Below are 144,179 nucleotides of genomic sequence, written 5' to 3'. Positions count from 1 at the left end.
AGAAAAGAAATTTATTTTTCATAGTTCTGGATACTGGGAAGTCCAGTATCAAGGTATTGGCATCTTGAGAGGTCCTCTTTGCTGCTGCATCATCCCATGGTGGAAGGGCAAGAGAGCACACAGCAAGAGGCATGGGGGGACAAATTTGCTTTTATAACAAAGCCACCCTCTAAGCAATAATGACATTAATCCATTCATGGGGGCAGAACCCTCCCGATCGAATCACCTCTTAAAGGTCCTACTTCTCAACATGGTTGCATTAAAGATTAAGTTTCCAGCACATGAACTTTGGGGGACACATTCAGGCCATTAATAGAATATGTGTGTCATTTTGTTTTTTTTGAGACAGGGTCTCACTTTGTTGCCCAGGGTGGAGTGCAATGGTATAATCACTGCTCACTGCAGCCTCGATCTTCTGGGCTCAAACAATCCTCCCACCACCTCAGCCTCTTAAGTAACTGGGACTACAGGCGAGAACCACCATGCCCGGCTAACTTTTATTTATTTTTATAGAGATGGGGGTCTTACTAGATTGCCGAGGATGGTCTCAAACTCCTGGGCTTATAGCAATCCTCCTGCCTCAGCCTCCCAAAGTGTTGGAATTAAAGGTGTGAGCCAGCACTCCCAGCTCATAACAGCATATTAATAAAGTTAATGAAATCCTATAAATGTTTGGAACCAAGTAGTAAGTGAAATTTGCTTTCCCATGTAGCCAAGTGGTAAATGAAATTTACCACTGTAAATTTGAATCAGTACCACCGATTCAACTTCAGATTCGTTGTTCGTTACCAAATTGCCTCTTACCGAATCTGACCTGGTCTGTCTACCTCTAATGCAAATGAAATTTACCACTGCTTTCCATATATGTTGTTGCCAAGGTTCATGTAGGGATGGACTGGGAATAATGGGGGAAGTTAGTTCTAGGGAGGTAGAAATAGTTCTGTTTTAGAGTAGACTGAACCAGATACCTAGTCTTTCACAAAAGCCGTTTGAAAACCCGGAAAGTCTCAACCTTCTGAACACCTTTCAGAATGGAGACATATCTGTTAGTTGGGCATTGAACTAAGCCAGCAACATGCCATTGTTTCAGACTACTTCAGACCTCTATACGCTAACTTCAAGCTAAATTACATTTCCCAAGTCTGTCTGTCATTGACTTCTGGGTAGGGAGAGATGAGTGAGATAAGACTTCAGCAACTTTGCCTTTATATATTGCCTTGCCTTTTGAAAAACGACCCGTATTTGAAGACACATCTTCAGATACAGGATCTGATTATGTTAATCTATATTAATAGATTTTTTTAGGTGTAATCTATTAGTTCCTACTGTAGAATATGAGAATTTAGCTCTCTTTCTGCCTTCCACTCACCCCATCACATATCCATCTTTTCTGTGCTCTGACTCTTACAATTTAAGCTGTGGAATAATCTATAACTCTTCCTCAACAATTTTATAATCTCCATGTGGCTAATAATTGTTTTATTTTGGTTTTCATTTGCTTAGCTTTCTATGTATTTATCACTGATTCAACTTCAAATTATTTGTTCGTTACCAAATCACCTCTTAAGGCATTTAGATACATTGGATATTTTACAATTTCCTCTTCGTGACAATGCAGACTTTCTGACCTGGTCTGTCTACCTCTGATGCACAACTAATCCTGGGGTTTCCCTTCATCGTTGTTTACAAAATAACTTTTTTGAACCTCATGTGTTGGATTTTTACTGTCAGTATCCTTTAGCTTTCTCTTTGTTGGTTTCTTCCTTGTTGCCTTATTGGAACATAATCTCTAGGAGCTTCCTGAAACATAGTGCATCAGTAATAAATGTTTTAAGACCTTGCAAGTCTGAAAGTGGTTTTATTTTGCCTTGCTACTGGAACGATAATTTGAATGGTTGTAGCATTCTAATTTTAAAATAATTTTCTTTCAGAATTGTGATGGAATCCATTTTATTTCATCTTAGTGTTACTGTTGAGAAGTCTGAAACCATTCTGATTTTTGAACTACTATTTTTTTTCTTTCTGTAAGGCAGTCTACTTCTATCCATTGTTCCAGCCCATTGGTGGGCCCTTTTACTATGAAAACTCATGTCCATAAAGTCTGGGAAATGTTCTTCAATTAATTCCAATTAATTCTTTGGCTGCTTTCTCTTTATTCTGTCTTCTTTTTTCTGAAACTGTTTTTATTCAGATACTGAACTTGCTTTCTAAATTTCTCTTTTTTTTTCTTGTCTATAATCTCTAGCAGGTTGCCTTGACTTTTTGTGAAATTATGTCCTGTTTCATGGTTGCAATGTCTTACACCTCTAAGGATGATAATGACAATTTTTAAAAATGTTTTAAGTTATTTTCTCCTTAATGGTCTGTTTTCCTCCAGATTGGTTTTTTTCTCGTCTCTGTTTGTTTTGATCACTGTATTTCATGCTGGAGGCTTTCCCCAGATGTCTGGTAATCTTTATTGTGTGCTCAGCCTTATGGGTAGAGAATTAAGAAGCTCCTGGGAGATCTATGCTCCTGAATGGGGCTTGTTGGTTGTGAGTTTTACTGTTGAGTTATCTGGTAGGGCCATTATATTGGGCTGATCTGCTGCCTGGAGGATGAGGGTGTGGTTTCCAGGGTTTTGTTTTGGTGGTCTTGGGCTCCAGTTCTTCACACTCCAAGACTCAACTATCCTTATGTGCCCCCATTCAAAGATTTTCACCTTTTTAAAGAAAAAGCTTCAGACTTTCGCTGAGTGCTAGCAGGACAGTTGTCTGGCTGGGTTGTCTAGCTGCCTGCCCACCCCTCCCCCCGCCTTTTTTTTGTCTTAATATCTAAAGTATTTTTTTAAATCAAGTTAAGAAGTACTTAATGCTAACCATGTAAAACATTGTGCTAGGGACTTGGGAAGATACAAAGAACCTAATCTGGATTCTGCCATTAAGAACTTCACAGACCACTATGGAAGATGCACACAAACATCTATGCTTTGAAGTGCTAAGGGATACATATAGCAGGTAGATTTAGTGGTTTACATAATACAGGTTTTAAAACATGTTCTTTTGACTTCCTCTGGACTTATTGATAAAATGGTTTCAAAAGCATATTAAAAAACAAAAACAACACCCACTAAAATGAAGTGAACAAGTTGAAATTGGTTACTACCAGATACCTTTCTTTGAAGACTTTTTCATAACGCTTCAGATTCTGAAGACTTTCAATTAGTCTTTCTTATCTTAATTCCTGCCTCTTTGTCCTCATTTCTAGAGGTATATAGTGCTATTAATTCTTTTCCTCCATTTTTTTATTGTGAGAAAACACACATAACATAAAATTTACCATCTTAACCATTTTAAAGTGTACAATTCGATGGTATTAAGTATATTCATAATGTGTAACCATCACCACCATCCATCTTTTAACTCTTTTTTTCCCTTTATACTGAAACTGTGTACCTGTTTAAGCAATAACTCCTCATTCTCTCCACCCCCAGACCCTGGCAACCACCATTCTACTTTATGTCTCTGTGATTTTGACAGCTCTAAGTTCCACATATAAGTGGGATCATACAGTATTTGCCTTTTTATAACTGGCTTATTTCATTTAGCATAATGTCCTCAAGGTTCTTCCATGTTGTAGCATATGTCAGAATTTCCCTCCTTTTTAAGGCTGAATAAAATTTCATGTTTATACCTCATTTTGTTTATTCATCCATTGATGGACACTTAGGTTGATGTCACATTTTAGCTATTGTGAATAATGCTACTTTGAATATGGTTGTACATATATCTCTTTAAGATCCTGCTTTCATTTCCATTGGGAACATACCCAGAAATGGAATTGCTGGATCATATGGTAATTTTATTTTTAATTTTTCTAGATATTGCCGTATTTTTTTCTGTAGCAGGTGTCTTTGTTTTCACATAGCATATTCTGTATGTCTGTTAGTTCTAGTTGATTTATTTTGTTAAGTCCTCTTTTTCCTTACATGTGTTCTGTCTGATTATTCTATCCATTATTGAGATTGGGATTTTGAAGTCTTCAACTATTATTGTAGAACTATATATCACTTCAATTATGTCAGTTTTTGTTGTATATATTATGTGCATAAATGTTTATAATTGTTATATCTTCTTCCTGCCCTGAACTTTTTATTAATATATAATATCCTTCTTTGTCTCTTATTTTCTTTTTTTGATTTAAGGTCAACTTTATCTGATACTAATATAGCTACTCCTACTTTCTTTTGTTTGCTATTTTCATGGAATATCCTGTTTCATCCTATCACTTTCAGTATATTTGTGTCTTTGGATCTAAAGTGAGTCTCTTATAAAAAGAGCACCAAGTTGGATTATGTTTTTTAAAATGGTTTCTGCCAATCTCTGTCTTTTGACTGTAGAGTTTAATTCATTTACGTTGAAAGTAATCACTGATACCATTTTGCTGTCTATTTTCTTTCTTTTTTTTTTTTTTTTTTTTTTTTTTTTGAGACAGAGTCTCGCTCTGTCACCCAGGCTGGAGTGCAGTGGCCAGATCTCAGCTCACTGCAAGCTCCGCCTCTCGGGTTCCCGCCATTCTCCTGGCTCAGCCTCCCGAGTAGCTGGGACTACAGGCGCCCGCCACTTCGCCCAGCTAGTTTTTTGTATTTTTTAGTAGAGACGGGGTTTCACCGTGTTAGCCAGGATGGTCTCGATCTCCTGACCTCGTGATCCGCCCGTCTCGGCCTCCCAAAGTGCTGGGATTACAGGCTTGAGCCACCGCGCCCGGCCTTGCTGTCTATTTTCTATCTGCCTTAAAGTTTTCTTTGTCCTTCATCTCCTGCATTACTGTCTTCTTTTGTGTTTAGTTGATTTATTTATTTATTTATTTTATTTTATTTCATTTTTGAGATGGAGTCTCGCTCTGTGGCCCAGGCTGGAGTGCAGTGACGCAATCTTGGCTCATTGCAAGCTCCACCTCCCGGGTTCACGCCACTCTGCTTCATCAGCCTCCCGAGTAGCTGGTACTACAGGCCCCTGCCACCACGCCCGGCTGATTTTTTGTATTTTTAGTAGAGACGGGGTTTCACCATGTTAGCCAGGATGGTCTCAATCTCCTGACCGTGATCTGCCCACCTCAGCCTCCCAAAGTGCTGGTATTACAGGCGTGAGCCACTGTTCCTGGCCGGGCATCAGCCTTTTAAATCCCCTTGGAAGTCACTTCAGCTCAAGAGGTAGAGGCTTGTATCAGTGGGGGGAGGTGCAACAACAATGGCTGCCTGCCTCTTTGTTGTTGCTCTATGATCAAAGCAGGCAATCAGTGATCAGAGAACAGATCTCTGATATTTGGAGGACAGTATCCTTTTTGCCAACCCTAGTTCCTACAACTGTGAGCAAAGTTCTCCGGGAACAGATGCATGGCTACCTGCCATGGGGCTAGAAGGGTGAGGTGTAGGTAACTGCTACTGTGCCAAGAGCAGGCATTGATCAAAATTAACCTCAATTTACAATCCAAGCCTTCCCCTGGAAGTTGCAAGCTTTCAATTCACTGCAGAGTTTCATAATAGTTACATCAGACAGATTCTGCCAGTACCGTTGTTGTCTAGATGGGAAGACAGATACCTGGTGCTTCGGACTCTGCCGACTTCCCAGAATATTCTCTAGTTCTTAAGCCCTTTGTTGGTAAATTGGTTCTTCGGTTGTCCTGCTGTCTGCTAGGACTCAGGTCTCCTTTGGCCCTTACTACTTTTCTGTAGGCTTTAAATATTCAAATTGTGTTCATGTCTTTTTTTTTTTTTTTCATTCTCCTTGGCCTTGTGGGTTTAATTAAGCTTTATTAAAAAACGTAACTATTTATTGTTTTTAGTGGGATTTGGGAAGGAAGTGAAAATAGATGAGTTTGTTTAGTCTTTATCTGGAAGTCTTGTCTCTTTTTTTTTGTTTGTTTGTTTTGAGATGGAGTCTCGCTCTGTCGCCCAGGCTGGAGTGCAGTAGCATGATCTCGGCTCACTGCAAGCTCCACCTCCCGGGTTCACGCAATTCTCCTGCCTCAGCTTCCCGAGTAGCTGGGACTACAGGCACCCACCACCGCGTCCGGCTAATTTTTTTGTATTTTTTAATAGAGACAGGGTTTCACCGTGGTCTCGATCTCCTGACCTCGTGATCTGCCCACCTCGGCCTCCCAAAGTGCTGGGATTACAGGCGTGAGCACCACGGCCGGCCTATCTGGGAGTCTTGTCTCTTTATGTGCACTTGTCTTATCTTCTTCAACTAGCCTGCAAACTCTTTGATTTAGCTGAGTTAGGGATATAATTCTTTTTATCCCTCTCAGCAGCTAATTTATTGCTTTCCACATAGAAATCATAATCTGCTGGTTGAACTTGTTAAGTAAGGCAGTGATGCTAAGTGATTGATACAGATAACAAATTGGTAATCATTTTAATCCCAGGGCAATTATTAATGTACTGTGTTCCTTGATACACATAATTACATATAACATTATATATTATATAATATACTGTAGCTATTTACATATTTCTGTATTAGGTGGGGATTTTTTTAATTGTTTTAGCTTATCAGCTATCATTAGTGTTAGTATATTTTATGCGTGGCTTAAGACAATTATTCTTCAGTGTGGCCCAGGGAAGCCAAAAGATTTGACACCCACCTGTATTCTAGCTATGTAGAAACACATACTATACCATACTACTGGGCACTAAGTCAATGCCTCGTCATGTGAAAAAGTCGTCACTATATTTAGGTCTTCTTAATAATACATTTCATTATCTTAATTGCACCTATGTTTCATTTAGCCAGGGATTTCTTAGGGTAACAGTCACTAATTACCTAGAGATTGAGAAAAAACTCAGTTATGATTATTTGTTGCCCTTTCTTTTTCCCTGGTTCTCTATTTCAATGTATTCTTATCAATGAAACACTAAACAAACTTCTCTTAATCTAATGTAATTCTCTATAGTAGTTCATAGGAATTATGTAAGGTTCAGTTTAAAACAATGGATTCTTAAGATAGTATGTACTCTAAAGTTTGGTCTAGACACTAAATGAAAGTGAGTGCTTTGGCAGTTTATGTCCTAGGCTAAGTCAGGGTACAGATATATATCTATTAATTATCTTGTCTTTCCAGTCCAAACAGGGGCTTTACAGAAATGCACTGTATGAGTGGCCATTCCAATTTTGTATCTTGTGTATGCATCATACCCTCAAGTGACATCTACCCTCATGGCCTAATTGCCACTGGTGGAAATGACCACAATATATGCATTTTCTCACTGGACAGTCCAATGCCACTTTATATTCTAAAAGGCCACAAAAATACTGGTGAGTATAATAATACTTCGGTATTTTTCTATTTGAAGAAGTTTTATCCCTTTGAAAGTAAAATTTACATATCCATTTTCTCAAGTTTTTATTATATTTTGTTTTATCTATAGGTGTGGCTTGGTAATGGAAACCCTTTTGGGCTATCTTAGTTTTGTAAATTCTGTTAAAAATTTGTTGTGATCAGTAAAGGTTGATACGCTTATATATGTAAAAAGTAATCTGTTCAGTTATTGGCTGGGGACGGTGGCTCACACCTATAATCCCAGCACTTTGAGAGAGTGAGATAGATTACTTGAGGCCAGGAGTTCGGGACCAGCCTGGAAAATGTGGCGAAACCCCATCTCTAATAAAAATACAAAAATTATCCAGGCGTGGTGGTGCACACCAGTAATCCTAGCTGCTCTGGAGGCTGAAGCATGAGAATGGCTACAACCCAGCAGGCAGAGGTTACAATGAGCCAAGATCCTGCCACTGCACTCCAGCCTGGGTGACAGAGTGGAGGTTGTCTCAAAAAAAAAAAGTAAAGTGTTCAGTAATAAAAGAGGCTATATAATTTGAATATACTTCATGACTTTGGTTTTTAACTATTTTATGCAATGAATGCTTTTATTCAGGAAAACTAAAAGTATTTAATAAAAGACCCAGCCAGAAGCAGTGTGTTTAGGGCTGTGGTATTATTGAAGAGTATTTAATACATTTGCATATTATTTTCTGTGATTTGTATATATTTCTGATTCCGTGATAGTTCTGGATTTCTGTGTGGCTTAACAATTCTTTATTGTAGAATGACATGCTTAATCGGTGCACTAAGTATACTTTTTTTAAATATAAATGAAATGGTTTGGAACATTTTTCATAAACACTTTAAACTTAATTCCTTTAAAGAATTTGTATAATGTGCCAGTCACCATGACTCATACATGTAATCCCAACACTTAGGGAGACTAAGACGGGAGGATTGCTAGAGGCAGTTTGAGACCAGCCTGAGCAACATAGGAAGACTCTATCTCTACAAAAAATTAAAAAATTAGCTGGACATGGTGGTGAATACTTGTAGTCCCAGCTACTCAGGAAGTTGAGGTGAGAAAATCACTTTAGCCCAGGAGTTGGAGGCTGCAGCGCCACTGCACTCCAGCCTGGGTGATAGAGTGAGACCCCGTCTCTAAAAACAAAAATAATTTTTTTTTTTTTTGAGACAGAGCCTTGCTCTGTCGCCCAGGCTGGAGTGCAGTGGCGTGATCTCGGCTCACTGCAAGCTCTGCCTCCCGGGTTCATGCCATTCTCCTTCCTCAGCCTCCCAAGTAGCTGGGACTACAGGTGCCTGCCACCATGCGTGGCTAATTTTTTTGTATTTTTAGTAGAGACGGGATTTCACCATGTTAGCCAGGATGATCTCGATCTCCTGACCTCGTGATCTGCCCACCTTGGCCTCCCAAAGTGCTGGGATTACAGGCATGAGCCACCACACCCAGCCAACAAAAATAATTTTTTATTTTTAATAATTTTTTAATTTTAATATTAATTTATTTTGAGACAGTCTCCATCTGTCACCAGGCTGGAGTGCAGTAGTGTGATCTCGGGTCACTACAGCCTCTGCCTCCCGGGTTGAAGCGATTCTCCTGCCTCAGCCTCCAGAGTAGCTGGAATTACAGACACCCACCACCACGCCCAGCTCAGCTCATTTTTGTGTTTTATTGTTTTGTTTTGTTTTGTTTTGTTTTGTTTTTAGACAGTCTCGCGTGGTCACCAGGCTGGAGTGCAGTGGCGTGATCTCAGCTCACTGCAACCTCTGCCTCCCGGGTTCAGGCAGTTCTGCCTCAGCCTCCCGAGTAGCTGGGACTACAGGCACCCACCATCACACCCAGCTAATTTTTGTATTTTTAGTAAAGACAGGGTTTTACCATGTTGGCCAGGATGGTGTCGATCTCTTGACCTTGTGATCTGCCCGCCTTGACCTCCCAAAGTGCTGGAATTACAGGTGTGAGCCATCAAGCCCAGCCTATTTTTGTGTTTTTAGATAGGGATGGGATTTCACCATGTTGGCCAGGCTGGTCTCGAACTCCTGACCTCAGGTGATCCACCCGCCTCAGTCTCCCAAAGTACTGGGATTACAGGCGTAAGCCACTGTGCCCAACCAAAACAGAAAGAATTTTTAAATGTTTGTGTGCATATGTGTGTGTTTGTGTGAGAAATCTTCAATACAGAGTGATACAGATTTTTAAAATTTTATTATGGAAATCGAATGTACACAAAAGTAGAGGTATCTTATTTTTGTTTCATCTTCCCCTCCTTCTGCTACATCATTTAAAAATTTCTGATATTCTATTATTTCGTTTATAAATACATCCTTCATTATGTGGCTCTAAAATAGGGGATGGCAAACTTTTTCTTTAAAGGATCAGATAGTAAATACATTTTAGGCTTTTCAGGCCATATGGTTGCTATCATAACTGCTCAGCTCTGCAGTTGCAGTGCACAGCAGCTATAGACAGTAAATAAACAAATGAGCATGTCTGTGTTTCAATAACTCTTCATTTGTGAACACTGAAATTTGAATTTCATAGAATTTTCACATATTAGAAGATTGCCTTTGATTCTTTTTCTCTCAATTACTTAAATATGTAAAAGCCATTCTTAGGTTGTTAGGTGTACAAATACGGGTGGCTCACTGGCATTAGTTTGCTGACCCTTCTAAAAGATAAAGACACTCTCGTCCTCTAAAAGGAAAGAATAACCACAATATTATTATCACACCTAAAACAAAACAAAAACTAATCTATTGTCAACTATCAAAATGAATGTTCAAATTTACCCAGTTGTGTCATAAATGTTTTTTACAGTTTATTTGAATTCTTACCCAAATAAGGTCCACATCTTTTTTTTTTTTTTTGACAGGGGAGATGGAGTCTCGCTCTTTTGTCCGGGCTGGAGCACAGTGGAGTAATCTCGGCTCACTGCAACCTCCGCCTCCCGGGTTCAAGTGATTCTCCTGTCTCAGCCTCCCAATTAGCTGGGATTACAGGTGCCCACCACCAGGCCTGGCTAAGTTTTTTGTAGTTTTAGTAGAGATGGGTTTCGCCATGTTGTCCAGGCTGGTCTCAGACTCCTGACCTCTGGTGATCCATGTTGTCCAGGCTGATATCTAACTCCTAACCTCTGGTGATCTGCCTGCCTCAGCCTCCCAAAGTGCTGGGATTACACGCATGAGCCACTGTGCCCAGCCCTACATCTTTCAATCGTCAGTTTCTTTCTTTTTTCCTTGTTGTTTGAAACCAGATTATTTTAGCTGTAGAATTTCCCACAGTCTCAATTTTACTGGTTAAAGCCTTGTTGTTCCCTTTAATGTGTTCTTCAGTCACCTATATTTCTTGTAAGCTGTTAGATAGATCTAGTAGCTTTATCAGGTTCAGAGTCAAGTTTCTGGCAACAGTATATGTGGTATTCTGTATTTTCTGTTGTATCACATCAGGAAGCACACAATATCTTTTCGTGATATTAAGATTGATCAGTGGAGCTGGGCGCGGTGGCTCGCGCCTGTAATCCCAGCACTTTGGGAGGCCGAGGCGGTTGGATCACAGGGTCAGGAAATCGAGGCCAAAACCCCGTCTCTACTAACAATACAAAAAATTAGCCGGGCGTGGTGGTGGGTGCCTGTAATCCCAGCTACTTCAGAGGCTGAGGCAGGAGAATGGCGTGAACCCAGGAGGCAGCGCTTGCATTGAGCGGAGATTGTGCCACTGCACTCCAGCCTGGGCGACAGAGTGAGACTCTGTCTCAAAAAAAAAAATAAATTAAATAAATAAATAAAGATTGATCAGTGGGTTCAAGTATTGTATCATTCATTCATTATAAAGTTCCCATCAGCCTTTCACATAATGGTAATTTTTAGCAGCTACTGATAATCATTTCCTAGATTCGATATTTTATTAAGATTAACAAAATGATTGTACTGTAATTCTAACATTATTTCTGCATTTGATCACCAACACTTTTCTGTATAGATCTTTCCACATCAACTCTGGTTACCATGTGGAACTTTTATAGAGAAAAGACAGAATAAATGCTTGCCTTGACCCTTCTCCTAAATTATTTACTGATTTTCAGAAGGAGTTGTTTACTGAATATCTTTTTTTTTCTTTTCATTTCTCAAATTGTTTCATATCTGGCCATTGGAAACCTCTTTAAATTGGCTCCTATGACCTTTTAATAAGACCTTCAGTAGTCTTCCTTGCTTTCTAATATTACAGAATGTTCTAAGTTCAATTTGCACATTTCTTGCTCTAGACCTCAAACCAGCACTTTTGCCAGGAAGTCCTGTTTGTTTTTTTTCTTTTAATGGGAAATGGTATTTTATTCAATTATTTTATACTGGTTTGTGGAAGAATGTAAAGAGCACCCAAGTTACAACTATTAAGATCTCAAGCTGGGCACGGTGGTGCACGCCTGTAATCACAGCACTTTGGGAGGCCGAGGCAGGTGGATCACCTGAGGTCAGGAGTTCACGACCAGCCTGACTAACATGGTGAACTCCGTCTCTACTAAATACAAAAAAATTAGCTGGGCGTGGTGACGCATGCCTGTAATCCTAGCTACTTGGGAGGTTGAGACAGGAGAATCACTTGTGCCTGGAAGGCAGAGGTTGCAGTGAGCCAAGATCGTGCCATTGCACTCCAGCCTGGGCAATAAGAGCAAAACTCCATCTCAAAAAAAAAAAAAAAAAAGATCTCAGTGACATAACATATGAGTATTTCTCATTAACCCTGCATGTTCAACATGGATTAATAAAGGGACTCTGTTCATTAGATTTTCTCAGGGACTCAGACTCATGGGGCTTTCTCTCCACACGTGCTTCAGTGGTTGTTGCAGCAGTCAAAGGGCAACATGGTTAATAAGGCACTGGCTGGCTGGGCGCGGTGGCTCACGCCTGTAATCCCAGCACTTTGGGAGGCCAAGGTGGGTGGAACACAAGGTCACAAGATCGGGACCAGCCTGACGAACATGGTGAAACCCCGCCTCTACTAAAAATACAAAAATTAGCCGGGTGTGGTGGTGGGCACCTGTAATCCCAGCTACTTGGGAGGCTGAGGCAGGAGAATTGCTTGAACCCAGGAAGTGGAGGTTGCAGTGAGCCGAGATCACACCACAGTAGTCCAGCCTGGTGACGGAGTGAGACTCCACCTCAAAAAAAAAAGAAAAAAAGAGGCCGGGCGCGGTGGCTCAAGCCTGTAATCCCAGCACTTTGGGAGGCCGAGACGGGCGGATCACGAGGTCAGGATATCGAGACCATCCTGGCTAACACGGTGAAACCCCGTCTCTACTAAAAATACAAAAAAACTAGCCGGGCGTGGTGGCGGGCGCCTGTAGTCCCAGCTACTCTGGAGGCTGAGGCAGGAGAATGGCGTGAACCCGGGAGGCGGAGCTTGCAGTGAGCTGAGATCCGGCCACTGCACTCCAGCCTGGGCCACAGAGCAAGACTCCGTCTCAAAAAAAACAAAAAGAAAAAAGAAAAAAAGGCACCAGCTTTTAAAAGCATGTGCCTTCCTTGAATGTCACTGTAGTGGATAATTTTTAAAAATCAATTTTAAAAAACACCAAAAACGTGTCTGACTGAAAGTGTCAGCTACCATTTCTGACATTTCTGTTAAAGCTGGAAAGTGTGTTGACTAATGCAAGTATCATGACTGTGCCTTAACTTCAAATGGAGGAGGAAAGTACCATCCTCCCATGCGTCCAAAAAGGGAGAGTTACCACAGCATGCTTTCTGGTCATCAGTTATTCAGCGTCATCAGACAATCCGAAAGTCTTCTCTGAGTGATGCTAAGTATTCTAAACATCAGGGAGGAGATGCTTATAAGTAAGCTGTCACCCATACCCAGTATACAATTATGGAAAAGGAATAGGATAATCAGAGCAAACCCTCTCATTCAGAAGAGGAAGCAGTGCGGGACAACAGTTTTTAATCTAGAGCCATTCTGAAATCCAAATAAGTGGCTGTCTCAAGGATCCTGAACTCAGGGTAGAGAGAGTTTTGTGATTGCTTCCTTCTGGTCTAGGAAAAAGGTTTCCCAATCCATTGTTCTTTATGGCTGTGCTTTGACCCCCCAGGATATTCTTCTTTGTAAGATAATTTTTTTTTTCTTTTTTCTTTTGAGAGAGGGTCTCGCTTTGTTGCCCATACCAAAAGGCAGTGCTGCTACAGCTCACTGCAGCCTTGACTTCCCAGGCTCAAGTGGTTCTCTTACTGGGACGACAGGTGCGTGCCACCATGCCTGATTAATTTTAAAATTTTTTTAGAGGCGGTGTCTCACTATATTGCCCAGGCTGGTCTCAAACTCCTGAGCTCAATCCAAAATGCTAGGATTACAGGCATGAGCCACTTCACCTGGCTAATTTTTCTTTCTTTTTGTTTTAAAGACAAGATCTTGCTGTGTAACCCAGGCTGAAGTGCAGTGGTATGTGATCACAGTTCACTGCAACCTCTGTGCCCTGGGCTCAAGCAGTCCTCCCACCTCAGCCTTCCAAGTGGCTGGGACCACAGGCACATACCACCACTCTCAGCTAGTTTTTTGTACTTTTAGTAGAGATGGGGTCTCGCCACATTGCTTAGGCTGGTCTCGAACTCCTGAGCTCAAGCAGTCTGCCTGCCTTGGCCTCCCAAAGTGCTGGGATTACAGGTGTGAGTCACCATGCCTGGTGTAATTTTTCGTATTTGTAATTTTTAGCCTGCATACTTTTATATCAAGAAAGACATTTAATTAACCATTTCATTACTGTTGGACTTTGAGCTTGGCTGCAGGTTTTATGGTCATTTTAATGAAAGCAATCTTAAATATATATATAAACAGTGTTTTGAAATCATTTACATTATCTCCCTATTATGATTTGTTAAAGCTGGAAGGATTGTGTATTTCACTTAAGTTCTGCTCCCTCATTTTACAGACAAGGAATCTGATTTTGAGTAGTATTTCTGCAGTTACGTGACTTGTAAGCGCACAGATAGGCCTTGCACCTAGGCAGTCTGGCACCAGAGTCTGCTCTTGACCACTGTACTCTTGTGTGTCTCTGCTGAATTAAGCCTTAGTTAGCTAAGATACCGCCACGTCAAAGAGTGTTTTTAAAATTGGAATGCTTTAGTAACTTTCAATGTTGAGCATTTTTCTATATGAAAATGTGTTATCTAATGATGTTTTTTCCTTAGTTTGTAGTCTATCATCTGGAAAATTTGGGACATTACTTAGTGGTTCATGGGACACCACTGCTAAAGTCTGGCTGAATGACAAGTGCATGATGACCTTGCAGGTACAGTAGTTCTGTGTAAATATTCTAAAGAATAATTAAATTGAATGATTCTGTGGCAACTTAAATTGATACCCATTTTACTCACAGGGTCATACAGCTGCAGTGTGGGCGGTAAAGATCTTACCTGAACAAGGCTTAATGTTGACTGGATCAGCAGACAAGACTATTAAACTGTGGAAGGCTGGAAGATGTGAGAGGACTTTTGCAGGTAAGATCAGGGTAGACAAGTTTTATAATATCATTGCTTTTTATTTGCTCAGATATTTTTTCTCAGAAGTTTAAAAGCATTTGAAAATATTTGAAAACATTAGTATATTTAAGCTACTAATTTGAGTTAATGTAATTTTTCTGATGAGTTAATATCTAATACCTTTAGAAAAGATATAATGAGACCTATCATAAAACAGCCAGGTGTAGACTGATAAATAGCTGTCTGATAAGCTATATATAATATGTGTATGTGCTCTGCATATATGTATGTAAATTTTGGTACATAGTTACATTCTTGGTTGTCATTTTAATACTTTTAGCCTGAAACTTCTAAACATAAGCCTTATTGATGGTTAGTCAGCAGTGTTATCTTCATATATGGAAGAAAGCATTATTAATGTCTTTATATTGAAGCACATTGTTTATAATGGATTTCAGGCTTTGTTTATGTTGTGGTTTGTGGTGAGTATTCTTTTTAAGCCCCAGCTATTAAATAATGCCAATACTGATGCATCTGCTATCTAATAGTAATATCACTGATTTATTTGTAGAGTACTTAAATTTTTACTGTGAATTTTAATTGGTGTTGTTTTTCCTCTCTTTTTGAATTTTTTCCTTAAAAGTTGGTAACTACCCTAGATAATATGCAAGAGGTCCCTTTGTACAGATAAAAGTGTCTTTTGGCTGGGCGCGGTGACTCACACCTGTAATCCCAGCCCTTTGGGAGGCTGAGGTGGGTGGATCACTTGGGACCAGGAGTTCCAGACCAGCCTCGGCAACATGGTGAAACCCTGTCTCTATTAAAAATTTAAAAAAGGCTGTGCACGGTGGCTCACACCTGTAATCCCAGCACTTTGGGAGGCCGAGGCGGGTGGATCACAAGGTCAAGAGATCGAGACCATCCTGGCCAACATGGTGAAACCCTGTCTCTACTAAAAATACAGCTGGGCGTGGTGGTGCACACCTGTAATCCCAGCTACTCGGGAGGCTGAGGCAGGAGAACTGCTTGAACCCGGGAGGTGGAGGTTATAGTGAGCCGAGATTGTGCCACTATACTCCAGCCTGGCGATGGAGCAAGACTCTGTCTCAAAAAAATAAAATAAATATAAATAAAAATACAAAAAAATTAGCCAGGCATAGTAATGCATGCCTGTAATCCCAGCTATTTGGGAGGCTGAGGCACAAGAATCTCTTGAACCCTGGAGGCAGAGGTTGCAGTGAGCAGAGATAGCTCCATTGCACTCCAGCATAGGCAACAAAGTGAGACTCTGTCTCACAAAAGCAAGAAAGAGAAACAAAAAAAGTATCTTTTGATGGAAAGTGGATGATGACTAAACATCCTTTTATTTCTGCTTCAATATATATTATATATATGTATCAATCATTATTAATCTGTGATAGCTAATCTAAGTCAACAAATACTGAACATAGGAAATCTGACTTCTGATCTCCTTCACAAGGTTCAGAGAATGTTTTGTTCTTAAATTTATGGGCTATTCTTTGTTTTATATTTCTATTATGTTTGAATATTATGTATTTTATAAGTTACTCTTGTTATTTGGGAAGAAAAATTAAAAATGAATTATCAGGTAGAAATGAATTGTTGGGACCAAAATACTATTTCTAGAGGTTTTTGGAGAAGACAGGATGAATATAAAATAACTTCCCAAGACTGATGATAAAAAAATATTGCTAAACCTTAAATACAAATTTTGGTTACCAGACTTTCAACAGAAAATAAGATTTCTCTAACTTGAAAATTAATTTTTACTACTCACTGATATGTTTTATAATGTTTGTAAAATGTATAAAGCCATCAGCCAAATTATCTGTTTTATTGATATGCATTATTGTTTTTTAATGCAGGGCATGAAGACTGTGTAAGAGGTTTGGCAATTTTGAGTGAAACAGAATTTCTTTCCTGTGCAAATGATGCTAGTATTAGAAGGTGGCAAATCACTGGCGAGTGTCTTGAAGTATATTATGGACATACAAATTATATTTATAGCATATCCGTTTTTCCAAATTGTAGAGGTAAGGTTATATTATGTATTTAATGTTTTGTATTGATCATTCCGTCCCATTTGTGAGATAAAAGGAGGAGGGCTGATTACTGTCTGTGGGGACTTGAATAATTTAGTAAATTTATTTCGTAAGTATCTTTCTCCTGTTTACAAAGAAGAAAATTGTATGGCGATCTTTGTATTAATTCAGATTACATTGTTGTGTTGTAAAAAGTTCTTGGGTATCTGAAGAAAGACTTTGTAAGATGTGACATGAATAAAAAATGTGATTTTGAAGTTGTATATGTTGTAGGTGACAAAACATATGAAATTTAAAGCTGTAATTTTAAAACTCTTTGGGTTTCAGAAAGTGTATCCGGAAAGATGGTATGTATAAATGTACTTAATTTTATTTATTCAAACTAATACTTCCTATGTTCATTAATTTTAGACTTTGTGACAACAGCAGAGGACAGATCTCTGAGAATCTGGAAACATGGGGAATGTGCTCAAACCATCCGACTTCCAGCTCAGTCTATATGGTGCTGCTGTGTGCTCGACAATGGTGACATTGTGGTTGGTGCGAGGTATTTATATCCTAGTCAGTCATTAAATGTTATGTGTCTAGGCCTTCAGTAGGCACTAGAGTGTATAGAGATAAGCCATGAGGAATTTCAGGTGTCTTGGGAAGACTATATGGACACTTCAGTTACTAAACAAAACAGTAGTAGATTTTATAGCTTTCACATTAAGTGATGCATGATGTACCAGTATTGTACTGCAATTGTGCAGTCAAGATATTGACTACAAAAGAAGTTAGAGAAGGTAGAGATTGGTGTGGGAAAACTTTCTGTAGAAGAAGTTTGAATTGGATTTTGGAAGATTATGAGTAAGAAAAGGTACGTGAATTTTTGTCAAAGCTAAGAGTATAAGTTTCCTTCGTGAGAATGAATGCAGCATGCCTAGGAAGTGAAGGAAAATGGTGGAGTACTGATGCTGGGATAATAGGTACAATGGGGCTTAACTGTGGAGAACCTTTAGTGCTTTCATGCCAGGCATTTTTTAGATTCATTGCTTGGGGTTAAAGGGTTGTGGTTCTTGAGCAAGAAATAGAATTGAAGCAGAACTTACGAATTATTAAATGTGTAGATTGGATTTAACTACTGGTGACAATGGACAGGAAAGTATATTAGAAAGCAAATACAGTAGGAGTGTGAAGTTATAAGACATTGGCCCCACAATGCTAATGGATAGGAAATAAATAAATGAGATAATCCAGAAGGAAAACAGTCAGAAAAAGGATGAAAGAAAAGGATAAAGCTTCAAACTGTTGGTGATTGGAAGTCCCCATTAATAAAAATGGAGAAGTGGGAGAATTGGTTGGGTACAGAAGGTGATGACTGTGGCCTTAGACTTCCTGAGGTCTGCAGTGGTGGTGAGCCACACTCATGCCAGTGGATCATGGTCATTTGAACTGGAGCCTAGTATAAGAACTGAGGCTAAGATAAAGATTTCGCAAAGCTTCCAAAAGCAAACCATAGAACACCATTCTCTGAGAGAAGAAATACAGGGGAGGAACAGAAGACTAAGAACTGAGTTTTATGATACACCATTAGTAGAGAAAAAGAAGCTAGTAGGTTAAACAAAACAAAGCAATTCAAATGTTGAAATTTCTGGGAGACAGAAAAGGAAAGATTTTGGAGGGAGATTGTCATCAGTGTCAAAAAGTGTTTGAGGAGTCAAGGAATGGTAAGTTTGGAAAGCATTTGGATTTGAAAGATGTTGTTAGTGACTTTTGGCATCAATCACATTTTGAATGGAAAATGATAGGAAAAAAGGCAAATAAGAGGAAATAAAGGGTTGGAGGAGATGGATGAAGGATCGTAGACTACTCTATAATGCTACTGTAGCATTGAAAGCAATAAGAAGGCCAGCTGCTGTGGCTCACACTTGTAATCCCAGCACTTTGGGAGGTCAGGGGGAGGATCGCTTGAGCTCAAGAGTTCGAGACTATCCTGGGTGAGCTCCTGAGACCCTGTCTCCACAAAGAAAATTCTTTAATTAGCTGGGCGTGGTGGCATGCATCTGTAGTCCCAGCTGCTCAGGAGGCTGAGGTGGGAGGATTGCTTGGGCCCGGGAATTTGGGGTTGCAGTGAGCTGTGATTGCCGCCGCTGCACTCCAGCCTAGGTGACAGTGGGACCCTGTCTCAAAAAAAAAAAAAAAAAAGAAGAAGAAAAAGAAGGTGACAGCTATAAGGGATAGAGGGTCTAATAAAGTGAGTGTTTTATTTTTTGGCTGGGACAGGGGGTGATTTATAGGCTTAGTTTTTTTCCCCCCAAGCATATTTGAAGTTGAAGAAAAACCAATAGAAAGAGTGAGACACATGTTTGTGGATGATTAAGTTAGAAACAGGTTTCCTGTAGAATGGGCCAGGATTAATACAACTGAAAGTGTCTAATTTGCTTCTCCTATCTCAACATTTAGAATTAAGAAATCATGGAGATGAAGTAATTTTTCTGAGAAAAGAGGTTAAGATTGGCCATCTAATCCAAACATTAGGCCATTTTTTTTCCTCCTTGATTGAAGTTACATTGCTAGTTACTGGCATAGTAAAGGAAGACCATATTTTTCTACTGAACATCTGCTAATTTTAAGCCCTACGTTGGGTCTTTGAGCCCTTTATAAACTAAACTAGCCCACTACCCTTCTCTATATGGTAATAACTATATAATATTGACTTTAAAACTACATACTATAGTTCTAGATTTTTACGATGGTAAATATTTAACTTGGAATTGGAACTTGTATAAAATATATATTTCTCTGTTCTTTGTCAATAATTTGTCTATTAAATAGTTGACATAATAGTAGTATGTGCTGAAGTCAGCACAGTGCTATAATCAGCAATTAATACATGCTAATGTTTCTCCTTCACAAATACAGATGATTTTTACTATGGATCATTCAGGTGTGATAATGTTAATGTATTATTATGGCAATGACTTTTTAAATCAGTTTATTTTTCCTTACAGTGATGGCATTATTAGAGTGTTTACAGAATCAGAAGATCGAACAGCAAGTGCTGAAGAAATCAAGGCTTTTGAAAAAGAGCTGTCTCATGCAACCATTGATTCTAAAACTGGCGATTTAGGGGACATCAATGCTGAGCAGCTTCCTGGGAGGGAACATCTTAATGAACCTGGTAAGTATTTTATTGTACCTAGTAGGAAAAATTCACCATATTTGGCTTTTGGAATAATTAAGAGAAGAAAAATAAATGTTGTTTTGCTCGTGTTTTAGTGTTACTCTCATTGCTAGATGCTGATTTTTGAGAATTTCTACTATTATATATAATCACTATGAGAAACCATGTTCTTGCCTCTGTCTCACAGTAGACTTTGAATTAAGCTTCTCATAAACAGGAATTAAAAAATAAATCTCCCAAGACTTAGACCATTTACAGTAGGCATTCAAAAGGCACTCATTTAATACTTTTTGGTTGATTGGATTCTCTAAGAGGGGTTGTACAAACTGAATATTAGAACGAGTTTAAATACATAATTAGCCAGGTGTGATGGCATGTTCCTATAGTCCCAGCTACTCGGGAGGCTGAAGTGGGAGGATGATTGAGCCCAGCAGGTCGAGGCTGAGCTGAGACCACACTATTGCACTCCAGCACAGGTGACAGAGTGTGACTGTGTCTCAAAAAAAAAAAAGAGTTTAAATCAAGCATTGTCTGTGTAATGAGTTGGGAATCATTTGAGTTCGAAATCAGGAGACAGTAGTCATCTCAAATGAAATCTTGTGTTGGATGTATCTCTTGACTGCGTAATTATACCAGTGCTTCTAAAAGCTTGATTCATGGACCTCTGGGGATTCTGAGATCCTTTCAGGATGTCCATGAGGTCAAAACTAATTTTTGTAATACTAGATATTATTTGAATTTTGTACATTGTGTTAATGTTTGCACTTATGGTACAAAAACAATGGTGGGTGAAACCATTGGTTCATTAGTATGTAAATCAGGGCAGGGGCATTAAGCCATTCTGGTAATGTTCTATTTGCATGCAGTGTTTGTTTTGTTTTTTTTTTTTTAATGGTTTGCCATTAAGCATGTCCTTGATGAGGCATTAACATTAAGAATTATAAATTTTATTACATTTTGACACGTCTTTTTAAATATTCTGGGTGAGAAAACATAAAGTAGACATAAAATAAATCAAAATACTACGGTGTCTCAAAGAAAAGAACTTGTGCCGTCATTTGAGTTGCAGGCTAAACTGCCAGTTTTTTCATGGAGTGCTATTTTTATTTGAAAGAATGACTATGGTTATTTAGGCTTTGGTATTTGGCAGGCTTTTTTGGAAAATGAACAAAGTGAGCATGTTCCCTCAAGGAAAATAACTGACAATATATGTTGCCAAAGATAAAATTCAAGTGTTTGAGTGAAAATTGAAATTTGGGAAAAATGTATCTCCACCAGGAACTTAGTAGCTTCCCATTTGTATTGATACCAGTGATAATATTAACAAATGCCATTTTTTAATGTGGAATAATTATATAAATATGCAGAAGATCTGCGTAAGTCATTGGACCATTATTTTCCGTATGACTAGTATCTCATACCAACTCAGACATGGGTAAAAGAGCCATTCAAAGTGCAAGATGGCCGGGCACAGTGGCTTATGCCTGTAATCCCAGCACTTTGGGAGGCCGAGGTGGGCGGATCACGAGGTCAGGAGATTGAGACTATCCTGGCCAACATGGTGAAACCCTGTGTCTACTAAAAATATAAAAACAAAATTAGCCGGGTGTGGTGGCAGGCGCCTGTAGTCCCAGCTACTTGGGAGGCTGAGGTGGGAGAATGGCATGAACCTGGGAGGCAGAGATTGCAGTGAGCCGAGATCGCGCCACTGCACTCCAGCCTGGGTGACAGAGCAAGACTCGGTCTCAAAAAAAAAAAAAAAAAAAAAAAAAAAAGTGCAAGATAGACCAGTGGATTTTAGTATAATAGAGCATGAAAAATTCATTGATGCTGTTTCAGATTGTACACTATAACCTTTAAAAAACTAGTATTTCTGGCCTGTCCACATTTTCTGAAAAGACTCGTCTTCTCTTTTTCAGCCACCCCCGTATGTTAGGCTGGATTTTCTTTATGTGGTCAACCAAAATAACAAATTGAAACAGATTAAGATGGGGTAAGAGGGGAGATTAAAGTATGATGGTCTAGGCCAGAAGTGGCATATATCACACCCACCCAGATTCCACTGACCATTACTCAGTAATGTGACATCATGTGACTGCTCGATGGCATGGGGACTAGATAATGTAGTCTCTGGCTAGACAACTACAGCTGTATCCAATGGAAGAAGAGCATGATTCTTTGAGGATGGATAGCTGTCTCCACCACTGAAGGCCTTGTTGAGAACATGACATTTGTGTAAAGTCATTAAAGAGGCAAAGGAGCAAATACTGCCAATATCTGTGTAAAGAGTATCATAGGCAGAATAAACAGCCAGTGCAAAGGCTCTGTGGCTGAAATTGGCAGATGAGGGGACAGGGGGAGTAGTAGAAAGTAAGATCATATAGGGTAGTAGGGACAATTTATATTTGGTCTTGTACACTACTCAAGAGTTTAGGCTTTTACCAAGTGAGATTAGAAGCATTGATGGGTTTCAAGCAGTAGAGTGTCAGGACCTAGTTAAACTTTTGAAAAAATTCCTGAGGTTGCTGGGTGGAATATACACTGTCAGGGGCCAAGAGCACAGGTAAGAGGCCATTGAATCAACCCAACTGAGAAATGATGGTGGCTTGGACCAAGGGATGATGATGGAGATGTTAAGGAGACAGTTTTCTGGATATAAAGAATGAGCTGGGCCGGGCGTGGTGGCTCAAGCCTATAATCCCAGCATTTTGGGAGGCCAAGATGGGCAGATCACGAGGTCAGGATATCGAGACCATCCTGGCTAACACAGTGAAACCCCATCTCTACTGAAAAAATACAAAATACTAGCCGGGCGAGGTGGCGGGCACCTGTAGTCCCAGCTACTCGGGAGGCTGAGGCAGGAGAATGGGGTGAACCCGGGAGACGGAGCTTGCAGTGAGCTGAGATCTGGCCACTGCACTCCAGCCTGGGCGACAGAGTGAGACTCCATCTCAAAAAAAAAAAAAAAAAAGACTGAGCTGATAGAAGTAGCTGAAGCGGGTGCTGAGAAGTAGCTGAAGGAGCTATGCGGTTGAGAGAAAGGTATCAGACTTTCCTACTTTTCAGCCTGAGCCACTGGATTAATGGAGAGCCATTTATGGAATGAAATGTGTTAGGAAGATACATTCACTAATAAAACTTGTTTTATTTTTGATGGGCCAGTTGCTTCCTAGTGGAATCACGTTTTGTTAACCTTCCTTTGACTAATAATATTTCCTTTTAACTGTTATTTTTTTTTGGCCACTTTCTAGTAAAATTACATTTTTAAACATTTAATACAATTTTATTTTAAAACAAAATCCATATTCTCTTGTGTGTAAATTTTAATGTTAAGAATTTTCTATCTAAATGTTTTTCAATTTTACACTGCCATTCTACCTTTGATTCTTAAAATTTTTATTTTAAGGTACTAGAGAAGGACAGACTCGTCTAATCAGAGATGGGGAGAAAGTCGAAGCCTATCAGTGGAGTGTTAGTGAAGGGAGGTGGATAAAAATTGGTGATGTTGTTGGCTCATCTGGTGCTAATCAGCAAACATCTGGAAAAGTTTTATATGAAGGGAAAGTATGTCGACTTCTACTTTCTAATTACTGTTATCTTAAATCATTAGGCAAATTAAAGGTTTCCTTTGCCCCATAGTGATAAAATTTTCTTTGTTTTGACATTTAAAAATACATTACTGTGTGGGATAATAATCTTTTTTTTTTCCTTGTCTTGAAATAGATATTTTAAAAGTATCTTTCCATGTAGTAAGAGCTGCATTTGATAGACAAATTAGCAATTGTCTGTCACTTAGTAATTTCTGTACAAAAGCTGTTCCCAGCCATTTTGTATTGGGAGCTTCTGTGCCACCTTTCATCTAATACCTCATGCCTGGCTATATTTAACTTGACAAGACATGAGGGACCCTGCAGGGCAGTGCTTAAAATGCCGGCATGTTTTGGTGAGTAGGGCACAGTAACAGCTGATAATTTTGACGTTGGTATCAACTAGTTGGAAACTCTCCTTTGGCTCTAGAATTAATATGTAGTTGTAATCCATCTTTCATCCTCACCCCTATCCCCTAATGAAATACTAATTTTGCATCACATGCAGATGGAGGCTATTAATCTTTATCTGCCAAAAAGGAAGATTTTAGCACTGTACTTTGGAGAAAATTTAAGTACTATAATTATTAAAATAAAGAACACATCTGTGTTATCTTGTATGTCATTAATATATGTGAACAGATAATAAACATGTGTCTCCTTTTTATATTCCTACTTTAGGAATTTGATTATGTTTTCTCAATTGATGTCAATGAAGGTGGACCATCATATAAATTGCCATATAATACCAGTGATGATCCCTGGTTAACTGCATACAACTTCTTACAGAAGAATGATTTGAATCCTATGTTTCTGGATCAAGTGGCTAAATTTATTATTGATAACACAAAAGGTCAAATGTTGGGACTTGGGAATCCCAGCTTTTCAGATCCATTTACAGGTAAGTTAGTGTTTATATTGAGTCTTACATATTTCCATTAGTGTTGATTGATACTTTTGATGTTTTCAAACACTCATGTGATTAGCTTTTTCAATAAATACCAACATCTACAACAAAGTTTTACTCCACATTCGTATGTTTAAGCCTCAAATTATGTAGTAATTCTGTATTTTACAGAAATAATAGTAAATTGTTGTCTTTCAAAAATACAATCATACTATAATGGAATTTCAGTTATTTGAAACAAAAACAAACTTGTAAGTTCTTTTATATAGTGTTTCTTTTTAAAAATTATATTTTGGCAAAATTTAGTAAATAATTCTTTTTTCGCATGAGGCTAAATTGGTCAGTCATGCATCAAATCTAAAGGTGAGCCCTGTGGGTAGTTTTAGTTTATATGTGATATATATTCTACAAGTTCATTTTAAGTTAGTTGTTTGTAACATCGTATGCAATATCTCAGATGTTATAAATGCAGTTAGGTGCTCATAACAGTCTGTAAATTGTAATGCTGGTGGTACTAGTCCAAATTCTGGCTCCTAAGAAGTGGAATCTAATCCTAGTAATATTAATGTGAGTTCTGGAGGCTGGTTAAGAGGAAATAAAATGCCTCCTCCAAATAACATTTTGAGATAGGCACTTGACTGTTAATGTTTTCCTCTCGTCATTTCTGACTCACATTTTTCATGTGCTAGTGCTCTTCCTTGTTTAAAAGGACCTCATATTGTATTCCTGTCTCAAATCCTTATGTAGATCCACCTTTTCTTCCCTGAAAGCTACTCCACATTCCCAAATTATCTCTTCTCCTTCTACTTCAAAATTTCATTGCCCATTCATATAATAAAACTAATGTTTCCTGCATCTTGATTTAAATAGAATTATCAGGTCAGGTGCGATGGCTCATGCCAGCACTTTGGGAGGCCGAGGCAGGCAGATCACAAGGTCAGGAGTGCAAGACCAGTCTGGCCAACATAGTGAAACCCCATCTCTACTAAAAAAGAAATACAAAAAATTAGCCAGATGTGGTGGATATGTGCCTGTAATCCTAGCTCCCTGGGAGACTGAGGCAGGAGAATCACGTGAACCCGGGAGGCAGAGGTGGCAGTGAGCTGAGATTGCGCCATTGCACTCCAGCCTGGGCGACAGTGCAAGATTCTGTCTGAAAAAAATTAAAAATTAAAAAAAAAATTATCAAAGTAACTCACTACTGAATTACAGATGATCTGATCCTCCAAATACTTGCACTTAAAAAGAAAGTAAGTGCTTAGTATCTGGATATTTTTGTTGTTGGAATTTTAGACTATAGTTCAAAAGAGTGAACACAGATTGTAGTACTGTGTAAGCTATTTTGCATGTGGGATACAGGAAAGGAATTAAAGCAGCTGACTTTGTCTGGAAACCTAGGAAGCACTTGGCTTGTTTTGCCCTTCTAAGACTCTTAACTTTATAAGCATCCTTACTTTTTTTTTGTTTTTGTGGACAACCTGATTATTTCCCTAGAGGTACTAACAAAACATAGGCACATATGCCACACATTTGTAAATGTATAAATGGAAATCTCTTTCCTTTGTAGTTTTCATCCCCTTTCTAATTCTCTTCTCCAGTGGGTTGTAAGCTTCAGTGGGTATTAGCAATTTTGTTCCCTACTGGATCCCCAGCACTGAGTCCATTGTTTGACACATGAATTAATGAACCTGGAGCTCTAAAAGATTAACATTTAGTGCCTGTGGTTTTGATAACAACAACAGCAGGAATTCTTGTGAGTTTGTATAGGAACAGAGACAGGAATTGATTGTATGTATATATATTTAGGTCAGATATCACCTGCAATTCTCTTTTGATATTTGAATTAAGCTTTAATATTTAAGTGCTGGGGCTAAGATATAATAAAACATTAAAGTTAAGAAAACAAAACTTGGATATTCATTAAAATTTCAGTTTTTTCCCAGCTATAAGACTTCTAACTATAGTTTCTGTCATTCTATCATGTGAAAGTTTTGCTCTTCTGTTTTTCTCCAAATGTAGGTTCTTCTAAAACAAGCATTGTGCTGTTTGAAAAATTCAGAACTTTGGTTCACTTCTGCCTTTTCTTTGTTTTGCATGCACAGGTGGTGGTCGGTATGTTCCGGGCTCTTCAGGATCTTCTAACACACTACCCACAGCAGATCCTTTTACAGGTGGGATGCAGTTTTGATTCATGTATCTTTCTTCACTAAATGTATGGCATCTTGCATTACATGGCTTTACATCTTGGAGATGTCATCCCATAACTGATAATTCCCTTACCTGTATTTTCAATTTTGATGGATCTCCTTTTCTTTAACTTCTGATTTTTGCTTTTTCCTGGAGTAGTTGTGTAGATTTCCTCGTGAATTTTAAATAGCATATTATTAGAACTCATTGTTTTCTCCAGGGGTCCTTCCTACCAGGAGAGCAGTGTAGTTAAGAACATAGGTTTTAGAGTCAGACAAACCTTGGTTCAAAATTGGGCTCTACCACTTACTTGCTGTGAGAAGTTGGCAAGTTACCTAACCTGTCTGAGCCTATTTTTTTTATCTGTGAAATTAGATAATAGGGGAACCCACCAACCAAGACACAGCATGAGTGCTATCACTGGCGAGATGCTACCAATCACGAGCAGAGAAGGAGCCATGTGAGTCCCTGATATTGGATGGAGCAGTACAATCAAGAAGTCTCCCCAGGCATATTTTGACTTAACATGGAAGGAGACATTCCACCCAGCTACCCAGGAATAGTCTTCCTAATCTAAGTTATTAATGTCCTTCTTGAAGCCCTTGAAGTGTTGGTGTATCTCTTCAAAATGAATTTATTTACCAAGGTATGCATGCCTCAGCGTCAACACTACTGGAAAAAGTTGCCAGAGTTGGACTTTAAGGCAGCTGAAGAAGTCTCTATTTTCAGAATGGCTTTTGATATCTTATATGATGCTGTTGTTGGATCTTCAGACAGAGTTCCTCGACAATATACTCAGTTTGGGAAGAGATCATAGCCTTTAGGTATCCACTGGCCTTGCAGATTAGTACTGTGAGCTATAAAAATCACAATCTACAGTCCTAAGCCAGAGATTGGACAAACATACAATGTTAAGTCAGTGTCATGAAGTTGTGGATTGCTGTCAGTGAGCTTCCTTTTTCCTGTGAATGTTTTTGTGGCCCAGATGCAAATGGTTGTACCATGTGCATTGATAACCAGTAAATGAAAATAATTAACTATCGCACTAAATCCCGTGATGGTACAGTGGCTGTTAAGGAAGTCTTTGATAACATGTGATTTCAAATGGTAGTAAGGATCTGAAGAGTAGATAAGATGGCTTTCTCTTTATCAGCAGTTCAGAAACAGTGATGCCCTGAAACTTAATACCAAGTGAGAATCCAAATCACTTTGGCGGCCTTTTTTTCTGGAACAGAAAGAACATACCAAGCTTCAACTAATACCAGCAAAATCAAGAAAACTCCGGGGGCCATTATAACCAGAGTATATCTCACTGTTCCATAATGTCAGTAACTCAGAACATGCAGTGATTATGCAGATATGCAAGATAGCATACACAATGTCCAAGAGAATTAGGGTATCATTAGGATAATTGAATACCTTTCATATAAATATATAACAGCCTCTACCATATTGAGGTATGAAAATAAAATGGCATAATATGTGTAAGTGTTAAGCAGAATGCCTGGTGTATATTTAAGCCATCGGTGTATGTTAGTCATTGTTGATGATGATGTTTTCCCAACTTTGTCAGTGGCACTGGGGCCAAAAGATTTCCCTGTCTGGCTACAACTTAAAGTCAATCTTAATTCTTCTTTCTTCCCCATATTAATTTATGCTGTCCTTAAACTGCTAATGTTTATTAGAATGATCTGGGAAGCTTGTTTAAATTACTTATCCCAGGGTTCTACGGCCAAGAGATTCTGATTCAATAGATTAGTGAGGAGGTTAAAACTAAAACTATTCATGATCTGATCTCTCACCAAAGGATTCTAATTAAATAAATGATCTTGGTGGTAGTTTGATCTTAGATTTTTTTTTTTTTTCCAAGTCAAGAGTTTTGCTCTTGTTGCCCGGGCTGGAGTGCAATGGTGCGATCTCAGCTCACCACAACCTCTGCCTCGCATCTTTAAGCAATTCTCCTGCCTCAGACTCCCGAATAGCCAGAATTACAGGCATGCGCCACCGTGTCTGGCTAATTTTGTACTTTTAGTAGAGACGGGGTTTCTCCATGTTGGGCAGGCTGGTCTCGAACTCCTGACCTCAGGTGATCTGCCCACCTCAACCTCCCAAAGTGCTGGGTTTACAGGCGTGAGCCACCATGCCCAGCGATCTTAAAGTTCCCCAAGTGTTTCTAAAGTGGAGCCAGTTTGGAATACCCCTGGGTTATGGGTGGACTCTGGGAATCTGTGTATTGAAACTGTGATTCATTCAGGTGGTCAGAAAACCATATTTAGAAAAGTGTGAGACTGTACTTTACCTCTTAAGAGCTTAATGCCTTGGGCAAGTTATTCAGCCTTCTGCTTCTAAAATATTGTGAATTATAATGGTATCTATAGAATAGTATAATGAATATATGCATAGAAGATGATTAGCTGGCATATGGTTAAATTTCAACAAACCTATTTATTCTGTGTTTCTCATTATTTTAATTAATCTTACTCTCTTTCTGGTTTTGCTTTTTAAATTTTGTTTGGCTTTTCTGTATATGTTGCACCAATTACAACAACTCCTGGAGTGTAAATTGAGAGAGGCTAGAACAGTAGCTCATTTTTCTTCTTCCCATAAAGGCTGATCCAATATTCTGAGTATCTCCAAATCCTGCTGATTCTCTCTCTATACTTACTTTTTATGTTTCCTTCTTTTTATTTTCAATAGGACAGCCACAAGTATTATCTATAATAAAATGTGACTGGGCTGTTGTCATAGTATCTCTAACCTACCTGAGTCTTTTCCAATTGTCTTATGTGCTAGTTAGTCCCACCCCTTTACTTCAATAGAATAGCATTCACATTTCTTTCTGGAAACTTTTATTTCTCTCCAATCCACTTACATTTTTGTAATTTACTAAACTTCTACAATTATAATACATAAGGCATGTAATGTTTAATTTGTAGCTAACATTTGTTGGGCACTTATGACATGCCCAGGCACTGTTCTCAGCATTTTTCTGTATTAAATTTATGGCATATTTATTTTGTATGGTATGACACCATTGTGAATTCTGCTTAATAATGGAAATAAGCAAAGAAGAGTTTGAACTTTATAATTTGCAGTCACCTTTGCTTACTAGGAGTACTATTGTATTGTAGGTGCTGGTCGTTATGTACCAGGTTCTACAAGTATGGGAACTACCATGGCCGGAGTTGATCCATTTACAGGTACATACTTTTTGTTTCTTTTTCCTTTTTTTAGATTTTAAAAATTCACTGGAACTTTTATTTAATGAAAAGAGTAAGAAAATTTGTGTCATTTTCTTGGTTGAGAACTTTTTGTGTAGTAAATCAAGACCAAACTTGTCTGGCTTTTCGAGTTTTCTCAGAATTGTCTCATTACTACGTATTAGAATCATCTGGGGAGCTTTCCAAACGTACTTCAGCCTTATCCCCAGAGATGCTTACTTGGTCTAATTCTGCTGTGAGTTAGGGACTTGGCAAAGGGTAGTTTTATAATCTTCCAGTGTGATTCTAATATGCATCTAGGAACGGAAACTACTGTTTTACTGTAGTAAGTCTGCTTTCCTCGCTACTATTACAAAGTCTATGTTTATTCTCATCTCTTCATTCTTACTTAATGTGTTGAGAATGTTATTCACTGGATTATACATTGGTCTCTTTAAGAAGACTCAGGAAAGAATTTGCTTCTGTGATTTAGGCCTGGAATAGCTATCATTCTTCTGAGCAACTAATTGTTTTTTAATCCTTAGTTATCTAGTCTACAGTCTGACATACCTAACTTGTTCATTGAATATGTGCTGGTATATTGGCTGCCAGTAAAACACAGAGCTAAATTTGTGGTTCATCTCTTTCAAGTTTGACAGATATCTTGGCATTTTTTTTTCTACTTAATTTTTATATTCTTCGTAATTTATATGAGAGAAATTGAGTAACATATGTGTTATTCAGCATTAAAATAAACACCCATAAACCTACCACTCAATAACTAACCTAGCCCATGTTTTTATTTTTTATTACTTTTGAGATGGGATCTTGTTTTGTTGCCTGGCCTGGGCTCAAACTCGTGGGCTCACATGATCCTCGCACCGGAGCCTCCTGAGTAGTTGGGTTTACATGCTCATGCTACCATGTCCATCACTTGGCATGTGATTTTGTAAGCTATTTTTTAATTGCGTAAGTAACATTGGTTAGCAATACTGACGTATAACATAGTAACTCTAATTAAGATTATGGATTCTGAGGCCGGGCGCGGTGGCTCAAGCCTGTAATCCCAGCACTTTGGGAGGCCGAGACGGGCGGATCACAAGGTCAGGAGATCGAGACCACAGTGAAACTCCGTCTCTACTAAAAATACAAAAACTTAGCCGGGCGAGGTGGCAGGCGCCTGTAGTCCCAGCTACTCGGGAGGCTGAGGCAGGAGAATGGCGTGAACCCGGGAGGCGGAGCTTGCAGTGAGCTGAGATCCGGCCACTGCACTCCAGCCTGGGTGACAGAGCGAGACTCCGTCTCAAAAAAAAAAAAAAAAAAAAAAAAAAAGATTATGGATTCTGGAGTGAGAATCTAAATTCAAATCTCAGCTCTAGGCCGGGCGCGGTGGCTCAAGCCTGTAATCCCAGCACTTTGGGAGGCCGAGGCGGGCGGATCACAAGGTCAGGAGATCGAGACCACAGTGAAACCCCGTCTCTACTAAAAATACAAAAAAAAAAAAAAAAAAATTAGCCTGGCGCGGTGGCGGGCGCCTGTAGTCCCAGCTACTCAGGAGGCTGAGGCAGGAGAATGGCGGGAACCCGGGAGGCGGAGCTTGCAGTGAGCCGAGATCGCGCCACTGCACTCCAGCCTGGGCAACAGCGTGAGACTCCGTCTAAAAAAAAAAAAAAAAAAAAAAAATCTCAGCTCTACTACTTTTTATCTGCTTGACCTTGAACAATTTATTTGATGTGTCTGTGCTTTTGTTTTTCTCATTTGCAAAGTTGAGGTAATATCTACTTACTAGAATTAAGAGCTTAAAATTATAAAATTTATGTAAATAACTTTTTACCAAATTAATGCTTAGTAATTGTTAGCTGCACTTGTTAACAAAAGTTAACAGTGCTCCCTCCCATTTTCCAGAAGTTAGTTTTTAACAGTATGGTGTGTATATTGGAACTTTATATACCTTAGTACAAGCTAATGTCACCTCTTGCCTAGAATAATGAAATAACTTCCAAATTGGTCTCTCCATGATCCATACTGCAGACAGTGATCATTTTATTGCTTACTCTTATGTTTCTGCGCCTCCCTTGATTAAAAAACTCTTCAGTGGCTTCCCAGTGAATATTTTTCTTTTGCCTTGCCTCACATTCCTCTCTGCCTTTCCTCTGTCCCGCCATACTGACCGGTGTCAGTTTCTTAGCATGTAATACTGTTTTCTACCTCCAGAGCTTTGAACTCACTGTTTTCTTTTGACATACTTATGTATTGCCCTTTGCCTTGTCATTTAGACCACAAATTATTGGCTGTTTTTCTGCCTTTTCTTTTTTACTTAATTGTATAATACAGTATTAGATAAGCTCAGTGAAACTTTTCTGAACACCCACATATGCCCTTTGCTAGATCACCTACTCTTATCTTTCATTGCATCCTGAACTTTTCCATCAGGGAACTTTTCATTATACATATTTGGATGATATTTGATTAATATTTGCATTCTTAACACAACTACTAGACTATAATGACCAAGAATGCAGGCAGCGTGTGTATAGCTCATTTTTATGTCAAGAAAAATTTATTCTTTATAAACAGAATTAATTTTATACACCAGTCTCACTGTTTCATCTTTACCTTCATCCCTTTCTATTCCTGATATACTCAGAATATTAAATCTTTTATTCATATTTTTGCACAATACCTTAAATGTACGTTAGAACAAAATAGGGTTTACGTTGATTCAGATTTGAAATTTGATATGTAAATTAGATTTAAATTATACTTAATTGAAGTCACTTTATTCATTGAATATTGATGAATTTTCATCATGTGCCAGTTCATGATCAGATACTGAGTTTCTGTTAATATAATAGAGACTTAAGATGTGAAAAAAAGTGTAAAAGACTAGGACTTGGATGGGCCTGGTGGTTCATGCCTGAAAAAAAAAAAAAAAAATCAGTCATGCCTCCATGATGGAGCTTTCATAAAAATCCCAAAGGTGGCTGGGCATGGTGGCTCACGCCTGTAATCTCAGCACTTTGGGAGGCCGAGGCAGGTGGATGACGAGGTCAGGAGTTCAAGACCAGCCTGGCCAATATGGTGAAACCCTGTCTCTACTAAAAATACAAAAATTAGCCAGGCGTGGTGGTACATGCCTGTAATCCCAGCTATTCTGGAGGCTAAGGCAGGAGAATTGCTTGAACCCAGGAGGCGGAGGTTGCAGTGAGCCGATATTACGCCACTGTACTCCAGCCTGGGCAACAGAGCGACACTGTGTCTCAAAAAAAAAAAAAGGCTAGGACTCCTCAACAAACCACCATGGCACACATTTACCTATGTAACAAACTTGCACGTCCTGCACATGTACCCTGAAACTTAATAAAATAATTTAAAAAAAAAAAAGACTAGGACTCCTGTCCTTCAGGGATTTATAACTTGGGAATTTATAAAGATGATGCAGAAAAAGATTAGAGCAAACGATAATGCCTACTACATCATTTGGAATAAGCAATAAAAGACATAAGGGAGAGATCAGCATGCCTTAGAAAAGATGAGAATGGAAAGTTTCATATAATTATATGGTATTCTTTGACATTTTTTAAAATGTATAATTTAGATTGAATTAGGCCAGGCTTGGTGGCTCACACCTGTAATCCAAGCACTTTGGGAGGCTGAGGTGGGAGGATCGCTTGAGCCCAGAAGGTCGAGGCTGTAGTGAGCTGTAATTGCACCACTGCACCGTATCTCAGAAAGAAAAAAAAGAAGTAGAAAGTATGAGATGATCCTGTTCTACATTTTAGCTGCCATTCCCCAAACCAAAAAATATTATATCAATAAATATAAAGTAACCAAAATATTGTGGATATTTTTCCCCTTGAGGTTCCTTGTTTAGTGCATGCACTGAATAGTTGCATATCTCAATAATTGTCAAAACTAAGTCATATGGTTAGTAAAATCTCATTTTTGATCACTACTTACGGTTATCATCATCTTCTATTCTTTAAATAGGGAATAGTGCCTACCGATCAGCTGCATCTAAAACAATGAATATTTATTTCCCTAAAAAAGAGGCTGTCACATTTGACCAAGCAAACCCTACACAAATATTAGGTAAGTCTCTTTAGTTAATTTTTTCACATATTCACAGACTGTTTGAGATGTCATCAAGGTTGTTTCTCTTCCCAACATGTGTCAGGAATTGGGTACTTAATATGAATAGAGATTTCTATTGTGGTATTAAACAACTATGTCCACCACAAATATACAGTTTGGTAAAGGATCCATAATACTTTCTAAGAAGCCTTACACAAATGTTAAGTAAGTAATTTATGATGACTTTAATAAAAAAAAATTAAAGGTAGAAAATGTAAATTCTACCCACCCAGGTTCTTAATGTTTTTTTAAAAAAATTAATGAACATCAATGAGTCAAGCATTTGAAAAATAAAGATCTTATCTTTAAAAAATTAGTGGACCTCAGAAATAATACAAGTTCATTTTCTTTTTTTTTTTTTCTTTTTTTTTTTTTTTTGAGACGGAGTCTCGCTCTGTCGCCCAGGCTGGAGTGCAGTGGCCGGATCTCAGCTCACTGCAAGCTCCGCCGCCCGGGTTTACGCCACTCTCCTGCCTCAGCCTTCCGAGTAGCTGGGACTACATTAGCTGGGACTACAGGCGCCTGCCACCTCGCCCGGCTGGTTTTTTTTTTGTAGTTTTTAGTAGAGACGGGGTTTCACCGTGTTAGCCAGGATGGTCTTGATTTCCTGACCTCGTGATCCGCCCTTCTTGGCCTCCCAAAGTGCTGGGATTACAGGCTTGAGCCACCGCACCCGGCCACAAGTTCATTTTCAATTGCCCATTAGAAATGAATCTGCTGGCCTGGTGCAGTGGCTCATGCCTGTAATCCCAGCATTTTGGGAGGCCAAGGTGGGCGAACTGCCTGAGGTCAGGAATTCAAGACTAGCCTGGCTAACATGGTGAAACCCTATCTCTACTAAAAATACAAAAATTAGCTGGACATGGAGGTGGGTGCCTGTAATCACAGCTACTCTGGCACGAGAATCACTTGAACCTGGGAGGTGGCGCAGTTGCAGTGAGCCCGAGATCGTGTCACTGCACTCCAGCCTGGGCAACAGAGCAAGACTCCGTCTCAAGAAAAAAAAAAAAGAAATGAATCTGCTTTAGCCACTTTGATTGCTTTTTCTGTTTGTGTTCCTCAAAACAAAATAACAGTGTTTTGTTGTTGTTGTTGTTTTGGACTAAGGATACTGTTAGCTTGTTCGCCACAAAGATTATGATGAGAATTAATTGGGATAACATAACATAACATACTTACCAGAGTATAAGGCAGGGTCAGTATTGTAAAAATTTATAAAAATCACTCATTAATGTTTTCTTAATTGCTTTATTTTGAATAATGTAGTATATGCACACTTTTAGATGTTTTTTAAAAACTCGTGAAAATCTAACAGGTATCTTGATATTTGCATTCCTTAATAAACTTGATTTTTGTTTATTAGAATTAAAGTTGTTAATACCTGAGATTAGTGAAACAGGCCCTAGTTTCCATTTATAATTGATTTCAACGGTGTAAATTTGGATAATTTACCTTTATTATCGGAATTTGGACTTTTTTATTCTTGAGATAAAGATTTTTAAAGAAACACAGTAACTCAAAAGTCATAAAAAGGATGCTGATACTAAAGATACATGTGAAGGATTTGAAGGAAATTGTTTCATGAAATGTGAACATGGGAAGAAAGGGCAGTATGTCCATTAAATAAATTTTTAAAATAATGTGATGTCAGATATGCATATGGAACTAAGTCATAAATTAAATGTTATCAGTAGGCATTTAACTCTTTGACTATTTCATTGACAACTGTAGAAGTTGACATAAATTGGCTAAAAAGTTGTTATAAATTTTCTCATGGAGAAACTAGGTTATTGACTTATACTTGAATATATATTACACATATTTCTTTGAAAGTCATTCAAAATGGAGGCTGGACGTGGTGGCTCATGCCTGTAATCCCAGCAGTTTGGGAGTTCAGGGCAGGCGGGTCGCTTGAGGTCAGGAGTTGGTCACCATGGTGGTCAGCCTGGCCAACATAGTGAAACCCCATCTCTACTAAGAATGCAAAAATTAACTGGTGTGGTGGTTCATGCTGGTAGTCCCAGCTACTTGGGAGGCGGGAGCAGGAGGATCGCTTCAATCCTGATGGCAGAGGTTGCAGTGAGCCAAGATCAAGCCACTGCACTCCAGCCTGGGCAACAGAGTGAGATTCTGTCTCAAAAAAACAACAACAGAAAAAACAGGGCTGGGTGTGATGGCTCACGCCTGTAATCTCAGCACTTCGGGAGTCTGAGGAGGGTGGATCATGAGGTCAGGAGATCGAGACCATCCTGGCTAACACAGTGAAACCCTGTCTCCACTAAAAACACAAAAAATTAGCTGGGCGTGGTGGCAGACGCCTGTAATCCCAGCTACTTGGGAAACTGAGGCAGGAGAATTGCTTGAACCCAGGAGGTGGAGCTTGCAGTGAGCCGAGATCACACCACTGCACTCCAGCCTGGGTGACGGAGCAACACTCCGTCTCAAAGAAAAAAAAAAGACAAAGCTCACAAGCCTTATCCTTACTTTATGGTTTTTGATGATTGTGATAATTGCTGAGAAACATCTTAAATCCCCATGGTGTACACTAGAGTACTTTTATTGAAAGTCTTGACATTTATATATTATCTGGCCAATTACAGTTAGGGAATTTTGAAAGTTTGGTTTTGGGTTTTAGGTAAACTGAAGGAACTTAATGGAACTGCACCTGAAGAGAAGAAGTTAACTGAGGATGACTTGATACTACTTGAGAAGATACTGTCTCTAATATGTAACAGTTCTTCAGAAAAACCCACAGTCCAGCAACTTCAGATTTTGTGGAAAGCTATTAACTGGCCTGAAGGTAAATAAACACTCTTCAAAAATATAACCAGAAAGCAAGAAATTTTATCTTCATTTCTATCAATATTACTGGTATTTGTAGATTAAATAAAAGTTAATTTGGGTAGTTCTAGTTCACTATGGAAAATCTTCACGAAAAGGGTTCACTACACTACTGGAATTGATAATCTTGTTTTCGTTAGATGCCTTATGAGAATCTGAAGGTAATATAATGATCCCCATATATGCACCAGTTTGTTTACTGTTTGAGAGCATTTGTGGATTCCCTGCCAGGCATCCAAGATACTCTTAGTGACCTGTTAACCCTAGGCTATAAACATGCACTATAAGTTTGGTGTTTTTTTTTCCCAATTATGTCAGTTAAATCTTTTTTGATTCCCAAAGAGTCCTTGCCCGTTTTTTGTTTTTGTTTTTGTTTTTTTCATGCCATTGATTTATTGCAGAAAAAGCCTTTTTTTTTTTTTTTTTCAATAAAATGTCCCATATTATGGATTTTGCTGATGTGTTCCTCCATCTCTGTATTTATTGCTAGTGGCAAAATTAGATTCTGGTTCAGTAGGAGTTTTTTTTAGGTAAAATTCTTTATAAATGATGATGCATACTACTTTTATATTATGGAGCACATAATGTTGGATTTTCTCACCTTTGGTGATGCTAAGATTACTTTGTGCATTCATTCAGATGGCATCTACCCAAGTCCTTGATTATAAAGCTCCCACCAACCTATAAGCATCCTATCACTTGTTAACTGGAATTCTTAAGAACTTTCTGGCTGGGCTCGGTGGCCCACGCCTGTAATCCCAGCACTTTGGGAGGCCAAGGTGGGTGGATTACCTGAGGTCAGGAGTTTGAGAGCAACCTGACCAATATGATGAAACCTCGTCTCTACTAAAAATACAAAAATTAGCCAGATGTGGCGACATGCACCTGTAATCCCAGCTACCTGGGAGGCTGAGACAGGAGAATTGCTTGAACCCGGGAGGTTGAGGTTGCAGCAAGCCAAGATCACGCCATTGCAATCCAGCCTGGGCAACAAGAGTGAAACTCTGTCTCAAAAAAAAAAAAAGAATTTCCCGTTTAATTGTTCGGTCTTCAGAAGTTTTAAAAGCAAGGTCTGTGCCCTGTTCTTTCCATTCATTTTTGAATACTCACAGTGTGTAGGCTATTTGATAACCTGAGAGAGTTACCTTATTTTAAAGTGAATATGATCTTACAATAATTAATCTAGTTTATATAAAATTATGGAAAATTAACAAAAGTTTCGGAAACGTGCATTTTTTAAAAGCTGACACATGATTTTTCACATTTTCTAAAATGGTTAATTTTGTAGTGGGAACATAAAATCCTTAAAAGTTGATAGTCAAAAGAAATTTTCTTTATTTTCATAAGTATTAATGACTTTTTTTTTTAATAGATATTGTCTTTCCTGCACTTGACATTCTTCGGTTGTCAATTAAACACCCCAGTGTGAATGAGAACTTCTGCAATGAAAAGGAAGGGACTCAGTTCAGCAGTCATCTTATCAATCTTCTGAACCCTAAAGGAAAGCCAGCAAACCAGCTGCTTGCTCTCAGGACTTTTTGCAATTGTTTTATTGGCCAGGCAGGACAAAAACTCATGATGTCCCAGAGGGAATCACTGATGTCCCATGCAATAGAACTGAAATCAGGGAGCAATAAGAACATTCACATTGCTCTGGCTACATTGGCCCTGAACTATTCTGTTTGTTTTCATAAAGACCATAACATTGAAGGGAAAGCTCAATGTTTGTCACTAATTAGCACAATCTTGGAAGTAGTACAAGACTTAGAAGCCACTTTTAGACTTCTCGTGGCTCTTGGAACACTTATCAGTGATGATTCAAATGCTGTACAATTAGCCAAGTCTTTAGGTGTTGATTCTCAAATAAAAAAGTATTCCTCAGTATCAGAACCAGCTAAAGTAAGTGAATGCTGTAGATTTATCCTAAATTTGCTGTAGCAGTGGGGAAGGGGGACGGATATTTTTAATTGATTAGTGTTTTTTTCCTCACATTTGACATGACTGATAACAGATGATTAAAAAAGAAAATACTGTGGATTAAGTAAAATTTTACATCTTGTAAAGTGGTGGGGAGGGGAAACAAAGAAATAAAATTTTTGCACTGCTGAACTGTGAGATTTTCCTGTGTAATTTGGGTAGGTTTTCAAGAGTATGAAAACAAATTTAAAAAGAGCTATAATCAGCAACAACACAATGACAATGACATCTTCCCCTTACCTTAGCCACTAAGGAGAAGATAAGGGCTGTTACTCATATAATTTGCTTTTATTATGTACACCAAACTGTTAATTGTTGTCAATTATCTTTTATTTAACTTCTCCATCTTCATTGCTAGGTTTTTCAAACAGCACTGATACATTTAAAGGTCTTGTTTTAGGGTAACTATTTTTAAAATTTTTAAATTATATTTATAAAATAATTTATAAATTATTCATAAAACAATATAAGATAATTTCTTGATTTGTCAGTTAAAAATCCTAAAATATATTTGTTAAATGGCTTATTTTTAGATGAAGAAAAAGCCAGTTGGTAAACTATGTTAGTCATCTATCAGTTCAGACAGACGAGGTCTCAATTTAACTCCAGGCTTAGATCCAGTTTCTTTTGCCCTTCACTGTTTGAGGTAACTTCATTTTTCATTCTAGTTCTGACATTTGACTATTTATTTTTGTCATTTTCCATTATTTCAAAGGGAGTTCGGAACATATTGAATTTTATCAAGTGATTACATAAGCAAGAGTACGTCAAACTGGGTTATTTGAAAGTCTAGAACCCCTGTCATGTGAAATTACTATTTTTGAGCCCTCTATGTTGTCCAGGCAGTATGGTAGACACACTGATATTTAATCCTTAAAACCCTTTTAAATGAGGGCGAGTATTATCCCTGCTTTCAGAAGTAGACATAATAGGATGAATCATGTAAGAGAGAAAAAAAAAGTGAAGCCAAGAGGGAGTTAACTACTCAAAGTACATGCCATGCTATACTTTCTAGAGAGGAGGTCACAGATGTGTGTGAACATCCTAGCAATTAACACAAAGAAGAAACCATCACATTAATTACACAATTTATTGTGTCTGAGGTAACCCAATTTCCTGAGAGAGGCATAACTATTCTATTTTCAAAAGTGGGAAAGATCTTTTCATAAAGAAGACATTGCCAAATACAGTGAGCAACATTCTCAATATTCATGGTATAAAGAACCATGAATTTCCTGGCTTAATGCCAAATTACAGCCTTAGAAGAATAATTCTTCCCCAAATGGGCAAGAAAAGGTTCTAATTGTCTAGAATAATCTAAGTAAAAACTTCTGGAATATCAAAAGGAAATGAGTAAAATGTAAATAGAAGGGGATATGTACTTTGGTGAGTATTAAATTGCAACTTCCTGGTGTGTACCTGGACTTTAAATATTCTGTTCACTGGCTCAGTTACATAACCTATACTTTTCTTTTTGTTGATTGGGTTTAGGTGGTTATGTCAAAGTTAAATGGCAAAATTAGGAATTTAACCCAAGTCTGACTGGTTCCTTTACAATACACTGCTTTCTTGTTAATAAGTCCAGTCTAGCATTAAGTTAATAAGTACAAATAATTTATTTGCAATATTTAGGAAAAGTAGGTACTTTTGAATAATGATAAGAAATAGTCTTGGTTAAGATTATGAGTTCCCTTTTCAAAATGTAAGGAGCGGCAGAATGTAAACACTGCTTCCTATTACTGTGCAAGTTTTTTTATATCAACTTTTATTTTACTATTTAATGTTTGTTGTGGAGATTACAAAATATAGCTTAGCAAAAGGAAGCAATCTCACTTCAAGGATATGTTAAATAATATGATATTTTCTTTTTTAGTTAAACTTTCCTATGAGTCTATTAATGTTTTTTCTGAATACAAAAGTAATAAACATTTACTGAGTAAAACATACACACACACACACCCCAAATAAAAATTGCCTGTAAGGCCACTATCTAGAGAAAACTATTCGTAACATCTTGTGGCATAGTGACTATGTATGTAAATGTGTTTTATTTTATTAAAAAAGCATTGTATCATACATACTCTTTGATAACCTGATTTTTAAACTTATATTTGGTACCAAGAGCTCCACATTAATAAATACAATATTCTATCATATGGATAATACCCATTTCTTACTAACTGGCACTGTTTCCAATTTTCAGCTATCAAGCAAAGATACGACAAATCTCACAAGAGTCTTACTAGTTCCTTAAGAACATTTTATACATGGAATCGGTAGATCAAGATAGTGTACATTTTTTAGACTATTTACATTGCCATCTCACCTCTAGCGGTACAACTCTTGGAATTAATGTACTTCATATTGCATTTGAAACCCCATTGCCTACAAAAGAGTTAAGTTATTATTGTCTCCATTTCATAACTATTACCTTCTTTCTGGCATTAGGTTCCTTTAGATGAGTATGTTACTATTTATATGACTAGCTGAATTTATAACTAAATAGCAATGCAATGAAATTTATTATCTACCTCATAATCTTCTTAAGTGATGGAAGAAGCAAAGGTAAAAATGGATTCTTTACAGAGATAATTCTGAGGATAAGAGTGGGAGGTAGGTTCCTTAGCAGTTACCACTTTGTATGTTACGGTTATTTTATTAGGAAATGATAAAATGCATAAAAGACCATTTGTGATGTATCATCCTTCCTGAAAGTCTTAGATAAATTCCAGACTTTTAAAGTGTTATTCAATCTATTTTTAAAAAACTATTCTAATCGCTAATGCATTATTTTCTGTAGAAATTATATGCAGTATAGTTGTGATTATAAATAGTTTTGAAGACTTTAATAGCATTTTTTCATGAGTTTTCCTTCAATTTTTTAATAAAAATATTCATACATAAAAATTTAAAGAGGCTGGGTGCAGTGGCTCACACTTGTAATCCCAGCATTTTGGGAGGCTGAGGTGGAAGCATCTTTTGAACCCAGAGTTCAAGACCAGCCTGGGCAACAGAGCGAGATCGCATCTCTACAAAAAAATTAAAAATTAGCCAGACATGATGTTGCGTGTCTGTAATCCCAGCTACTCAGAAGGCTGAGGTGGGAGGATCACTTGAGCCTGGGAGGTCAGGGTTGCAGTGAGCCATGATAGTGCCACTGCACTGCAGCCTGGGTGTTGACAGAGCAAGACTTTGTCTCAAAACAAACCAAAAAATTGAAAGAAAAGTACAGTGAACATTCATGGACTTGTTAACTAGATTCCACAGTTATTAACATTTTGCCAGATTTGCTTCATCTCCATAGTTTATACTTTCTTTTGAAATTACTTAAATGCTTATCAACTGGATACTTCATTATGCATCTTATAAGAATTAGGGCATTCTTAACATAATTTGTCACCGATAATATCACACTTAAGGAAATTAGTAATTTCATAATATCTAATATCTAATCCATATTTCAAATTTCCTCATTGCTCTAAGAATGCCTTTTATAACTTCTGCTTTAAAAAGATCTAAATTCAAGGTTTGTGTATTGTATCTATTAATAGTTATTTATTAACTATTGCTTCTTTGACTTCTTAATCTAGAATAGTCTTTCATATTTTAAAACTATCATTGACTTTTTGAAATTTTTAGGGCACTCCAGCATGTGAAGCACCTCACATTTTGTGTTTGTAAAATATTTTTCTACAAGACTTTGATATTGGTTATCTATTGCTGCTTAATAAATTACTCCAAAACTTGGTGGGTTAAAATAGCACACATTATCTCAAATGTCCTGTGGTTCAGGAATCCTAACACAGCTTAGGTGGATCCTCTTGAGGCTGTAAAGTATCAGCCAAAGCTGGTGTCTCATCAAAAGGCTCCACTGAGGAAGGTTTCATTTTCAAGCTCATATCGTTGGTGTTTAGTTCTTTTGGGGTTGGACTGAGGACCTCAATTCCTAGGTAGCTGTTGGCCAGAGACTGCCCTCTCTGATTTTTGCTATATGGGCCTCCCCAGTGTGGCAAGTTGCTTCATCAAAGCCAACAAGGGGGAGTCTGCTGGCAGGACCAAAGTTGGAATCTTTATAATCTAATCACAGAAGTGACATCTCAACATCAAGGTATTGTATTGGTTGGAAGTTAATCAAGGGGAATGGATTATGCAAGGCAGTGAATACCATTGGGGAGGGATCACTGGGGGCTATCTTGGAGTCGGCTTGCACCACCTATTTCCTATAAATTGAAAGTCGTTTCCATTGAGATTAAAACTGTTTGTAGGAATACTTTACAGGTGATATGTACTTGTTATTTTGACTTGATTATATCATATTTGAGCTTCCTTAAGGGGTAAAATAGTCTTTAGAATAAGGTGGGTAATGGAAGCTGTAAACAGGAGAAAGTTGCCTAAAGCCCTTTTGTAAAGTAGATAGTCTGATGTTGGTCCTAGGCTTAAAATGAGATGTTGGGGCTTAAAACCTGACCTTGGAATTCCTGGACATGTGATAACTCAGAAAAATAAAATGTTCAAATGGCTGTGATCATCAGATTTCAAGGTATATAGCAACATTTACCACAACAGTTTGCAACGATTTAAACCAAGTAACAATGCAAAAAACAACTAGACAGCCTGCATTAATCACTTATTCTTTTCTAGTTGTATATGCATAGTTTATCCTCATTATGAGGTAGGTATTACACAGGTGAAGAAACTGAAAGAAGTCAAATCTGTGTAAGTCAGTAGTAACTAAACAATGGAGAAGATAGCAGTATTTAATCAATGATGTTGCCAAAACTGGATATCAATATGAAGAAAAATATCAATTTGTAGTAGCCTCTTTATCAAAATAGCAACTACAGTGGCTACTAGTGCCATATAAGCATGACATGGATCAAAAGAAAGTGGTTTTAAGCTATTGAATGACATTTTTTTCCTTCCTGTGTCCTCAAAGGAACTAATACATTCAATAAATGTTCACTTATTTCTGTATTATTTAAAATTTTCAGTAGTAATAGCAATCAAAGGTGCAGTATAAAATAGTGAAGGAGCACTGACTTTGGCGTTCAGAAGTCGTACATTCCAATAGCATTTCCACCACTTAGTAATGATTTAAGGCAAGTTGCTTAACCTTAGCCTTAGTTTAGTCATCTGTACAGTGGGACTTCATATGACAGATGAATAATTGAAGATTCATGTAAAAGCCTAGCAAAATGATGGCCACATAAATGTTTAGCAAGCATTTCTTCCAAAGACACTGCAAGGCTACCATGTTCTTTAATAATAATTGCCTTTACAAAAACAAACAAAAGGGGGGAAAAGTAATTAAGTTTTATTTCTACTGGGGAAAAAATGCCCATGGGGTGGGGGGTAATCCTGAAGGATATTTATAAAGTTGTTTAGAACTCAAAATCCTTACACTTCTTTTAAACTTCTTATAATGCCCAGGACCCAGCAAGAAAGTGTTCTGCTGGACTGTAAAAATCACATATATGCATACTACAACCCTAGCAGTGGTCTCAAGATTTCTTGTAAGACTTCTGTGTATCGTATAGTGACAATATCAAACCAGTTTTGAAGACTTCTTACTACTAACAGAGAAATACAGGGAAAGGGTCTCTTTTAGACAGAGTGCATATCGGTTAACTATAGCCACAGTAATAGTGTGCAACAACCAACAACAAAAATAATAGTTTTTATTTAGCTCAGGAGTTTCAAGCTTCGGGTAGTATGGTCCTGGCTGGGCTCATTCATGTTTCTACAGGTTGTCTGAGGACTCACCTCCAGGCTGGGCTTGTCTGGGTAGCTTAGTTGAGGCAGCTGTGCTCTACTTGTTTCTTATCTTCTGGGACCAGTGGGCCACTTTGGATATATAATTTTCATGATGATGGTGGAAGCACAAGTCAGTCATCCTAATTGCACAAGCTTTTTTGAGACTCCACTTGCTGCACATCTGCTAACATCCATTTGGCCAAAGTAAGTTAGATGGCTGAGCAGAAGGGTAGGGAATTATGTCTCTTGCCTGTAGCAGAAGAGCACTGCCAAATTACATTGCAAGCTGTGGATATAGGGAGAAGTGAAGAACTGGGGTCATTAATGCAATTTGCTACAAGTGTGATAGAAAAAGAAGCTCTGTGTGGGTCCTGAAATTATCAGTTTAGAATTTTGACAAATACTTGCATCCCTAGCTTGTTCCAGGCAATGTATTAGGTGTTGAGACTACAAAAAAAATGTATATGCATAGTTCCTGGGAACTAACAGTATACTGGAGAAGAAACTGAGCAAGCGCCTGCAGTAAAGAGTTCTGGACACTCTAGGGAGAACAGTGGGTTACAAAAAAAAGAAGTGGTTAATTTTAGGAGGATTGAGAATGGAAGTGATGTGGAAATGTTTTAAATAAGTTATACTTAAAATGAATCTTAGATGCAGTAAGTATATGTGGGGCTGTTGAACAGGCCTGAAGAGTATATTTCTAGGAAAGGCTGAAGAGAAAAATGCTGTCAGATCATGGAAGGTCTTACCTGTACTATTAATTAGGACTTCAGGTTGCAAGCAACAGAAATCAACTCAGATCAGGCGGAGTGCTGTGGCTCATGCCTGTAATCCCAGCAATTTGGGAGGCCGAGGCGGGGGATCATTTGAGGTCAGGAGTTCAAGACCAGCCTGACTGATACGGTGAAACCCTCTAAATTAGCTAGGCATAGTGGTGCACGCCTGTCGTCCCAGCTACTCAGGAGGCTGAGACAGGAGAATGGCTTGAACCCAGGAGGTGGAGGTGGCAGTGAGTCGAGATCATGCCATTGCACTCCAGCCTGGGTAACAGAGTGAGGCTGTCTCAAAAAACAAAAACAAAAACAAAAAACTTAACTCAGATCAGCTTAATGGGGGATAAAAAAAAGAATTACATTGGCTCACTGATGGAAAATAATAGTATCAGGATTTTTTTTACTTATTTCCGCAAGCGCTTTTGTTGGCCTCATTTTCTTAGAATTGTCACAAGACAGAGAACATGACAACGAGCAGCTAAGAGACAGTTTCCTTACAGTAGACAAATGAAATTAAATGATGACTTAGTGTGAAAGAGCAAATTTCTCACCTAATATCTCTTTATAAAATCCCAGAGAAGAACTGATTGACCCCGGCATTAATGCATGCCTATCCCTGGCAATCATTGTGATCAATGCTCAATGCATTGCTGAAATTGGTGTGTAAGAACCAATCTCTGTCCACCCTCCCATATATACTTGTTCTGGGCAGAAAAGCAGTCTGCATTTGTTTGCAGAGCTTTAAGTCCATAGCAATATTTAGTGCTGAGCCTCTTAAGCATATTAAGTTGAACCATATGAAGCTGTCAATATTCAACTACATTTTCCTTTTTTTTCTCTCTCTCTCTCTGCTGCTTGAATCAACATTCAACCATTTTAAATCTGTAAAAAGCCACTTTCATATCGTTCAACCTAAAGAGACATCTCTCTAAGTCAGGCTTGTGATATCTCTATGGCATGTTCCTAGCATAAATCAAAGTCCTTCCCCTGTCTTCCATTCAGCAGAACCCCATATAGAAAGCAGTTTGTACCTGTGGTTCCAAAACCCACTTGACTGTCAACTTCTCAGTAGCAGCTAAGTCCCTACAGCTATATCTCTCTGCCATGCGATGTAAGAGCACTGCAAACCTCCTCCCGACCTCATTTATTAAAAGACTAGTTTCTAGCCATTAATTTTACTCATTCTGTCCCCCATACTGGAGTGCAGTGGTGCATTCACAGCTCACAGCAGCCTCAGTCTCCCCAGGCCTCAGGTAATCCTTCCACCTCAGCTTCCTGAGTAGCTGGGACTACAGGCATGTGCCACCATGCCTGGCTAATTTTTTTTTCTTTTTTTTTTTTTTTTTTGTATTTTTTTGTAGAGATGGTGTTTTGCCATGTTGCTCAGGCTGTTCTTGAACTCCTCGGTTCAAGGGATCCACCCAACTCAGCCTCCTAAAGTGCTAGTATTACAGATTGGGCCACTGTATCCAGCCTTTGTCAAATTTTTAATAAGGACAGTGGGATATTTGGAATAAAGAAGCAAATAAGGCCAGGCGCAGTGGCTCACGCCTGTAATCCTAGCACTTTGGGAGGCTCAGGCAGGCAGATCACAAGGTCAGGAGTTCTAGAACAGCTTGGCCAACATGGTGAAATCCCATCTCTACTAAAACTACAAAAATTAGCTGGGTGTGGTGGTGGGTGCCTGTAATCCCGGCTACTCGGGAGGCTGGGGCAGGAGAATCACTTGAATCTGAGGCTGCAGTGAGCTGAGGTCTCACCATTGCATTCCAGCCTAAGCAACAGGGCGAGATTCTGTCTCAAAAAAAAAAAAAAAAAAAAAAAAAAAAGCAGCAGCAAATAAAACAAAGTCTTTGCTTTCAAAGAGCTTACATTCAAGTGGAAGGAGACAGATAAATATATGTGTGGTAGTGTTTAAGGGTGCTGAAGAAAAATGGTAAGAAGAATGCAGAGTGCCATAGTGAGTGAGGACAGAAGCACTTCCTATTGTGTATTTTCTTATTGTTTCCCCTCACTAAAAATATGCTTATGAAGGCCTGCATTTTGTCTATTTTCTCCCCTTCTCTATCGCCAGAGGTAGAACAATGCCTTTGTGTCCTAGAACAAGTGTGTGAGAGGACAAAGACTGTGATTCATCTGCCAAGTTCATAAATACTGTACAGCAATCTAGTGAGGAGTGCCTTGCCTTCTTGGTCCACCTGAAGAAATATGAACACCATCTGTCAGGTAGCTGTAGAACAAAGTGGAAACCCGGAAGCTTCTCAATTAATTTTATAAGAGAGCAATTTGCAGCCAGAAATTAATAAAGAACTAGCTCTATCCAGGCTACACATAACATTGTAGATCTGTATTAGCTAGCTCAAGGTGCCATAACAAAGTGCCACAAACTGGGTGTCTTAAACAGAAATTTATTTTCTCAGTTCTGGAGGCTAAAGGTCCAAGATCAGCATGTCATCAAGGTTGGTTTCTGGTGAGGCTTCTCTTCCCGGCTTGTAGATGGCTACCTTCTCACTGTGTCTTCACATGGCCTTTCCTCTGTGCGTGGTGAGAAGACAGGGCAGTCTGTTCTTTTCTTTAGAGGCGTGGTCTTGCTTTGTTGTTCAGGGTGGAGTACAGTGGCTATTCACAGCTGTGACCTCATTACTAATCAGCATGGGAGGTTTTGTTTTGTTTTTTGAGATGGAGTCTTGCTCTGTTGCTCAGGCTGGAGTGCAGTGGCACCATCTCGGCTCACTGCAACCTCCACCTCCAGAGTTCAAGCAATTTCTGGCTAATTTTTGTATTTTTAGTAGAGATGGGGTTTCACTATGTTGGCCAGGCTGGTCTCGAACTCTTGACCTCAGGGGATCTGCCTGCCTCGGCCTCCCAAAGTGCTATAATTATAGGTGTGAGCCACCATGCCTAGCCTAGCATGGGAGTTTTTACCTGTTCCATTTTGGGCCTGGCCCAGTTCACCCCGCTTAGGCAACCTGGTGGCTTCCACTCCCAGAAGGTCACCATATTGATGCTGAACTAAGTGCAGACACCTGATCAGTACAGCACACCACAGCCCGGAATTTCTGGCCTCAAGCAATCCTCCCCAGTTTGCCTCCTGAGTAGCTTGCACTGCAGGCATGCACCACTGTACCAGGCTCTTTTTTTTTTTTTTTTGAGATGGAGTCTCACTCTGTCACCCAAGCTGGAGTGCAGTGGTGTGATCTCGGTTCATTGCAAGCTCTGCCTCCCGGGTTCACGCCATTCTCCTGCCTCAGCCTCCCAAGTAGCTGGGATACAGGTGCCCGCCACCACGCTGGGCTAATTTTGTATTTTTGGTAGAGATGGGGTTTCACCGTGTTGGCCAGGATGGTCTCCACCTCCCTTGTGATCTGCCCGCCTCAGCCCCCCAAAGTGCTGGGATTACAGGCGTGAGCCACCGTCACTGGCCCAGGCTCTTCTTTTAATAAGGACACCAGTTAGATTAGGGATCCACCCTTACGACCTCATTTAACCTTAATTACCTCCTTAATGACCCTATCTCCAAATTCAGTCACATTGAGGTTAGGGTTTAGGGATTCAACATATGAATTTTGTGGGTGATGTTATAGAACCATCAGGTTCTATTAACCATTACATGGTACCAGACCAATACATGGAAACAGCAGGAGTTGCAGCAGAGAAATAGTTTAATAATGGTATGGCAGCCAAGGGAGAAAATGGGAGGGAACCTCAAATCACCTCCCCCCGTAAGTTTTGGACAGGGGTTTTTAAGGAAATGTTGGTAGGTAGGGGGCTGAGGAGCTAGGGGTTGCTGATTGGTTAGGGCATGGGGGATGTAATCATAAGAAGGTAGAAAGTGTATTCTTGTGCTGAGTTCGTTTCTTAGAAGGGGTCTTCAAACGGAGTAGCATCAGTGACCCCACTGATATGGTTCCAATGACTGGAGAAGTCCTTTGTCTCATGCTGGTTTAAATAAAATGATACAGACAAAAGTGGAGTGGTTTTAAGGAATGGAGAATTTAATATGCAAGAAATAAGAGGCTCCCTCATACACAGCCAGAGGGAAGAGGGCTCCAAGCCAAAAGAGGGAATCCCGGGTGCAGCAGGCAACAGCCAATTATGAGGCTGGAGGAGGTGGTGACAAATCTGCATATGACCCAGGGAATTGGTTTGACCAGGTATGTCATTCACATAGCCTGCAAAAAAAGTGGCCCTCCCACCCTAGTCTTTTAATATGCAAATGCAGGGTGCCATGATGTTCTACACATGTGGGGGTATGTGGGGATGGTCATATTGCTAGGCACGTGGGGACAAGAAGAAGAGGGGAATCGCCATACTGAGTAAACCAAGTTTCTAATGGTCTGCATTTGCATATCAAAGCTTGCCAGCCCAGCTTTCTTGCTAGACAAGGAACATTTCTGGAGCTGCTTTAAAAGGAAAAAAACTTTCCAAAGACCGCTTTTCCTCTCTATCTATCTAAAATAATTTCTTAACTCCTATAACACCATTGGAGTACAGAATCTGGGAAATATCTCAAAATGGGAAACTTGAGATTTCTTAACTGAGTCAAAGATACTATCTATAAAGCAATAAGCAGCTATAAGGAAGTGGGCTATAGGAAAAGTTTGTTAATGTTTAGCTATGCTTCTACTCAAAACTTATCTTTTGTTAAAAATCTCGCAATTTGGCAGGGCACGGTTGCTCACACCTGTAATCCCAGCACTTTGGGAGGCTGAGGAGGGTGGATCACCTGAGGTCGGGAGTTCGAGACCAGCCTGACCAACATGGAGAAACCCTGTCTCTACTAAAAATACAAACTTAGCCTGCCGTGGTGGCGCATGGCTGTAGTCCCAGCTACTTAGGAGGCTGAGGCAGGAGAATCGCTTGAACACGGGAGGCGGAGGTTACTGTGAGCTGGGATTGTGCATTGTACTCCAGCCTGGGCAACAAGAGTGAAACTCAGTCTCAAAAAAAAAAAAAAAAATTCTAGCAATTTAGTTTTATTAAAATTATGAGGATGGTTTCAGGGACACAATTCATAACAGGTTTATAAATGTAACATGTTATTAATTTTATGTATTTTTCCCATCTGTGAACACAACACTCTCAATCCTTTCAGATATGACTCTTAATGAGTGTGATACTTAATGGAACCCCTGGGAACACACTGGGCTCAGTCCCAGCATTTACCTTAGAAGACCAATTTAAGAGTGGGGCCTGGGGGAAGACAGTTTTCCTAGGGCTGGAAGTATTCCTAGTTATTAACCCTAGGCTGGTTTGTTTTAGGCACTTAAGTAGTTGCTGAATGACTGAGACAAATAGGAGACAAAGTGAAGGGAAGCTTCTGTAGTTGCTTCTTACCCCAGGGAAAGGCACAGAATTACTACCACCCAGCTAGTTTTGCCCCAGGCTCTACGTTTTTCCCTCAGTGGCTAAAGGCCCCTGCTGAAATGGCAAAGACCTTGGTTCACTTTTTAAGTGTTCTAGCTCCCTTTCCTCAAAATCTGCCTTCTGTTTAGATTACATCCACCCATAAAATCTCATAAAGCTTTGACCCATTTTCAATTTTAAAAATGAACTCAAGCTCTTTACTTGTCCATGTTAGACTCTACGCAAGAAATACATAATTTGCCCAGGTAATGACGAAAAGGAGATGCAACAACTTTTCCCTAGGTTCTCTTTATTGTTACAGCGTTGTTAATATCTTAAGATTTGGAGGTAAACGGAAATGGAGAATCAACAACTATACTTCAACCTTACTGTAAACTGACAAACACTAACACTAAAAAGTTTCGAAGGTAAAAGGACATAAGTTCCACCTTCTATGCTTTGTGGAGGTATAAAAACAAAACAAAACAAAACAAAACAAAAACTGTCTAGACAGACTACCCGCTACACACTCCAACCGACCTCAGCGACCGGAGGAGGAAGCGCAACTGGTTCTAGCAACCCCTCCGCCACCCTGGCCCATAACGCTTCACCACGTTCTGTGTCACGGACGGAAGTGACGCATAACCTGCGACGCCAGTGCCTGCCGCCCACTGCCGCGGGAGTCGGGTTTCGGTCACACCAGGCAGCGGACTTTCCTCCGATGGTTGCAGCAGAGGGACCATGACGGGGAAAAAGTCCTCCCGGGAGAAACGGCGCAAACGTAGCAGTCAGGAGGCGGCTGCGGCGCTCGCGGCCCCGGACATCGTACCCGCCTTGGCCAGCGGCGGCAGTGGAAGCACTAGCGGCTGCGGGAGCGTCGGGGGCTGCGGGAGCGTCAGCTGCTGTGGGAACGCCAGCTTTAGTGGAAGTGTCACCGGCGGTGGGAGCGGCGGCAGCTGCTGGGGCGGGAGCAGCGTGGATCGTAGTGAGCGCCGGAAGCGGAGGAGTACCGACTCTTCCAGCGTCTCGGGCTCCCTGCAGCAGGTGCGTGCGCGCCCCTCTGGCCGCTTCCCGGAGCTGCTGCTTTTTCGGAAGAAGTCGGGCTACCAGAGGGATGGGGCGCCGGCTGGAGCTCACTGCTAGCGCGGCGATCCCAAGGTCGTCCGTGCTTGAGGTTCATGTTCCTACCTAAGTCCTGGTGAGCCCCACACTCCCATCCGTGTCTTGAATCTTGAACGTCAAGTTTCTGGATTTCCTGATCATCTCTTTTTTTTTTTTTTTTTTTTTTAATACTCTTGGCTCCTTCCACTCCTATGGTTTCAGTCTCCCAGAAGAATATGAGTTGGAAGCTAGCCTTCATTTCCCTTGCAAGCCAAACAGTTCTCCCTTCGTGTTCATCTTTTCAAAGATGTGGTTAACTCCACATTACTGATGAGAAAATTGAGGCCCAAGGAAGTTAAGAAACTTTACCCACAGTCACAGAGTTTGTTAATAGCTCCTAGGTTTGAATCCAAATATCTGACTACAAAGACCATGTTCTTTATACGCCACCAATCTACCAAGAGAACGCCGTTTAAAAAAAGTTCGTAATTTGTTTCAAAACAATGTAATTTAAATTCATTCAATGCAGAAATAAAGGGAAAGCGTTAAGTCCTTCTTGCCCCTCCATTAATATTTTGATACGCGGCCTCTTTTAATCACTCCTCGTCAGATATGTGTATTTAAGTTGCTACATTTAAGCTGTGTTGTGTTATTCCCGCTGTTGAGTACCTGCGTTGTTGTGATAGGCTTCTTTATATACGTGGTTTGTTATTTTTAGTGACTGCCTGGTATTTTATTATTTTTTTTGGTATTTAGGTTTGCAGGTTTTTTTTGTATTGTGACTACGAACACCTTTATGTATATATCTTATACAAGAGTTATGTTGGGAGAGAGTGTCAGCACTGAAATTCCTGGGTCAAAGTTTGTGCTGTTAAAAACTTGGTGAATGCCGCCAAATGCTTTCCAAATGAGACTTTACAGATTTATAGTGCAAACAGTACGTATATAAGAATACCTATTTCTGAAATTCTTAACTAGCTTTTGATAACCATTTTTTTTAAAAAATGCCAGACTAATGGGTCAAATTAATATTGTGTTTGTTTTAATTTTTATTTTCCTGATTAGTGAGATTGAACATTTTAATATTTTTATTTGCCATTTGATTCCTTCTCGTGTAATTTTCTGTACATATCCTCTGCTCATTTTTCTCTTTCGTAGAGTACAGTTTCTCTTTATGTAGAGATTTTATCAGGTGGTTTTCTGGTATTCTGTTGAGATGATCACGTACTTTTTCTCCTTTAATCAGATACTGTAATTTATTGATAAGTTAGTTGATGTTGAACAGTCTTTGGAGTCTTGGGACAAGTTCTGTTTGGTTTGTTGTACTTGGCTGGAAATCAGTGTTTTTACTTTTATGTATGTGTTTCTAAATTAGATCAGTCTGTAGTTTTTATTTTTGTAATGGATTGAATTAGGAAGCTTTGTGTTTTTTTGGTGTGTTCTAGAATGGTTTATATTTTCTTCTCAAATATTTGTCAGAAGTATCTGGGTCTAGTGGAGATTTTTAGGGTGATTTTTTAAAACACTCTTTAAAAAATTATTTAATATAGATCTATTCAGTTTTCCCACCCCTTCTAGATTCAGTGTTGCATATCACCATTCTTATTTTAAATAGTTTCCTTTTTTTTTTTTTTTTTTGAGATGGAGTCTCACTGTGTCGCCCAGGCTGGAGTGCAGTGAGAGGCACCATCTCAGCCCACTGCAACCTCTGCCTCCCGGGTTCAGGTAATTCTCCTGGCTTAGCCTCCTGAGTAGCTGGGATTACAGGTACCCGCCACCATGGCCAGCTAATTTTTGTATTTTTAACAGAGGTGGGGTTTCACCATGTTGGCCAGGCTGGTCTCGAACTCCTGACCTCAGGTGATCCACCCATCTCAGCCTTCCAGAGTGCTGGGATTACAGGCGTGAGCCACTGCGCCTGGCCAGTTTCCCTAGTTCTAACACTCCGTTGTAATGGGGAGACCAACAACATTGGTCAGTTGAATATTGAAAACATTTGCGTACAGAACTAAACCCATCTTCTAATGAAAAATTAATGTATTTTTGAAGAAAAGGTCATTGCATATTAGGCTTGTAGATAACATTTCAAACTTTAGAGAGTGCCATTATATCTGTTGTGTATTGAGTTCCTTATTTTATTTTTTTAATTTTTGTTTTTATTTTTATTTTTTGAGACGGAGTCTTGCTCTGTCGCCCAGGCTGGAGTGCAGTGGCGCTCTCAGCTCACTGTAAGCGCCGCCTCTCCGGTTCACGCCATTCTCCTGCCTCAGCCTCCCGAGTAGCTGGGACTACAGGCGCCCGCCACCGCGCCCAGCTAATGTTTTTGTATTTTTAGTGGAGATGGGGTTTCACCGTATTAGCTAGGATGGTCTAGATCTCCTGACCTGGTGATCTGCCCGCTTCGGCCTCTCAAAGTGCTGGGATTACAGGCATGAGCCACCTTGCCCCGCTGAGTTCTCTATTTTTGGGGGAAGAACTTTATTGAAATATAGTTGACATACCATACAATTCACCCATTTCACATGTACAGTTAAGTGATTTTGCATATATTCATAGAGTTGTACAACCATCACTACAGTCAATTTTTTTGTTTTTGTTTTTGTTTTTTTGAGATAGAGTTTCCCTCTTGTTTCCCAGGCTGGAGTGCAGTGGTGCCATCTCGGCTCACTGCAATCTCAGACTGCTGGGTTCAAGCAGTTCTCCTGCCTCAGCCTCCCAAGTGGCTGGGATTACAGGCACCCGCCACCTGCCCGGCTAATTTTTCTGTTTTTATTAGAGACGGGGTTTCACCATGTTGGCCAGGCTGGTCTTGAACTCCTGACCTCAGGTGATCTGCTCACCTCGGCCTCCCAAAGTGCTGGGATTACAGGCTGAGTCACTGTGCCCTGCCTAGTCAGATTTAAAATATTTTCATCACTCCAGAAAGCAACCTTATGTGTAACTTTTAGCTTATATAATATGTGGTGTTTTGTGTCTGGCATCTTTTACTTAGCATAATGTTTTCAAGATTCATCCATGTTGTAGCACATAGGGTTCATTCCTTTGTATCACAGATTCATGCCTTTTTATGGCTACTATATCACATTTTGTTTTGTTTTTGTATAGCTGTACATATGTACCATATATGTGTAGGTACCGCTATACAACATGTCATTTTTCCATTTATCACTTGATGGACATTTGTGTTGTTTCTGCTTTTTGGCTATTATGAGTCATGCTGTTAAGAACAAGTAAGTTTTTGTGTAGACATATCATTACATTTCTCTTGGGTATATATCTAGGAATGAAAATGCTGGGTCATACGGTAACTTTTTGAGGTACTGCCAAATTAGCTTCCAAAGTAGCTGCACAATTTTATATTCCTGCTAACAGTGTATGAGGATTCCAGTTTCTCTACATTATTTCATTGTAAGCTGTTAGAACGAGCGCTGATTCTTTTACTTTTTCAGTCTAATTATCATAGTGTTCTTTAAAATTGACCTATTTTAAAACTGCTTTGTAAACAACTATCTGACCTCTGTGGTCAGGGAAGATTTTCCAGAGGAGGTGACTGTTGAATTGTCCGAAGTATCTGAATTTGTTAATCTTGTGAATATAGTGTGATAGAGAAAGGAAAGAGGAAAGACTGTCATAGGAAAATGGTACGCCAAAGCCCTGCCTGTATGAGCTGAAGGAAGGAGAATAGGTTACAGTCGAGTAATTCAAAGAAGATTGTGTTCTAAACACAAAGAATGAGCATGAAGGTCAGGTAGGCCATATTACCTTAAGAGCAATGGGAATTCGTTGAAGGGTTTGAAACAAGAAGGATGAGTATATATACATTTTATAAAATCCATTCTGCTAACAGTGTCCAAAACAAAGAGACCTCAGATTAGATGCAGGGAGTCCCATTCAATGGCTATTGGTATAACCTAGGCAAAAAATTTTGGTAGTTTGGAACAAAACTACGGCAGTAGATTTGAAGAGACTGGATAGAGTAGGGAGACAGAAAGTAAAATGGACAGAAATATCTTAAATTACTGAAATTACTTGGTTACTTTGATTATGATTATGTAAGTTTTAAAAATGATGATAGCTCCTGGTAAGTATGTTACTTTTCTGTATATTTGTGATTTGTGACATTTTTACTTTAATTTATTTATATGAATTTAAGTACAATGATTATGCATACATAGAGCTTTTGGGTGAATGGCCTTTTAGGGGAAAATCCTAATTCTTCAAAAGTCTAAAACTTTAAGAAATTATTCAATATTTAGTATACTTTTGTTTGTGTATCCTAAGTATCTCTTCCCTTTATAGCTACTCCTTGAGTTAATTGCAGTATGGAGAGGAAAATCAAAGAATATTAAACAAATATTCTCTCCTATGGTTTTAGAGAAATGTGCAAAGAATTTGGGAATTTTTGATGAAGAAGAATTTATTAAATGAAAATGTATGATGTCATGTACATTTCTTTATATTTTAAATAGTATTGTTTAATGGTTCTTTATTCTTTTAACTTTAGGAAACCAAATATATTTTGCCAACTTTGGAAAAAGAATTATTCTTGGCAGAGCACAGTGACCTTGAAGAAGGTGGACTGGACCTGACTGTGTCATTGAAACCAGTTAGTTTCTATATATCAGACAAAAAAGAAATGCTTCAGCAGTGCTTCTGTATTATAGGAGAGAAGAAGTTACAGAAGATGCTTCCTGATGTGTTAAAGGTACTTCATTACACATCACACTAGATACATACATAGAAATACAACGTTCTTTGTCACAATTGTTTGTTTTACTTAATGCGTTTTTTTGTTTGTTTTTTTTGAGACAGAGTCTTGCTCTGTCGCCCAGGCTGGAGTGCAGTGGCGTGATCTCGGCCCACTGCAATCTCTGCCTCCCGGGTTCAAGCAATTCTCTTGCCTCAGCCTTCTGAGTAGCTGGGATTACAGGCACGCACCACCACGCCCAGCTAATTTTTGGATTTTTAATGGAGACAGGGTTTCACCATGTTGGCCAGGCTGGTCTTGAACTCCTGACCTCGTGATCCTCCCACCTTAGCCTCCCAAAGTGTTGGGATTACAGGTGTGAGCCACCATACCTGGCCTTAATGCAGTTTTTAATTGGATGTTTGCATCTAAAACAAGCTACTTGAAAAGATTTTGTAGAATAAACAACCATAAACAGCCTTGTATATTTAAAAATTTGCCAAGATAAAATGTTTAGGCAAGAAATTTATTGACCCTGTGGAGATAATTCTGTTAAATGCAGGGAATGATGGTAACTAAATTGGACATATAATATTTCTGGTGCTTTAAGAAATAATGTCACAATATGCTGCTGTGTAACAACAAACAGTAATGGTTAATAATAGTTTATATTTCATTAGATTCACAAGTATTTTTGATTATTTTTGAAAATTATTTAGGGAAATATTTGTTGTTCTAGTTTTACAATTGTAGAAATTGACCTTGGACACTCAAGCCCGAGATCATGTATCTAAAGATACAAGACTTTAATATTTTAAACCTTTAGAATAATTACTTAACATAAATAGATTGCTTAAGAATAGCTGGGAAACTGTCTCACTCTTTAGTTTGTTCTTTGATAATAAATACAGCTTTATGCATTCCCATCGAATCTACAGTGTTCACATATTAACTGGCAGTTTTTCAGATTTCATCCCAGGAGAAGATGTGAATCTACTTGAGGCTTTAATTTATTTTATTGTAAGATTTTGCTAACTTAAATTTTTATGATTGAAATTTTCCAGTTTACATTGGGGCTGTATTACATAAATGCATTTTTTAAAATGTCATTTCCTTTAGAACTGTTCAATAGAAGAAATTAAAAAACTATGCCAGGAACAGTTAGAGCTCCTGTCTGAAAAAAAAATTTTGAAGATTCTTGAGGGTAAGAATACATATTTTTACATTCTGGCAACTTATTAATTAATACTATATTCAGCATAAATCCTGAGGTATTCTTTCTCCTACTTGGATATTTAATTTCGTTATTGGGTTATCATTGAAGAGTATTTTTACTTCTATTTGTACTAAAAAATATAGTTTACATATCAGAAAAGCATTTCAAGAATAGACAATATATCATTTTTCCAAATAAAGTATATATAGGTAAGAGTATAATAAAATGAAATTTAAAAAAGTACCAAAAATCTGTAAAAAAATTAATTATTGGAAAGGCAAAGAATTTCCCTTAAAATCTTTTTAATTTTCTGCTTTAGATTTTTTATAGTGTTTAGTTACTTATTGCATACTGTTTACTCTCTAGTAAGACCCAGATGTAGAGTTAGAATACTTCCATGCAATTTACCAATATTTGTTTGTCTGCCTGTAGTATGACTACTCTTTGTGATACTCACACCTCTAGAATTTTGGATTCTCAGGCATGTTTTTTTTCCTTTTGGAACTTTGCAAGGATTTTAGCTTTAACATGACAGAAGAAGAAACAAAAATTGGAGCCTTTTAGTTTCCAGAGAGATTGCTTCATTTTTAAATGTAAAATTGATGGCATTTTGTAACTCTGGAAATAGATACATATTTATGTATGTAGTGTGTAAGTGTATATACACATTTTCTTGTCTGTATACATTTATATAATAGGTAAAAAGAAGGCAATGAGGCCGGGCGCGATGGCTTACGCCTGTAATCCCAGCACTTTGGGAGGCTGAGGCGGGCGGATCACAAGGTCAGGAGTTTGAGACCAGCCTGGCCAACATAGTGAAACCCCGTCTCTACTAAAAATATAAAAATTAGCCGGGCGTGGTGGCGGGCGCCTGTAGTCCCAGCTACTCGGGAGGCTGAGGCAGGAGAATTGCTTGAACCCAGGAGGTGGAATTCGCAGTGAGCCGAGGTCGCGCTGCTGCACGCCAGCCCTGGTGACAGTGCAAGACTCTGTCTTAAAAAACAAAACAAAAAAAAAGATGTCAATGAGAAATACCTAAGGCATTGAAAAATTTATTTTAAATACAAGCAATTAAAAATTTAAATTTTGACCCAGTATAAAGTTCTTTAATGCATAACTTTTAAAGATTATACTTTTTAATGGAATGATTACATCATTTTAACGTTTTTATAAGTGTGCTTTCAATAGTTTCTTTCATTTATAAGGTGACAATGGAATGGATTCTGATATGGAAGAGGAAGCAGATGATGGTTCTAAGATGGGATGTGATTTAGTCAGTCAGTAAGTTTAAAAACTTTCATTTTTATTTCAAAATGTCTTTGTTATTCCTTTGGTGATTTCTTATGTCAAAGCTGTGATTGTTTTTCTGTGTTTTATTTATAAAATCATTCAGTGGTATAGAAAGATTTATTTGTCTACTTGTAATGATTGGTCCTTTTGGTGTATATGAGGATGGAGTGAACTACTTTCAGGATTAAGATGGTTTTTAAAAACTACTCCACATAGATATAGAACAATAGCAGTGCCAACCTAAAGCAGAATCACTCTTACTTGGATTTTGAATATACTCTTCATGATCCTCACTATTTATTAAGCACTTACTCTACCAGGTACTATATTAAACAGCATAGAACACTTGATCTCATGAAATTCATCTATGTATCTATTAATATTAGTCAATAATAGCCTCATTTCACAGATGAGATAGTTATGTTCATGTAAGTCTACATATTTTACCTATAAATATGTATTATTTGATTATTGGGATGATTAAAAAAATACCCATTTTGGGGTGCTGACTAATCAAGAAGCTACATGCTAATTATTAGTTTTTTCTTCATTAGTGCACATCAAACTTTCATCTTTTAATTTGAGCATCTATTGATGCTATTTGCTTAAAATAATTATTTTGGTAGTTTCCAAAGAATGACTTGTTCTTTGCAAAGCTTAGCATTTTTCCTGAAGAATATAAAAGACTTGTGCTAGATCAGAAAAAGATAAAGTATAAAAGAAAAATAAATACTTGTGTCACAGGCAGTAATACACATAAGAAGAGGTTACCAGGGGCAGTAGCATAGAGAAGTACATAGTTAACCAGAAATGCAGAATTTTTTTCATTTCTAAAAGAATGCTATTGGGTAGGAGTATTATAGGGTAATTTATATGAAAACATAGAGTAAGCCGGACATGGTGGCTCACGCCTATAATCCCAGCACTTTGGGAGGCTGAGGCAGGCAAATCACTTGAGGTCGGGAGTTGAAGACCAGCTTGGCCAAGATGGTGAAACCCCGTCTCTAATAAAATACAAAAAAATTTAGCTGGGCATGGTGGCACGCGCCTGTAATCCCAGCTACTCTGGAGGCTGAGGCAGAGAATTGCTTAAAAACCTGGAAGGGCGGAGGTTGCAGTGAGCTGAGATCGTGCCACTGCACTCCAGCCTGGGCGACAGAGCGAGACTCCCGTCTCAAAAAAAAAAAAAAAAAAAAAAAACATAGAGTAGAAAGTGTACACATTTTTAACATCTTACTGTTGGCGTTCCTACAAAATACTTAGCTTTAAATCATTTATATAGTATACTAATTTAGTTCAGCTAGTTTAAGCATTTACAAGGCCTGTTAACTTTTTAATATTTTAAAGTTCCTTAAATTATCTAAATTAATCACTTTGTTTGTTTTTAAAAAAATTTCTTTCCCCCAATCCCCCCATTGATCAACATTTTGTTTCTTGATGCTACTTATAGAGAATCCTAAATTGAGCTTCTGCTTGATTATATTTATTTTCCCTCTTTAAAAATCTATTATTTTTTTCCAGTTTTTGAGGTGCCATTAGGCTTAAGTGCTTTACTTCTTCATACCTGGGCATTAGTGTTATGTTTTCAACTGTTAGAAGCCATTTAATGGTGTATTAGTTTGTTTTCATGTTGCTGATAAAGACATACCCAAGACGGGGTAATATATAAAGAAAAAGATTTAATGGACTCATAGTTCCACGGCTGGGGATGCCTCATAATCATGGTGGAAGGTGAAAGGTGCTTCATACATGGTGGCGGCAAGAGAGAATGAGGGAACCACTGTGAAAGATCTGATGGTTGTAAAACCACCCCCATGATTCAATTATCTCCCACTGGTTCCCTTCCACAACATGTAAGAATTTTGGGAGCTATAATTCCAGATGAGATTTGGGTGGAGACACAGCCAAACCATATAATTCTGCCCCGGCCCCTCCCAGATCTCGTGTCCTCACATTTGAAAACCAATCATGCCTTTCCAACATTCCCCCAAAGTCTTAACTCATTTCAGCATTAACTCAAAAGTCTACAGTCCAAAGGCTCATCTGAAACAAGGCAAGTCCCTTCCGCCTATGAGCCTGTAAAATCAAAAGCAAGTTAGTTACTTCCTAAATATAATGGGGATACAGGCATTGGGTAAATACACCCTTTCCAAATGGGATAAATTGGCCAAATTGAAGGGGCTACAGGCCCCATGCAAGTCTGAAATCCAGCAAGACAGTCAAATCTTAAAAGCTCCAAAATGATCTCTTTTGACTACATGTCTCATATCCAGGTCACACTGATGCAAATGGTAGGTTTCCATGGTCTTGGGAAGCTACGCCCTTGTGGCTTTGCAGGGTACGGGCTACCTCCTAACTGCTTTCACATGCTGATGTTGAGTGTCTGAGGTTTTTCCAGGTGCACAGTGCAGGTTGTCAGTGAATATACCATCCCGGCATTTGGAGGATGGTGGCCCTCTTCTCCCAGCTCCACTAGGCAGTGCCCCAATGAGGACTCTGTGTAAGGCTTCAACCCCACATTTCCCTTCTGCACTGCCCTAGCAGAGGTTCTCTATAAGAGCCCTGCCCCTGCAGCTAACTTCTGCCTGGACATCTAGGTGTTTCCATACATCCTCTGAAATCTATATGGAGGTTCCCAAACCTCCTGCAGGTGCACATTTCTTGACTTCTGTGCACCTGCAGGCTCAACACCACATGGAAGCTGCCAAGGCTTGGGGCTTGCGCCCTCTGAAGCACCAAGTCCCCAAGCCTGGCCCATGAAACTATTTTTCCCTCCTAAGCCTCCAGGCCTGTGATGGGAGGGGCTACTGTGAAGACCTCTGACATTTTCCTCATTGTCTTGGCGATTAACACTCGGCTGCTTGTTATTTATGCAAATTTCTGCAGCCGGCTTGATTTTCTCCTCTGAAAATGGGTTTGTCTTTGGCTTTGGAGGCTGCAAATTTTCTGAACTTTTATGCTCTGTTTCCCTTTTAAAACCAAATGCTTTTAATAACACCCACATACGTCTTGAATACTTTGCTGCTTAGAAATTTCTTCCACTGGATACCCTAAATCATCTCCCTCAAGTTCAAAGTTCCACAAATCTCTAGCTCAAGGACAAAATGCTGCCAGTCTGCTAAAATATAGCAAGAGTCACCTTTACCAGCTCCCAACAAGTTTCTCATCTCCATCTGAAACCACCACACCCTGGATTTCCTTGTCCGTATCATTATCGGCATTTGGTCAAAGCCATTCAACAAGTCTCTAGGAAGTTCCAGACTTTCCCACATTTTCCTGTCTTCTGGCCCTCCAAACTGTTCTAACCTCTGCCTGTTACCCAGTTCCACATTTTTGTGTATCTGTAAAGCAGTACCCCACTCTTCTGGTACCAATTTACTGTATTAGTCTGTTTTCACACTGCTAATAAAGACATACCTGAGACTGGTTAATTTATAAGGAAAAAGAGGTTTACTGGGCTCAGAGTTCCATATGGCTGGGGAGGCCTCACAGTCATGGTGGAAGGCAAAAGGCACTTATTATATGGCGGCAGCAAGAGAGAATGAGGGAACCAAGTGAAAGGGGTTTCCCCTTATAAAACCATCAGATCTTGTGAGACTTACTACCACCAGAACAGTATGGGAGAAACTGCCCCCATGATTCAGTTGTCTCCCACTAGTTTCCTCCTACAATATGTGGGAATTACGGGAACTACAATTCAAGATAAAACTTGGGTGAGGACATAGCCAAACTATACCAAGTGGAGATAGCCAATTATAGTAGCTATTTAACTTTTTTAAACGATTACAGCAATGGCTGTGCATGGTGGTTCACACCTGTGATCCCAGCACTTTGTGAGAACAGGTTGAGAGGATCACTTGAGGCTAGGAGTTTGAGACCAGCCTGGGCAACATAGTGAGACCCTGTCTCTACAAAAAATTAAATTAGATGGGGTCTTGCTATGTTACCCAGGTTGATGTTGAACTCCTGGCCTCAAGCTGTCCTCCCACCTCAGCATCCCAAAGCATGGGTGACTCCATTTTGATTTTTAGTCAAGGTTTTTTCTAAAGTTATGGAATAGGATTTAAGGTTTAAAGATGACAGAGAGGGCTTGGCACACTTGCTTATGCCTGTAATCCCAGCACTTTGGGAGACCAAGGTGGGTGGATGACTTGAGGTCAGGAGTTTGAGACCAGCCTGGCCAACGTGATGAAACCCGGTCTCCACTAAAAATACAAAAATTAGCCAGGCCTGGTGATGCACGCCTGTAATCCCAGCTACTTGGTAGGCTGAGGCAGGAGAGTCACTTGAACCCGGGAAATGGAGACTGCAGAGAGCCAAGATCCCCCCCCACTGCACTCCTGGGTGACAGAGCAAAACTCCCATCTCAAAAATAAAGAAAGATGACAGGTTTTCACAACTTCTCCTGTTCTGCTGACCCATTGAGACTCTACAAGGCTGGTGCCGTCTCTAGCTTACTGAACTCTAGGTGAAGGAAAAGGGGACTAAGTAAGGAGGTTGCTATATGGTGGCTCCTACAAAGCAGACTGCACATTAACTGGTGGCAAAGCACCCAGGAAGCAACTGACTGCAAAGCCTGCATACGAGAGTGCACCCTCTCCTGGAGTGGTGAAGAAACCTCATTGTTACAGGCCTGGTACTATGGCCCTCCATGAAATCAGTTGTTTCTGGAAGTCCGCTGAACTTCTGAATCACAAACTTCCCTTCCACAGTCTGGCTTGAGAAATTGCTCAGGACTTCAAATCAGACCAGTGTTTGCAGAGCACAACAGCTATTGGTGCTTTGCAGGAGGCAAGTGAGGCCTATCTGGTTGACCTTTTTGAAGACACCAACCTGTGTGCTATCCATGCCAAATGTATAACAATTATGCCAAAAGATACCCAGTCAGCATGGAGAACGTCCTTTTAAGAAGCCACTGTGATGGGAAACATTTCATTCTCTAAAAGAGAAACCCCCCACAATTTTTTCCTGTTATTGGTAGTTTTGAGCTTAGATTTTTTTTGCCATAGAGTCAAAAGGTACCTATTAGTCAGGGTTCTCTGGAGGGACAGAACTAATAGGATATATGTATGTGTGAAAGGGAGTTTATTAAGGAGAATTGAGTCACATGATGACAAGGTAAAGTCCCATGATAGACTATCTGCAGGTTGAGGAGCATGGAAGCCAATGGTGGATCAGTCCAAGTCCCAAAACCTCAAAAGTAGGGAAGCCGACAGTGTAGCCCTCAGTCTGTGGCCAAAGGCCAAGAGCCCCTGGCAAACACTGGCATAAGTCCAAGAATCCAAAAACTGAAGAACCTGGAGTCTGATGTTCAAGGGCATCCAGCACGGGAGAAAGATGAAGGCCGGAAGACTCAGCAAGTCTACTCTTACATCTTTTCCTGTCTGCTTTATTCTAGCTGTGCTGGCTGCTGATTAGATGGTGCTCACCGATTGAGGGTGGGTCTGCCTCTCCCAGTCCACTGACTCAAATGTTAATCTCCTTTGGCAACATCCTCACAGACCCAGGAACAATACTTTGCATCCTTCAATCCAATCAAGTTGACACTTAATATTAACCGTCACAGTACCTAAGTATATGATTGTTAGTGAAAAAATAGGGGATAGAAATCAAGTATTTCCAGTTTTTCCATTTTTATTTATGTGTGAATTTTTAACATAAATTCAGGGACATAAAGCATTAATGCAAGTCAAAATATTTCAGTGAACAAGTTTCAGTGGTTCAGCTTTATAATAATTATAAATCTGTTAAAATTTTCTGGGAAAAAATGACATCATAAACAGCAGTTTTTCCCTTTTTAGAATTTACTACAAAGCAACAACAAAAATAAACAGAAATAGACATTATCTTGGATGAAATGAGATATCCTTAACTTCAAATCACTTTGAGGAACTATTCTTAAATGCAGTGATTTTCAAATAATGTTGTGCAAAGATACCTGTGGAAAACTTCCGTGTGTACAAATCTCAAAGATTCAGTGTACGTTTCTCCAAAGTCAGAGGAAGTGTTTCAGGGAAGAAGGAAACTTTAATGTTGCTCCTTTTTTCTTTGACTAGTAGCCATGTAGTAGTGTATCTGTTTCTCCAGAGTAAGATGGATGTTGGTTGCTGGTAAGATTTTGGCCCTTTGGGAATCATGGCAAAGATAATAACTACAAAGGTGTTTACTTTGGGGTGGATAGGCACTTGCTGATTTGCATTGAAGATCCTAGAGGAAAGTGTTGGATTTTTTTTTTAGACAGTGTCTCACTCTGTCCCCCAAGCTGGAGTATAGTGTGCAGTCTTGGCTCGCTGAAACCTCTCTCTCCCACGCTCAAGCGATCCTCCCACCCTGGCCTCCCAAACTGCTGGGACTAGAGACTTAAGCCACCACACCTGGCCAAAGTGGTGGATCTTGAGGAAAACTTGGTTTACTGAGGTCTGAGAACTCCTGTGGGGAAATGGAGGAAGATGGGGAATGGGAAAGGGAAAGTTAACATATATCTTGCGTGAATATGCCTGGTTACTTTCATTTTATAAGTCGAAGATAGAATTGAATTCACCAGCTGTTTCCTGTCTCTGAGTCTGGGAGAACCTGAAAAAAACTGGGGAGTAGATATCTCAAAGAATAGTGGTTTACTTCTTCATTGTGGATCTGTGGAGGGAGAGACTGCTTTGCTTTCTGCCAGTTTCAGAGTAGCTGCTAAACCTGAGTCCCAAGGAATTGACCATAATGACATGCATAAACACATGCATGAATACATATATAACATCTTTAAAGGATCTTGATATCTGGAGAAAAGATTACTTGAAAGAAACAAAGCACATGCCACGCTAAATTAAACTGTTAGAGGAATGAACACTTGCAGGGAATAAAATGAGCTCTTATGGAAAATCAAGTGCAGCACAAATAATTATTCTTGGGCTGAAAAATATGATTTTTTTAAACTAAATTCTGTAAGTTAATCAGAGTAGGGGATCGTTACTGTTAAGTCCCAAATTAGATGCCTGAAAGAATGGATCACAAAGCAAAAATATAAAAGATGGAAATCATAAGAGAAAATAATCAAGTAAGTTAGAAGGCTTTAGCATCCTCATGTATAATAAATAGGAATCCTAGAAAGAGAAAATGAAACATAGAAAGAAGAGGTAAAATACTAAATCATTAAGGAATTATTAAATAGTAATTCAATAATATAGGAATTTTTTCCTGTGTGATAAATATAGGAAAATATAACAAATATAGGAAATATACTTAATAAATATAGGAAAATTTTTCTGACCTGAAAAACAAATTTTAGTCTTCAAATTTAAAGTGCTCACTGAGTTCTAGGCAGGATTGCAGGGAAAAAATAACATGGAAGCAGTTTTTTTTAATAAAGTGAAAAATTTAACAGCCTTCCAGTCAACATAACACATCAAAGAAGGAAAAAGATCAGATTTTTCATCTGCAATACCGGAAACTGTAATAAGATAATGGAGTAACATGTTCATACAACTGAAATTGCAACCCTTGCTTCTATACTTGGTTAAGTTACCATTCATCTGTTGGGTGAAAGAAGGATGCAGTTAGGCAGGAATGCAGAGTTATATACCCTTGTACTCATCTGAGGAAAACTCAGTCATGTGACGATAATGGGGAGTTGTACTGAGAGATGTGTAGTTAGGTGATTTGTTGTGCAAACATCATAGACTACACTTACACAAACCTAGATGTTACAGGTTCAGTATCCTTTATTGGAAATGCTTGGGGCCGGAAGTGTTTTGGATCTCAGATTTTTTTTCAGATTTTGGAGTATTTGCATATACATACTGTTATCTTGGGGATGGACCCAAGTCTAAACATGAAATTCATTTATGTTTCATATACATCATATATATAGCCTGAAGGTAATTTTACACAACATTTATTTATTAAATTATTTTAGAGGCAGGTCTCGCTCTTTTGCGGATGCTGGAGTGCAGGTGCAATCATAGCTCACCGTAGCCTCAAACTCCTGAGCTCAAGTGAACCGCCTCAGCTTCCTAAGCAGCTGGGACTATAGGCGTGTGCTACTGTCCCTGGCTTACTTTTAAATTTTTTGTAGAGACAGGGTCTCACTATGTTACCCAGGCTGGTCTTGAACTCCCAGCCTCAAGTGATCTTCCCACTTTGGACTCCCAAAGTGCTAGGATTACAGACATGAGCCACTGCACCTAGCCAATGTTACAAAATATTTTTAGTTTTTTTTTTTTTTTTTTTTTTGAGATGGAGACTTGCTCTGTCCCCAGGCTGGAGTGCAGTGGCAAGATCTCGGCTCACTGCAAGCTCCGCCTCCCAGATTCATGCCATTCTCCAGCCTCAGCCTCCCGAGTAGCTGGGACTACAGGTGCCCACCACCATGCCCAGCTAATTGTATTTTTAGTAGAGACGGGATTTCACCGTGTTAGCCAGGATGGTCTCAATCTCCTGACCTTGTGATCTGCCCACCTCAGCCTCCCAAAGTGATGGGATTACAGGCGTGAGCCACCGCTCCTGACCAAATATTTTTTGTTGTTGTTGTTGTTTTGAGACAGAGTCTCGCTCTGCCGCTGGGGCTGGAGTGCAGTGGCCGGATCTCAGCTCGCTGCAAGCTCTGCCTCCCGGGTTTACGCCATTCTGCTGCCTCAGCCTCCCGAGTAGCTGGGACTACAGGCACCCGCCACCTCGCCCGGCTAGTTTTTTGTATTTTTAGTAGAGACGGGGTTTCACTGTGTTAGCCAGGATGGTCTCGATCTCCTGACCTCATGATCCGCCCGTCTCGGCCTCCCAAAGTGCTGGGATTACAGGCTTGAGCCACCGCGCCCAGCCCTGACCAAATATTTTTAATGCTTTTGTGCACCTGTCACAAGAGGTCAGGTGTGGAATTTCCCACTTGTGGCATTATGTTGGTGCTCAAAAAAATTCATACTTTGGAGCATTTTGGATTTCGGATTTTCAGATTAGGGATGCTTAAACTGTAGCCTACTACATACATCTAGGCCATGTGATATAGCCTGTTATTCCTAGACTCCAAACCTGTACAACAGGTTATTGTAGTGAATACTGTAGACAGTTGTGGTACAGTGGTATTTGTGTATCCAAATATTGTCTAAACATAGAAAAGGTACAATAAATGATACACCTGCACAGGGCACTTACCAATACAGAAGTATGACCATTTATATAGAAAGTTTTAAGGAATCTCAAAAAAAAAAAAAAAAAACCCTTTAGAATGCATATATGATAGAATAATGACCTCCCCCTCAACCAAGAGATATCCAGATTTTAATTCCCAGAATCTGTGAATATGTACTTTTAAAAGACAAAAGAGACTTTGCTGATGTGATTAATTAAGGATCTTGAGATGGGAAAACTCTTCTGGATTATCAAGATGAGACCAGTATAATCATGAGGATCCTTATATGAGGGAGATAAGACAGTTAAAGCCAAGAGATGCTGGGCTGGGCGCGGTGGCTCACACCTGTAATCCCAGCACTTTGGGAGGCCAAGGCAGGTGGATCACAAGGTCAGGAGATCGAGACCATGCTGGCTAATATGGTGAAACTCTGTCTCTACTGAAAAACAAAAAATTAGCCGGGCATGGTAGTGGGCACCTGTAGTCGCAGCTACTTGGGAGACTGAGGCTGGAGAATGGCGTGAACCCGGGAGGCGGAGCTTGCAGTGAGCTGAGATCGCGCCACTGCACTCCAGTGCTGGGCCACAGCATGAGACTCCGTCTCAAAAAAAAAAAAAAAAAAAAAAAAAAAGGCAAGAGATGCTGGAAGCAGAGATTAAAATAATGTGCTTTGAAGATGGAGGAAAGATCCACAAGCCAGGGAATGTAGGCTGCCTTTTAGAAGCTGGAAAAGACAGGAAGGAAATAGATTTTTCCCTGGATCCTCTGCAAGAAATTACCTACAACTTAATTCTAGTTAAGACTTATTTTGGACTTACAACCTTCAGAACTGTATGAGGATAAATATATGTTCTTTTAAGCCACTCAACTTGTGATAGTATGTTAGAGTGGCAATAGAAAACTAATACAATGTACTTGATTAAAATCTGGACAATAAGCAAAGTTATAGATTGGTTGCCTAGAACAATAGGGTCATTTTCTATGACCTAAGCAATGTTTTAAAATTTTTGAAATTGTTTCCAACATTCCAAGTGAGATCGCACCACAATCTGGATTTCTTAGTTGCTCAAAAAAAAATCAGGTCAAGCAACTTTCCGGGTGTGCCAAAAATTAGAGCTGAGTGCTGCAGTTCTTTATATGACATTGTATTTCAGTGCACTGCCTACTACTTCATTTGCCTGAATGTTTAATATACAAAACGTTTATAAAATGAGACTCTGATTGAAGGGGAAAATACATAAAGGACAAAAGTTGGCTTTAGAAACAATCATATCAATTTGTCAGCTTCTTATCAACTAAGACATACAGCTTTTTTAATGAAGAAAAATAATTTCAAATATGTCTAGATTAAAGCACTCTGTGTTATTAAAATACATGAAAAAATTTGGTGTTTTCTTTTAATGGGCGACCTATGCTTTTTTATTATAGTGTTTTTTTGTTTCTGTTTTTGTTTTTTGAGATAGGGTCTCGGTCTGTTGCCCAGGCTGGAGTGCAGTGGTGTGATCTCAGCTCATTGCAACCTCCACCTCCCAGATTCAAGCAGTTCTCCCACCTTAGCCTTCCAAGTCGCTGGGATTACAGGTGCATGCTACCACGCCTGGCTAAGTTTTGAATTTTTTAGTAGAGTTGGGGTTTTACCATGTTGCCCAGGCTGGTGTTGAACCCCTGACTTCAAGTGATCCACCCGCCTTGGCTTCCCAAAGTGTCTTTTATTATAGTTTTAATTAGAAAGGACATAACATCAATAGAATTGTCTAAGAAGCTGTGATGTGACATCTTTCAGTATGAGGTGTACATATATGTGTGTATATGTATGGTATTTAATGTAACCTATGTGTGTTAGTTTTCTTGTAACACATTAAAGATTTTAAGATACAGAATTATGCACAAGTGTTTTGAACAAGCTTTAAAGATTCTAAATTTATCTTTACAGTTTATCCTCTCATACTGCCAGCTTTATATATTCAAATTCTATTTCTCCTCTAAGGTCAGCTTTCAAATGTATTTTTTTTTCCAGATTTTTCTTTCTATTGCTGTTTTAAAGATTATTTCCCTACTTTTACCATACCTTAAGATAGCTCCTTTTTACTACCAATAGTGACAAGAAAGCAGTAGCCATAAGACATTTTTGATAGTGTGCTAGTTTGAAATTTGAAATTAATAATGAGTGTTACAACAGTTTTAATGGAGATGAAGATTAGGTACTGTGGAGATACAAAATCCATAGTTTCTAAATACCTTCATTTTTTAATGAATTTAGAAAATTGATTTCATGGAGGTAGTAAATAGAATGGTGGGTACCAGAGGTTGGGGTGGGTACGGGGAGAGGTTGGGTGAAGAAGGTTAGTTCAGTGAATATAAAAATACAGTTAGATAAAAGGAATAAGTTCTGGTGTTCAGTGGCACAATAGGCTGCTGTAGTTAACAATAATTTATTGTTTATTTTGAAATAGGTAGAAGAGAAAACTTTAGAATGTTCCCAGCACAAGGAAATGTTAAGTGTTTGAGGTGATGGATATTCCAGTTATGCAGATGTCATCATTATTCATTGTATGCTTGTATTTGAAATACCACATATACCCCATAAATATGTACAACCATTAGGTATCTGTAAAAAAAAAATTTTTTTTTTTAGATGGAGTCTCTCGCTCTGTTGCCCAGGCTGGAGTGCAGTGGTGCAATCTCAGCTCACTGCAAGCTCCACCTCCCAGTTTCACGCCATTCTCCTGCCTCAATCTCCCGAGCAGCTGGGACTACAGGCGCCCGCCACCACGCCCAGCTAATTTTTTGTATTTTTGGTAGAGATGGAGTTTCACCATGTTAGCCCGGATGGTCTTGATCTCCTGACCTCGTGATCCACCCGCCTCAGCCTCCCAAAGTGCTGGGATTACAGGCATGAGCCACCGTGCCTGGCCCAGGTATCTGTAAAATTTTTCAAAGAGTGAAAAAAGGCAAGGAATGGTATTGTCACCTTAGGGAAAAGAAAATGAGCAAATTTGTATTTTATTTCAGGTTGTCTAAAAACTTTAGCATGTATAGTTTTGTAGTGTTTTAAAACTATTAGGAATTGTGACAACATTTGTAAAAGTTACAGATTAAGACAACATTGCTTAACAAAGCAGCAATTTTAAGTAAATAGGTAGTATGGAGTCTTGGAATTAGAGTGTTGTCTCTGATCGGAAATGGGCTGGAAAAAAAGCTTTATTCTAGTTAAAATAGCACTAAAAATGAGAACAGGTATTAGTTTGGCCTGTAATATTAGATGATTATGTTCTAAAGAATGTGCTTATAATGAAATTTAAGTCTTGAATAACACAATAAAATAATCAGGATTGAGGTTTTATATATAAGGAATAAAAGTGTAAATACTGTAGGGAAATCTTAGCAAGTTTTAAAATTGCTTTCTCTAAATATCTTTATTAATTTTAAATGAATGTGCTTTTATTGAGTGATTTTGAGGGAGATATCAGTGAAAATGATGCTGCATTTTCCTACAGATGATAAACAGTGTTGAGATAGTATCATAGTTGTAGAAGATAAATAAATTTTTAAAATCTTAAGTTCTCAAAATAAGTTATAACACAAAGTAGGTACTTTTTCTTTTTGAGGCAGCTGCTCTCTTGTCACCCAGGCTGGAGTGCATTGGCTCAATCACGGGTCACTGCTGAAGTAATAAGTGATCCTCCTACCTCAGCTTCCTGAGTAGTTGGGACCACAGGCATGAGCCATGACAACCAGCTAATTTGTAAAGTTTTTTTAGAGACCCTGTGTTGCCCAGGCTAGTCTCAAACTCCTTGGCTCAAGGGATCCTTCTGCCTCAGCCACCCAAAGTGCTAGGATTATAGGAATGAGCCACTGCACCCAACCAAAGTAGGTTCTATATGAGTGTTTTGGAGCTATTTTTTCTAGCCACTACTGCTTTCTTAGCAGAGGATGGGTGTGTTTTAAATTAGTTACCAAATTTTAATTTGAAATTGTTGACTTAAAAAAGATGCTGCTAAATAGGCCTTACATTTAGGCAATATGTATAAATGGAACCATTTTATTTCTAATGAGAATATTTAAATATCTAATATATTCCTTAGGGAATTGTTTGTAATGTGAGTAAGTCTTTGATGATAATTATTTTAGGGCATGGTGGCTTATGCCTGTAATCTGAGCACTTTGGGAGGCTGAGGTGGGAGGATTGCGTGAGCCCAGGACACTGAGGCTACAATGAGCTTTGATTGTGCCACTGCCCTCCAGCCTGGGCAACAGATTGACACTCTGTCTAAAAATATATACATTATATGTATATCTATCTGTTTAAAATCTCCATTTAAGTTGCCTGTTTTATAAATCTGAAATATGAGTGCTTTTGTTTAAAATAGAATACATGTGTATTCTTAAAATATAAATTGATCAAAAAGCAAGTTGGTGTCATGTAATTACTAGTTACTACTCAAAGTGTACTGATTACTGGTTATACTAGATTTTAGTACATTGTAACAGTTACGTTTCTTACGTAGTCTGCAACGTACTGCACCCTTCAAAACAGGAGTTTCCTGCATACTGCCATTTATGGTCAGGGTAGGTATTTAGAGAAGACAGAATGAAAGAAAGTACGTAAATGTACGAGGTTTAATGACTGCTTTTGCAGTAAGATATTTATTCTTGAAAAATACTGGCTATTCCTTTGGCTCGATCAGTTGTCTTATTGAGAGCAGTAACTAGAGTTACCTCTATAACCACTCTTCTATTGCTGAACCCTAGCAGTGATATGTGGTAAAACGCTTGCTGTTTGTTAGTTTAATAAATTTTCATGAGTGTATAGAGTTACATAGCCCTTCCGCTTACATAGCCCAATTGAAAGCCAGAGATTAAAAGCTGCATTAGATTTTTTATTTATTTATTTTTGAGGTGAGGTCTGGCTCTGTTGCCCAGGCAGGAGTGCAGTGGCATGATCTTGGCTCACTGGAACCTCCACCTCCCAGGTTCAAGTGATTCTCCTGCCTCAGCCTCCCAGGTAGCTGGGATTACAGGCACCCGCCGCCATGCCCAGCTAATTTTTGTATTGTAGTAGAGATGGGGTTTCACCATGTTGGCCAAGCTGGTCTTGAACTCCTGACCTCAGGTGATCCACCCATCCCGGCCTCCCAAAGTGCTGGGATTACAGGTGTGAGCCACCATGCCCGGACTGCATTACTTTTTCTACCGAGCTATTATAACACAGCTACTCACCATCTTTTGTGTTTTTTTGTTTTGTTTTGTTTTGTTTTTTAAGACAGAGTTTTGCCCTGTCATCTAGGCTGGAGTGCAATGGCGTGATCTTGGTTCACTGCAGCCTCTGCCTCCCTGGTTCAAGCGATTATCCTGCCTCAGTCTCCTGAGTAGCTGGGATTACAGGCATGCATCACCGTGCCTGGCTGATCTTTGTATTTTAGTAGAGACAGGGTTTCACCATGTTGGCCAGGCTCGTCTCTTAATTCCTGACCTCATGTGGTCTGCCCTCCTCTGCCTCCCAAAGTGTTAGGATTACAGGCGTGAGCCACTGCGCCCGATCTCTTTTATTTTTAATAAGGGAAAAACATCCATGTCCTTTTTGATGAGTTGGAGCCATCCAGTAGGTTCAGCTCATGTCATTAGAATACTACGAATTTGAATTGTTTCAATTTAGGTGACATATATTCCCTGAATATGTATGTATAAAATAGCTTTCAGAGGGGCAATGGTGTTCAGCCAAATGATAACTTCTCTCAGTAAGTGTCAGCAAAACTGAACTTGTTGAGAATAAAAGAGTTCTCCTTAAACCACTATTAATAAACTTGAATGCAATAAAGTATTTGAGTAAAATTTACCGTGCTCTATAGAACTGCATTAATGGGCAGCATAAATCTGCAGTACATACCTAAGGAAATACTTTTATCAAAAATACAGACCTGAGGCTGGGCACAGTGGCTCACACCTGTAATCCTAGCACTTTAGGACGCCAAGGTGGGAGGATCACTTGAGGTCAGGAGTTCGAGACCAGCCCAGCTAACATGGTGAAACCTGGTCTCTTCTAAAAATAGAAAAATTAGCTGGGTGTGGTGGCGCTTGCCAGTAGTCCCAGCTACTTGGGAGGCTGAGGCAGGGGGATCACCTGAACCGGGGAGGCAGAGGTTGCAGTGAGCTGAGATCGCGCCGTTGCACTACTACAACCTGGACAACAGAGCGACTCCGTCTCAGGGAAAAAAAAAATTTATATATATATATATATATATATATATATATATATATGTATACACACACACACGTGTATATGTGTGTGTATGTATACATATGTGTGTGTGTCTATATACACACCCCTGAGATCTAGGCCTCTTGGGAATTATCCAATTGGGAAATTGACCTGTGATTCAGACAACTCAGATAACCACTCTGGAATGTATCAGTTGTTATGTACCAGTTACTTATTTGCTTAACTCTATCACAGAGAAATTTTAATGTACAAAAAAGAAAAGACAGCAGTACGATGAACCCTTGCATACTTATCACTCATTATGTCCCTTCCATATGACTTTAAACACCTTCCTCCCAGTTTTTCTAATCTGATTACTTTGAAGCAAATCTTGACATAGTTACTTTTAAATAGGAAACAGATAGGCACCTTTCCAGAATCTATAGAACTTTTCCTTAGAATGGGAGAGCATGAGCTTGCCAGAAGCCCCAGATGGGATCTTCATTTCAATCAGGTGGTATGCTTGGCAACTGTTTCCCTGTGGGGAACTCTGAGGGACTTGGGAAGCATTGTTACCTGTTTTTGTAGCTGCTTCTGGGTAAAAAAATAAAAAATAAAAAATAAAAGTTATTCTATTACAGAAACCTAACTTTTAAACTGTATCTATTGTCATTTTTCCATCAGTCAATTTACTGCCTCATCCTGCTGCTCAAGCACTGGGTTAGATGATTAGCAGGTATTTTTCCTTTTTTCTACTCTTTCTCTATCACTTTTTTTTTAAATTGAAGTTTCTCTTAATCACTTAACTGATTTGTTTTATTAATTGTTCATTTCATTTGAAAAATAAATTCACTAATGTTCACAGTGTCCTAAATTGGTTGTTAATGACTACTCTCTAATAATGCCCATGTACCTGTCCCATCATTTAAACTGTTTGCTTACCAAGAGTCACTCATCTCTGTTTCCAAGTCAATTTATAATTGTGTAATTTAAATATGTAAACAGGTTAACTATTAATAAGAAAAGATTAATTGATTAAATTGTTTTGAGTTTGGGAAAATTCGAGTTTCTAAAAAGTTGCACTCAATTAGCTGTAGGGAAACAGAATATCTGGAGGGGCATTGTATAAATATAAATGGGTTTTTTTTCACATTCGGATTTTTTCATTTTAACTAAGCCAAAACTAGAAATGTCAACAATGGTTTATGTGAGTAGGATGATATGGAACTCTATTCCATGGATTTGTATTAAAGGTAAGGCCGTGGCCCCATTTCCAAATTGGTGAATTAAAGATGTTTTTAATTTTAAGTTAATAAAAAATGCTCAAAATTACATAAGTTAACTTCAAAAAAAGTGTTTCCTATGTTAATAAGTTTTTTTTTTTTGGTGGAAGTAACATTTTCTGTCTGAGTTAAATAAAAGGAATTTCACTGTATTAGGTTTTATTTTGGTTTATTTTATGGTTCATTTTTTATTACTTTTTATTATGAAAAATATCAAGCATATAGAAAAGTAGAAAGAATGGTATAATCAACTCCCATATGCCTGTCATCTAGATCTAACAGTTATTACAGTTTTCCATGTTTGCTTCATCTATTTTCTTGTAGTATTTTTAGTATATTGCAGATGTTTTTTTTTTTTTTTGAGACGGAGTCTCGCTCTGTCGCCCAGGCTGGAGTGCAGTGGCCGGATCTCAGCTCACTGCAAGCTCCGCCTCCCAGGTTTACGCCATTCTCCTGCCTCAGCCTCCCGAGTAGCTGGGACTACAGGCGCCCACCACCTCGCCCGGCTAGTTTTTTGTATTTTTTAGTAGAGACGGGGTTTCACCGTGCTAGCCAGGATGGTCTCGATCTCCTGACCTCGTGATCCGCCCATCTCGGCCTCCCAAAGTGCTGGGATTACAGGCTTGAGCCACCGCGCCCAGCCTATTGCAGATGTTTTAAATCTAATTTTTTAATTTTAATATTTGCCTATACAGTCATATCTTTGTAACACTTAATGTAATTAGCAATAATTCTCTAATATGTGATATTTATTTCATATTCAGATTTTCCCAGATGTTCCCTAAAGGTCTTTTACATGTGGTTTCTCTGAAGCAGAGTACAAGCAAGAGTACACATTGCGTTTAGTTGTTCTCCCTTTTTTTTTTTTTTTTTGAGACAGAGTCTCTCTGGTCACCCAGGCTGGAGTGCAGTGGCGTGATCTCGGCTCACTGCAAGCTCCGCCTCCCGGGTTCACGCCATTCTCCTGCTTCAGCCTCCAGAATAGCTGGGACTACAGGCGCCTGCCACCACGCCTGGCTAATTTTTTGTATTTTCGGTAGAGACGGGGTTTCACTGTGTTAGTCAGGATGGTCTCGATCTCCTGACCTCGTGATCCACCCGTCTCAGCCTGCCAAAGTGCTGGGATTACAGGCATGAACCACCACGCCCGGCTGTTCTCTCTCTTAAGTCTCTTTTAATGTAGAACTGTGTCCACCTTCCTATTGTCTCTTTGCTTTTTTATTAATAAATGATCTTGTTGAAGAAAGTGGGTAAGTTGTCCTGTACACCTGTTGACTTTATCTGATTGTATCTTCATGGTGTTATTTGACTTGTTCCTGTATCCTCTGATTTTTCTTGTAAGCTGGGATTTATTAACTTTTTAAAATTATAAGTGTGTTAGTTTCCTATTGCTGCTATAACAAATTACCACAAACTTAGTGGTTTAAAGCAACACATATTTATTCTCTCATAGTTCTGGAGATCAGAAGTGAAAATCAGTTTTTCTGGGCTAAAGTCAAGGTGTCAGCAGGGCTGGTTATTTCTGGAAGCTCTGAGGGGAGAATTCATTTTCTTGCCCTTTTCAGCTTCCAGTTGCTGCTTATATTCTCTGTATTGTGGCCCCTTCCTTCATCTTCAGAGCATATCACATCATTCTCTGCTTCCAGGGTGATATTGCCATTTCTTCTGACTCTGACTTCTCTTACATCCTTATAAAATGATTACTGTGACCACATTGGGCTCGCCAGAGTAATGCAAGATAATCTCCCCATTTCCAGATCCTTAATCACAATCACAAAGTCCTTTTTTGCCATATAAGGTAACATTCACAGGTTCCGGGGAATCAGAATGTGGGCATATTTGGGGGACTGTTATTCAGCCTAGCATAATAAGGAAGAAATAGTATGAAGTTGAAGATAACTCCTGTTGACTTTCAAATAAAAGCAAAGTTGTATGTACATATATAATAGATAAATAGATAAATTCAAATAGTACACAAGTTTAAAATGAAGATAAAAACCTTTCTGTTTCACCTTCTGATCTCACCCCATCCTCCTCCCATACTTGTTCTTTCTCCTAAGCAGTACTATACTTCTAAACCTTTTTTGTGTCAGGGACCCTTGGAAGTCTAGTGAAGCCTATAGATTCTTTTTCAAAATGATATTTGCTCTTTTTTTTTTTTTAATTAATGGATTAAAACAATTAGAAAGGAAATTAATAATAAAATAGTTAAAATATTTTGTAATATGGTAATATACTTATGAACAATAAGATCTAGCAGCAGTTCTAATAACTTTCATAATTTTAAAGTACAGAATAAGTATGAACAGTATTTTGGATGTGTGCAACAACTATATTATGTGAAAATATGTGTGATTTCTAATGGTGACAGAATCACAGATACTAATACCTAGAAAAAATGGATTCTAGTTAAAATACAGATGTAATTTTTCCCCATGTGGCTATGTGGAAAATCCCCCCACATAGCCATATCTTAATCCCTAGAATCTGTGAATGTTAGTTTATATAGCAAAAGGGACTGCAGATATGATTAAGTGAGATGGTGAGTTGGGAAGATATTCCTGTATTATTTTGGTGGGCTCTAAATGCAATCACTTGCATGTATCGTTATATCCAGTGTCCTTATATGAGGGAAACAGAAGGGGATTTGACAGTCTTTGAGACAACTATATGATAACAGCATAGGGAAACAGAGTCAGAGATGTTGGCTTTGGAGATAGAAGAAAGGGCCTTAAAGCCTGTGAAACAGTGTCTTCTATAGAGCGGTGATCCCCAACCTTTTTGGCACCAGGAACTGGTTTCATGGAAGAAAATTTTTCCACCAGGGAATATGGGGGAAGGATGATATCTGTTCCACCCCAGATTATCAGGCATTAGATTCTCATAAGGAGCTTGCAGCCAAGATCCCTTGCATGTGCATTTCACAATAGGGTTCGCATTCCTATGAGAATCTAATGCTGAGGTGGGGCTCAGGCCATAATGCTTGCTTGCCCACCACCGCTCACTCACCTCCTGTGCAGCCCGATTCCTAACAGGCCATGGATTGATACCAGTCTGCAGCCCAGGGGTTGGGAACCCCTGCTTTAGAGCATCTGGAGGGATTGTGGCCCTGCCAATGTATTGATTTTGGGTAATTTATAGTGATTTTGGGCTTCTGGACTCCAGAATTGGGAAAGAATAGATTTTTGTTGTCTTTCAGTCAGCAAGCTGTGGTAGTTTATTACAAAATTCATAGGAAACAAATACACTAGGCAAATTCACAAATCTTCTGAATTCAATCCATACACCTGGCAGTAAGGAGATGGAGATGGTCCAAGATTCCAAGTTAAAGTCCCGAGCTTCAAAGGTAACCACTGTTAACCTTTTCTTGTGTGTCCTCTTATTCAGAAATGTTATACCAGAGTGAGTGTTTGTCTTCATGTATTGTCAGTTTCTTAACAACTTATTTGAAATATAAACCCACATACATAATACAAAGATTTTAAAAGGATATAGTGAGAGTAAGTCTCTCCTTTTGCCATTCCCTATTCTTTCTTCCTATAGGCAATCACAGTAAACCAGTTCTTGGGTATCCTCCCAGAGGTATTCTGTACATTTACATATATATGTATATATTTTCTTCTCACACAAATGGTAACATATTGTACAAACTATTCTGTACCTTTTACCATTATTTCTTCCATATAAGGATGTCTTTCTCTTGGACTTTGTCCTACCCAGTACATATACTTAGGCCTATTTACTATTCCATTGTTTGGTACAGCAGAACATAAACAGTCTCTTATTAGACATTTAAACATTTTATTAGTGGCCATTTAAAGTTATTTACTGGCCACATGTGGTGGCTCACACTTGTAATCCCAGCACTTTGAGAGGCCGAGGTGGGCAGATCACTTGAAGTCAGGAGTTTGAGACTAGCCTGGCCAACATGGTGAAATCCCGTCTCTACTCAAAGTACAAAAATTAACCAGTCATGGTGGTATGCGCTTGTAATCCCAGCTACTCGGGTGGCTGAGGCAGGAGAATTACTGGAACCTGGGAGGCGGAGGTTGCAGTGAGCTGAGATCGCGCCACTGCACTCCAGCTTGGGCGACAGAGCAAGACTATCTCTAAATAAATAAATAAAATTAAAGTTATTTACTGTCTTTTGTTAGTACTGCGAAACCTTCCTAGGCCTCAATTTTCTCATCTGGAAAATAGAATCCTACCTCACAGGGTTGTTATGATGATTAAATGAGAAAATGATTGAAAGTCTTTAGAATTAGTACTTGCCCACATGGTAAGCATTGGAAAAAAATGTTACTGTATTTGTTTTGGAATTTTTACTTGGAATCTGTAACAATGACTATTCTACTTTATACCGATGAGTACTGGGGATTTCCCCTCCATTCCTCTTATGCTACACAAACCTAAAGAAACCAATAAATTTGTTGTTTTTTGTTTGTTTGTTTGTTTGTTTGTTTGAGACAGAGTTTCTCTCGTTGCCCAGGTTGGAGTACAATGGCGTGATCTTGGCTCACCACAACCTCTGCCTCCCAGGTTCAAGTGATTCTCCTGCCTCAACCTCCTGAGTAGCTGGGATTACAGGCATGTGCCACCACGCCTGGCTAATTTTGTATTTTTAGTGGAAACGGGGTTTCTCCATGTTGGTCAGGCTGGTCTCAAACTCCTGACCTCAGGTGATCTGCCCGCCTCGGCCTCCCAAAGTGCTGGGATTACAGGCATGAGCCACTGTCCCCAGCCAAATTTCTTGTGGTTTTTAATCTTTACTATTGCTTAAAAAATTCATTGGTATGTGTCTATTTTTTTCATTTATTACAAAACTCATTTAGGAGAAAACATATATTTGAATGTATAAAAGGATTTTTCTCACAATTGAGATCAATTTGTTATATTGACATTATTTTCTATAAATTCAGTTCTCTTAGACACAAAGAGCTGACTGCTTTTGGTTGGTAAAGGATCATAAATTGGTTATCTAAACACCACTTAATGTTCTCATATCCTTTGTAAATTGTATTAGGCTATATAATATGTAGAATGTTTGACATAACATAATAAGTTTATTCAAAATAACAGTTTTTCAGAAAATCTTTACAGAAAGTATTACTAATCACTGGCAATATTGTGACCTTAAATGCTAGATAGCATTCCACATTTTAAAACCTGCATGTTTGCACCTTTAAATGTCCATACAAAGTGATCTAATGCTGATTTTTGAAATTAGAAAGGACATTAAAACAGTAATATAGGGATAGAGCAAAGAGGAGATACTATACTCACCTCTTTGATTCCCTTTAGTCACTTTAAAATAAAACAGAGCCCCCTATTTAGGAAATTGCCTATTCACAAAATCTTGGAGTCGCAGGGTAGGGGACAGTTTATATACAATGAAGCCTTAGAGAATCATGGGTCAGAAAAAGCACTGGGGTGTGGTAACTGATCCTTTGATTTATATTATTGGAACAGAGGAAATGGAGATAAGGTTTCCTTCAGCGGGTGTAGGATTAAATTTTGCTGTCTGAGGAAGGGGCTTGATGAGAGACACAACAGAGATGTGAGTTGATTTATTTGCCATTATTTTACATTTGAGCAAGAAATTTATACCCACCACCCACATTTAGAAATATAGGAGTTCATATGTGTGGTTGATCTTTATTAAGTTCCACAGATCTCCCCAGTGTATTACTCTGATTTTAAAAAAATCATTGAACTGTAACAAAGGATGGACAGTGGATAGCTGTGGAGGTAAAATAAAGTAAGTTAGACTGATGTTGGTTTCAGAACTTAAATCTCAGTCATAAGTATAGGGCTCTCGTGATTCAAGGCCGAGCTTGTAAATTAAGCTGCTTTAAAGGAGTGTTGGAGATAGGAGAAGTGAATTAGAAATATAAAAACAGAGCTGGGTTAGGTGGCTCATACCTGTAATCTCAGCACTTTGGGAGGCCAAGGAGTTCAAGAACAGCTTGGGCAACAGGGCAAAATACCACCTTTACTTAAAAAATTAGCCGGGCATGGTGGTGCACATCTGTAGCCCTAGCTACTTGGGAGGCTGAGGTAGGAAGATTTCTTGAGCATAGGAAGTCAAGGCTACAATGGGCTGTGATCACTGCACTCCAGCCTCCTGGAAGACGGGGCAACAACTTGTCTCAAAAAAGAAAACAGGCTTTTTTTTTTTTTTTTTTTTTAATTTATTTAAATGGAAAGGAGCACAAAGATAATTGCAAAATTCATAACCAAAACTGGTTTTGGCAGTGTGTTCCCACCCTCTCCCCATTCCTCTTTTTCCAGTTGTTTATAAAATTCTTCCTTAAAGTGTTTGATAGAAATATTTGAATGTCATTTAAATATAAAGTGGAATTGCTTTAGTTTTCCTGATTCTGGCACCTAGTATGTCTTACCACCTGAGAGGGGACAAACTTTTTATTTTCTTAAAAGTAGAATTAAAAAGACATGTACACATAATTTTCTTACAATTTAAGACATTTCCTTTTTGTAAATATCTTGCCTTTTATGCCATTTATTGGAGATCTTTAAATTGTATTAGAGAATTTTATATTTTAGTCATAAAGTACATCTTGTAAAAATTGCTAGTATAGATTTTAAATTTTCAAACTATTGAAAACTTTCTGGGATTTTTTTTTTTTTTTCCTTTTTCTTCAGGTAATACTGACAGCATCTAACTTCACTTTTCTGCCACAGGGTGGTGTACAATACTTACTGTCTGAAATTCTGTTTGGTGACTTCAACAGCCTAATAGAACCCAACTTAAAATAGAATGTTGTAGAAGTTCACTTTGGGCACTAAAATAAATTGTTGTATGAGAGAAGATAGTCCTTATAGAGGGGTCCAATTTTTATTTAAAGGGGCTCTAAGGGGTTTTCATAGGGAAGGCAGTTATATTGAGTTATTAAAACATTTGGAAACACTTTCAGACTTATTACAATGTTGCAAGAATAAGAATAGTACAAGAAATATCCATATACCGTTTATCAGGATTTACTTATTGATCTTCTATCCCATTTGCATACTAACTTTTTATATATGTATATTTTTCAATGAAACATTGGAAGCTAAGTTATATACATCATGACACTTTTCTCTATATGTTACACTGTGTTTTTCCAAGAGAGAGATACTCTATTATGTAACTGTAACACAGTATCAACTTGAGTAAATTTAACATTGATACAATACTTTTATCCAGTTCCCCATCAGTATTTCAGTGTGTCTTTTGACTCAGTAATGACCTTCATAACAATTTCCCTACCAGTTCAGCAGTCTCAGGTCAGTTATAACATTTAATTGTCTTGGCTCTTTAGCAACCCTTGAACCTGGAATAGATCCACAGCCTTTGTATTTTGTAACAATGACATTCAACTTTCCTTAACAGAACATTACTTATTTCCATTTTGAGTTTGTCTGGTGATTCTTCATAATACAGGTTTATATATTCTCAGCCAGAATATTATATAAATGATATATCGTCCTCAGAGTATTACATATATCCATCCTCCTCTTACTGGTGATGTTACATTATATTTTGAAGTCTTTTTTTTTGTTTTGTTTTGTAAATTTAGATGTGTATGTTTAGAAGAATAATTAAATGCAATTCTAGGATGTGTAAAAGCAAACATTTTTCTCTCAAGAAACGTACTTACACTAATGCTCCCAGTAGGTAAAATCTAATTTGACTGGAAGGTTTGAGGTAGCACATTTTAACTTTAAACCTTGCAAAGCTCTTAATGTAGTATACTGGCATTTAATCTGTCCCTGGATTGCCAAGGAAAATTGTTGATACCCTCCTTGGGACCTGCCAGTCATTCTGGTGAATGAATAAAATCTGAGTAGGTGAAGTTGGAGAGAAGTGTAAAACACTGAGATATCCCAATTATAAATTTCTGATGTCATAATTAACAGCAAAGCCAAATTATTTTGTATTCTCTGAGTTTGGGCTTTATTAGTGCAGTTTTAATACAAAACAAACATATAAGTGGCAGAGGTGCTGACTGTAAAGAATATTGTAAACTTCTCAAAGAAATGATCACAAGTCTTTTTTAATCCTTTGGTTATTTGACGGATTTGTTACGGTTAATGGACACAATTTTGTGAATAGGAAGATTTCCTAAATATTGCTGGTATGTTATCCTTAGGATGTGTATAAAAATTCTTAGAAGGTGATAGAGATGCCTATTTTGAAGAAAATGGTCACATAGCTCATTTGAATATTTATAATTTCTTGACCTTTTTGCTGAAAAGTATATTAAGATGGTATAATGCTAAGAAAGCACATTGTTGGCCGGGCGCGGTGGCTCAAGCCTGTAATCCCAGCACTTTGGGAGGCCGAGACGGGCGGATCATGAGGTCAGGAGATCGAGACCATCCTGGCTAACCTGGTGAAACCCCGTCTCTACTAAAAAATACAAAAAACTAGCCGGGTGAGGTGGCGGGCGCCTGTAGTCCCAGCTACTCAGGAGGCTGAGGCAGGAGAATAGTGTAAACCCGGGAGGTGGAGCTTGCAGTGAGCTGAGATCCGGCCACTGCACTCCAGCCTGGGTGACAGAGCAAGACTCCGTCTCAAAAAAAAAAAAAAAAGAAGGCACATTGTTTTGCAGCTGTATTCCAGAACATAGTGAATCGAAACTTTTTTACATGATCTTACATTTAATCCTTTTACTTTGATTACATCTGTATATTACATATAAAATATGTATTTTCCACATACTGTAGACATCAAAGCATTTGAGGTATGAAATTAAATGAATATAAAGTAATTTGAATGCCAAAATGCTCATTAAATTAAACAATTGAACTTGAAAAATTATTGGTTACTGCTGTGAGTTGTGATTCCTCCTATCAGCTACCCTGCAGAGTATTGGAAGGGAGAAAAAATTACTTCCGTGTTCCTTTCAGGTTTGCCCCTTGATTTTACAAAGAAGTGTACTGCTTAAATTGCTAGTAGTTTCTAGCTGCTGCTTCTGACACTTGAATACATGTTTCTGAGTTTCCAGAGTACACTGAATAACACCCTGGGAGCTTAGAAGAATTTAGCCTGTCTTCCCTAGTGCCTAACTTATTTCTGGGAACCTGGGTAGTAAATATTACATGATTGAATATAGTTTTACAAGTTGATCTTATTTTCATTTCCCAGGCAAGACATCTGTATAGATTCTGCTTCATCCATGAGAGAGAATAAGCAACCTGAAGGTTTGGAATTAAAACAAGGTATGAATCAAGTACTTGATTATTATATAAAATTTACCTGAAGAATAGAATCATTTTACCAATAATAAATTTTCAGTGTCTAACTCACCCCATTTTACAGATAGAGGAAGAGAGCAATTTATTTGGTCAAAAATCAGAAGTGTAAAGAATATATCCTTTACTTCATGATTCTTTTAGCTACTGGAGTGACTATATTTTGTGATGTATAGTTGGTTACAGAAGCCACCAGAAAATGTTTTATCATCTTGAATAGTTTTATTTCAGTAATTTATTTTATTTTATTTTATTTATTTATTTTTGAGATGGAGTCTCGGCCTGGCGCCCAGGCTGGAGTGCAGTGGCACGATCTCGGCTCACTGCAAGCTCCACCTCCCAGGTTCATGCCATTCTCCTGCCTCAGCCTCCCAAGTAGCTGGGACTACAGGTGCCTGCCACCACGCCTGGCTAATTTTTTGTATTTTTAGTAGAGATGGGGTTTCACCGTCTTAGCCAGGATGGTCTAGATCTCCTGACCTTGTGATCCACCTGCCTTGGCCTCCCAAAGTGCTGGGATTACAGGTGTGAGCCACCGCGCCTGGCCTATTTCAGCAATTTATATATCATCAGCTACAAGACATTGGAGATACGTTAACTGGGTAGCTTTGGGTTGTATGTGGAAAAAAAAAAAGTAAGTTTTATAGGATAACGTTTTTCCCCCTGAGGTATTTTGTCCTTGTTTACTTACTTTCTTCCTTATTTATTGCTTTCTTTAAATCAGTTTTTGTCATTACCAGCTAGCAGAAATAAAGTGGTAATTTTAATTTATTCAAGCCAAGTACATTAGTAGGGCTAATCTTTTAAACGCCTTTTTTGCTTCTTTTTTATCTTTAGTAGGAAGAATTGAAAGTAAAATAAGTTTTTATTAGTTACTCAAATGCCAGCTCACATTTGTTTCTGATAAAATTAATTCAGAGCAGTAAAAATTTATTGCAGCCAAGAAGATTAGGTTATCTATCATGTAATCACCTAATCTTTGATGGCTTAGAATAGTTTCTCTAAAATATGAGTCATATGAACGTATTTGGTAGAGAAAAACAAGTCGCTATTTAGGCAGGATTTTTTTAAAAACTGGTCTTTTATTAATGCTTAATTTAAAAAGTGGAAAAAAAGGTTAGATAATGAATTTAGTGATTTGTTCAATTTATATAGAGAGAGCAAAATCTAGATTTTCTGTATTTCTGATTTATTTACTGTAGGATTTATGAATATTTGATTGTTCCGAAAATTCCCACTGCTCTTCAAAAGTTCTGTTGTGATAACCTCATATATAGCCAGACAAAATTACGTGTTTGTACTCTGACTTCTGAGCACCCCCATAAACTCAGATTCATAATTTAATTGACATTTATTTGTCATATATAAATACACGCTAAACACCTATTTTTTTATATAATATAATCATATATTATCTTACACCTCATGTATAATTAGATTACATCTCATGTATCATTAGACTACACTGCTACTGTTTCTTCTTTGTTTCTGCTCTTTGTATCAAATGAACAGGCAGTATAGAGGATATGCTGTTAGATCATCTGAGGAGAAGAGAATGTTCTATAAAGGATAAGAAAAGCTAGTGGAGACCACAGATTAGCCATTGTTACCTTATAAGAGAAGATGTTTTTCTTTTCGCATGTTCACACACTCAGAGTTCTTTAGAACTCCCTTCCTAGTGTCAACAGCCTGATTTGCTGTGATTTCTTATGAGAACTTCAGTCATGTGAAAAACCAGTCATGAAGGTGCAGAGAGGGAGAGAAGAAGACCTCCGACGAGCCAGATTTCAAAAGCCCAGGCCTTTTATGCTTAGGAACCTGCACCACACTCAGGTCCTCATTGCGGTATGAGATATTAAGAACACATCAAGCAGAGTTGAGAAGACGTAAGATCAAAGTGTAGCAGTACCATTGTACAATACAGTTCATGCTCATGTTGTGACTAAATCTATAGGAAATAGTTAAATTAAGTTTTAACCTTTTTTTTTTTTTTTTTTGAGACAGAGTCTTGCTCTGTTGCCCAGGCTGGAGTGCAGTGGCGCAATCTTGGCCCACTGCAAGCTCTGCCTCCTGGGTTCACGCCATTCTCATGCCTCCTGAGTAGCTGGGACTACAGGCGCCCGCCAACACACCCAGCTAATTTTTTTTATTATTATTTTTAGTAGAGATGGTGTTTCACTGTGTTGGCCAGGATGGTCTCAATCTCCTGACCTCGTGATTTGCCCACCTCGGCCTCCCAAAGTGCTGGGATTACAGGCATGAGCCACTGCGACCGGCTAGTTTTAACCTTTTTAAGAAAAGCAGGGAATTAAAATCTTTTGGAAGAGTATCTACAAAATGATTAAAATATAAAATGTTTTATTTCATAATGGATAAACATAAGTTACTTAGAATATTTATTTATGGAGAACATCTTCCAGATAAATATTAGTATAGCTGAAATCTGAACTAGATAGTAACTTGCGTGAAGTTACCAAACAAGCTGAGAGGTATATCAAGAAATAGACATCCTGATAGGCTCAATAAAGATTATTCCCTTTTTTCTAATGCACTAATATTTTCTATTTGTAACGTGCATAACCTGCAACATCTAATATCTCTAACTTTTCTTGCCTAGCTAGCTATTTTTGTTCACAGTGAGCTCAATAAAAGCAGAATATAAGCTCCTTGTGAATGCACCGTCATTTTAATGGCTTGACCAATTGAGAAAATTCACTGAAGCTTATTTAGTACAAAAGTAACCTTTTGTTCAGTAGACCAAAATATAAAGCAACATTGAATTTTCTTTTTGCTCTTTCAGAATAAAATAAATCATATCGTGACCTATTAATGGTATATAAGTTATTTAAATTACATTATCAGTAGAGCATTTAAAATACCGAAGTATTACTTGAATAATACACAAGTATTAATTATACATTAAGTTGAAATTGGCATTTTCTTGTCTAGTGCTGGTTTCATTTGTCTTTGTTGCTAGAAAATATTTTTGAAACCGGCAGTGCTGAAGATGAGTATCAGATTGTACACTAACTTCCACTGCACTTTAATAATGGACTAATAAAAGGAACTAACTTTACAATGAAAATGTTATTTAAATGTAAATATAATCTGTTGGTTCAATGATTGGAACTGTAGTAAAACAGAAACTCTTCTGTTAGAAATTCTTTCTTTCTCTCTTTCTTTTTATTTTTTTGCCCTGTCGCCTAGGCTGGAGTGCAGTGATGTGATTTCAGCTCGCTGTAACCTCCACCTCCTGGGTTCAAGCAATTTTCTTGCCTCAGCCTCCCAAGTAGTGGGAATACGGGTGCCCACTACCATGCCTGGCTAATTTTTGTATTTTTAGTAGAGATGGGGTTTCACCATGTTGGCCAGGCTGGTCCCGAACTCCCTACCTCAGGTGATCCACCCACCGTGGCCTTCCAATGTGCTGGGATTACAGGCGTGAGCCACTGTACCCGGCCAGAAATTATTGCTTAAATAATTTCAGTCAGAATGCAGTTGTATAAGAAACATCAGTTATAGTTTTTACTCATTAGCACAGCTATAGCACGTTTGTAGGTACACATGTGCATGCACATGTACCTGTGCAAGCTCACATGTGCAAGTTTGAGATCTTATGTTAATTTCCTGGAGGATTTCAGAGATTGCTGCTTTTCAAATAATGGTGGCTTATATAAATTTTCTGAATTGGTCAGTTGTGCTATAGTTAAAAACTTTGTTGAAGGTATTTCATTTGTAGAAAATACTTTAAAAATATCAACTATCTGCTAATGTTAAGTTTACTGCAGACATTCAGCAATGGTAAAATATTGGTCTGTATTTAAATTGTTGCTTTAAAGTTTACAATTGGAGAAGTATGTCGTTTTGTGAACTGTTTTACTTTGTAAATTCAAAAATTCAGTTCTTATGGTTTGTATTTTTTCTTGGAAGTTTTCATGAGAAAAATTTTAAAACTATACATGAGAAATAGCTTTGTTAAGTTAGATTGAAGAGTTGAGGTTTATAGTTGTTGCTGTTAAATATTTGAAGTACTATTAAATGGAAGCGTGATTAGATTTTTTCTATATGGCCTTGGAGAAGAAAAAAAATAGAACCAATAAATAGCATTATCATTAGACAAAATTTTTTGGTCTAACGCAGTGGACTGCCTTCTAAGATGTTTCTGATGCTGAAGGTTTTGGACACAGGCCACATATATAGCCATGTGGTGGTGCTGTTGTAGAGGATTCAAGCAATGGTTGGCTGTTTGGCCTTGGTCTTCAAGTTCCTTTCTAGCTGACAGGTTTGGTTAAGACCAGTGCCTCGTGCATTGTTTGTGCTTAGGAAGAATGGTTAATAACTGTTTTCCTAAATTGTTTAATGGAAGCAATGTGAAATATCCCCTTTTTTTTTGTTATCTCTACATTTTTTATTCTATCGGAAGAAAAGAAAATGTGTTTGATTTAGTCTTTGATTTGTTTAATGGTTCCTTAAAATATATTCATTTGAATACAGTCATTAAAATAAATAATATAATTAAATGGTGTATAAAATGATCAAAGTCAATGAAGATATTTACTACATCTTATTTTGAATATTTGTACATTAACTGTCTCATGTGAGAATCTTTTCCTTAAAGACATGCAAGCACAAAATATGCACACAGAGTTTTGCTTTAAATAGGTTCAAACCCTTCTCCCTTTTAAAAAAATTATTAGCCAGGCTCATACCCACAATCCCAGCGTTTTAGGAGGCCGCGGAGGGAGAATCACTTCAACCCAGGAAGAAGGTCAAAGCTGCAGTGAGCCATGATTGCACCACAAAGATTTCAGTATTTTGAGAGAAATGTTTTAAGTACTCATTTTACACATTCTGTCCTGTGATGTGTATCATAGGATCTTAGACATACTCCTAAGGCATCTACTTTGGAGGTCACATAGTGTAAACCTTCAATCATTATTGGGACACTGGGTTCTTTTTAGTCATTACACTCTTACTCAGTTCATTAGGGAAAGCACCTCTTTACCAAAGTGCTCCTACCAAAGGAAAGACAGTAAATACTAGGCTTGAATCCAGATTTGGTTACCAGTTTCAGAACTCTTTACACACAGCACATCATAGTCTATGATTTAATTTGCGGTTTTGGCTGCCACATCGTATAGTTGATACATAATGAACTTACACTTTATTTTTTATTAAAAGGCTTTTTTTTGGTAGCAGCTTTAGGTTTACAGAAAAAGTGAGCAGGAAGTACACGGAGTTCCCATATACCTGCTTACCAACTCTTCCCCAAGTGAACCAATTTGTACATTATTATTAACCAAGTCCATAATTTATGATTAGGACTTACCCTTTGTGTTGTACATTCTATGGGTTTTGATAATTTTATAATGACATCAATCCACTATTACAATGTACAGAAATTACAATATTTTCACTGCCTTAAAAATCTTCTGTGTTCTACCTGTTTATCCTGCCCTCTCTCTCCCCCAACCCCTGACAGCCACTGATCGTTTTACAATCCCTATAGTTTTGCTTTTCCTGGAATCTCTGTAGTTTTGAATCATACAGTGTGTAGCCTTTTCAGGTTGGTTTCTGTCACTGAGTATTTGAAGTTTCTCCATGTCTTTGTGTGGCTTGATAGCACATTTTGTTTTATTGCTGAATTTCCATTGCATGATGTACAGCAGTTTATCCATTCACCCATGACATCTTGGTTGCTTCCAAGTTTTGGCAATTATGAATAAAATAGTGTGCAGGTTTTTGTGTGGACATAACTTTGCAACCCATTTGGATAAATACCAAGTTTAATTTTGTAAGAAATTGCTTAACTGTATTCCAAAGTGTACCATTTTGTATTCCCACTGATGATGAATGAGAGTTCCCATTGCTCCACATTCTCATCAGCATTTGGTAGTGTCAGTGTTTTGGATTTTGGTCATTCTAATAGGCGTATAAGTAATCTCTTGTTTTCTTTTGCAATTCCCTAATGATATATGATGTTGAACATCTTTCATTCACCTAATTGCCATTTTGTATATTTGGTGAGTTGCCTTTTCAGATCATTTGTGCATTTTAAAAACTGGGTTGTTTTCGTATTGTTGTTTTAAGAGCTCTCTATGTATTTTGGATACCTGTGCTTTGTCACATATGTTTGACAAATGTTTTCTCTGAATCTGTAGCTTGTCTTTTTGTTCTCTTACTAGTTATTCATATGTAATACACAGACTCTAGGTGTATGTTTGGTGCATACTGTATTTATTCAGGTGAGACTTTGTAAATATATCATTTAAGGGACGCACAAGAAGAAGATACATTCGGCTGAACCCAGCATCCTAATTTGTGAAGCTTCTGTGGTTATTTTGAATCTGTTAAGTTCTGGAAAATCGTATAGAATGTCTTAAGTGCATAGGTTTTGGAAACTTACTTGGGTTTGATTTTGTTTTGCTACTTTAGCTATGTGAACCCAGGGCAAGTTACTTAAACTCTCTGTTCCTCAGCTTCCTCATTTATAAAATAAGGATAGTAAATATGAGTGCCTGTTTCATTATGTAGGTGTAAAGATTGAATGAATTAATACACACAAAATGCTTTAGAACAGTGCTTAGTACATATTAAGTGCTCAAAAGGATCAGCCCTAGTAATAATTTCTGTTATTGTTGTCATTATTGTTTTCTGTCTCATCACCTCAGTATCAACCTGGCAGTTTCTAATTGGTAAAAGGGTCTGTATATATTGAATCATAATATGCCTTTATGTAACTTGTATTCATTGGTTTCTCTGTGCCCTTTGGTTTGAAGAAAATGAGTTTAATACATCTTCTAAATAATAGCTCTTAAAATTTTGAAGTTCACCCCTTCATCCAACAAACTTACTGTTTTGTTCTAGGCACTAAGGATAGAAAGATAAATATGTCCTGATCTGGAAAGAACTTGTCTAATAAAGGAAAACAGATATGTAAATAAATTTTTTTCATATCCACCTGTATCTGAACCTATGTACTCCCCTTATCTCCTGTTAAAACGGATGAACTCTTTGTGCTGCCAAGACCAGCCCCTCTGTTTGAGTCCTGATCCTGCTACCTTTTGGTACCTGCAAATACTTCATTTCTCTACCTAATTAATGTCCCCCTCTGTGGTGAATTACTGCCAGCAGCCATTTCACTCGTCATTGCTCAGTTCTCATCTTGACCCATCAGCGGCATATGACAGCATTGGTTATTTTCTCTTTCTTGACACTGGCTTTCCTGGCTTTTTCTGACTTCTAAAGGATGAGTGCCCCAGGACTGACTTTTTTCTACCCTGTCTAACTGATGATCTTATGTAGTTTCAAGACTGGCAGCTACTAATTTATTTCTACAATTCTGACTTCTAACACTTGCGTATCCAGTTTACTTATTAAATGTCCAGTAAGCATCTTAAAGTTAATGTGTACCTGAATAAATTCTAGATCCCTCTCTGACTCCCTACCCACCCAAAAAACAAGAAACATAAAAACTACAATACCGTGCTGCTTCTACCATCTATCCCTGTCTTAATAAATAGCAGTTATATTCTTCTCAGTGTCCAGGCCAAGAACCTTGGAGTCATTCTTCAGTCCTTTCCTTCATCTCCATCCTGATCCCCCTGTTTCTATCCGTGCTCATGGGAGTCTCTTTCACACAGCAGTCTGATTATTTTGTAATGTATGAATGGTCATGTCAATGTTCTTATCAAAGCCTTCTAATAGCTTCCCACCTCTACACAAAATCCATAGTCCATCTTTCCTTTGGCCAGTACAGCCTTAACATGATGTGACCTGTTACTCTCTGCCTTGCTGTCTCTGCTCCTACCTCATTGCTTTCTTCTAGCACTCCAAACACTCTTGTGTCAGGGGCTTTGCTTTTGCTGTTCCTTCTGCCTGCCTGCTTCCTCCTCAGATAACCATATGGGTCTTCCATGCATCATTTAGATTCCTGATCGAATGTTACCTGATCTGTCTAAACTAGTTGATACTAATTTTTTTTTTTCCCAGAGCTCATAAACCTTCTAATAAACCTAGAATTCATTGGGAATTGATGTCAGGTTTACTGTACTACAGTCTTATAGAAGTCACTTTTGAAAACCAGGACTGTGTTGATCTAACACATGTCTAGTTCACAGCCTATCAGTTGTGACTGCAAGTTTTAATACCTGTGTTCCAATATATCAAATCTGAGATCTAAACTTATTTACACCAGTAGTGTACTCTTATTTATGTCAAACTACTGTTTTTAAGATTATTTCCATATCTATGAAGCCTTCCCTTCCCTAACCTACTTCTGCTCACCTCCCCTCTTCTCTCAATACCCTTTTTGTTTGTTTGTTTTTGAGACAGAGCCTCCCTCTGTCACCCACGCTGGAGTGCAGTGGTGTGATCTCAGCTCACTGCAACCTCTGCCTCCCGGGTTCAAGCAATTCTCCTGCCTCCTTCTCCTGAGTAGTTGGGATTACAGGTGAACACCACCATGCCCAGCTAATTTTTGTATTTTTAATAGAGATGGGGTTTCACCATGTTGGCTAGGCTGGTCTCAAACTCCTGACCTCAAGTGATCCATCTCTCTTGGCCTCCCAAAGTGCTGGATTATGGGCATGAGCCCTGGGAGACTGAGATGGGAGGATTGCTTCAGCCCAGGAGGCAGAGGTTGCAGTGAGCCATGATTGCGCCACTGCACTGCAGTTTGGGTGACAAAGTGAGGCCCTGTCTCAAAAAAAATTTAATTTAAAAATAATTTTACATTATCTAAATTAAGAATCAAGTCTCTAGTGTCTCTTTCTGAGCTTATATGTAAACAAGCAAAAGCAGTGCCACAAGAAACATGGTAGTTTGTGAAGTAGACGGTGAGTTCGAGCACACTTTCCTAGGATGGGTAGATTGTGGAGCACTGAGATGTTACTAACAAAGTATTTGAGTGTGATGCCCTTTTGAATGAGTATAAGTTCCAAGAAATCTCGAGGGGGAAAAGTTGCTTGCTTCCAAACTCCAGTGCTTGGAAATTGAGACAACTATTCTGCCTTCATTTTTCCCTTTTAGGTATTTTCATTTTTGATATCAAACTTTTATTCTTTCAGAACCCTGTATTAGTGGTAGGAAAAATGATAAATGCTATTTTAAACAATTTTTTATTTCAGATTACTCGACAAAAGATTATAGTCAGGACTTGCTTATGTCAGCCTGTTATTGTGCCCCAGTGCAAGACCAAAAATATCCACTTATCTGATCCATTGTAAAAGACAAGCAGGGAGTCCGTATTGTGCTTTTTATCCTAGAATGGTGATGTCTTCAGACAATAATTTTGGATACTGCCTTTTTTTTATATATTCCCACTTGTGCATTTTATTCTGTCAGGCTCACATACCTCTGTACTGAGCTTGCATCTAGCATTTTACTTGTGCCCATTTTTGGAGTTTCCTCTTCTGTTAATATCACCTAGTAGATTTTACCCATTCTTAAAGACCCGTCTCATGTCATGTATCTATGAATGTCTCCCTGATTTTTGCGTGTTGCCTCGTATACTCTGAAATTCTGTTATATTTTATATTGCATAATTTGGTATGTTAAAGTACAATGCCATACATTAAGCAAAATATGAAGGCAAAACCTGTGTCTTAATCATGCCACAAATATTTTGTCACTCTGACATTTTGCAAGACCTACTTCTGAAGCCTTTATAGCACCATCATGGCATGTGTAAAAAAGGTACTTAGTAAATATTTATTTGATTCTTGGAATAATCTCTGAAGGGGATAGTTAATGGATTTGTGAGTCTTAAAAGTCAAGTTTACAGGCTGGTGGATATTCATGTTATTTGGAAGTTCAGTGACGGTTCAACAGAATACTAGACAGGTTTTCTCTACTAAATCATTTGCATTTTTTCTTTGTCTTTAGAAATCAGTTATGCCACGATTAAATTTTATAAATGATGGTCAACCTAATGCACTTAAATCTAAATCAGTAGTTTAATACACTACGCAGAAAAAAAAAAAAAAAAGCCAAGTTCTCCATAACAGTGTTGCTAAATGCCTTCATAGGTTTCATCTGTCCATTATAACTGCATCATAGATGCCAAAACTTTTTACACATCTGAAATAATTTAGTATATGTTAAGTGACTTGTATAATAGAACATGGCAAATTATTGGAAGAGCTTTATACTTCAAGTCTTTTCAGTATTTCTTAATTTTCATCATTCCAGTAGAGTCAGTAACTCATTTTTTAAAGCATCATCTGCAAACTTATTAATACATTTCCAAAGATAATTTACTCTCGTTTTTGGTATTAGGGAATTACAGGGTTTTCCCTATCAATCATGATCCTCAAATAGAAGAGGTAAAACTTGTACATTCTTTCTAAAGAATTAACTTCATCCCCAAATAACTCATTCAGAGATCTCAAAATTTTGGGGAGTAGTCATGTTCTGTCTCTCTAATCCCCACTCTGCCCACATACGTATGTGTATGTGTGTAAGAGAGAGTTTTCAGGAAGAAGTGAGGTAAATTATTTCTACTCCTTCAAATAAAGTATAGTCAGTAGTAAGAAATATAACAGGTAATGTGATACCTATTTCAATAAAGCATTAACATAAGTTTTCACAAAGTTTTGTTCAAAAATTGTTTTACTAGCTGGGCGTGGTGGCTCACGCCTGTAACCCCAGCACTTTGGGAGGCCGAGGCGGGCGGATCATGAGGTCAGAGATCAAGACCATCCTGGCTAACACGGTGAAACCCCGTCGCTACTAAAAATGCAAAAAATTAGCCGGGTGTGTTGGCGGGCGCCTGTAGTCCCAGCTACTCGGGAGGCTGAGACAGGAGAATGGCGTGAACCTGGTAGGCGGAGCTTGTGGTGAGCCGAGATCACGCCACTACACTCCAGCCTGGGCGACAGAGCGAGACTCCATCTCAAAAAATTGTTTTACTAATAGAAGTAATCATATAACATGGTTTGTGGTAAAATGTCAAAAATATGTTTGTGAACTAAAGAGGTGTTTGGGTTCTACAAAGGCACTGCTAGTACTTTAAGCCCACTTAATTTAAGCTTTTTAAAAAATACCTAAAGGAAAAAAAGGAAATAAAAACAGTTTTGATGTATGCATGATGCTAAACTAACATTATTGAAATCCACCAAGAAAAATAAAAGACAATTGGGTCTGAGGTAAAATATAAAAAATGCAATTAAAAATAATAAGAATAAAAATTCATACTATTAACTAGAGACATAATAAAGTGGCACAGGAAAGAGAGCAAGTAAAAACTTAGATCTAAGTTACTGATGTTATAGAGCAGCAAAAGAACTAAAGTTAACTTTAAACAATACACAAAGAAACAAGAAGATATGATACATTCCTTACATTGACTGTGCTCCTTCACTAAGATGGGTAACCCCTGAAATACTACATACCATTTAGGGCACTTGAGAGAAAAACAGTACAAATGAAGAAATGGAGCAAATAGCTTATGGGAAAGGAGTAAAGTAGTTTAAGAGCTTGGCTAGGCAATAGTTACAGGAAGACAAAGACGTAAAAGATTTCTCAGGGGAAAAAAAGGGCCTTATCATGCATTTAATCCCTTATGGTTGACCCTCTGGCTAGCTACTCACCAATGTACCTTTGTTGTATTACACTGTCCTCTAGCCTGTATACTTTCACTGTTTCTCTTTTGTTTCCTGCTGACTTCAGTCCTACCAACTTGATTCATATCTCAGTCAAACTCTGCACCCAAGTACTAAAGATTTTTAAAATAAACTAATCCATTTAAACTTGTGTCTAGACAGCAAAATGAATCAATCACTCCTCAGATTCATCACTGACACATAAATAAATGGAATAATTTTTCAGAGGAATATATGTTTATGTTATTCAGCGAGGCATAGTTGTGAATATGGGATAAAACCATAAAGGCAAAATATTTGGCAGCTAAACAGAACAGCCAACACTCTGTAAACATTTTATTAGCAAGGAGAAAACATAAACAACGTAAGACCCAATCACTCTAAAAGTAATAGACTCCTAATGTAAATAAAAAGGAGTGTGCCACATAATATAAAAAACTAAAATGTAGTACCACTGTTTTTATTATCATCTATAACAAACCTCAATGCGTGAGAGCTGTGGGATTCTCTAAATTAGATAAAAGAAAATACTGTGTGGCATAGGTTTGTTTTCTGTTAAAATAAAAGTTTTAAATAGAATATCCAATGAAAGTAAACAAACATATAAGAGGTTTTTTTTTTTGTTTTTTTTTTTTTTTTTTGAGACAAGAGTCTCGCTCTGTTGCGCAGGCTGGAGTGCAGTGGCGCAATCTTGGCTCACTGCAAGCTCCGCCTCCTGGGTTCACGCCATTCTCCTGCCTCAGCCTCCCAAGTAGCTGGTACTACAGGTGCCCGCCACCACTCCCAGCTAATTTTTTTGATATTTTTTAGTAGAGACGGGGTTTCACTGTGTTAGCCAGAATGGTCTCAATCTCCTGACCTCTTGATCCGCCCATCTAGGCCTCCCAAAGTGCTGGGATTACAGACGTGAGCCACTGCGCCTGGCCACATATAAGAACTATTAATCACATCACAAACATTTTGAGGTATAAAAATAAAGGGAACTTTTAAATTATGCTAACGTATTTAAACCTTGATAGGACTTACGAATATTCTAGTTGATAATAATTTAGCTTATCAGAAACAGTTCTTATGCATAAGGTGAAAGTATATCTAGTGTTTTGAGTGATATGCTTGTGAAACCTCTTGACAGTGAATTATTAAATTAAGCCAAGACAAACTGTAGAGCATGGATTATTTAGATACTGGTATGAATTTCCGCTAAAGACAGCAAATTGAACATACGTATCTACTTCCCATCCCTACCAAGAACCCACTGAAGTGACGGAAGAGAGATATTTAAAATAATAACATAAGTTGTAAGTTAACTGATGACAGAACTAACAGCAGTCCTTCCAAAGTAAACCACAAAATGGGGAATAAACAAAGGAAAAAAAAAACAACAGATTTAGCTAAATGTTAATATTTCTGAGAAAAAAATGCCACAAATAAACTTATAAGACAGGAAAACTACAAAAAAATAACAAATTTGTTTTTAAAAAGGGCAAATATAAGAATATATAGAATCGAGGTATTGTTAAGAAACAAAAGCATGGGCAAAGGGTAGAAACAAGTCAGATATTTCACAAAACTGGAAATACAGAAGGCAGTACACATGTGGCAAAGAAAGCTCAACCTAATTTCTAATCAGATAAATGTAAATTAAAACAAAATATTACTTTTTACTTACTAGTAAAAATGAAGATTTTTATCTGTCTATAAAAAAAGTTAGTACATTGCTAAGGTTAAAAAATATGACCAAGTTATATTGTTAAGTCAAAAAGTAAGCCAAAGAGTGATAATTATGTTTTTGTTAAGTACTCTAAATTATTAACAGTGGTTACTTCTGGGAAGGGGAATAAAAGAAGAAGAAAAATTGGCCAGACGCAGTGGCTCACTCCTGTAATCCCAGCATTTTGGGAGTCTGAGGCAGGCAGATCACCTGAGATCGGGAGTTCGAGATCAGTCTGACCAACATGGAGAAACCCCCGTCTCTACTAAAAATAGAAAATTTTTATTTTTAGTGGTGGTGCATGCCCGTAATCCCAGCTACTCAGGAGGCTGAGGCAGGAGAATTGCTTGAACCTGGGAGGTGGAGGTTGTGGTGAGCCGAAATTGCGCCATTGCACTCCAGCCTGGGCAACAGGAGCAAAACTCTGTCTCAAAAAAAAAAGAAAAATGAATTTTCCCGTTTTGCTCTGTCAACCAACATGTATTTCTTCAACCTTTTAGAAGAATGAACTGTAAAAAGCATTAAAAGAAAAAATGAATTTATAGTATAACAAAAAAAGATATAATGTAAAGACGAGAAATGTTATGGTTTTCACAAAATGTAAGTAAACAGGATCAAATTGACAAAAGAAAGGAAAATCACAACCAAAGACACCGTAGATAAGTGTAACTCTTTTTTTTTTTTTTTTTTTTTGTGACGGAGTCTCGCTTTGTCACCCAGGCTAGAGTGCAGTGGCACAATCTTGGCTCACTGCAATCTCTGCCTCCTGGTTCAGGCAGTCCTCTGCCTCAGCCTCCCGAGTAGCTGGGATTACAGGCACCCGCCAGCATGCTCTGCTAATTTTTGTATTTTTAGTAGAGATGGGGTTTCACGATCTCGGCCAGGCGAGTTTTGAACTCCTGACCTTGTGATCCACCCGCCTCGGCCTCCCAAAGTGCTGGGATTACAGGCGTGAGCCACCGCGCCTGGCCAATAAGTGTAACTCTTTCTTAGAGAGTCTTGGAAGCGAGGAAGAATTGGCTGTGGAACAAACAACATGGCAATTAAAATTAAATTCATTTTGAATAATTAAGCCAACTGAACTCCTCCTTCTTTCCCTACATCCAAGCACTCTACTCTGAGAGTCCTACCCCACATCCACTTTACATCAAAAAAAAGATCTATTAGAGAAATAAACAACTGCTGAAAAACCAGCTACCAGAAAAACATAACTAAAACAAATGAAGGACCAAGATAAACAAAAGAAATAAAATCCGGGGATCAGAAGATAATCTTTTAAAGAAAGGGGAAGAAGACAGTCCATTTAATTTCCTTATTAGAGAGACTAATGTGGACACTGCAGCCATAAAACAGGGTGCAATGAAAACAAGCCAGAGACCAAGAATTGTTAGAATTTAAAAATACAGATATCGGCCAGGCGTGGTGGCTCACACCTGTAATCCCAGCACTTTGGGAGGCCGAGGCAGGTGGATCATGAGGTCAGGAGTTCGAGACCAGCCTGACCAACGTGGGGAAATCCTGTCTCTTTTAAAAATACAAAAAGTAACCAAGTGTGGTGGCGCACACCTGTAATCCCAGCTACTCAGGAGGCTGAGGCAGGAGAATTGCTTGAACCCTGGTGGTGGAGGTTGCAGTGAGCAGAGATTGCGCCACTGCATTCCAACCTGAGCGACCGAAAAAGCAAATATTCAGCATTTGCTGGGAGATAATGTTAAGGAAATATCTCAAAATCCAGGAAAAAATATTTTTAAATGTGCAATAAAAGTTAAGAGATGAAGATGAACAACTCATGAAGTCCAACAGGAACTGAATATAATTCAACAAATATTACTGAGCACCTACTGTGTACAAGACACTGTTTTGAGCACCAAGGAAACAGCAGTGAACAACAAAAATCTCTGTCCTACATTGGAGTAGTAGAGAGAGTAAAAATACATAAAAATGTCAGGTGCAATGAAGAAAAATAAAACAGGATAAGAAGATAGTAGTAGGATGACACTTTCACAGAGAGTGATCACCGTGATCTGATAAGGTACCATTTGAGCAGGGACTTGATAAAGTGTCAGAGTAAATCAGAAAGCAAGAAAGTAGACAGTGGAAAGGGAAAATAAAGAAATAATCTGGATAAAATCTGATAGAAGGTGAAGAAGGCCTTCACCCTGAAAGGGCTTGCCAAGTGTAGAACATCAAACCTAAGACACATCCTGTGAAACAGAATTCAAGGATAAAAAAAAATTCCTGAAAGTTTCCACAGGAAGAAAACTAGATTACAAACAAAAGCATTACAATGGTTAGGTTTAGGGAATCAAGAGTATTGTCATCAGCCGCTATAGACAATACCCAATCCCAGTGGATACTGACATGATCACAAAAAGAAAAGCAATTATATATTATGTACTGGAAGTATACAACATCACTTCTAAATATTCTTACCAGAAAATTGAACCTGAGTCTGATCAAGCCTCTGAATCAACTACCAGTTTTCTTCTTCTCCATCCCCTCATTATATTATTCAGCTCTTCATTCATTATCTCGCAACAACCTCTAGTCTGAAAAACAAGTCACATTTTTCAAAAATTTGTCTTTTAAAATATTTTATACAGCCTATAGTTTCTTATTCAGAATCAGTGACTACACACTCTAAATTTTAGGTAAAGCCTGGTGGACACTAAAATTAATTTTTTGAGACTGTGAACAACTTAGCACTTCTTTTCTTTTTTTTTGAGACGAAGTTTCACCCTCGTTGCCCGGTCTGTAGTGCAATGGCACGATCTTGGCTCACCACAACCTCCGTCTCCTGGGTTCAAGTGATTCTCCTGCCTCAACCTCCCGAGTAGCTGGGAAACAGGCATGCGCCACTGCGCCTGGCTAATTTTGTATTTTTAGTAGAGACGGGGTTTCTCCATGTTGGTCAGGCTGGTCTCAAACTCCCAATCTCAGGTAATCTGCCCTCCTCGGCCTCCCAGAGTGCTGGGATTACAAGCATGAGCCACCGCAACCGGCCTTATTTTCTTAAATCTGTTTTAGTCTCAAGTTAGAATACTTGTATAAATTATTGCTTCTTAAAAGGTTATATTCAATTTTCTGTAGTTTTTTTTTTTTTTTTTTTTTTTCTATTTGGAAATATTTGTTGCTTTGTGGACATATATAAAATGTTCTTTGCCATCAAATAAAATGATAATCTTTTTTTTTTGCAAGTTCTATTTATAGACACAAAAATGATTTTTTGTTTTATTTTCCACTTTAATTTTGGAATGGGGGTGGTTTTTGAATTATAAGCATGTAGGAGGATTACTGAAGGTCAGTAAATCATCTATTATAAAACCGATGGAGTATAATTGTTTATGTCCTTCCTGTACAGTCTGTCACCAGAATTTACCATCTATCAATCTATGTTTTGTAAAGAAGCTTTCCCTACTGTAAGGAAAGCACTATCAAAGCTTTCTTATAGTAGGGACAGCTAACATTTTGGGGATCATGACTTTTTTAAAAAAAATTCAATATTTAAAAGATAAATTAATTGGGAATATAAGTGAGTACTCAAAGTTGCAATTGATGCCTGGAATTGAGTAGTATTCAATGCCAAGAACAAGGTGGTGGAGAGCCATAATCTGTTATAGAAGTTTTATAACAAACACATTTTTTAAAATTATGGTGTACTAACTTTGTTAATTAAAATCGTCGTCATTAAAACACATTTTACCTTGGAAAATGGCCTTAGGCATTCTTCTTTAATTTATTGATTTGGAACACAGTGTTTGAAAAAGTATATGAAAAGATTGGGATAGTTGCAATGCATATGTTGTACTGCTTGCTGATGATACTTTTTCTTTTTTGTAGTTTATAAAGCAAAGTATTTTAAACACCTTCTAGAATGAAATTTTACTACTTGAATAATAAGCCATATTCTATCCAGAGGATTTCCAGTGTCAGCTTTCATTTTGTAGTGCAGAAGCTTTACTGTGATATAAAATGTTATGACATTTTAATTAGGAAAATAGATCATGGGCACTCCATATGATGGAATACATTTCTTAATGTTCCCGTGTTCTAAATTAGAATGAAAAATACATTTGAATTCACATTGCATTAGATCTGCTTTGAAGATTGAGGAGTCAGGGGAAAAGAGGGTGGCATGGGGATTATGGAATGTGTTTGGGACTCCATAGTGGGAGGTGGGATCAAAGCAGTTTTTAAATTATAAACAGTAAGGAAATTTTGACCCATGGTATTTAGGTTGACATGGATCTTTCTGCTTTTTTTGTTACAGGAAAAGGGGAAGATAGTGATGTACTCAGTATAAATGCAGATGCTTATGACAGCGACATAGAAGGCCCATGCAACGAAGAAGCAGCTGCTCCCGAGGCACCAGAAAATACAGTCCAAAGTGAAGCTGGTCAGATAGATGACCTGGAGAAAGACATTGAGAAAAGTGTGAATGAGATTCTAGGACTGGCAGAGTCTAGCCCAAACGAACCCAAAGCGGCCACTCTGGCTGTTCCTCCACCAGAAGATGTTCAGCCTTCTGCACAGCAACTGGAGCTGCTAGAACTTGAGATGAGGGCAAGAGCGATTAAGGCCCTAATGAAAGCTGGTGATATAAAAAAGCCAGCGTAGGTATTTAACTTGAGTTTGAATTTTAGGTATGTTTGAACAAAGCCACATCATTTAATTTTGTATCTAAAATTTATTTGGGGTCTTATATGTTATTTCTCATGTAACCCTTATTAGGTCAACTTATTTTAGCCCTAAAATACCTGTGGCTGTTTCTTTTTATTTTTTATTTTTTATTTTTTTGACTACTTTTATGTTATAAATGTGTGTTAGTGTCTTATGAATTCATGGCAGTATAGCTGGATAGCCTGGATACTTTGTTAGATGAGTATTTAGCTGTGTCTGCAAATCTTAAAAGCAAAGAGTCATGGTAGTTTTTTCTTTATTTTTAAATGTTTGGGCACCAAACCTAAAAGCAAAAGATTGACCAAGCATGTTTCTGTTAAGTCTACTTGTATTTTACAATATAATATTAAATTCTTGCTTTAAATTTGTTAACAATTTGAGAAATTTAGTTTTGCTTATATGCACTTTTTAAATATACACTATTTTGAAGATTCCTTATGTAGATGCAAATTTGCTAGTTAAAAGTGAGTAACAGAGATCTGAAATGACTGAGAAAAACTTTTTTATTAAAGGAAGGAATTAATTTAAGGCAGTGTTTAACAATGTGGAACTAATTGCCGATGTTTAATTATAGCAGACAAGCCATTCTAACAGGTATTCGATACCACTGGATGCATTATTCTAGATTTTTTTCTTTAATGAAAATGGAACAAGTTTTCATTTACATTCCAAGCTGTCAGGAAATGGAGAATATTTTATTATCTAGGATTTTATCTGATGTAGTTGCTTAAAGATCTGATGTGCTATAATTTCATGAATCAGAAATAATAAAATGCTGTCATTCTGGATCTGAAGACTTTTGATACTTTTTCAAAAGCAAAATTGATTTCAGGAACCTTTGATAAGTTGTTATAATTAATCTAATTTTGTATAGTTTTTGTAAATAAATTACCATCCTTCCACAATTATGGATGCTTTTATCCCCCCATCACTAATTGCAGTTGTTTGATACCAAAATAAATTTACATAGAGATCCTTAACTTAAAATAAATTAATTTTTTCAAAAAACATAAATCTCGAACTGTTGTTTCTATATTTGATAACGAATACAGCGTATTTTATTTATCAGCCGTGGTCTACTGATACTATATGAGGTTTTTCCTTATATATAAAAGTTGCAGGGATTGTATTTTATTAGCTGCTTTAATTATGTTAATTTTAAAGGGTTTTTAAATGGAAATAGAGGACATTTATGAAACGTTGGAATTGCAGTTACAAATTCTTTTTGTTGTTGTTGTTGTTCCTGAACATGCCTTGGAATAATTCTACCATTTTTTCCCCTCCGTAAATATTTCTAGTAAAGCATAGAAGAAGCCTAATGATTTTAAATACTTCTCTTAGGCTGGTAAACAGATTTGAGTTATGAGTTTCATTGCTATTACTTCAAGACGAAAAGACATTGATATAATTTTTCTATTTCAACTTAAAGTAATAGTTAATATGCTAAAGTAGTACAGAATAAACTTTATTGCTGCTTACTAATTACAAAATACTGTAGATGGCATCTGTATGATTAAACATATAAGAGTAAAAAAGGTCTGAGGGCTTTGTAGATGATTAAAGTCTCCATCTTCATGAAGCATTTTGTGTCTGTTCTGCTCTATGCAGAATGATTTACAGGACATTTGACTGGAGTGGATATGTGTGAGGTAGAGTGAACAAAACAAATTAGTCTACTTAATTCCCTACCTTGGAAAATCAATTTTTTGTCTTTTAAAATGTTGAAATACTTGAGAGATTTTTGAAAACGAATGGCTTTAGAGAATGGGAATGTTTGCTTTAGAAATACCTAAGTAATGGGAAAATACCATGTATCTATCTGATGCTGCCATTTAAATAATCAGCTCAGAGGTATTTATTGAAAGCCTGTAAGGTTCTCAGTCTTACTCAAATCTTAAACCTAGAGGCCAGGTGCGGTGGCTCATGCCTGTAATCCCAGCACTTTGGGAGGCCAAGGCGGGCGGATCATGAGGTCAGGAGATCAAGACCATCCTGGCTAACACGGTGAAACCCCGTCTCTACTAGAAATACAAAAAAGTAATTAGCCAGGTGTGGTGGCAGGCACCTGTAGTCCCAGCTACTCGGGAGGCTGAGGCAGGAGAATGGTGTGAACCCGGGAGATGAGCTTGCAGTGAGCCGAGATCGTGCCACTGCTCTCCAGCCTGGGAGACAGAGTGAGACTCTGTCTCAAAAAAAAAAAAAAAAAAAAAATTAAACCTAGAGATGTTACAATATAGATTTTTATCATGTAGTCGACTGGTTAATAAAGACATGGGTGCTGCTTGTTTTTATGCCCAATTCCTTCCTTTTGTTAAGGTGAGGAACATTTTTAGGCAATATTTAATTAGTAATTAAAACAAAAAAATTGGCAGCTGAATTTGTATTCACTGTCAAGCAATCCCGATATTTGATGAAGAACTTGACTTAAATCCTTTTTATTTTTATTTTTTTAGAGATGAGGTTTTTGCTGTGTTACCCAGGCTGGCCTCAAGTTCCCGTGCTCAGGCTATCTCTCCCACGTTAGCCTCCTGAGTAGCTGGGACCACAGGCACACACCACAGAACCTGGCCCCTCAAATCTTGAATGCTGGGTGGCAACTGATAATAAGTCTTCTGTGTTAATGAGCAGATACCTCAAACTAAGCTTTGGTTCACATTTAGATGTTCCTACTAATCCACACAGATATGTTCTAAAAGTCTATCAACAGGTTACCAGTAACATTTCAATTATGAAAAATCACTCAAAATCCACACATCTTTTTGTTGAACACTATTCATTCCTCCAGTTAATCAGGCAATATGTTCTTTCCTTATAAATCTTTTGGCCAAAACTTATTTTCAGCAAAATGTTAGATCTTAGGATTTGTTACCTGATTAAAGGTATTCTGAACCATTTGGACAGTAATACAAATTGTAATAAAATCACCATTTTTCAATGCCATTTTCAAGGTAGATAAAGCAGAGTTGAACCTGTAATTTGGGCCAAATATTTGGGCAGCCTAAAAACTTTAAAAATTCTCAGTTCTAGTCCATCATAAAAAACAGGAAGAGGTCAGTTATGGATACTTTTCCTTGATTGTATCTGCTTAATTCTTTAAAAGGCCAATATATTTTAACTTAAAACTTCATCTTTAGATGTGTTTATATTTTCTTTATATTCTTCAAATAAAACAGTGAAGTATATCAATAGGAACTCATAGTCAACATACTGACATATTTGATATTTAATAATTATTTTTAAATGCTTTGTGATACAATGAAAAGAATGTGAGAGTTAAGAGCAGAAGGGCCTGATTCTGCCTAACCAGCTGTGTTATCTAGGCAAGTAACTGTAAAATGAGGGAAATAAATTGTAGCCAATATGTAAGATTTATTTCAGCTATAATAGTCTGTGATTCCAATACAGAACGCTGTCAACTTTGCCAAACTTACAGAACTCTTTTGAGTTCAAGTATTTCTCATCTCCCTTCCTTTCCCCACCTAATTCAAAATGAAGGCATTTGTTTAGTCTCTCTTGTCTCTCACTGTTGCTGGATGTGAACAATCTAGTATTTTTTTTTCTTTTACCTGTCCAGTCTGAAGTGTCAAGATTGCTTGATAAGTATTAATATATACTCTGTAGAGTTACTCACTGCGGTCCACAAATGTAGCTATTTAGCTGTTACCTGTAATATTTATCTCTGTATTTTTAAATAACATTATTATGCCTTTTTTTATATTTCAGTTTTAGATTTTTATCAGTTGGCCTATTTTGGGATTTGAAGATTAAGCTGTAATTCCTCTGCCTCTCTTCTAAGCACATATCTTCCTGTCTCATTTTCACAGTAGAGTGCAGTTACATCACACTTTCTGGTTAAGTTAGCATTCAATATGTATACTGTTTTGACTCTAAATACTATTCACAACTGGAATGTGTGGTATCTGTAATTATATTTCCTCTTTTGGTCCAATTTTTGGCTTGAGTTTTTTGGAATTAATAATACTGCCTTATTGTTTTATTTGCTAAGTGGTCTATATAGCAGAAGACTGCTATATAGTAGTATATAGTATTTTAAAACTTCCCAGAACGAAATGATGTGAATTTACACCCAGGCTGTCCTCCTGAAATGTAAATCTTTTCTCAGTAGGTTCAAACACGTCATATAATCCATCAGTTTTTTCTTTAAAGATATTCCTTCTGGAGCTCTCTGTACTATTCTAATCTGGATTGGTTGCTCTTCACCTCTGTTATGTTGGATCCCCCATTTCCTGAATTCTCTCTCTTTTGGTGACATACCTCTTCCAACAGCTTCCTGTGAAAGACTGCATGCACAATAAGTTATTCTGATTCATTAGTGTGACCCAGCATGGCTCAGTTCTGCCTACATACTTGATCGAAACTTTCTGTGAATAATAATGTTTACATGCCAGAAATCATTGTCCTGTATTTTACAGTATTGCACCAGTGCCTTCTTTTTTTTAATTTAATTTTATTTATTATTATTATTATACTTTAAGTTCTAGGGTACATGTGCATAACGTGCAGTTTGTTACATATGTATACTTGTGCCATGTTGGTGTGCTGCACCCATCAACTCGTCATTTACATCAAGTATAACTCCCAATGCAATCCCTCCCCCCTCCTCGCTCCCCATGATAGGCCCCAGTGTGTGATGTTCCCCTTCCTGAGTCCAAGTTCCCACCTATGAGTGAGAACATGCGGTGTTTGGTTTTCTGTTCTTGTGATAGTTTGCTAAGAATGATGGTTTCCAGCTGCATCCATGTCCCTACAAAGAACACAAACTCATCCTTTTTTATGGCTGCATAGTATTCCATGGTGTATATGTGACACATTTTCTTAATCCAGTCTGTCACTGATGGACATTTGGGTTGATTCCAAGTCTTTGCTATTGTGAATAGTGCCGCAATAAGCATACGTGTGCATGTGTCTTTATAGCAGCATGATTTATAATCCTTTGGGTATATACCCAGTAATGGGATGGCTGGGTCATATGGTACATCTAGTTCTAGATCCTTGAGGAATCGCCATACTGTTTTCCATAATGGTTGAACTAGTTTACAATCCCACCAACAGTGTAAAAGTGTTCCTGTTTCTCCACATCCTCTCCAGCACCTGTTGTTTCCTGACTTTTTTTTTTTTTTTTTTTTTTTTTGAGACGGAGTCTCGCTGTGTCACCCAGGCTGGAGTGCAGTGGCGCGATCTCGGCTCACTGCAAGCTCCGCCTCCCGGGTTTACGCCATTCTCCTGCCTCAGTCTCCGAGTAGCTGGGACTACAGGCGCCCGCCACCACGCCCGGCTAGTTTTTTGTATTTTTAGTAGAGACGGGGTTTCACCATGTTAGCCAGGATGGTCTCGATCTCCTGACTTCGTGATCCACCCACCTCGGCCTCCCAAAGTACTGGGATTACAGGCTTGAGCCACCGCGCCCGGCCGTTTCCTGACTTTTTAATGATTGCCATTCTAACTGGTGTGAGATGGTATCTCATTGTGGTTTTGATTTGCATTTCTCTGATGGCCAGTGATGATGAGCATTTTTTCATGTGTCTGTTGGCTGTATGCATGTCTTCTTTTGAGAAATGTCTGTTCATATCCTTTGCCCACTTTTTGATGGGGTTGTTTGTTTTTTTCTTGTAAATTTGTTTGAGTTCTTTGTAGGTTCTGGATATTAGCCCTTTGTCAGATGAGTAGATTGCAAAAATGTTCTCCCATTCTGTAGGTTGCCTGTTCACTCTGATGGTAGTTTCACCAGTGCCTTCTAACTTCCATTAAATTTGAAAATGTATTGGTCATTCTGATTCTTGATACTTAATGTGTGTCCTGTTTCTCTTTGGAAGCTGTCAGAATCTAACCTCTATCCCCAATATTCTGAAAGTTTTTGATGATATGTCAGGATATGGATCTTTTTTTTATCTGTTGAATTACTCATTTAATGTTAAAGAGTTAATCATGAACCTTTGCATCATCTTTTTCTCACTTGCCGTTCTTTCATCTGGGAGGCTCCCTGTCTTGCAGGAGGATGTCTTCAGTGGAGAAACTCATGTCATTCAGTTCTGGGAAGTTTTAAAATACTGCTTGAAAAGTTCCTTCCCTCTATGTTTTCTAGTGTTTATTCTAGAACTCTTTATTCAGATATTGATATCTAGGCCTGATTCTTTTTTCTTATTGTTTCTATTTTTCATCTTTTCTACTTTCCTTTATATTTTCTCAATTTTCTCTTCTGGTTCTTCCAATGATTTTTTTTTAAACTTCAAACATATGTTTAATATCCCAAAGATGTTGTTATTTTGTATTCTCTGAATATTCGTTCTTTAAAAGAGCACTAAAATTTTGTGTCTGTAGGGCGGTGGCTCCTGCTTGGCATCCTGGTATTGACCCTGCATGTATCCTGATCGGCCATGCAGGCGGACCCTGAACCTCAGACTGAACTGTCTTGGTGGAACACACCCTGTGATCCTCCCAGGAGCATAGCCAGACAGTTTTGTGAGAGCCTTTGCATGATCTTTTTCTCATTTGCCGTTCTTTCATCTAGGAGGCTCCCTGTGTTGCAGGAGGATGCCTTCAGGCAATTTTCTCATCTCCCTCCCTGTTTTCTTTGAGACATGGGACTTTCTACTCCCTCTTGCCCCCACCTCCTCCTCACCGGGGGCACAGCTGCAGGCTATAAAATTGCTTAGTGGCAGCATGGCATTAGCTCTGCAGCAACAGGGTGTCCCTCACTCCTGTTGTGTTGTCTGGTCCCTTTGTGTTGATGTCCCCGCACAAGGTCAGGACCTTGGAGGTTTGGCACCTTTGACTGATTTTTCACTGTCTATGTAAATAATAAGCTGTCTGAATCTAAAAAGAGCTCATTGTTTTTTGTTTTTTGGTTTTTTTTATGACTAAATCTGTCAGGACATGCTAGGCCCTTGCCCTTGGCCTTGTGCTTGATGGTTTCATGGATATAATATTTACTTCTCTGAGGGTGTTAATTGTAGTGGTTGTTTTCAAGTTTTCGTCTGCTTCCTGTCTGCTGTTTTCTTTCAAGTTAATTTTTTCTTGTGGTCTCTGTAATGTTTTCTCAAATTTCCTTAAATCTTTGATGATGTGCTGCTTTTATTTTATTTTTATTTTATTTTTTATTGAGACAGGGTCTCACTCTGTCACCCATGCTGGAGTGCAGTGGTTGATTCATGGCCCACTGGAACCTTGACTTCTCCCACTCAGGTGATCCACCCACGTCAGCCTCCCAAGTAGCTGGAACTACAGGCATGTGCCACCACGCCTGGCCAATTTTTGCGTGTTTGTTTGTTTTATAGAGACGAAGTTTAGCTATGTTGCCCAGGCTGGTCTGGAACTCCTGGCCTCAAGCAATCCACCTGCCTCAGCCTTCCCAGGTGTTGGGTTTATAGGAATGAGCCACTGCACCCGGCCATAGCTGCTTTTATATGTAAGAGTAAGACACTAAAAAGCTGATTTATGAGAGGAAGGCACTAAAAAGCTGATTGGAAGTTCTGTGTTTATGGATGAAGCTCCTTAATTGGAAGAATTTTCTCTTTTCTCTTGGGCTTACTGGAGATACCCACGGATCACTATGTAGACTTTTACTTAATCCCCCTGTTTTCAGTACGATTAACTCTCCTTGGTACACCTGAGTTTAGAATCGCTTACTTCAACTTGGGTCTTCTGTGAAGATGGAGAATTGTTGCCGGTTTGTGAGGAAACTGACTTTCATGTTTTGCTCCTTGCACTCTGTCTTAGAAGAACCTAGAATCAGTACTGAGCCTTACTTTGGTTTGTGTTTAGAACCAAGTTCTTAGGTTTGAAACTGCCTTTGCAAAAATATTAACAGCGAGAAAATTATGACAATGAAATAAGTCTGACCTAACTAACCTCATCTTGCTTCTAACCTCCAAGCTGTCCTTGTTCATTCCTGAGCTGTGTGCTTAACTAACTTTGGGAGGAACTTAGTTTATAATTTAACTTTGAAACAAAGATGAATAACAGCCCTTTCCTGAAACAAACCTTGCCTGGAGACCAGACTGCCTTTGTAGGACTAACAAATCAGCCACAAGATTAGAAATTATGGTTTAGGAGTCATGCATGCAGCTAGAGGCCATCAGATTCTAAACCTTCCCAATTGCTCCTAGGGATAACATCACTATTGCAAAACCTAAGATTGGTGCTCAAGAGATTTTTCAGACCCTGCACTCAATAGATCAGCTGGTGCCACCCAGATTGACAAACTAGCTCATCTGGTCCCGTGGCCCTGACCCAGAAATTGACTTAACGCAAAAGGACAGCTTTGACTCCCTATGATTTTATCTCTGACCCGACCAATCAACTCTCCCCGCTTCCTGGCTCCCTACCTGTCAAATTATCCTTAAAAATCCTGTCCCCAAATTTTTGGAGAGATTGATTAGAGTAATAACTCCACCTCCTGCTTGGCATGGCCAGCTTCATGTCAATTAAACTCTTTGTGTACTGTAATGCTGTGGATTGGTTTTGTTTGTGCAGTGAAAGAACCTATCAGGTGGTTACAGTTTCATCTCTTCACAGGCCCCTAGGTTGAAACCTTCTTCATCTGCTAAATCATTTCCATTCACTTATTTGTCTCCAGCTTCCAAAATTTTCTTGACTCATCTCTGTCATTTCTTCCACTATCTAAATAGGATAATTCTTTTAATATCTTGAACTTTCAGTGGACTTTCATGAGGAAGCCATGGTAAAAGTGATGTTCAGTATACCATGTTTAAGCAGCTGTTACTTTTTAAAAATCTATTTTTGCTTTTGTCAATCCTAATTTTTATTTTTTGCTAAATCCAAGTTTAGTGAAATTAATGTAGAATCTTAATAGATTACAAGTGGAAAGGATGTGAGAAAGAATACACAAGAATGACAGCAAATAAAATCAGTGATATGTGAGGCTGTCAATGACACTGTTCCTTATAGGTGGCCATATTTCTTCTTTCATTTCAGAAAGTTTTACTAGAATATGTCTTGGTATTGATCGTTTAGTATTGACATAATCAGATATGCAATGTACTCTTTCATTATGTAATTTCACATTTTTTGAAAAAAATTTCAAGTACATTTCCTTGAATTATTATTGTAGCATTTGTTCTTGGTTCAGTTTTTTTTTGGATTTTCCATTATTTGCATTTTATCTTCTTTGCCTCTCTTCAACATATGTCACTTTCTTAAATCATTTGGTTTTCTTCCTTTTGAGTTTAAAATTTTTGCCTTTTCACTTGCTTCTCTTCAGGCTTTGTCTATTGTGTTTATTCACTCCTATGTTCCTCCTAGTTTAGTGTTCAGTTCTGAAATTTTTTTCTTTCATTTCTATTTCTTCCCTGAATTCCATCATTTCATATCTAATGCTGATTTATGTTGCTATGCCTTTTATCATTTTCATAACTTTTATCTCATTTTAAAATACAAGTAATAATTTTAATATGTGTACTTTTGTCTGTAGCAATGTTATTCTGCTCCTATTCTCTTTTTTATTTTTAACAACATTGCCTGGGATTTGACCTTAATATTTTTGTTTCTCATTTTTATGTGAAGCTTGTTTTCCTGAACTTTTAGAAGGAACTTGGCACAGGTTAGCTTTTCTACCTTTATGCTCCTTTGTCTGTTTTTGTTCTCTAATGTTCAAAAATATGGTGGCTTGCTTTCTGAGATTTATCAGCTCTGTTCCCCTCCCCTACTTTTAACTGGGCTTCATTCCATCCTGGTGATTTTCTCTGTACGGCTCAGCTCAAATATTGTGTCTGGAATTTATTCCTTCTGGTGGGTTCTTGGTCTCGCTGACTTCAGGAATGAAACCGTGGACCCTCGCGGTGAGTGTTACAGTTCTTAAAGATGGTGTGTCCAGAGTTTGTTCCTTCCAGATGTTCAGATGTGTCGAGTTTCTTCCTTCTGGTGGGTTTGTGGTCTTGCTGACTTCAGGAGTGAAGCTGCAGAGCTTCGCAGTGAGTGTTACAGCTCTTAAAGGTAGTGTATCCGGAGTTGTTTGCACCTCCTGGTGGGTTCGTGGTCTTGCTGACCTCAGGAGTGAAGCTGCAGACTGTCACAGTGAGTGTTACAACTCATAAAGGTAGTATGGACCCAAAGAGTGAGCAGCTGCAAGATTTATTGAGAAGAGCAAAAGAACAAAGCTTCCACAGCATGGAAGGGGACCCGAGCAGGTTGCCACTGCTGGCTCCGGTGGCCAGCTTTTATGCCCTTATTTGGCCCTGCCCACATCCTGCTGATTGGTCAGTTTTACAGAGCACTGATTGGTCCATTTTACAGAGTGCTGATTGGTCCATTTACAAACCTTTAGCTAGACACAGAGCGCTGATTGGGCTATTTTTACAGAGTGCTGATTGGTGCATTTACAATCCTTTAGCTAGACACAGAGTGCTGATTGGTGTGTTTTTACAGAGTGCTGATTGGTGCATTTACAAACCTTTAGCTAGACACAGAGTGCTGATTGGTGCGTTTTTACAGAGTAGTGATTGGTGCGTTTACAAACCTTTAGCTAGACACAGAGCACTGACTGGTGCATTTCCAAACCTTTAGCTAGACAGAAAAGTTCTCCAAGTTCCCAATCGACCCAGAAACCCAGCTGGATTCACCTCTCAATCCCCCATCTAAACAGGACACCCCAACTGCTGTTGGGAATTGGGCGATGACTGCTCTAGCTACTTCCTGCTGGATGGGGTGAAGAAGGGGCCCTGCAGTTGTAGTGTCCTCCAGACGGGAGCTCTTTAGGCCAGTGAAAAAGTCAGCAGGTCAGTCCAGGGGTCCTCAGTAGAAGTTGTTAGTTGAGCTCATTTGGGGTTTCATTTGTAAGACCATCTGTAGCTTGATGGCCTAGATTCTAGAGGAAACAAATGTAACAAGGAGGTTAAAAATACAGGGCCCAAAGGCGAGTAATAGCAAGGTGGCTGCCACAGGACCTAGAAAGGGGAGAAGCCATGTTGCCCAACTCCAGAGGTTGGTATGAGTTTGAAAGGCATTGTCTGATTTCAGAAGCCTTTTCCTGTAAATGTCGGCGGCATCTCGTACAATCCCTGACTGTTCAGTGTAAAAACAACACTCTTCCCCTGAAAAGGTGACAAGTCCTCCTTTCTCAGCAATGAGGAGGTCTAAGCCTCGGCAGTTTTGGAGAGTCATTCCTGCCAAAGAGTCTATTTGGGATTGTAGTTACTATCTTTACTGGATAGATTTTGTTATTTCTTGCAAATTCTTTGAGAGTGTGTGGTAGTAGGATAATGCATGTTACACTGTTAACTTTTAGCAAACTTTACTTTAGTTGAAAACCTTGTAAATTGGGGATTTTAATTTTTCTTTGCTATTAATAAAACCTCATTCATTCCATATTAACTTAGAATTGGTATAGATGGCTCCTTCCTGATTCTGTAAGTACTTTAAGATTTGGCTGAGTGCAAACAGTTTGAGCAGATCGATTATTAGGCAATTTTCCTAAATGCTTATCACTCACTGAATATCCGTTGTGTCTTTTTCCCTTAATCGCCTGGGAGGAACCATCTATCATCCTGTCCTGAAGGGAGTTCCTCCTAGATCTGGTTGGACCTTTGTATGGTAATTAATTAAGATTTAGATCCCCTGTTAGGAAACCTGCTGGGTTAAGGATTTTTAATACGAAGACTATGGGTTGTCAGGGCCCCAGTGCTTTCAGGCTATGCCCTTGTTTACACTGACAACAAGGTGGTATTGGAGTGTTATAGGGTTATAGAGAAGACCTTCAATTATCAATTATAGGTTTTAAATTTACCCTAGCTTTTAAAGGAATAAGGTACACTGTTTTTTCTTTACTACTCCTATCTTTTTCTCTCACTTTGACTTCTTTATCACTCTCTTTCTCTCTGACTCTGTCTTTGTCTCTTCCTTTCTCTGTCTCTCTTTGACTCCTTCTTTGTCTCTGTCTCTTTCTCTCTCTCTTTGACTTTCTGTCTCTCTCTGACTCCCTCTTTGTCTCTTCCTCTCTTTCTCTCTGACTCCCTCTTTGTCTCTTCCTCTCTTTCTCTCTGACTCCCTCTTTGTCTCTTCCTCTCTTTCTCTCTGACTCCCTCTTTGTCTCTTCCTCTCTCTCTCTCTTACTTTCTGTCTCTTTCTCTCTTTCCTTTCTGCTGGTCTTTCCCTGCCTCTGCCAGCCACTTATGCAGCTGTTCTCCCCTCTCCTCCCCTTTTTGATGGCTTCAGCAGTGTAAGACTGACACCTCCTTGGATTTTTGCACTGCGTGCAATAACTCCATGATTTCCTTCTGGTATTTAATGGGGGTTCCCCCAGAGGTTAGGAACTCCCTTTCTTTCCATATTGCAGCTTGGGCATGTAAGATTAGATAAGCATACTTGCAATCTGTATACACATTTACTCTTCTTCCCTTTCCCAGTTCTAAGACTCGGGTCAGTGCTACTATTTCTGCTAACTGGATGCTGGTTCCTGGGGGAAGAGGCTTACTTTCAAGTATGGTTATATCACTAACTATGGCATAACCTGCCCTTCACATCCCCACTCTCCACAAACGACCCTCCATCGGCATATAGGTTAAGGTCAGGATTAGCCAAGGGGACTTCCAAGAGATCATCTCGGGTGGCATAAGTCTGGACTACAACCTATTGGTAGCCATGCTCGACCAGCTCCCCATCCTCTGGGAGAAAAGTAGCAGGGTTGAGGGCAGCACACATATGCACCTGAAGCACCAGTCTCTCAAGGAGTAGCACCTGGTATCTAAGCAGGCTGTTGTCTGATAGCCATAAACTTCCTTTGGCACCTAGTATGCCATTTCCATCATGAGTAGTCCAGACAGTGAGATCCTTTCCTTGTATTATTTTGATAGCCTCTGACACTAAGACAGCCACTGCCACAACTACCCTAAAACAGTGAGGCAAGCCTTTTGCTACTACGTCAATTTCCTTAGGTATGCCACTGGTTGTGGGGTTGTCCCATGGGTCTGAGTGAGGACTCCAAAAGCTATCCCTGCTCTCTCTGTGACATATAAAGAGAAGTTTTGTCCTGTGGGAAGGCTTAAAGTTGGAGCTTGTACTAGGGCCTGCATTAAGGTTTTGAAGGTTGTTTCAGCCTCTGGTTCCCATTCTACTAGATGAGTATTTGCCCTCTGGGTCTCCTTGATTAGAGTATAGAGGGGCCTGGCTAACTCGCTGTATCCGGGGATCCATAGTCAGCAAAAGCCAGTGATTCCAAGGAACCCCTGCAACTGTTTTAATATCTTAGGGCAAGGATAAGCCAGTGTAGGCTGTATTCATTCCTTGCTGAGGGCCCTGGTCCCTCTGGCTAAGATTAGACCTAGATATTTGACTTGCTGTAGGCAAAGCTGGGCCTTCGTCCTAGATGCCTTGTACCCTTGATTAGCTAGAAAATTCAAGAGATCTAGAGTAGCCTACTGGCATGAGGCTTCTGAACTGGTAGCCAAAAGTAAATCATCCACATACTGAAGGACCAGAGTGCTTGGACTTGAGAAGTGGCCTAGATCTTGGGCCAGTGCCTGACCAAACAGATGAGGGCTATCCCAAAACCCTTGGGGCAAGATTGTCCACGTAAATTGGGACGTGTGGTCTGTAGGATCCTCAAAGGCAAAGAGAAACTGGGAGTCAGAGTGCAGGGGAATACGGAAGAAGGCCTCTTTGAGGTCCAAAACAGTGAACCATTATGCTTTCTCTTGTATTTGAGAGAGCAGAGTATAGGGGTTGGGTACAACTGGATATAGAGGAATTACTGCCTCATTGATGAGTCTAAGATCTTGCACTAGTCTCCACTGACCATTTGGTTTTTATAATCCTAGAATTGGGGTGCTGCAGGGACTGCTGCATTTCCTTACTAAGCCTTGAGCTTTTAAATGTTTAACAATATCCTGTAATCCTTTATGAGCTTCAGGTCTTAAGGGATATTGCCTTTGATAAGGAAAAGTGGTGGGATCTTTTAGCCTGATTTGGACTGGGCGGGCATTTTCTGTCCTTCCAAATTGTCCTTCCAATGCCCAGACTTCAGGGTTGATTCCCTCCTCAAGGAGGGGACAACAGATGGGTAACTTGTTCCCCATATTCATGTAGATAATAGCTCCAGCTTTGGCTAACATATCCTTCCCTAATAAGGGTGTGGGACTTTCAGGCATAACAAGAAAAGCATGTGAAAAGAGCCAAGTCTCCCAGTTACAACTGAGGAGGTGGGAGAAATACCTGGATTGAGGCTGTCCCAGGATTCCTCGGATGGTAACGGACCTTAAGGACAGTCATCCAAGACAGGAGGTTAACACTGAGAAGGCCAAGCCAGTGTCCAGGAGGAAGTCAATTTCTTGGCCCTCAATGTTTAACATACCTGGGACTCAGTGAGGGTGATGACATGAGCTAGTGCTTGCCCCGGGCACCTTCAGTCCTGTTGTTGGATCATCTGGTTGGGGGCTTCTGACCCAGAGAACCTTTGCCCTCTGGGGCAGTGTGCCTTCCAGTGATTGCCTCAGCACAGGGGACATGGATGAGGGGGTGGCTTGTTTCTCGTTGGACCATCTTTTTTAAAGGGTCCTTGTAAACCACACTGATAACAAGCCCTACCTGGGTGATTGGCCTGCTCCGTTTTCTGTCCTCTCTGAAGGTTTTTCTGTCTGAGGGCCATATCTAAGGCTGCGGCCTTTCTCTGATCTTGCTTTTCCTTTTGGGCCTGTTCCTCTTGGTCCCTATTATAGAACACCAAGGTTGCAAGGTTTAAAAATGCCTCCAGATTTTGTTCAGGGCCCAGGGCTTGCTTTTGGAGCTTTCTCCTGGTATCTGCGGCTGATTGGGTAATAAACTTATCTTTTAGGATCAATTGACCCTGGAGGGAGTCGGGTCACAGGGGAGTCTATTTCCTTAAGGCCTCCCATAGCCGCTAGAGGAAGGCAGAAGGATTTTCTATATCACAACTAGTTCTTTCTCCGCAGTGTGGAATTCTTTCTAGAAGGGAGACCTGGCTGGTCAGTTTCTGGAGTTCTTAGGGGCTACACTGTTCCAGCTCCATTCAGACCTTATTATTCCTTGCATTCTTATTAGAGATAAAACCTATCCTAATGGGCTTTCCTTCTCTTTCTTTCACAGAAAGGCTGATATTATGAAGGTTTTATGACTTGTTAGTGGTCTGCTCTATTAATAAATAATAATTTATATTATGGAGTTCATGAGAATATCATAGGAATATGGTCTTAACTTATGATGGTTCAACTTAGAATTTTTTGATTTTATATTGGTGCAAAAGCAACACATTCAGTAGAAACTGTACTTTGAATACCCATACAACGATTCTATTTTTTACTTTCAGTACAGAATTTAGTAAATTACATGAGATATTCAACATTTGTATTATAAAATAGACTTTGTGTTAGATGATTATGCTCAATTGCAGGCTAATGTAAGTGTTCTGAGTATGTTTAAGGTAGGCAGGGCTAAGCTATGATGTTTGGTAGGTTACATGTATTAAATACATTTTTGGCCAGGCACAGTGGCTCACGCCTGTAATTCCAGCACTTTGGGAGGCCAAGGCAGGCGGATCATCTGAGGTCAGGAGTTCTCTACCAGCCTGGCCAACATGGTGAAACCCCGTCTCTACTAAAACATATACAAAAATTAGCTGGTCGTGGTGATGGGTGCCCGTAATCCCAGCTACTCAGGAGGCTGAGGCAGGAGAATTGTTTGAAACCCAGAGGGAGAGGTTGCAGTGAGCCGAGATCACAACACTGCACTCCAGTCTGGGCAACAAGAGTGAAACTCTGTCTCAAAAAAAAAAAAAAAAAAAAAAAAGTATTAAATGCTTTTTTGACTTTTGCTATTTCAACTTATGATAAGTTTATTAGGACATAACCCCATTGGAAGTGGAGGAGCTTCTATACTTAGCTTGAAATGTTTTGGTTTTTCTTTCTATTGCTCTGCCTATTTTATGTGGGGATTTAAAGAGATTCATAAACTCTACTTTTGCTTCCCAGGATACAACTATGTTTTCATTTTAAAATATGTATTCAATTTTCTTTGTATACAAATTATAATGCAGTATTTTATGTCAAGGAGAACTAATTTATGTAAAATATATTACTGAATATTTACAAAGTCAAAATTATTTTGTTAATTTTGATGTTTTCCAAGTCTTTTTTTTTTTAATTTTAAAACCAAAGCTTGTTTGTTATTTGACAGAAGCAATTGTTAGCCTGAAGGTAAAACAAGTTAGCACTGCTTCTTATTAGCAAAGGAATTTAGTTGTATTAGGTATATTGTTATAACAGATAGTTATTGTCAGTTGAAAAACCTGTTTTATCATAAAATTGAGTCATTTATATAAAAATAAAATGGTACAACATTATAGATTTAAAAGGATCAAAAATTTAATATTGTTTTAATTTTTTAAAGGAGAAGAATAGAAGTTAATATGTCACTTTTGAAAGATAACTTGCTTCCTTTGAACAATTCATATTTGTTCATTACTCTTCTATTTTAGCATTATCCTTTCTGCTTGGGACTTTTTTCTTTTTTTCAAATTCCAGGAAAGAACTGGAAGTTTTGGTAACTGATTTTTTCCCCCATCTAAATACATTCGATATTAGATTTTTGGTTTTTAAGGGATAGGGTCTTGCTCTGTTGCCCAGGCTGCAGTGCTCACTGTGATATGGACAGAAAGCAGGGAAATACTGGGTAGAAGAGGGTGGTCCCAGTGAGGGCCACACCCTTAAGCCTGGGACTGTGGCCCCAAAGTGAGAACATGCATTCCTGTTTTCCAGCTTGAATGTTGCTTTTTGGCCTGCCCCACACCCCATCCTGTACCCATAAAAACCCTAGGGTCCACTGGCAGAGGGGCAGGGCGGCAGAGTGGAGAGGCAGAGGAGGAGAGAAGAGAAGCAGCAGCCAGATGTCAGAGAGAAGCAGCTTGACTTCAGTGGGACAGCTTGACAGTGGGACTTCAGAAGAGTTTGGCCAGGGAGAGCTGAACTCCAGGGGAAGGCTACATTCCCATTCCATCCCCTTTCCAGCTCCCCACCTCGCTGAGAGCCACTTCCACTGTCAATAAAATCCTCCACATTCACCACCCTTCAGTTCATTTGTGTGACCTGATTCTTCCTGGATGCCAGACAAGAACTCGGGTACAAGAGGGTGGGTGCAAAAGACTGTCACCCTGACCCTTCATTGAGCTGTTTAACATTTATGCTGTCCATGGATGGCAAAACTAAAAGAGCACACTCTTTTAGTAATACATGCCCTCTGGAGGTCCAGGGGCATCATGGGTACCCCCATAGACAGTGTCATGGGGCCACACAGAGTTCTACTCCTGCCAGCATCCAGAAGCACTTGTACCAGCCCCTACACCCACTCAGCTGCATGCTCCCCTTCCTGTGAGGGGTTGAGAGCTGTGGGCTGAGTAAACTAGTCAACCCCAAAGGGGGTTAAGGGAACTATCCCATTTCAACTGCAGCCTCTAACTTCTTGGCTTAAGTGATCCTTCCACCTCAGCCTCCCAAATAGCTAGGACTATAGGCAGGCACCACCACACCCAGCTGATTTTAAATTTTTTGTAGAGATGGGGTCTTCCCATATTGCCCAGGCTGAACTCTTGGCCTCAAGCAATCCTCTTACCTTGGCCTCCCAAAGTGCTAGGATTACAGGCTTGAGCCATCATGCCTGGTCTGAAATAGGATTTTTAATAAGATTCTGTCTTTAGTGTGATATTTAAAAATCACCAAATTGCCCAGGCACAGTGGCTCAAGCCCGTAATCCCAGAACTCTGGGAGGCCGAGGCAGGTGGATTACAAGGTCAGGAGATTGAGACCATCCTAGCTAACACGGGGAAACCCCATCTCTACTAAAAATACGAAAAATAGCCGAGTGTGGTGGCGGGCGCCTGTAGTCCCAGCTACTCAGGAGGCTGAGGCAGGAGAATGGCATGAACCTGGGAGGCAGAGCTTGCAGTGAGCCGAGATGGCACCGCTGTGCTACAGCCTGGGCGACAGTGCAAGACTCTGTCTCAAAAAAAAAATAAAAATCACCAAATTAATGGAAATGTGGTATTATTGCCTATCCTGTTTATCAGTCTGTTATAGTCACAAGAAAAACTAAAAATCAACCAAACAAAAAATCTCTCTGCTGTAAAGAGATTCAGAAGCATCAGTAAACATTATTATGTAAAGATTTTTCTCTCTATTCATGAAAGAGATAACTTGATGTAGTTGATAGCTGTAAAACACTTGTTTTGATATTAAACACTTGTATAATAGCTTTTCTGTGGGATTGTTCTGTTAGTAAACGTGGAAGAAAAGAATATAAAACCAAGAACACTAACATATAAAATCAAAATACGATCGTGAAGTCTTCTGGCTTATGCATGATTATATAAACCTCCATGATTATATAAACCTCCAGGTTTCTACATACCACAACTAGTATGTAGGAAAAGAAAAAGTGCTAATTAAGCTACCTTATTTACAGCCAAATTTCAATGTTAAAATTCTGCAATTTGGGGGGTGAGGTTTCATGTTTTATACTTCTTGCTATTCACATTAAAATATGTAGCATAATACTTACATATTCTAAAGCCTGTAAAATGGTTACTGCTGTGCAGTAGTTTATCAAGCTGCTGCTATAGTCATAGGAGAAAGAACCAAAGACTATAACTGTAAATACCACATGGTTGTGAAAATATGGAGGACAACCAATAACTAATTATCTTTGGGTTTTTTTAAGTACTTTTTTTTTTGTTTTTTGGGGTTTTTTTTGGGTTTTTTTGGAGACGGAGTTTCACTCTTGTTGCCCAGGTTAGAGTGCAATGGCACAATCTCAGCTCACTGCAACCTCCGCCTCTTGGGTTCAAGCGATTCTCCTGCCTCAGCCACCTGAGTAGCTGGGATTACAGGCATGTGCCACCATTCCCGGCTAATTTTTTATATTTTTAGTAGAAATGGGATTGTTCCATGTTGGTCAGGCTAGTCTCGAATTCCTGACCTCAGGTCATCCACTTGCCTCAGCCTCCCAAAGTGCTGGGATTACAGGCGTGAGCCACCATGCCCGGCCAAGTATGTTTTTATATAATCAACTATTCTCTTTAAATATACCTTATGATGTCATCTCTTCCCATCTAATCTGTAGTTGGAAAATCTTTGTCAGAATTAGAAAATCTCTTTTGTCAGGATGTGAATTTCAACCATTTTGGCAAAAATCATTCTTATATAACTTACAGCTTTCCAAGTTGAGTAAATGAAATCAATCTTCCCGGTTTTAGAACATATTTACGTCAACATAAAACTATAAGAACTGGTTTTCATGTCTCTGCCTGTAAATTAATATCAGTTGAATTTTCAAAAGCTTTTAGTGAAGAATAGGCATTTCATTGAAGGTTATTTTTGAATCCTCAAAATTAACTTTTATTAAGTGCATTGATGTGGAATTCAGGAACTCTTAAATAGTAGCTCCTCCTGAGAATATTTAAATTTGTGAGGCATCAGGGAGTGTGGTGCATACCAGCAGTCCCAGCTACATGGGAGGTTGACGTGGGAGGATCACTTGAGCCTGGGAGGTTGAGGCTGCAGTGAGCCATGATGGTGCCACCGCAACCCAGCCTGGGTGACAGAGTGAGACCCTATCTAAAAAGAAAAAAAAAAATGACAGTCTCTATATTCTAGAGTTGTATGTTAACTATGGTTGCTCATTCTTCAAGCTCAGAGGATGTTGCTGGTGTGGGAGAGAGTGCTGGGAGATGTGCAGAGGAAGTACATGCAACAGGGAGAAATGACGTCTGGCAATGAAAGAAGTGACAGAGCTGTAGTTACATGGTTCTTGAACCCTATTTAGTGCAAGGGCAAATAACACAGTCAGGAGTTTTTGCTTGCTTTAAATATCACAGTACAATATGATAACTGATGTTTCTAATGATGAGTCGGTCTGCAAGAAATGGGGTCCATGTGCAATTGGGTGCAAATAAGCTTTGCAAAAACAGATATTTTGGTGTAGGAAGACTATATGGGCAGCTTCTGTTCTTGACTTACTGGTTAAAGGAGGCATTATCTTTAAGCAACTATTTGAAAACACACTGTTATATCCACTTAACATTTACTTTGAGTCCTGGTTGTAGTCAAACTCTAAATTTGCTGGAAATGCTAGAAATGGTGTAATTTCTGTTCACTGAAACAATAGAATAAAGGAAATGGACTTGTGCACTCTGTGGTAGATTGCCACTTAATGTCATTTGAAGCATAAGATATGTTGATTACTGAAAGCTGAAATTAGCCCCACAACTAGTAGGCTGTGTTTGACACTTTAAAGGTATACACTTGACGAAGAACATCACTAGGGATAACAGGCTTTTATGCTTGGCAGAGGTAGGCGTCACATTTTGTTAACATACATTGCTTAATATTACTCTCTTGACAGATTCCCCAAATACAATATTTTTTCCCCGTGGCAATATGAGCCACTATGTCTGTGAGTCAATATGGACAAGATTTTTTTTTTATGGTTGATTGCCATTGAATGATGAAAACCTTGTGGTATTATCAAAGTGAAATATCATATACTTTGGGTGTAACAAGTATGGGTTTTGTAACATGTCAAAGAGTTCAATTACACTATTGTTAAGAAATTGAAGCCAGGTGCGGTGGTTCATGCCTGTAATCCCAGCACTTTGGGAGGCCGAGGTGGGCGGATCACAAGATCAGGAGATCGAGACCATCCTGGCTAACACGGTGAAACCCCGTCTCTATTTAAAATACAAAAAGTTAGCCAGGCGAGGTGGCAGGTGCCTATATTCCCAGCTACTTGGGAGGCTGAGGCAGGAGAATGGAGTGAACCCGGGAGGCGGAGGTTGCAGTGAGCTGAGATTGCGCCATTGCACTCCAGCCTGGGCGACAAAGCAAGACTCGTCTCAAAAAAAAAAAAAAAAAAAAAGAAATCGAACTTTTTATTAGCTGCGAGTCTGCTGTCTCAATCTTCCTCACAATTCTGTGCAGAATTGCAATGAAAATTCTCTCCAAGTGCCTTGTTTAAAATTTTTGTGTTTGTGTATTATCTTCAAAGGTCCAAAATTATATTTTCACAATGATCCCTGTAAACATTTAAACTTAACTAGCAAAAGCAATAAATATGTTCAATAAACAAACAATACGTCAGTAAAATAATAGAAACATAATAAATTAATTTTTTTAAAAAATGTTTTAAATTTGTGTCTCTTTTTAAAAGATGGGGTGGAAGAGAAGAGTGATCTTTAGATTTTTATATTTAATTGAACTAACAGCATGTGCTGACAAGTAATAGAAAACAGGGCCGGGTGCAGTGTCTCACGTCTGTAACACCAACACTTTGGGAGGCCGAGATGGGCGGATCACCTGAGGTCAGGAATTCGAGGGCAGCCTGGCCAACATGGCAAAACTCCATCTCTACAAAAAATACAAAAACTAGCTGGGCATGGTGGGACGTGCTTGCAATCCCAGCTACTTGGGAGGCTAAGGCAGAAGAATTGCTTGAACCCAGCAGGCAGAGGTTGCAATGAGCCAAGATCACGCTACTACACTCCAGCCTGGGCAACAGAGCAAGACTCTATCTCAAAAAAAAAAAAAAAAGTAATACATAACAGAGATTCAAAGTGGCTACATAAATTGGTTTCCACTCATCTTTTGCTTTTCATTGCCACCAGGCTAAGAGACAGCTTCTCTTTTCAGCCTATAGGAAAAATATTTGGTAATGTAACAATCCTTTCTATTCCTGCAGTGGGAGCTCTGTTACCTTGTGCAGGAGTTGCATTTTAAAGTATTTAAACACAATAATTAAGTCTACATTTGGTTGCTCATTTACCTAAAACTTTGTGAAGTTATAAGTGCTCAGTGTTTCTGGTGCTTTACAATATTTCTGGTAGAATTGTTTCCTTCCTAATTTTTCTTTGACCCATGGGTTACTTAGAAATATGTTTTTTTTTTTTTTGGTTTGTTTTTTTGTTTTTTGAGATGGAGTCTCGCTCTGTTGCCCAGGGTGGAGTGCAGTGGCACGATCTCAGCTCACTGCAAGCTCCACCTCCCAGGTTCATGCCATTCTCTTGCCTCAGCCTCCCAAATAGCTGGGACTACAGGTGCCCGCCACCACACCCAACTAATTTTTTGTATTTTTAGTAGAGACGGAGTTTCATCATGTTAGCCAGGATGGTCTCCATCTCCTGACCTCGTGATCTGCCCGTCTCAGCCTCCCAAAGTGCTGGGATTACAGGTGTGAGCCACTGTGCCTGGCCAGAAGTATGTTTCTTAGTTTCCTAATAGTTGGAGATTTTTCTAAGGATCTTCTGTTACTGATTTTTTATTTAATTCCATTGTAGTCAGGAAATATTTTGTTTGACTTGAATCTTTTAAAATTTATTGAGATTTGTTATTATGGCCTAAAATATAGTCTATGTTGGTAAACGTTCCATGAACACTTAAAAAAAAGACGCATTTTGGGCCGGGCGCAGTGGCTCACTCCTGTCATCCCAGCATTTTAGGAGGCTGAGGCGGGCGGATCACAAGGTCAGGAGATCGAGACCTTCCTGGCTAACATGGTGAAACCCCGCCTGTACTAAAAATACAAACAATTAGCTGAGCGTGGTGGCGGGCACCTGAAGTCCTAGCTACTCGGGAGGCTGAGGCAGGAGAATGGCGTGAACCCAGGAGGCAGAGGTTGCAGTGAGCCGAGATTGCGCCACTGCACTCCAGCCTGGGTGCCAGGGCAAGACTCCATCTCAGAAAAAAAAAAAAAAAAAGACATATTCTGGTATTGCCAGGTAGAGTGTTATATAAACCTCAGTTAAGTCAATTTGGTTGATAGTTGTTGAAATCTTTATATATTCTTATTTTCTGTTTATGTCTTCTGAACTTATTGAAAGAAAGCATACTTTCTGTTGATGCATAACAAATTACCTCAAATTGGGCTTCAAAGAGCACACATTTATTATCTCAGCTCCTATGAATCAGGAATTGGGATGGTTTAACTGAGTCCTCTGCTCAGAGTCTCAGAAGATGGCAATCAGGGTGTCAGCTGAGTTCGCTCTTGTTGCCGAGGCTAGAGTGCAATGGCATGATCTTGGCTCACTGCAGCCTCTGCCTCCTGGATTCAAGCAATTCTCCTGCCTCAGCTTCCCAAGTAGCTGAGATTACAGTCACCCACTACCACACCTGGCTAATTTTTTGTATTTTAGTAGACACAGGGTTTGGTCATGTTGGCCAGGCTGGCCTGGAACTCCTGGCCTCAACTGATTCACCCACCTTGACGTCCCAAAGTGCTGGGATTACAGGCGTGAGCCACAGTGTCTGGCCTTATTTTTTATCTTTTTTTTGGGGGGGGGGGATGATCTCACCCTGTTGCCCAGGCTGTATAGTGGTATGATCTTGTCTCACTACAGCCTCCACCTCCTGGGTGCAAGCAATTATCCCACCTCCCAAGTAGATGGAACTGCAGGTGTGCACCACCACACTCGGCTAATTTTTGTATTTTTGTAGAGATGAGGTTTTGCCATATTACCCAGGCTGGTCTCTAATGCCTGACCTCAAGCTATTCACCCACCTCAGCCTTTAAAAGTGCTGAAATTACAAGTGTGAGCCACTGTGCCCAGCCAACTACTACTTTCTTTTGATTAATGTTAGTACCTTTTGATTAGTGTTTTGCTTTCTGTTGATTAGTGTTAGTATGGTGTATACATTTTCTAACCTTTATTTTAACTCTATTTGTGTCTTATATAGATGATCCCCAACCATGGTTCAACTTATGAATTTTTGACTTTGCTATGATGTTACACTGTTGCAATTTTGACATATTATACAGTATTCAATAAATTACATGAAATATTCAACACTTTATTATAAAATAAGCTTTGTGTTAGATGATTTTCCCAACTATAGGCTAAGGTAAGTGTTCTGACCATGCTTAAGGTAGTCTAGGCTAAAGTATGATGTTTGGTATGTTAGGTGTATTGAATGCATTTTGTACATATAATATCCTCAACTTACAATGGGTTTAGCAGGGCGTAGCCCCATGGTAAATTAAGGAGTATCTGTATTTAAATTAAGTTTCTTGTAGGTGGCATATGGTTGGGTCTTCTCTTTTGTAAACTAATATTAGTCTCTACCGTTTAATTAGGATATTTTGGCAATTTATATTTTTAAATTTTTCTTTACTTATTAAAAATAAATAGTATTTGTACATAGTATATCATTTGTAACACTCTCTCTTTCTAGATATATTCCACAATGTATTTCTAACATTTATTTTGACAGCTTTGTTAATATGTCATTCACATAGCATAAAGTTTACCCTTTAAAAATATATAGTTCAGTGGTTTTTACAGAGTTATGCACCCATCAATACTAATTCCAAAACATTTTCATCACCACAAAATCATCGTCATCATACCGGTTAGCAGATACCTGCCAGGCTCAACTTCCCCAGCCCATGGCAGCCACTAATATACTTTTTATCTGTCTGGATTTGCCTATTCAGGATATTTCATATAAATTGAATCACACAATAAGTGCCATTTTTTTTCTGGCTTCTTTATTTTCATCCTTCATCCATGTTATCACACTTCATTCCTTTTAATGGTCAAATAATTCTCCTTTTATACAGATATACTATGTTTTATTTTTCATTCATGAGATGGCTGATCATTGTGTTTTCACTTTTTGGTTCTTATGAATAATGCTGCTACAAACATTCATGTCCAAATTTTTGTGTAGACACATGTTTTTATTTCTCTTAGAAATTTACCTAAAAGTGGAACTGATAGGTCATATGCTAACTGTGTGTTTAACTTTTTGAGAAACGGGAAAACTGCTTTCCAATGAGCTGCACCATTTGACAGTCTCACCAGCAATGTATCAAGATTCAAGTTTCCTTGCCAACACTTGTTATTGTGTGCCTTTTTTCATTTGATACTTTAAAGATGTTGCTCCACTGTGTTTCCATTAAGGTATCTCTTTCATCATTGTTTTTCTGTATATAACATGACTTTTTATAGGACTTTATCACCAGTTTTGAACAATTTGATTGCAATGTGACCATGTTTCTTGTGATTGGGGGTTAATTGGAATTCTTGGATTCGTGAGTTTGTCATTTTTAACACATTTGGAAAGTTTTTGGCTGTCATTTCTACAAATATTTTTCTATTGCCCTGTTCTTCCTTTGGGGACTCTAATTATATATATATACACACACACACATATACACACACATATATATAGTATTTAATCTTTCTTCATATGTGTATACACAGTATGTACATTTTATATATATATATATATAATGTACTTAAAGTTTTTACCATAGTTCAATGATGTTCTGTTTATTTTTTTTTTAATTATCTTTTCTCTCTGTCTTTTAAGCTCACAAATCTTTTATTCTGCAATTAATACCATCCTTGGCATTAATCCCACCTAATACATTTCTCATGATACATTGTAATTGTTTCATTTTAATAAGGTTGATATGCCTTTTTTTTTTTTTTTTTTTTTTTTTGAGATGAAGTCTCGCTCTTGTGCCCCAGGCTGGAGTGCAATGGCATGATCTCGGCTCACGGCAACCTCTGCCTCCCGGGTTCAAGCGATTCTCCTGCCTCAGCCTCCCAAGTAGCTGGTATTACAGGCACCTGCCACCATGCCCAACTAATTTTTGTATTTTTAGTAGAGACAGGGTTTCACCATGTTGGCCAGGCTGGTCTTGAACTCCTGACCTCAGGCGATCCGCCCACCTCAGCCTCCCAAAGTGCTGGGATTACAGGCGTGAGCCACCATGCCCGGCCTGATATGCATTTTTATATCTTTCATGCTTTAACTTTTTGAGCATATAGAAAACAGTTATAATAACTGCTTTTTAAAAGTCTTTGTCTCCTAATTTTAGCAACTCTGTTAGTAGTGGGTTAGTTTCAATTAATTAGTTTTTCTCTATGATGGATCTTATATTGCTGTTTTTTTACAGATCTGGCAATTTTGATTGAATGTCACACATTGTGGATTTTATTTTGTTGGGTGCTGGATATTTTTATTCCTATAGTCCTAAGCTTTTTTACTGAGATACAGTTAAGTTGCTTGTAAATAGTTTGATTCTTTCCATTCTTGCATTTAAGATTTATTAAGCAGGACTGCTATGTGCTCATCTAGGGCGAATTGTCCCCTACTACTGATAAAATACCCTTCCTTGTCCTTAACTCGGCACCGTTTTTAGGACTCACAAGGCGTTCCACTGTCTTCTGGGCTTCATAGATTCTGATAACAAGTCCATGGCATTTGAATTGTTGTTCCTTTGTATGTAATGTGTCATTTTTCTTTGGCTACCTTCAAAATTTTTCTTTTGTGTTTTGTTTTAAGTAGTTTCACCTTGATGTGCCTTGTCATGGTTTTCTTTGTATTTAATCTTTCTTCATATGTGTATACACAGTATATATATTCTTTCTTCTTCTTCAGGACCCTGGTTGCTTGTATATTAGGCCTTTTGATATTGTCACACAGATCCCTGAAGCTTTTTTTAAGATCATTTTCCTCTCATGTTCAGATTGGATTATTTGCATTACTCTATCTTCAAGTATGCTAATTCATTTTTGTTTTATCTCAATTCTGCTATTAAGCCCATAAAGCAATTTAAAAATTTTTGATATTATTGTGTTTTTTCAAATAACATCTCCATTTGGTGTTTTTCAAATAACATATCCATTGGTGTTTTACATATAAGATTTATATTTATATATTATATAAAATTTATATATATATACACATAAATTTACATATATAAATTTATATACATGTATATAAATTATATATAATATATATTTGGAGACAGGGTCTTGCTCTGTCACCAAAGCTGGAGTACAGTGGTGTGATCATGGCCCACTGCAGCCCCAAACTTCCGGATTCAAGCGATGCTCTTGCCTCAGCCTCCTCAGTAGCTAGGACTACAAGTGCATGCCACTGTGCCCAGCTAATTTATTGATTTTTTTGTAGAGATGTGGCCTCACTATGTTGCCCAGGCTGGTCTTGAACTCCTGAGCTCAAGCAGTTTTACTGCCTTGGTCTCCTAAAGTGTTATGATTACAGGCATGAGCCACTGTGCCTAGCCTAAAACATATTTTCTTTGTCTGTGCTAAAATATTTATCTCTTCATTCATCTGGACATTATTTACTTTTACTTCATTGAATGTAGTCATAATAAGTACTTTAACGTCTTTGATAATTCCAATATCTGGGTTATCTCAGTTTGCCCTTCATAGATTGTCTTCTCCCTTTTGAATAAATCAAATTTCACATTTTCTTGGGTTTACATTTTTGGGGCACTTTTGGATTCTTTTGAATAAATATCGTGATTATTATGTTGTGGAGACCCTGAATTCTATCATATTCCTTTATGTAATAGAATATGATTTATTTTCTTATATTCCTCTGCATAGTTTTGGCATTTTTGCTTCAACAGGCAGCTAGCTTGATTAGGCTCAAATTTCAAACTGTAACTGAGGGCAGCTGAAATATCAGTTTAGTTCCTCTAGCCTTAAAAACAAGTTGCTTTGACTCTGCCCTACATATTTCATGCATGGTTTAGGTCAGTCAAAGACTTGGGAAGAGTTTACACATAGAGTATGTGAGCCCTTTCCCTACTTCTCTTCTTTCTAGAATTACTCCTCTCAGTTTACGGAGTCTGTGACTTCCCCTAGCTCTGTCCTCATCATCATCAGCCAGGAAGTTGTCATGTTTTCTATGGGAACTCAGCCACCCTGAACCACATTATACTCATAGACTATTCTCAAGCCGAAGCCACAAATGGTAAGAAACTCATACTGTGTTAATTCCCTTGTCTAAATTTTTACTCTACTCCAAAGTCTGCTTACTCTCCAGAGCTTTTGGATACTTGTTTCTTATATTTTAGCCAGAGTTTGTATATTTTTTACATTCATGAGAGGATCAGTCTGTTAGAAGGTTACTCCACTGTAACAGAGGTAGAACTCCTTTTTTTGTTTGCTTTTTTGTTTTTTTTGGAGACGGAGTCTCACTCTGTTGCCCAGGGGCACAATCTTGGTTCACTGTAACCTCTGCCTCCTGGGTTCAAGTGATTCTCTGCCTCAGCCTCCCAAGTAGCTGGGATTACAGGCACACACCATCATACCCAGCTAATTTTTGTATTTTTAGGAGATGGAGTTTCACCATGTTGGCCAGGCTGGTCTCAAACTCTTGGCCTCAAGTGATCGACACACCTCAACCTCCCAAAGTGCTGGAATTACAGGCGTGAGCCACTGCATCTGGCACAGAGGTAGAGCTCTTTATATCTGTGTTACCCAACGTTTAGTTTCCACTTAAGTGAGAACATGCAATATTTGGTTTTCTGTTTCTGTGATAATTTGCTTAGGAAAATAGCCTCCAGTTTCATCCATGTTGTTGCAAAGGACATGATTTACTCTTTTATGGCTGTGTAGTATTCCATGGTATATATGTACCACATTTTCTTTATCCAATCCACCATTGATGGTCAACTAAATTGACACCGTGTCTTTGCTATTGTGAATAGTGCTGTAATGAACAAACAAGGGCATGCGTATTTTTGGTAGAACAATTTATTTTATTTGGGTAATACTTAGTAATGAGATTTCTGGGTTCTAATTTTAGTTCTTTGAGATGGCAGTTCTAATTTTAGTTCTTTGAGACATCTCCAAACTGCTTTTCACAGTGGCTGAACTAATTTACATTCCCATCAACAGTGTACAAGTGTTCCCTTTTCTCCACAGCCTTGTCAACATTGTTATTTTTTGACTTTTTAGTAATAGCCATTCTGACTGGTGTGACATGGTATCTTATTTTGGTTTTTATTTGCATTTCTCTGATGATTAGTGATATTGAGCATTTTTTAAATGTTTGTTGGACACTTGTATGTCTTCTTTTGAGAAATGTCTGTTCACATCCTTTGCCCACTTTTTAATGTGGTTGTTTGTTTCTTGCTGGTTTAAGTTCCTTATAGATTCTGGGTATTAGACCTTTGTCAGATGCATCATTAGTGAATATTTTCATTCATTTTTTTATGTTGTCTTTTTACTCTGTTGATAGTTTCTTTTGCTGTGCAGGAGCTCTTTAGTTTAATTAAGTCACACTTGTCCATTTTTGTTTTTATTGCAATTTCTTTTGAGGACTTGGACATAAATTCTTTGTTAAAGATGGTGTCTGGAGGAATATTTCCTAGGGTTTTTCTAGATTTTTATAGTTTGAGGTCTTATATCTAAGTTTTTAATTCATCTTGTGTTAGTTTTTGTGTATAGTTATAACCAGGTAGGGGTCCAGTTTCATTCTTCTGCATATGGTTAGCCAGTTTTCTCAACACCATTTATTGAATAGGGTATTCTTTCCCCATTGCTTATTTTTATTGATTTTGTTGAAGATCAGTTGGTTGTAGATATGCTGCTTTATTTCTGGGTTCCTTTATTCTGTTCCATTGGTCTATTTATCTATTTTTGTACCAGTACCATGCTGTTTTGATTACTGTAGCCTTGTAGTCTAGTTTGAAGTCTTGTAATGTGATGCCTCCAGCATATTCTTTAATTTTAAAACACTAACACATATGCAGAAAAGTGTATAAAACTATAAATACCTTAAAGAATTAATGTAAATTAAACAGATCTATAACTACCATCTCAATTAAGAAATAGAATATTATCAGCCTTCCAGGAACTATGGGAGTTTTTGGTTTTTGTTTGTTTCTTCGGTTTGTTTGTTTGGTTTGTTTTTCAAGAATGAGAACAATTTGATTATATTTATAGACATGAAGAAGATAACTGATGACTCAAATTCCTGAAAGAGGGAAGAAATAGTAAGGTTTTTTTTTTTTTTTTTTTTTTTTTTGAGACGGAGTCTCGCTCTGTCACCCAGGCTGGAGTGCAGTGGCGCGATCTCGGCTCACTGCAAGCTCCGCCTCCCAGGTTCACGCCATTCTCCTGCCTCAGCCTCCCGAGTAGCTGGGACTACAGGCGCCCACAACCGCGCCCGGCTAATTTTTTGTATTTTTAGTAGAGACGGGGTTTCACCGTGGTCTCGATCTCCTGACCTTGTGATCCGCCCGCCTCGGCCTCCCAAAGTGCTGGGATTACAGGCGTGAGCCACCGCGCCCGGCAATAGTAAGGTTTTTAACCTTATTAGTCATTAGAGCAGTCCTATAAAACACAATAAAGTGTGATTAAACTGCAATCAGGATTGCTAAAAATTAAACCATGAGCAACTCATTCTCTCGTACACTGCTGGTAGTATAAAGAGTACAACTATTTTGGAAAACTGTTTAGCAGTAACTTCTAAAGCTGAACAAACATATATCCTATGGCTTAACATTTTCACTCCTCAGTATGTACCTGTTAGAAATATGCTTATTTTACCCAAGAAGAGATATATAAAAATGTTCATAGTCAAAGTAGTTTTAATGCCAAAATTTAGAAACAACCCAAATGTCCATTGGTAGCAGAATTCCCACAAGAATTTTTGTTCTATTCATATAATGGAATGTTATATATCAGTGAGTATGAGCAAACTGTTACATGCGGTATAAAAGAATCTCACAAATGTAATGTTTAATGAAAGAAGCTAGACATGGTTGGGGAGTGAGGAGGACTTCTGGGTCCTGATAATGTTCTATTTCATTGTAGATGATCGTTACGCTGGGACATTCTTTTGTAAAAATCCATTGAATATTATAATTTATTGGCTTATCTGTATAAAACTTTAATAAAAACTCAACTTATTCCTTAAAAAAAGTCCTCCTACTGTGTTTTTGTCTTACTCTTGTAGCAACAATAAGCTACATTCTCTGCATATCAAAACACATTTATTTTTCCTATAGCTCTACATTTAGTGAGATATCAGATTTCTTTTTTTTTATTTTTTTATTTTTTTGAGACAGGGTGAGATATCAGATTTCTTATGATTGGAATCTTTAAATGTTAAACTTAGTTCTCATGGGCATATTCTGTACATTCTATAACTGTACCAGAGACAATATATATCTCTGCTGAATTCAGTTTCCACATTGGAATTATTTTAAGATATTATTTGTGTGTTGCTAAACAGTTCAGAATCTTTTATATACAGATAGTTTCAAGACTTTGCAGAAGGAGGTTGTGAATTATTATGACACTGTAATTCTTAAAGGAATAATGCTTTTTAAAGTCAGTAGAGAATTTAGAAGTAGAATTGCTGTACAAGATTTGGGGAACATTTGAACCTCATTATAGAAAATACTTTGATTCAATGGCTTCAGAAAACAGGCTGTATTAGTTATTTATTTGTGTGTAACTAATTATTCCAGAACTTTGTATCTTAAAACAACAAACATTTATTAACCTCACAACTTCCCTGAGTCTAGAATTTGGAAACAGCTTAACTAGATCCTCTGGCTCTGGATTTCTCACAAGGATGCAATTGAGATATCAGTGGGGCTGCTGACCCAACTGATGGCTAGGCCTGAAGGAGGATCTACTTCCAAGGTGACTCATCTGATTTTTGGCAGGATTCAGTTCCTTGTGGTTGTTAGACTGAAGACCTTAGTTACTCACTGGCCATCGGCCTTCCTCAATTTCTTGCCATGTAGGCCTCCCCATAGGGGAGTTTATAGCCTGGCACATGACTTCCATTAAAGCAAGCAAGAGGGCAAGAAAGGAAAGCAAGACAGGAGCCAGAGTATTTTTGTGATATCTGTCGTTTTTAAGTGAGTTCCCAGGTCCAGACAATATTCAAAGGAGGAGGTTGTACAAGGACATAAATATCAAAAGGTGCAGGTCATTGGCAGCCATCTTAGACACAATCTATCACATTGCCCTTTGGCTATAAATAGCCAAGATGATAATATCTGTAACTGGGTTGGAGTGCACATCAGAGTGTTTACAATAAAGATTTTCTTTTGGCTGGTTATTTTGACTTCTGTTCTTAAGGGTATTTCTCTACTTTCAATAAATTTGGGTCAAAACATACTCTTTGGATATCTTAAGACTTGTCTTTCCACCTGTTTACTCTAAGTTTTCCTCTATTCTCTGCCCTACATGGCAAAAAACTGTCTTTACATTTAGTTTCTATGATATAGTGTTTGATTCTAGAGGTGTACTCGTTTCTGTGTTTGAAGAAGTAGAGAAGTAAAAAATTACTTGATTTATCCATATGCGGTTCTCATGTGAGAAGATCCTTGCCTAGGTAAGAGCGTTAGCAGAACTGTCAACTGTCTCATTTCTTTTAACTGTGTGAGTTGATTGAGGTTGTCATTTTTTTTTCCTATTTCCTAAAAGGAGATAATTGAAGCTTCTAGTAAATTAAAAAAAACTCTTTAAGCCCTTTTTCATTTACAATAACATACTGTATTATCATCTGTTTTTCTTAGTATTGTAGGTAATGAATTTTAAAAATAATTTAAATGATGCTAGCTTTAGGCTCTTTTTAAACAGCAAAGAAAAATTATTGGGGAATAAATGTATAAGTCTGTGAATAACTGTTTTCTGGTTGTAAAATAATGTTTATTTGTTTAACATTTAAATAATACAAAGACAGATGGTTAATAATTCCTATCTGCAACCATAAAAGTAAAATAAGTTTATTTAATTTTTTAAAAAATCAAATGGGCATATGAGCATTTAATCTGTTGCTATCTTTCCATTGGGAACAAAGTAAAAATAGTAGAAAAATATTTAGAAACAATTTCTCAGTCATAGAACATAGTTTCTTATTTTGTTCTTATTGGTACCTCTCTTTCTTGTTGGAAATGCTGAAGTATTGAAATACTTCTTTTCTGCAGAAGGTGGTTCTCCCTTTTACCCAGGAATAGATTTTGTGGCAAATCATTAAATCAGCAGTTATTTTGACTCTAACTGAAAGAGATAAAGTTCCTAAGAATTTATTATATATGTTTCTTGTCACTGAGTGAGCAAGAAAAATACATACCCATCAGTGCTGACTGGTTGGTAATTTCTGAAACACGATGCCACAGCTCTTCATAAATAACACGGTAACAGAATTACAGAGAATTTGGCAGAGATCATTCTCTAGATGGATGAGTTAGTCTATAAACAAATAGCTACTCGTCTTCTTTTAACTTTTAAGAATGCTGTATGTGTTTTCTAATCCAGATCCTTGGGTTTCAGTGATTCCCTAGAAATCAAGAAATTTTTACAGATTAATGGATCAGCAACTGAGCATCGGTATATGGACATACCTTGTATTATTAGTGGGGAATAAGGAGAGCTCTCACCTCTATCCCATGTCACTTCTAGAAACTCTACTCTTTGACTTGAAATTTACCATGACTGTTTAGTGAGTTGAATTTAACCCTAATGTCATGGGATGAGAAAGGAGTGTAAGTTTATCAGTGATCTGTGAAACCCTGTCAATAAAATATTTGTGTCTTAAATGTCAGGGTGTATTGTAAAATATAAGTAAATAAAAGTATTTATGTGGCTTAGTTGTTTTATTTGTGGCATATTCATTTAGCTGTGTTGTGCAATGTCTTTGTTATATATATTTGTTAATTAACTTGTATTAATTTTATGCAAGGGGCTTGCATAACTTTGATAGCCAAAGACATTTCCGGGCCTTGCCATGTTTCTCTAGAAAATGTGCCACAGGGAGTATAAACTTGTAGCTGTTTGATAGGTATTGATATGGTTTCGCTCTGTGTCCCCACCCAAATCCCATGTTGAACTGTAATCCCCACTTGTTGAAAGTGGGGCCTGGTGGGAGGTGATTGCATCACGGGGGTGGTTTTGAATGGTTTAGCATCAGCCCCCTAATGCTGTTTTGTGATAGAGTTATCACAAGATCTAATGAGATCTGATGGTTTAAGAGTATGTGGCAGTTCCGTACTCTCTCTTTCCTGCTGCCATGGTAAGATGTGCTTGCTTCCCCTTTGACTTCCACCATGATTGTAAGTTTCCTGAGGCCTCCTAGCTATGCTTCCTGTTAAGCCTGTGGAACCGTGAGTCAATTAAACCACTTTCTTTCATAAGTTACCCAGTCTCAGGTAGCTCTTTATAGCAGTGTGAAAACAGACTAATACAGGTATATTGCCTGATATTTCTGGTTTCCCTCTTTGAAGCCTGCCAACATTCCCACCTCTATAAATGAACAAGCAGACGATCTAAAATCAAGTGAATATGACTTGAACTTTCACGTGAGATATAAATCCAAACAATCCCTTTTCCATTTCTGCAGACAAGAAATGAGGTGGCAGGAGATGCCTTGAAATGGTCTGTGAGGCACCTCCAGTATTTTGGCAGGTGGAGTCAGGCAGGGTGGTTAGAGATTTGAAAACAGTTAAAAATTATGACACATTTTTAATAGTCTGCATATAGTGTTTGCTTCATTTGCAATGCTTTTATACCTTTTTTACATTTGGACAAACAGGTTTTTTTTTTGTTTTGTTTTTTGTTTTGACAATTTTTGTTTCAGTATGTCACTTGGGAGGGCAAAATTGCTGAATGGGGAATGTTAACTACTTTGGGGTAGATAACCTTAGACAAAATTGTGAATTAAGTCAAATGTCTTTGTGGCAATCCACTGCCTCCTTTGAAGTATCCTTCCTGCCAAAGGGGCTTGTGCTATCAATACTGCCCTAGCCACAGACAGGAAAGAAACCTTCATTCACACAGAGACAGTAGGGACTTAATATGTTACCCACACCATCAACAGTGGCATTTTAAGAGAGAACCAAGGGAAACAGCAATGCTTAGCAATAAAAGTAATTATGATGATGATGATGATGATGATGATGTTACCTACTGTGTGTCAGGCACTGTGCCCAGGACTTTATATGTGTTATCGTCACTCATTGAGACAGCCTTATGAAGAATGATTATTATCCTCATGTCGGAGATGCCATGCCCACAATAATACAAGAGAATAGCAGAGCCAAGTTTCATCTGTGTGATGCCAAAGTCAGTGCTCTTTCCTTTGCACGGTGATTTTACTAAGATTTTGAGCATCAAAGTAGGACATAACTTTAGGGTAGGGACCCTCCTTAACTTCTTCAAATTATGGAGAGGCAAAGTTCATTCTGTAATCAGAGGCTTTTTCACACACCAGGCAAATGTTTTCCTTGGCCTGATGCAGCGAATACATTAAAATGTGTGAGAGAGCTATGAGTCAATGATAGAAGACCAAAAATAACAACAACAAGTAAAACATAAGTTTGAAGTGATGGGAGGTTCCTCTGGCCACTGGAATAGCACCTGGGAAACAGCAGGGTCCATGAACCATTGATCCCTTTGCTATGTTTGTACCAGAATGCCATTAGTGACCTTCTGTGTGTGTTAGGGGACAAGGACCGGTATCTTCTTACTTGAGTAGCTGCAAGGAGAAGTAAGAGCATTATTAATCATTGATAGTGGTACCATATTTTCCAGTGTGCTCCAATAGCCTAGTATACAACAATCATATATTTTCCATGAGAAAGTTCTCATTCAGTTGAGAAGTAAAGCAAAGAGGGCAGGAAATTGGTAGTGGTACATGGGTCTCTTTTTTAATGTGAGGAGTAGCAGGTTTCTCATCTATCATCTCCAAATGATACTAAGGCCTGCTTTGAGAGCTGTGTTAAAAAGGATCCTGAGACTCAGCTTAAAACACCATGATCTAATTAATGATGCCTCCGCAAATAGCAGGAAGGGGTAGAGTTTTCCATATCTTATTAGATCATGAAAATACATTCCAGGCCGGGCACTGTGGCTCACGCCTGTAATCCCAGCACTTTGGGAGGCTAAGGCGGGTGGATCACGAGGTCAGGAGTTCAAGACCATCCTGGCCAACATGGTGAAACCCCGTCTCTACTAAAAACACAAAAATTTACTGGGCATGATGGTGCGTGTCTGTAATCCCAGCTACTCAGGAGGCTGGGGCAGGAGAATTGCTTGAACCTGGGAGGTGGAGTTTGCAGTGAGCCGAGATCAAGCCACTGCACTCCAGCCTGGGCGACAGGGCAAGACTCCGTCTCAAAAAAAAAAAAAACAAAAACAAAAAACAAAACAAAACAAAAAACCAGAAAAAAGAAAAGAGAAAATACATTCCAGAAAGACCCTCAGATATCGGGTAGTTTTCTTAGAACATAACCAAATATTAATTCTGCCCTGGTGTCAGACTGCTTGGGTTCTAATCCTGGCTCTGCCACATTTGTGAACTTTGGCTTCAAGTTTCTCTGTGCCTCAGTTTCCTCCTCTATAAAATGAGGAATAACAATAGTATTTACTTCAATGAGTTGTTAGTTTAAATAAGCTGATATGTGTCAAGTTCATAGAAATGTGCCCCTGGCATATTATATGTATTCAATAAATGTTAGTTATGATTAACAAAAAATAGTTTTGAGTACTTTTTATATATAGGCAGATTCTGGGTTTTGTGTAACCCATTCTAGGAGTCAGCCTTGCCCTAAATGGTGGCTCATGCCTGTAATCCCAGCTACTTAAGAGGCTGAGGCAGGAGGATTGCTTGAGGCCAGGAGTACCAGACTAGAAGTCAGTCTCCCTCCTCTCTCTCTCTTTCTCTCTTTATATGTGAAACTTTTCTTGAAGCTGTGTAGAAAAGGTTGAATCAACTGCTCTTTTCCATTGATACTGGAACCAGACAGAAGCTGAGATTGTATTAGTGGGCATTTAAGTAAGAATTTAGAACTTTCTGCATTATATCAGTTACTCCTGTCTGTAATGCCAGATGAGAAACTTTTTCAGCAACTTTTTTTCTTATCATCTTTGGAAAGGTTTGTGGTAGCGTGTTAGCTTTGTAGAGCCAGCTGGCTTCCAACCTGGGTTCCTCCACTGCTATCTATAATGAGTTTGGACAAAACTACTTAAAATTACCTAGTCTTAATTTTCTATTTTTTTTTTTTTTTTTTACAGTCTGCAGTAATTTATTGTACATTTAAAAATAACTAAAAGAGCATAATTGGAATGTTTACAACACAAATAAAGGGTAATAGTCTTAATTTTCTAAATTGTAAAGTAGGGTTAATAATATTCACCTGTAAGGGTTGTTGTGCGTCTAAATGCAATAATATAAAAAGTACTTGGTATGGAAACACTAAATAAAAATTACTTCTCTTGCTATCTTTTTAGAAGATATTTTAAAGTAGTTAAAAGGAAATGAACAAGATCATTGATTGCCAAACTTAGTTATGAACTGAAATTATATGAGGACCTTTCAAAGAATATGGAACTGGCTGGGGACAGTGGCTCATGCCTGTAATCCCAGCACTTTGGGAGGCTGAGGCGAGCAGATCACCTGAGGTAGGGAGTTCAAGACCAGCCTGACCAACATGGAGAAACCCCACCTCTATTAAAAATATAAAATTAGCTTGGCGTGGTGGCGCATGCCTGTAATCTCAGCTGCTCAGGAGGCTGAGGCAGGAGAATCGCTTGAACCCGGGAGGCGGAGGTTGTAGTGAGCCAAGACTGCGCCATTGCACTCCAGCCTTTGCAATAAGAGGGAAATTCCGTCCCAAAAAGAAAAAAAGAACATGGAACTGCTGATTCAGAATCTCCAAAGTGTAGCCTACAAACCTGTATTTTTTAGAAAACTCTCATAATTCTGATACCCAACTAAGTTAAGCTTAGTTTATTTATGGATTTATTAATAATTATTATATTATTATTAAATTAAATATTATTTAATAATAAATTATGGATTAATAAATTCATAAGTATACAACATGGATCCTTGGGATTCTATTTTGTTAACTCCCATTATCAGTTTAAAATCAATTTAGTTAGATGATTAACATTTTACCAGTGTTAGAATCACCTATACTTAACTTTAGGAATATCTTTGGTTATGGGGTAGGTTGTAGAAGATATTTGCATTGCTTTTATCACATCTCACATCATTTCTAAAAGTACTGAAATAGCTTGATTAAGAAATATATGTAGCCAGGCATGGTGGCTCATGCCTGTAATCCCAGCACTTTGGGAGGCTGAGGCAGGCAGATCACTTGAGCCCAGGAGTTTGAGACCAGCCTGGGCAACATAGCAAGACCTTGTCTCTAAAAAAAAAAAAAAAAAAGAAAAAAAGAAATATATGTGACTGAGCACAGTGGCATGCACCTGTATTCTCAGCTACTTGGGGGGCTTAAGTTGGAGGATCACTTGAGCCCAGGAGTTTGAGACCAGCCTGGACAACATAGCAAGACCCTGTCTTCCTAAAAAAAAAAAAAAAAAGAAGAAAAAAGGAAAAAAGAAGGAGAGAACTATATGTGATAAAGTTCATTCCACAAATATTTAATACCTACTACATCCTACCTACTATGTGCCAAACACAGTAGTAGGTGCTTCTAACTATTAAACAGGCAAAAAACATCTTGGTTTTGTGGAGCTTAGTATATTTAAACTTGTTGGAGTGTTTCTAAGAACTGAACAAGTAGGCCTTCATTGTGGTTATAATTTGAAACTTAATAAATGGGCAACATAGAGAGACCTTGGAAGGTTAATAGCAAGGAAGTTTACTACCATACGTATTACACTTAATATTTATTTTTTATTTTCTTCTAACATTTTGTTATGAAAATTTTCGAGCATATAGCAAAGTTTTACATTTTACCAGTGTTAGAATCACCTATACGTAACTTTAGGAATATTTTTTCGTTATGGGCTAGGTTGTAGAAGATATTTGCATTGCTTCTTTTCACAATAGACCCCCACATACTAGATTCTATGATTATCATTTTACTATACTTGCTTTACTATGTATTTATCCATTCATTAATCCATCTTATGATTTGTGATGTATGTCAAAGTGAATTGAAGACACTAGCACACTTCCCCTAAATACTTCAGATATTTATTATTAACTAGACTTTAATATTTGTTTACAATTTTCTTTTGGTTGAAATGCACCACCTTAAGTATATTTACTGTTTCTTGTTTTGTTTTTTTTTGATACAGAGTCTCGCTCTGTTGTTCAGGCTGGGGTGCAGTAGCACGATCATGGCTCACTGCAGCCTTGACCTCATGGCTCACTGCAGCCTTGACCTTTCAGGCTCAAGAGAGTCTCCCGCCTCAGCCTCCTGCGTAGCTAGAACTACAGGCATGCACCACCACACCGGCTAATTTTTTCATTTTTTATAGAGAGGGGATCTCCCTATGTTGCCCAGGCTGGTCTCAGACTTCTGGGCTCAAGCAATCCTCCTGCCTCAGCCTTCCAAAGTGATGGGGTTATAGAGTGAGACACTGCACCTGGCCCTGAGTTTTAAGGAATAGCCACACATGTGTAACCTATCAAGATATAGAATACAGTAAGTTTTCTCATTCTCCTTTTCAGAATATCCCTCCTACAACTCCAGAGGCAACCTTTGTTCTGAAGTTTTTCCATTCTAGATTAGTCTTGCATATTCTAACATTATGTAAATGAACTCATAAGATATACAGGTATATACTTTTGTGTAAGACTTCTTTCACACTGCATAATGTTTGTGAGATTTATCCATGTTGTCTCATGTATCAGTTATTTGTTCTTTTGTGTTGTTCATCTCATTGCTTACCACAGTTTATCTGTTCTCTTATTGATGGACACAGATTGTTTCTAGTTTTTGGCCATATGATAAAAGTGACTATGAGTATTCTTGCACAAGTCTTTTTGTGAATCTTTCTCTTTTCTTTTCTTCTCTTCTCTTCTCTTCTCTTTTCTTTTCTTTTCTTTTTTTCTTTTCTTTTCTTTCAGATGGAGTCTTGTCTGTAGCCCAGGCAAGAGTGCAGTGTGATCTCAGCTCACCGCAACCTCTACCTCCCAGGTTCAAGTGATACACCTGCCTCAGTCTCCTGAGTAGCTGGGATTACAGGCATATGCCACCATGCCCAGCTAATTTTTGTATTTTTAGTAGAAATAGGGTTTCACCATGTTGACCAGGCTGGTTTCAAACTCCTGACCTCAGGTGATCTACCGGCCTCAGTCTCCCAAAGTGCTGGGATTACAGGCGTGAGCCTCCGCGCCTGGCCCTGTGAATGTACTTTTCATTTAGATTGGGTAAATAGCTACAGGTGGAACTGCTGGTCACGTGATAGGTATATGTTTCCTTTTTGGAGAAACTGCCTGACCTATTCCCAGTGTGGTTGCATCATTTTACCTTTCCATCCAAACTGCTGTTGCACGCACTCTGTTCCCTGGCCCACATGTGATGGTGTCAGTCTCCCTAATTATAGCCATGCTGGGGATGTGTGTACTGGTGTCTCTTTGGGGTTTTAATTTGCATTTTCTTGATGATGCATGACACTGAGCACTTTTTCGTGGGCTTATTGACCACTTGTGTGTATATATATATATATTTTAGTGTGTATGTAATTTGAGTGTGTATGTAATTTGACTCTTTAAATCTTTGGCTTATGTTTAATTGAGTTGTTTATATTTCTATTGTTGAGTGGTCACAGTTCTTTGTATATCCTAGGTACCAGTCCTTTGTCAGATTAAGGTTTTACAAATGTTTTTTCCAAGTCTATGACTTGGCTCTTCCTTTTTCTTAATGGTGTCTTCGGGTGAGTAGAAGTTTTTAAATTCTGATGAAGTAAAATTTATCTCTTTTTTCCTTTATGGTTACTGCTTTTGTGAGCTAGGAAATGTTGGCTACCCGTAAGTCATGAGCATATTCTCTTGCGTTCTCCTCTAAAATTTCTATAGTTTGAGCATTTATGTTTAAAATATTTTTCCCTTTTCACTAATATTTATAATTTTTGAGAATAAATTTTCTAAATGATGTAAAATAATACTCAGTTAAAATTATTTTTATATACACAGAAATAAATGAAGTTTAATCAGTTTATGAGAACCTTGTTATGTCTTTCCTGTGAAAATATGTCCAAATATGAAATTACTGAAAAGGTAAAACCATCTTGCATATTCATCTTTTGTTTTCATGCATATAGTTTAAGAATAATAAAGGATTCTCTGATTAAAGAACAACCTTAACTTTAAGAGGTGTTATAAATACACATTTGTTCAGGTGAAAGAAAATGGATACCCTATTAGCCAGGCATGGTGGCAGGTGCCTATAATCCCAGCTACTCAAGAGGCTGAGGCAGGAGAATTGCTTGAACCTGGGAGGCGGAGGTTGCTGTAAGCTGAGATCACACCACTGCACTCCAGCCTAGATGACAAACAAAGACTCCATATGTGAAAAAAAAAAAAAAAAAAAAAGACAAGCAAAATGGATACTCTGTGCATTTATATATAATGGTGAGTGGCAGGGAGAGAGGAGTAGCGACTAGTCCTGTGCTTCAGTCTCCTGGCACAGAGACTTTGGGAGGAGAGTGAGGGTAGAAACTGCACCCTCCTGGGTTACCTTACTTCTCATGTTCCCGGTTGTCTTCACACTTGTCTTCTGTCTCATACCTCCAGAT

The 144,179-nt window shown here is 38.5% G+C and overlaps 2 protein-coding genes across 4 annotated transcripts in view; both read left to right on the top strand.

Annotated features, from left to right (window-relative positions):
• LOC105493877 (phospholipase A2 activating protein) overlaps positions 1–38,981 on the top strand; it is a 41,734-nt gene extending 2,753 nt beyond the window's left edge. The window contains exons 2-14 of one of the 2 annotated variants that reach the window (XM_071077881.1): positions 7,102–7,295; positions 14,497–14,597; positions 14,685–14,805; positions 16,674–16,841; positions 17,262–17,397; positions 19,844–20,013; positions 23,423–23,580; positions 24,285–24,504; positions 26,613–26,681; positions 29,829–29,897; positions 33,888–33,989; positions 36,667–36,831; positions 38,245–38,981. In XM_071077881.1, coding sequence (XP_070933982.1) covers positions 7,102–7,295; positions 14,497–14,597; positions 14,685–14,805; positions 16,674–16,841; positions 17,262–17,397; positions 19,844–20,013; positions 23,423–23,580; positions 24,285–24,504; positions 26,613–26,681; positions 29,829–29,897; positions 33,888–33,989; positions 36,667–36,831; positions 38,245–38,810 — 2,239 coding nt within the window. In that variant the 3' untranslated portion in view covers positions 38,811–38,981. The remainder of the gene's footprint in view (positions 1–7,101; positions 7,296–14,496; positions 14,598–14,684; positions 14,806–16,673; positions 16,842–17,261; positions 17,398–19,843; positions 20,014–23,422; positions 23,581–24,284; positions 24,505–26,612; positions 26,682–29,828; positions 29,898–33,887; positions 33,990–36,666; positions 36,832–38,244) is intronic. The other variant, XM_071077882.1, reaches the window with a different exon arrangement.
• Positions 38,982–51,078: 12,097 nt separating this feature from the next.
• Positions 51,079–103,337, top strand: LOC105493857 (caspase activity and apoptosis inhibitor 1). 2 transcript variants are annotated; one of them, XM_011761809.3, is made up of 6 exons: positions 51,079–51,766; positions 56,328–56,528; positions 57,630–57,714; positions 58,932–59,007; positions 84,765–84,838; positions 102,456–103,337. In XM_011761809.3, the coding sequence occupies exons 1-6, from the start codon at positions 51,464–51,466 to the stop codon at positions 102,800–102,802; spliced, it is 1,086 nt and encodes a 361-aa protein (XP_011760111.1). In that variant the 5' UTR covers positions 51,079–51,463; the 3' UTR covers positions 102,803–103,337. The 2 variants fall into 2 exon arrangements, with proteins under 2 accessions (XP_011760111.1, XP_011760112.1); XM_011761810.2 differs by having other exon boundaries at positions 51,090–51,920.
• Positions 103,338–144,179: the final 40,842 nt, after the last annotated feature.

This window comes from Macaca nemestrina, chromosome 14 (genome assembly GCF_043159975.1).
Source record: "Macaca nemestrina isolate mMacNem1 chromosome 14, mMacNem.hap1, whole genome shotgun sequence".
NCBI lineage: Eukaryota > Metazoa > Chordata > Mammalia > Primates > Cercopithecidae > Macaca > Macaca nemestrina.
Note: the sequence above shows the minus strand (reverse complement) of the source record. Positions and strands in the feature narration are given on the sequence as shown.

Bases quoted from the DNA above. Each gene is read 5' to 3' on its own strand.
- LOC105493857 (XM_011761809.3), top strand. From the start codon at position 51,464: ATGACGGGGAAAAAGTCCTCCCGGGAGAAACGGCGCAAACGTAGCAGT. The intron at 59,008-84,764 runs GTAAGTTTAAAA...TTCATTTCCCAG, and splicing joins GGATGTGATTTAGTCAGTCA to GCAAGACATCTGTATAGATT. The intron at 84,839-102,455 runs GTATGAATCAAG...TTTTTGTTACAG, and splicing joins AGGTTTGGAATTAAAACAAG to GAAAAGGGGAAGATAGTGAT.